We start from the raw sequence: 125,767 nt of genomic DNA on the forward strand, positions 1-125,767 counted from the left end.
TTGCCAAAGTCACTTTAAAAAGCTCTTCTCAAGGGATGCCTGGGTGGCTCAGTGGTGAGCATCTGCCTTCTGCTCAGGTTATGATCCTGGGGTCCTAGGATCGAGTTCCGCATCGAGCTCCCCAAAGGGAGCTTGCTTCTCCCTCTGCCTATGTCTCTGCCTCTCTCTGTGTCTCTCATGAATAAATTTTTACAAATCTTTAAAACATTCTTCTCAAGGATGTGGAGAAAGGGGAACCCTCTTGCACTGTTGGTGGGGAATGTGAACTGGTGCAGCCACTCTGGAAAACTGTGTGGAAGTTCCTCAAAGAGTTAAAAATAGAGCTCCCCTATGACCCAGCAATTGCACTGCTGGGGATTTACCCCAAAGATACAGATGCAGTGAAATGCCGGAGCACCTGCACCCCGATGTTTATAGCAGAAATGCCCACAATAGCCACACTGTGGAAGAAGCCTCGGTGTCCATTGAAAGATGAATGGATAAAGAAGATGTGGTCTATGTATACAATGGAATATTAGTCAGCCATTAGAAACGACAAATACCCACCATTTGTTTCAACGTGGATAGAACTGGAGGGTATTATACGGAGTGAAGTAAGTCAATCGGAGAAGGACAAACATTATATGGTCTCATTCATTCGGGGAATATAAAAAATAGTGAAAGGGAATAAAGGGGAAAGGAGAGAAAATGAGTGGGAAATATCAGAGAGGGTGACAGAACATGAGAGACTCCTAAATCTGGGAAACGAACAAGAGGTAGTGGAAGGGGAGGTGGGTGGGATGATGGAGTGACTGGGTGAAGGGCACTGAGGGGGGCACTTGACGGGATGAGCACTGAGTGTTACATTATATGTAGGCAAATCGAACTCCAATAAAAAAAAATATACAAAACCCCCCCACTCTTCTCAAGATGTTCTTGGGTTTTTTGTCCTTCTCACCAATGTTTCAGGTTCTTCCTGAAAACATGACCCAGGGGCAATTGCATAGTTGAGTTGGTTGGGCATCTGCCTTCAGCTCAGGTCATGATCTCAGGGTCTTGAGATCAAGCCCCACATTGGGCTTCCTGCTCAGCGGGGAGTCTGCTTCTCCCTCTCCCAATGCCCCTCTGCTCATGCTCTTTCTTTCTTTCAAATAAATAAATAAAATCTTAAAGAAAGAAAACATGACCCAGGGATCCCTGGGTGGCGCCTGCCTTTGGCCCAGGGCGCGATCCTGGAGACCCGGGATCAAATCCCATGTCGGGCTCCCAGTGCATGGAGCCTGCTTCTCCCTCTGCCTGTGTCTCTGCCTCTCTCTCTCTCTCTCTCTCTCTCTCTCTGTGTGTGACTATCATAAATAATAAATAAAAAATTAAAAAAGAAAAGAAAACATGACCCAATTGGTACTAGATTTAAGAACCTCATGGCCTCATAAACCCTGACTTTTGAGTTCTAGTCTCCAACTAAGACCCTCCAACAACCAAAGAGCACAAAAAACTTTTGGGACACTTGGTTCCAGGCCACCATTCTCCCAGATCCCTCCTCTTACCTCCTGTTTCCTCCATCCCTGGATGTATCATGAGAAAGCCTTCTGAAGTCAAGAATGAGACCCAGAACTTTCTAGGAAGTGGAAAGCAGACCTCTAGTTTTATCCTACCCCCTCCCCATCATCAAACATCCCTGGAGTATGCACTGAGTTAAGACCTGTGCTTGCCTCTGTGGACACAGAAAGAAAAGGCAAATTTCTTCTTTTGAAATAACTCCTTGAGGACACATAAGATAAAAAAGTTACAATTTAGTGTGAAGGACGTTGTAGTAGCAATGCACTAAGTCATTATTTTGAGCATTGGGATGGAGATGAACTAGTATGTATTGAATATCTACTAAGTGTCAATCACCACACTGGACATGTGATGCATATTTGCTAATATAATTTTCCAAAAGATGTTTTGGTTTAATACCTGTCTCATGGTATGAGCACCGGGTGTTATTCTATATGTTGGCAAATTGAACACCAATAAAAAATAAATTTATAAAAAATAAAAAATAAAAAAATACCTGTCTCGTGGCAATAATAATAATATTGCTTCCAAATGTGGGGTATTTAATTTGCACTGAGCTCAGAGACTTATATGCCTTAAATAATTTTATCCTCTCAATGACCCTGGGAAGAAGGAAGGGTTATCTTACAGGGAGATTCAGAATGGGAGTAAATCATGAAAGTCCTGCAGCTATGAGATTTGAGTCAAGAACTAAATATCATCTGTCAGGCTTCAACTCTACAGAACATTTCCACAACCTCATTTGGAGGGTGTTTAACCAACACTGACCGATCACCCACGTGGTCCCAGAAGTGATTACATCACACCATCCTGTTTTATCAGAGAAGGGAACTAATTCTATGTGGCTAGAGACGAGAGAAGGTTAATATTTTTCAAAGACTGAAGTTTCATGTGAAATTTAAAGGGTTGAATTGAATTTCATTGTGAGAAAAGGTAATCTCTTGTCAGAAAGAATAGTTTGGGCAAAGTTCCTCAGGAGTCAATGTACTTTGGATCTCTGGATATTTGTGTGAGCAAGGATAAAGGTGTGGAAAGAGTCACACAAATATCTTAAGGGTGGATATAAAGGTTATAGTGATTCTAATTGTGGAAAGATGTATATAACATAAAATTTGACCTTGTTAACCATCTTTAGGTGTACAGTTCTCTGGCATTAAGCACATTCACCTCTTGTGCAACCATCACTGCAACCCATCTCCAGAACACTTCATCTGGGAAAATGGGAGCTCTGTAGCCATTGTACACTAACTCCCCATTTCTCTCTCCTCTGGCCCCTGGAATCCACCATTCTACTCTCTTTTTCTAGGAATTTGACTCCTCTAGGCACCTCATATAAGTGACATCACACAACATCTGTCCTTTTGTGACTGGCTTATTTCACTTAGCATAGTCTTCAAGATTCATCTGTGTAGTAGCAGCATGTGTCAGAATTTCCTTCCTTTTTATGGATAGTTGAATTCCATTCTCTGTATATATTACATTTTGCTTATCATTGCCTCCATCCATGTACACTTGGATTGTTTCCATCTTTTGGCTATTGTGAGTATACTGCTATGAACACAGAGATGCAGATACCCATTCCTGCCATTACTTTCAATGGGCAGCATTGTCTTAGCCTCCAATTTCTACTGGAAAGTCTTCTCCTGTAGTCCTCAGATGCATTAGCTCTTCTCAGAACAAGTTATGAACATGTGTTTCCATAACCAAACTTATCAACCAAAGGCAGGAACAATTTACCACTTATCTTTATGCCCCAGGACCAAAACACAAGACAGGGCATTTGGGAAGAAATCAATGTATGATGGCCTGAACTGAGAGTGGCTCTGAGGCTCCTCCTCCCCTTAAGCCTCCAAAGAGTGTCAGTAGAAGTGTTTTTCTTCTTCTTCTTTTTAAAGATTTTATTCATCCATTCATGAAAGACACACACACACACACACACACACACACACAGAGAGAGAGAGAGAGAGAGAGGCAGAGACACAGGCAGAGGGAGAAGCAGGCTCCATGCAGGGAGCCTTACGTGGGACTCAACCCCGGGTCTCCAGGATCATGCCCTGGGCCAAAGGCAGGCGTCAAACCACTGAGCCACCCGGGCTGCCCATAAGTGCTTTTCCCATCAACTATTCTCCAAGTCTGCAGAGACCAGAGGAGGTCTCTGAGGTCCAGAGCTCCAGTTTAAGCTGGCATCCCTGCTTCCTTTTCACCATGAGGAGAGTCAACTCAGCAACTTAGAGCATTCAGAACTACGAAGAAGGTGAAACAAGGGTGGGGAAGTGGATGCCTCATTCAGGACCAACAACAGCTTTCCAATGTGGACTGAAAAGTGACTCTACTCTTCAACATCTCCTCCTCCAGGTAGGAGCTGAATGCACCTGAGCATCTGAGCCTCTTCCAGGGGCAGCATCAGCAAGAACGGATCTGAAGCTGCTGTCCTTTGACCATCATATGGGGAGACCAAATGTTATTCTTTGGCGGTGAGGACAAGGAACAGCAGAAAGAAACTTTCTTTTATAGAATATCCAAAGTATACCAGGCACTGACTTTGAATGCTTTAGAAAAGTATTCAGTTACTTTTAACTGATGTAACCCCCAATTAGTACTTATCCATAATTGTGTATTAATTTATGAGGCAGATTTAAACAGATTGAGTGACTTTCTTGCTTGGAAGTTCTTGAACACTTTGAGGCTAATACCAGGTTGGTTCATGCCCATATAGCCATCACTTTTGGTGTATTGCTTCTTTGCACAAAGCCCCTTACTTAATAAATAACTACCGTTAAACACTTTACCAGCCAAGGGTCTGTCTTCTCATGAGAGGAATTCTGAGTTTCATTTAGAACAACAGATTGAAACCCACTTCTGTATAACTTTGAGCTCAAGCTTCAGCCACAACATTATGTTGTCTCTCTTTTGACAGTGAGGAAATTAAATAGCTCAGGAGGGAGATGGTCATCTATATTTTTAAGTAACACACAACAGAAATTAAGTAGAACGCTCAAGGAGCCAGATAGAGAAAGCTCCATGGCCCAGATTGCTGTGGGGACCAGGAATGTTCTCTTACTGACCACCATATCTCCTTCGAACCTAGCACACACAGTCTTAGCAAAGAATTCCTGGATAACAACTATCTTTGAGATGGTATATCTAGATATTTTTGAATATCTAGTTTTGGGATTTGGGATGCTAATGTGCCTTCAGGGGTGCACTCACTGGTTTTGCTGCAGGTTATCCAGGGATCTCTTAGTTCATCTGAAGTCCTAAGTTAGGAAAGGCAACTCAGAAAAGGATCTTTGGAGGAGGTATGTATTGAGTGGATACGGATAAGAGGATAATGAAGATCAGACGCAGAGCCAAAAAGAGGGGGAGCAAGAAATCTCAGTTGGGGGGAAGGACTGGGATGGAATGGGAAATGAAAGGTGAGTGGACTCCAATCCAGGAAGTGTTTACTGGGGTGCAAGTTCTGCTTGACAGCTCTAAAGCGAGTCGGTGGAGTCACACCCCTGATCCTTGGCTGCCCACCTACATTCATGCAGTAATATACACATGTATGTCCTCAGGGCGAAATTATCCTATGATCCTCATGCCTTTGCACAGAACCTTAGGATCTACAAATCCGGCCTCTTGGAAGGCTCTGATGCTCTGAGTCTTACAGGTCTCTGCTAACATAATTTGAGAGGCTCTCAGGTCACCTTCCATCCCTAACGTTGCTGTGCAGGGTAAACATCTTTCTTATGAACATTTGGCAGATACTGACCTCTGTCATTAGTTTATCCTCAATTATTTCTGCTTATGTAGCCGTGAACTGCTATCTAAGGGCCCCCTGTAACTTGGAATTGTTTTTGGTGGTGGTGGTGGTGGTTTGTGTGTTCATCGACTCTTTCTCATAGGAAGTCAGTGGCCATAGACCTGGACTATCTTCTTTACCCAAGCATTCCCAATAGCTAGCATACAAAGGGAGGTTCATTGAATGCCATTGAATGAATTCTGTGAATGATAGATAGCCTTATAGTCAGAATTCTCCAGCTGGATCACTTGTCGGCTCTTTACTTCCCATGTCCCAGGTGCAGACTTTTCAGGCTTGACTGTAAAGATGAAATGGAATGGGACTAGACAGCATAAACGTCTGCCCAGCTGTGTTACCTTCTTTGTGTTATATCCTGGCAGTGTGGTCTTGGGCAAGTGAATGTATCTGTTTGGGCTCCATACCTGTCTTGTGGCATAAAACCAATGTATATAAGTAGGATTGATGGCAAGTAAATAATGCATACAAGGCACTCAATGAGTTGTGGAAGTATCAATTATGAGATCATATATCCTCTTGTGTCTTAACAATTTTTTTTCCTGTCAGCTTCGATTTTCTGAAATGTATCAGTGTGAAAATAACACCTATGTGTATTTGCAGTCCCTCACATTGATACAATGAGTGTTATTTGCGACCTTCTGCTGAAAGACATGTCAGTCTTTTGGGGGATTCCTCCCTCTGTGCTCTTCTTGAACACCATCATTGGTGACCTACAATACAATTATCAAAATAAGTTTACATTGAGAAGAGGAACCTTTTCAAACAAGGGAGCTGGCAGTCTTGCTCTACTCCAGATTTTTAAAAATACTCCCAAATTCCTATGCAAAGTATACAAAGAGGGGAAAAAAGAACTTTTTTTGGAACAGAAATAACAATCCTAATTTCTTATTTGCTATACCAATTCTCATCTACTGCCTTATTTATTGTAACAACCTTATCGGAGGCCAGTGATTTTCTCCCAATTTTCAGGCAGTCTGATTATATAAAGATTCGGACTTAGGAAGACCAATCAGAGTAATGACGGTGATCTCATGCTCAGAGTTTGTCTATTCTCCAAAGTCTATTCAGCGTTTGTCTGTAAAAGTCAATTTCCAACAGAAGCTGGGCTAGCCCAGTCCTAGGGTTTCACTCACTGTGAACATACTCCCTATTTTTTTTCTAACTAAGTGTCTTTGAAGAGACCAGAACGTCAATACACTTTATTTGTCTCTCTGCAGATGGAGAGTTCTCTGGAGTTGGGCAACATGACCAGAGTCCAGGAGTTTGTCTTGCTGGGTTTGTCCACCAGGCCGGGCATAAGGAATGCCCTGTTTGCTGTCTTCCTGACCCTCTACCTGCTGACCCTCCTGGAAAACACCCTCATCATCTACCTCATCTGCAGTCACAGCGAGCTCCACAAGCCCATGTACTTCTTCTTGGGTAACCTGAGCTGCCTAGAGATGTGCTATGTGTCAGTGACCATGCCCAGTCTGCTCCTGGGGCTTTGGACTGGACCCTGCCATGTACCCTTCACAGCCTGCATGACCCAGCTATTCTTCTTTATAGTCCTCATCTGCACGGAGTGCACCCTCCTGGCCTCCATGGCCTATGACCGCTACGTGGCCATCTGCCGCCCTCTCCACTACCCACTGCTCATGAGGCCCCAGGTCTGCCTGGGCTTGGCCTTGTCTTCATGGATTGGGGGGCTGCTGGTCTCAGTGGTCAAGACATCTTGCATTGCCAGCCTGTCCTACTGTGGCCCCAATGTCCTCAACCAATTTTTCTGTGATGTCTCCCCTCTGCTCAACCTGTCTTGCACCCACGTGGCCCTGACGGAGCTGGTGGACTTCATCTCTGCCATCGTCATCTTCTGTGGAACACTGTTGGCAGCATTAGCCTCCTACTCAGCCATCGTGGTGGCTGTGCTCCTCATGCCATCAGCCGCTGCCCGACGCAAGGCCTTTTCCACCTGTGCCTCCCACCTGATTGTGGTGGGCATCTTCTACTCAGCAGCCCTCTTCATCTACTGCCGTCCCAGCCGTATCAAATCCATGGACCTCAACAAGGTGCTGTCAGTCATCTACACGGTAGTCACGCCCATGTGCAACCCCATCATCTACTGCCTGAGGAACAAAGAGGTCCATGTGGTGCTTCGGAAAACTCTCCACTGGCCTTGAACATGGTCTTGAATAATTGGACCTCTCATCTCCTGATTGAAAAACTTCTATGGCCACGCAATTCCAAACATAATACTGAAAGGCCAAAGAAAAACTGCAGGAATATGTTTCCCATCTCACAAACAATGAGTTCATTTCAATCAGTAATAAAATCTGAATTACCCATGGAAGAAGTGAACAATGTCTATGAGAAAGCAAGTCATCGCTGATGAATGATGAGTGACTGGTAACTCACATGACAAGATGGTCAACTTTATTAGTAAACCTAGAAATCCAAATTTAACAACCCCATCATTTTATTCTTAGAATGACAAATACTTAACAAATGTTTCTATATGGTTCCCACAAGTAGAGATAGATGATATATAGGAGGATATTCACAGCATCTTTGTATTGAAAAAAATCAGAAACAACCTAATATCCACCAAGTGGATGGATTAGGCACATTTTATTCATTCTGAGGTAAACATTGGGGTGACTAAATAAAAGGAAATAGATTTATGTCTTTGACATGGCAATATGGCATATATATAATTAAGATAGGGCTTTTATCTCAATCTTTTCCCCATTCGTTTGTACTAGCTATTACCCATCTATACTATTTTTAAGGTTTTAATTAATTAATTAATTAATTTGAGAGAGGGAGAAGGCACATGTGTGCATGAGCAGGCGGAGGGACAGAGGGAAAGAGAGAGAATCTCGAACAGACTCTGTGCTGATCATGGAACTGAGCCTCGGGACCTTGAGATCATGACCTGAGTGGAAATCAAGAGTTGGATACTTAACCAAATGAGCCACCCAGGCACCTGCCCTACCTATATTCATTTTTTAAAAGATTTTATTTATTTGATAGAGAAATAGTGAGAGAGAGCATGAGCAGTGGGTAGGTGGAGAGGGAGAAGTAGACTCCCCACTGAGCAGGAAGCCCAATGCAGGGCTCGATCCCAGGCTCCTGGGATCATGATCTGAGCTGAAGGCTGATGCTTGACCGACTGAGCCACCCAGGCACCCCAACAGTGCCTTTTCGTAAATAGAAGCTTCCAATTTTGGTGAAATATAAATTATCAGTACTTAAATTTATACCTCTTACTTTTTTTAAGATTTTATTTATTTATTCATAAGAGACAGAGACAGAGACAGAGACAGAGAGAGAGAGAGAGAGAGAGAGAGGCAGAGACACAGGCAGAGAGAGAAAGAGGCTCCATGCAGGAAGCCTGATGCGGGACTTGATCTCGGGTATCCAGGATCACACCCTGGGCTGAAGGCGGCGCTAAACCTCTGAGACGCCTGGGCTGCCCTATAGTTATTACTTTTGACAGCTTAATAAAATTTACCTATTTCCCTGTCACATAAAACCATTTCCTACATGGTTTATAACTTTAGCTTTCTAATTTGTGTGTATAATGCCACTCAAAAAATGTGTGTGTGCATGTGCATGTGTGAGGTGTGAGTTGAACTTTACTTTTTCCGCACATAATCCAGTTTTACGAAAATGGTTGTTGGAAAGACTCTCCCATTAAATTGCATTGCATCTTTGTCAAAAATCAGATTGAGTAGGGACGCCTGGGTGGCTCAGTGGTTGAGCGTCTGCCTGTGGTTCAGGTCGTGATCCCAGGGTCCTGGGATCGAGTCCTGCATCGGGCTTCTTGCAGGGAGCCTGCTCCTCCCTCTTCCTGTGCCTCTGCCTCTGTCCGCGTCTCTCATGCATAAATAAATAAAATCTTTTTTAAAAAATCAGATTGAGTATAAGAATGTGGCTCTATTTCAAGACTCTGTTTTATTCTCTATCAATCTATTTTTCTGTTAGCTCACCAATATGAGCTTGTCTGGATTACTGGGATGTAATTGTATGAATTAACATCAGGAATTCTAAGTCCTCCCACTTTGTTCTTTTTCAAGATAGCGGTGGCTTTTCTAGGCTCTTTACATTACCATATAAATTTTAGATTCAGCTATGCATTTTTATAAAAATTACCTTTGAGATCATAATTATGATTGCACTGAATCTAGAGATAATTTTTGGGGGAATTGATATTTTCCACAATGCTGAGTCTTTCAAATCATAAATACAGTATACTTTTCCCTTTATTTGGCACTTAAAATCTTTTGGGGTGTAGTTGACCCATGTTACACTAGTTTCAGGTGCATAACACAGTGAATCCACAAATTCAAACATTTTGCTGTGCTCACCACAAGTGTAGCTGCCATCTGTCACTATGCAACATATTCCAATACCATTGGCCATATTCCCTGTGCTGTACCTTTCATCCCCATGACTTATCCATCCATAACTGGAAGCCTGCGCCTCCTGCACCCCTTCACCAATTTACCCCACCCCACCCCCACCTCCCCTCTGGTAACCATCCATTTGTTCTCTGTGTTTGCAGGTCTGATTCTGCTTTTTGTTTGTTTATTCCTTTTCATTTTTTAGATTCCTCACAGGGGTGAAATCGAGTGGTATTTTGTCTTCCTCTGTCTGACTCATTTCACTTAGCATAATCCCCTCCAGGTCCATCTATGTTGCCTCAAATAACATGATCTCATCTTCTTTTTCTTTTAATGTCTGCATAATATTCGAGTGAGTATGTATGTGTGCACACCCAGGTGTGTATACTTACACACCACACCTATCCTTACTCATTCACGTATGGATGGACTCTTAGAGTGCTCCAGTAGTTAGCACTTTAATCTTTAACCTTCCTGCCAGCAGTGTTTCAGACCATTTACTGTGGAGGGCGTGTGTATCGTTTGTTAAATTTATTTCCATGTATTTAGTGTTTTCAATACTTTTGTATGTTTAATTGTAAATTTTACTTTCCAATTGCCACATGTAGTATTCAGAAACAAAATTGGTTTCTGTGCATTTGTCCTGTATCCTACAATCTTCACAATCTCATATATTAGCTACAAATCCTTTGTACTGGATTTTCAGTATAAATACTCAGTATAGGATTTTCAGTATAAATACTCATGCTATCTGCAAATAACAATAATTTTTCTTCTTTTCTTTTTCCAACCTGTGTCCCTTTTATTTCTCTCTTCCAGCATCATGTGTATTTTATTCACTCAGCCCTATGAGCTGCAGATCCATGAGTGCTGAGTGGGTTCCTGTGGGTCTTCTGCCGGTCCTGTTGAAACAAACACTGGGCATAGACTGGACATGGTGTACTCTCCAGTTACCTTCTGTATAGCTCATCTATAAAGCCTGTAACAGTGGCTGGAGTAAGGGGTGAGTCTAAGAGGATTGTAAAGGACAGCACAATGCAATCTGCTGCTGTTACAGACACCCCAAATCTCTGCACCTCAACATGCTGAGATTTATTTCTCACCAGCGCCTTAATTTGGTGCAGCTTGCCAAGGGGTGCTCTCCTTCCTGCAGTTGCCCAGGGACCTAGGGTCTTTCCTGATAACACCTGTTATCCTCCAGAGCCTTGGGGCTCACCACTTAAAATTTTATTTGTAGACAAGCAGGGAAAGAGAGAAGGAGAGGAAGTGAGAACCATCATCCAAGGTTTGAAGGGCCAGGTCTGGCATTTATATGCATCACTGCTGTCCACATGTCACGATTTAGTCAGATGGTCATACCAAGATTTAGTCACATGGTCATACCAGGGTGCAAAGGATGCTGGGAGATGTAGTTTAGCAGCATGCTCCTGATTCAGCCGCATCACTGATAAGCACACAAATATGCATGGTAACTGTAGTGTCACTTTTCAGCTATGGGCTCTTAAAAAAAGGAGACAATTTAAGCAAATGAGTATAATTAAAGGGGTATAAAACAAGCATTCTCAGATATCTTTGATGGGAATGTAAATCCATGCAATATTTTTAGATGGTAGTTTTGTAATATGTATAAAAATTTTAAATGTATGTTGACCAATAATTCTACTTCCTTACATGTGTCGTATGGATATATTTCTATACATGGGCAAAAATAAGCATGCCAGTATATCTATGGAAGCAATGTTTGCACTAGCAAAAACTGGACAACTATAAAAATATCCATCAATAAAGGGCTTATAAATCACATTATGGTCCATTACAGGCCAACCCCATCCCAGACTTTTCTTCCTTCCTCTACCACTTCCCTCTTACCAGTTATCCTTATATAGTCCACGATCAAGTATTCCAAAGTTAAAACAATTTGCATTAAAGAAAACCTTTGTCCAGGTCAGAGTCCAGGTATTAATTAGGCTTTTCCTCACAAAATCAACGAACATTTCATTGCAAAGAATACAGACATAAATGACAGAGTACCATCTCTGAATGAAGTCCCAGTTTAGTGGTGCAAGAAAAAAGTAAAGAGGGACTCATAATAAAGTTAATAAGAACTATATTAGTGTCAGAGCTAAGCAGTTTTTACTCTCAAGGGAAAGAATTGACATTCATTGATTGCTGTGTGTCCACTACTATGCTAGATCTGTACACATCTCTGTTAATTTATATTTACATCAGCTCCGAGAAGTGTATTTGGTCTCCATTTCACAGGTTTCAATAATAGCGATCAATAGCTACCACTTACTGAGCTCCTAGTAAGTACCGGGGATTGGAGTAAGTGCTTTACATGCATTGATTAGCATGTAGTCTTCATGAGAACTCGTGTGGGTGAGTATGATCGTCACCATTTTGCCTATGGGCAATCCGTAGCCTAGAGGCGAAAAGACGTGTTTTATGCATAGGATGCTTAATGTTAAATGCTAAATCAGAGGGGGCGGGGCAATATGGCGGAGGAGTAGGGCCCCCAAGTCACCTGTCCCCACCAACTTACCTAGATAACTTTCAAGTCATCCTGAACACCTGCGAATTCGACGTGAGCTCTAAAGAGAGAACAGCTGGAACGCTGCAGAGAGAAGAGTTTGCGCTTCTAACAAGGTAGGAAGATGGAAAAACAAATAAATAAAAAAGAATCAAGTGGGGGAGGGGCCCCGCGAGGAGCCGGGCTAAGGCCCCGCACGGCAAAAGCCCCCTGGGACAGGAAAGCCCGTCCCGGAGAAGCAGGAACTTTAAAAATCCGCACCGGATTCTACCCGGACAGAAAGGCGCTTAGCAGGGAACTTGGGCAGAACCGCAGGAGGGGCAGTGGAGCCTCCAGGTTCCCGGGGTCACTACCAGAGGAAGTGCGCCCGGGGGAGAGCGCGCCACAGACCGCGGGCCGAGCTCGGTAAAGGGCTGGAGCGCGCGTCCGGCGGGGCCTCGGGAAAAGCTCAGCTGGCGGCTCCGGACAGGGGGGGGCTGCGCCCTGCTGCCTTCGGGAGCCACGGCCGCGGGAGCACGATTCCAGCAGCACAGGCCCTGATCCCAGGGCGCCAGGGGACACAGCCCAGGATCCTGCGTTTGCTCGGGACAGATGGAAGCGGGGAGGGCACCGGACAAGCAAGGAGGCTCCAGCCGCCGGGCATCCCCCGCCCCCCGGGAGCATCCAGGCCAGTGCGGACTGGGAGACTGCGGTAGTTACTGCGGGAGCTGACTCCAGAGCTGGAGAGCTGGCCGAGGCCAGTGTTGTTGTCCCTCCTGGTGTCACCCTGTGCCTGGGGCGGAGCGGGGCCGCCAGGGAACAGGGACCTCACAGGATAAACAGCCCCCACTGAGCCGTGCACCTGGCAGGGGGTGGGGCAACGCCCCCAGGTGCACACACCTGAGAATCAGCACAGCAGGTCCCTCCCCCAGAAGACCAGGTGGAAGGACAGGGGAAGAGCACGTTCTTGACCAAGCAGCACTGGAAAGCTCCAGGGGAAGTCGAGGGATTTACAGTATGTAGAACGAGAGGATTCCCCTCCTTATTTTGTCTTTGTTTTTTCTTCCTTTTTCCAGTACAACTTGTTTTTAGTCACTCTGCACTGAGCAAAATGACTAGAAAGAAGAACTCACCACAAAGAAAGATTCAGAAACGGTATTCTCTGCCACGGAGTTTCAGAATTTGGATTACAATTTGATGTCAGAAAGCCAATTCAGAAGCACAATTATAAAGCTACTGGTGGCTCTGGAGAAAAGCATATAAAGGATTCAAGAGACTTCATGACTGCAGACTTTAGATCTAATCAGGCCGAAATTAAAAATCAACTAAATGAGATGCAATCCAAACTGGAGGTCCTAACGGTGAGGGTTAAAGAGGTAGAAGAAAGAGTGAGTGACATAGAAGACAAGTTGATGGCAAGGAAGGAAGCTGAGGAAAAAAAGAGAAAAACAATTAAAAGACCACAAGGAAAGGCTAAGGGAATTAAATGACAGCCTCAGAAGGAAAAATCTAATTTTCCTTTAATTGGGGTTCCAGAGAGCACCAAAAGGGACAGGGGACCAGAAAGCATATTTGAACAAATCATAGCTGACAACTTCCCTAACTTGGGGAGGGAAATAGGCATTCGGATCCAGGAGATAGAGAGATCCCCCCACCAAAAAAAATCAATAAAAACCACTCAACCCCTTGACATTTAATAGTGAAACTTGCAAATTCCAAAGATAAAGAGAAGATCCTTAAAGCAGCAAGAAACAAGAGATCCCTAAACTTTATGGGGAGAAATATTAGGTTAACAGCAGACCTCTCCACAGGGACCTGGCAGGCCAGAAAGGGCTGGCAGGATATATTCAGGGTCCTAAATGAGAAGAACCTGCAGCCAAGAATACTCTATCCAGCAAGGCTCTCATTCAGAATAGAAGGAGAGATAAAGAGCTTCCAAGATAGGCAGAAGCTGAAAGAATATATGACCACCAAGCCGGTTCTGCAAGAAATATTAAGGGGGACTCTGTAAAAGAAAGAGGAAGTCCAAGGAAACAATCCACAAAAACAGGGACTGAATAGGTATCATGATGACACTAAATTCATATCTTTCAATAGTAACTCTGAACGTGAATGGGCTTAATGACCCCATCAAAAGGTGCAGGGTTTCAGACTGGATAAAAAAGAAAGACCCATCTATTTGCTGTCTACAAGAGACTCATTTTAGACCTAAGGACACCTACAGCCTGAAAATAAAAGGTTGGAGAACCATGTACCATTCAAATGGTCCTCAAAAGAAAGCAGGGGTAGCCATCCTCATATCAGATTAATTAAGTTTATCCCAAAGACTGTAGTAAGAGATGAAGAGGGACACTATATCATACTTAAAGGATCTATCCAACAAGAGGACCTAACAATCATGAATATTTATGCCCCTCATGCGGGAGCTGCCAAGTATATCAATCAGTTAATAACCAAAGTAAAGACATACTTAGATAATAATACACTTATACTGGGAGACTTCAACACGGTGCTTTCTGCAAATGACAGATCTTCTAAGCACACATCTCCAAAGAAACAAGGGCTTTAGATGATACACTGGACCAGATGGATTTCACAGATATTTACAGAACTTTACATCGAAACGCACTGAATACACATTCTTCTCAAGTGCGCATGGAACTTTCTCCAGAATAGACCACATACTGGGTCACAGATCAGGCCTTGACGGATACCAAAAGATTGGGATTGTCCCCTGCGTATTTTCAGACCATAATGCTTTGAAACTTGAACTCAATCACAAGAAGAAATTTGGAAGAAATTCAAACACGTGGAGGTTAAAGACCATCCTGCTAAAAGATGAAAGGGTCAACCAGGAAATTAGACAAGACTTAAAAAGATTCATGGAGACTAATGAGAATGAAGATACAACCGTTCAAAATCTTTGGGATACAGCAAAAGCAGTCCTGAGAGCGGAAATACATCGCAATACACGCATCCCTAAAAAAACTGTAAAAAAGCCTTGGTGTCCATCGAAAGATGAATGGATAAAGAAGATGTGATTTATGTATACAATGGAATATTACTCAGCCATTAGAAATGACAAATACCCACCATTTGCTTCCACGTGGATGGAACTGGAGGGTATTATGCTGAGTGAAATAAGTCAATCGGAGAAGGACAAACATTATATGGTCTCATTCATTTGAGGAATAAAAAAAAAATAGTGAAAGGGAATAAAGGGGAAAGGAAAAAAAAAAGAGTGGGAAAGGGAGACAGAACATGAGAGACTCCTAACTCTGGGAAACGAACTAGGGGTGGTGGAAGGGGAGGTGGGGGTGGTGGGGGTGACTGGGTGAAGGGCACTGAGGGGGGCACTTGATGGGATGAGCACTGGGTGTTATTCTATATGTTGGCAAATTGTACACCAATAAAATATAAATTTATAAAAAATAAATCGAAAAAAATAAAATTATGTCATATGTTACACAAGTTACCTATCAATAAAAACTACATTTTGCCTGGTTCAAAAAAAAAAAAACTGGAAAAAACTCAAATACACAAGCTAGCCTTGCACCTAAAGGAACTGGAGAAAGAACAACAATTAAAACCTACACCCAGCAGATGAAGAGAGTTAATAAAGGTTTGAGCAGAACTCAATGAAATAGAGACCGGAAGAACTGTAGAACAGATCAACAAAACCAGGAGTTGGTTCTTTGAAAGAATTAATAAGATAGATTAAACCATTAGCCAGCTTTATTAAAAACAAAAGAGAAAAGGCTCCAATTAATAAAATAACGAATGAAAAAGGAGAGATCACAACCAATACCAAGGAAATACAAATGATTTTAAAAACATTATGAGCAGCTATATGCCAATAAATTAGGCAATCTAGAAGAAACGGATGCATTTCTGGAAAACCACAAACTACCAAAACTGGAACAGGAAGAAATAGAAAACCTGAACAGGCCAATAACCAGGGAGGAAATTGAAGCAGTCATCAAAAATCTCCCAAAACACAAAAGTCCAGGGCTAGATGGCTTCCCACGGGAATTCTATCAGACGTTTAAAGAAGAAACAATACCTATTCTACTAACACTGTTCAGAAAGATAGAAAGGGATGAAATACTTCCAAACTCGTTTTATGAGGCCAGCATCACCTTAATTCCAAAACCAGACAAAGGCCCCACCCAAAAGGAGAATTATAGACCAATATCCGTGATGAACACAGATGCAAAAATTCTCAACAAGATAGTAGCTAATAGGATCCAACAGTACATGAAGAAGATTATTCACCATGACCAAGTGGGATTTATTCCCGGGATGCAAGGCTGGTTCAACACTCATAAAGCAATCAACGTGATAGATCATATCAACAAGAGAATAAAACAAGAACCATATGACTCTCTCAACAGATGCAGAGAAAGCATTTGACAAAATACAGCATCCATTCCTGATCAAAACTCTTCAGAGCGTAGGGATAGAGGAAACATTCCCCAGCATCTTAAAAGCCACCTACAGAAAGCCCACAGCAAATATCATTCTCATTGGGGAAACACCGGGAGCCTTTCCCCTAAGATCAGGAACACCACAGGGATGTCCACTCTCACCACTGCTATTCAACATAGTACTAGAAGTCCTAGCCTCAGCAATCAGGCAACAAAAAGAAATAAAAGGCATTCAAATTGGCAAAGAAGAAGCCAAACTCTCCCTCTTTGCAGGTGACATGATACTGTAGATAGAAAACTCAAAAGACTCCACCCCAAGATTGCTAGAACTCATACAGCACTTTGGCAGTGTGGCAGGATACAAAATCAATGCCCAGAAATCAGTGGCATTTCTATACACTGACAAAGAGGCTGAAGAAAGAGAAATTAAGGAGTCAATGCCATTTACAATTGCACCCAAAAGCATAAGACACCTAGGAATAAAGAACTTTTGAAACTCAACAGCAAAGAAACAAACAATCCAATCATGAAATGGGCAAAAGACTTGAACAGAAATCTCACAGAGGAAGACATAGACATGGCCAACAGGCACATGAGAAAATGCTCCAAATCACTGACCATCAGAGAAATACAAATCAAAACCACAATGAGATACCACCTCACACCAGTGAGAATGGGGAAAATTAACAAGACAGGAACCAAGAAATGTTGGAGAGGATGTGGAGAAAGGGGAGCCCTCTTGCACCGTTGGTGGGAATGTGAACTGGTGCAGCCACTCTGGAAAACTGTGAAGGTTCCTCAAAGAGTTAAAAATAGAGCTACCCTATGACCCAGCAATTGCACTGCTGGGGATTTACCCCAAAGATACAGATGCAGTGAAATGCCAGGATACCTTCACCCTGATGTTTAAAGCAGCAACATCCACAATAGCCACACTGTGGGAGGAGCCTCGGTGTCCATCGAAAGATGAATGGATAAAGAAGATGTGGTATATGTACACAATGGAGTATTCCTCAGCCATTAGAAATGACAAATACCCACCATTTGCTTCGATGTGGATAGAACTGGAGGGTATTATACGGAGTGAAGTAAGTCAATCTGAGAAGGACAAACATGTGGTCTCATTCATTCGGGGAATATAAAAAATAGTGAAAGGGAATAAAGGGGAAAGGAGAGAACATGAGTGGGAAATATCAGAGAGGGTGACAGAACATGAGAGACACCTAACTCTGAGAAACAAACAAGGGGTAGTGGAAAGGGAGGCGGGCGGGGGGTTGGGGTGACTGGGTGATGGGCACTGAGGGGGGCACTTGACGGGATGAGCACTGGGTGTTATGCTATATGTTGGCAAATTGAACTCCGATAAGAAATATACCAAAAAAAAAAAAAAAAAGAAAAGAAAAAAGAAAAAAGCTAAATCAGGCAGCTTACATATCCAGCAGGCAGCAGGGAAAGGATATTTACATTTTATCTATGCCCTGGAATGATGTTATATCTACCTGTTTCTTGTCTCATTTCAAGTAGAGGTGATCTTGTAACACTTATGAGATACCCAGCTCAGACATCCCTCGTGCAATGTATTCTCAAATCTCCCCTTCTCTGAACACCCACGGGTTGCTCATCTCTCACCATAATATGTGTAAATGTCTATTTCAGGGTCAATGTCCCTAAGACTCCTGGGAGCAACTTGAGAGCAGGAATTATGTGTCCTTCACTGTTGCAATGCCAACGTCCCACACCAATCCTCACAGCTATTATGGCTCCAAACTGCATAAGAATGGAACCATAGCATCGAGTCGCTTTCCAAGCCCCAGTACAATTCATGAAAAATTTTTTTAAGATTCATTTATTTATTCATCACACACACACACACACACACACACACACACACAGGCAGAGACACAGGCAGAGGGAAAAGCAGGCTCCCCACAGGGAGCCAGATGTGGGACTGATCCCGGATCCTGGGATCTCACCCCGAGCCAAAGGCAGATGCTCAAATGCTGAGCCACCCAGGCATCCCAATGAAAAGTTTTTACTTCAACCCTTCCTCTAAATCCACAGAGATTGGGACAGCCCCCTAAGGTCCATCTCTTGGATTTAAGCAGCACTTCTCTTGGCAGCTCCGGGAACACAGTGGTGCTGAAATGAAGAGAGGCAGGTGAACCCACTGCTCAGGACAAAGACAGCTTCTTCCAAACATCTGTGACATCCTTGAATTGACTGTCAAACTATCCCAGTCACTGGCATCTTCAGTCGTGTCCAGGAGCAGAAGCTGAATATTTTTGGCCCCCAGAGTCTCCTTTAGAAAAGCAAAGCAGGACCTGCATCACTTTCGCTGAGAGGTAAGAAAACAAGATCATTTGATTTGGGAAGGGTAGAAAGAGAAGACCAAAACGTTCTTTCTCCTACAAGTCACCTGTGGGATGCCAGACACTACCTGGGTGCCATGGAGACTACATGGGATTTAATCCCCATGGCAGGCTGAGAGCATGAGGGCTCATCTCCCTACTGTAGGTGAAGACATGAGGGTCAGAAAACCAGAGCCCTGGTCTGGGTCAGGGGCAGAGCCTGGGCTAGAACCAGTTTCTGTTTGATTACAAAGCCCTTCTTCTCTTAACCTGAATGACAGTATATTTTAAATTGAAGCTTATAAAATAAATGTACTAGATCAATACTAGCATTAAAATTCCCACGTCATAGGGGCAGGTGGCTGGCTCAGTCAGTCCAGGGTGAACTCCTGGTTTCAGAGATATGAGTTCAAGCCCCATGATGGGTGCAGAGATGCCTTGAAAAAAAGAATCTCTTTAAAAAAACCCATGGCACAGAACATGAGAGGAGATATCAAAGGGAATCCCATAGAATAAAAGTAAGTGTTTTTTGTTAGATTTCTGTTTTATTTGTGTATGTGCTCTGTGTGTGTGTGTGTGTGTGCGTGTGTGTGTTCTATTGTGTTGGGTAATAGTGTGAATGTATTTCTTACTTGGGGCAATGGTAAAAATGCTTAAGAGCTACTGCACTCTATATTCCTGCATCTAGATTGTCTGTACATAGAAAGCAGGCAAAAAATGAAAGCCACCTTACCAAATATCCCCTTCATTCTTGATGGAAATATTGATACCATCTTCCTTAATAATTAACTCAAGTTTTTAGAGATAAAGAATCTTGCTCATGTGGACACTTGGGTGGCTCAGCGGTTGAGTGTCTGCCTTCCGCTCAGTGATCCTGTGGTCTGGGATCGAGTCCTGCATTGGGCTCCTTGTGAGGAGCCTGCTTCTGTCTCTGCCTATGTGTCCGCCTCTCTCATGAATAAATAAATAAAATCGCTAAAAGAAAAAGAATCGGGCAGCCCGAGTGGCTCAGCGGTTTAGCGCCGCCTTCAGCCCAGGGCCTGATCCTGGAGACCCGGGATCGAGTCCCGCGTCGGGCTCCTTGCATGGAGCCTGCTTCTCCCTCTGCTTGTGTGTGTGTGTGTGTGTGTGTGTGTGTGTGTGTGTGTGTGATGAATAAATAAATAAAATCTTTTAAAAGTTAAAAAAAACAAGAATCTTGCTCATGGTTACAGAGTGAGCAAGTTGCTGGTCATAACCGTCTCTGCAGGGGTGAAAAACAAGTCAACTATAACGACATCTCAAGCTCTTGGTGCAATTGAGGTGTGAGAATTGTTTGTGCAATGGGCTTGAGATGTCTGAATCATCCCCAGAGAGTCCTGTACCTTTTCAGGTACACTTCTGAGTTCTTCAGCAGATTAAAGAAGGACATTCTGGAGCACCTAACGTTATCATAGAGGCAAGATCACCTCAAGAAGCCTTCATGAAGAAGTGAAGACAAGAAGAGGGGCAGCTAGAAGGGAGAGGAGGTGAAATGCAGGACCAGGGGTAGATGAGAGCAGAGACAGAAAGAAGTCCATCTGAAAAGAGGATGTGCATGGCAAGAGGTTGTGGCAGCAATTCATTTTTAGAACCAAGGACAGGACCCTGCCAGCCCTATTAGCAGCTGAGCCCTCGTTCAGGACCAAGAACAGCCCAACAGGCCAGTTGGCTTTGTTCAGAGCTAAGAACATCACTCCATCAGAAGTTGGCATGGAAAGAGTGTCAAGCACCAACTTCGAGCCTCCTTGTGCTCATCTGAAAAAAGAGGTTTATGCCAAAATACCAAGTGGAATTTTCCACCAAAAGCGTATCTGCCTTCCTGTGCAAAACTGTGTCCCCATAATTATAAAATAACATCAACAGTGACAACAGATAATTTATTGCGTTCATATTATTCAACAGTTTTTCTTCTGTTACTCTAAGGGAAATATCTTAGTGATCTCATCTATCTTTGCCTAAACCAACAGTTTTGGAAGGAATTCTCCTTTTTCCTTAATTCGGACATGTTAAGAATTAAGCATTTTCAGGGGGGAAATTTTTACTAAAATTGAGGGAGAAGCCATTTAAAGAATTGGAGTAAGAATATGATATTTAGGTTCAAAGGAAGATTAGTACTCACACTTGATGTGCGATGTTGGTCCTGTTTTAAAGTGGGGGGAGAGTGCATTTGTACATTAAGTGCAAGAATATGCCATCAATATTTCTGAAAGGACCCTCAAGAAACTGGTGACTGTTGTTTCCTCAGAGAACGAAATGGAAGCACAAAATTTTATTTTTTTATTAAAATTTTACTTAAAAAATTCACATACATAAAATTGACTTTTTGGTGTGCATTTATATTAATTTTTAACACATGTAGAAGCTATTTCTATAAATGGCTTTTATAAATACTGAGCAGATGCAAAAAAAAAAGCAACCCAGAAATATGTATAAAAATAATGATGCATTTGTCTTTCTCTGACAGACTTATTTCACCTACCATTATGCCCTCTAGCTCCATCCATGTCATTGCAAATGGCAAGATTTCATTCTTTTTATGGCTGCATAATATTATATTGTGCTGGATAATATTTTATACCACATCTCCCTTATCCCATTCATCTGTTGATGGACACTGGGCTGCTTCCATAAATCACTGCATTGGACACCTGAAAGTAATATAACACTGTATGTTAACTATACTGGAATGAACACAAAAGATAAAATAACAAAGTAAGATAAAGATGCAATGAGTCTCTTATATTCATTAGCTATTTTAAAAACTTGATTATCTTTGAAGTCCCTGTATACTCTTCTTATACCACTCTTCACTGGTAAGAAGTATCCTTGAATTTGGGGCTCATTATTATCCTATTTTGCCACATAACTTTGTATCCCTAAACAATGTATTTCTTCAAACTTTTTGCACAGTGTGACTTTTAGATAAATGGAATTATAACTGCACACATACGTAACTTTTCTCTTTTGTTCAATATAACGTTTCTGAGGTTGATTTATTCAGAACGTTAGATGTGGTCCTGATTCATTCATTTATTTGAAGAATAGTATTCCACTATATAAAGAGATCACAATTTATTTATCAGTTCTACGACTGGACACTTGGGATGTTTGCAGGGTTTTTTTTTTTTTTTCCTTTTTTTGCTAGTAAAACAGTGCCGCTTTGAACAGTACTTAATCCGGATATATACTTACACATAGAATTTCTGGGGCATAGTGACATCTTAAAACTTAGTACATAATGCCAAATTGTTTTCTGAAGTCAGCATACAATTCAGACTCCCAGCAACTGTGTATAAAAGTTCTTATTATTAGACTTAATATTTTCAGACATTTATACTTGCCAATTCCATGCGTGTGAAATGGTATCTAATTTTGGTTTTAATTTCCATCTCCTTGGTTCCCAATATCTCCCAAAATAGCAAATTTCCTATGTTTCAAGTGATGTATTATTCTTTGGTGAGGTATACTTTCAGGCCTCCTCTGCAATTTTCTATGGAAAAAATTATTTTTCATATTAATTGGACAATTTCTTTGTATAGCCTACATAGGCTGCCCTTGTCACTCATATGTTTTGCAGGAATATTTTTCATTTGTGACTTTTAAATTTTTTTGTGGTGATCAGATTTCCTTTTGATGATTATAGTTTTTACATTTTATTTTTTAAAGTTTTTAAAAGTTTATTTATTTATTGAAGTAATCTCTATACCCATAATGGGGCTCAAAAGAAAGGAATCCAACCTAGGTATGACCACTTAAAGTCAACAAAAGAAAAGAAAGTACAATCATAGCTCTTACTTCCATTCTACAGGCAAGATAACAGGCTTGTAAAGGCTGTCTTGCCAAAGATCACAGATTTGCTAACTACCGGTGGAAGCTTCTTGTTTCCAGGTTTGTGACTTTCTGGCTCACTGGTCCTCCTGACAGTAGTCAATCTATAGCACTTACGGTGGCTCTCAGGGCCCTGATGCTCTTCCTCTTTTTTTTTTTTCTCTCTTCCTCTTTTACCGTTTTACTCCTGCCTGGATCATGGTCTCCACTAACATTTCTTTCTTCACTCAGATGGAGAGGTCCCTGGAGTTGGGCAACATGACCAGAGTCCAGGAGTTTGTCTTGCTGGGTTTGTCCACCAGGCCGGGCATAAGGAATGCCCTGTTTGCTGTCTTCCTGACCCTCTACCTGCTGACCCTCCTGGAAAACACCCTCATCATCTACCTCATCTGCAGTCACAGCGAGCTCCACAAGCCCATGTACTTCTTCTTGGGTAACCTGAGCTGCCTAGAGATGTGCTATGTGTCAGTGACCATGCCCAGTCTGCTCCTGGGGCTTTGGACTGGACCCTGCCATGTACCCTTCACAGCCTGCATAATTCAGCTTTTTTTATTCATAGCTTTCATTAGTACCAAGTGCACCCTCCTGGCCACCATGGCTTATGATCGCTATGTGGCCATCTGCCACCCACTCCACTACCCACTGCTTATGAGGCCCCAGGTCTGCCTGGGCTTGGCTTTGTCCTCATGGCTTGGGGGGCTGCTGGTCTCAGTGGTAAAGACATCTTGCATTGCCAGCCTGTCCTACTGTGGCCCCAATGTCCTCAACCACTTCTTCTGTGACGTCTCCCCTCTGCTCAACCTGTCTTGCACCCATGTGGCCCTGACGGAGCTGGTGGACTTCATCTCTGCCATCATTATCTTCTGTGGGTCATTACTAGTTGCTTTGGCCTCCTATGTAGCCATTGGGAACACTGTGCTCCACATGCCATCGGCAGCCACCCGTCGCAAAGCCCTCTCCACCTGTGCCTCACACCTGTTGGTGGTGGGCATGTTCTACGCAGTGGTCCTCTTCATATATTCCCACCCCAGACACATCAATTCTACAGGGCTCAGCAAGGTGCTGTCAGTCATCTATACGATGGTCACACCCATGTGCAGCCCTATCATCTACTGCCTGCGGAACAGAGAGGTCCACGTCGCGCTGCAGAAAACTCTCCACTTGTGCTGGGTCTCTTCAGTTAGAACTGACCTTGCCCACTCTTGAATTTAAGAGAACAAACTGATGGTCACCATGGATAGATGAGTGAGGTGAATGGAATGAAGGAGTGCACTTGTCGTGATCAGCACCAGGTGATGTATGGAAGTGTTGAATCACTATATTATACACCTGAAAATAATATTACACTGCATGTTAGCTAAGTGAAAATTAAATAAAAACCTAAAAAATAATAAAGTAAAACTATCATGGCCAAACGTGCGTGCGCGCACACACACACACACACACACACACAGGATCAAAGGTAAGTGGAAACTAGGAGGAAAATATTAGCAACATAATGTATAAAGACATTCTTAAAATAAATGAGAGAAATAAGAATACTCTAAGACAAAAGCAAAGAAAAATGATCATGGACAGGCAGGTTAATGAAGGGAAAATATATGGCTGATGGCCTACCAAAAAAATGTGCAACCTCTCTAGTAACCCAAGATATATAAGTTGAATCTGAAGATAGAAATTTACTCCATGCCTCCTGAAAAATATTTTGAAGAATACTATCAAACAAGAATGTTTATTGCAAAATTGTGAAATTAGGAATAAACGTTATTTTATTGGTAATTATTGGAAATAACTCAAATGCCCATTGAAAACATATTATTTAAATATATTGTATTGTATCCATACTATGAAATAATATCCATCCATTGAAGAGATTAAACTAGACCACTGGTATCTACTAGATACTGTTGTGGGGATGTGGTCTGTTGTTGAGTTAAAGATGAAAGAAACAGTACATGAATATGTCAACGTTTTGTGAAACAGTAATGATAAAGATGATAATTGCAATAATTATTCATGTTTGTTCACACCTAGAAATGAATCAGAAAGGATATATATTGAACAGTTTTTAGGTGTGAGACCACAGGAAACTCATATTTTCCATTTTATATGTTTGAATATTTAGCAATAAGGTTATTTGACCTTCATAAATGAATAAATAAATGTATTATAGGAGAAAGCAAATTCAAAGAATGACCTTCTATGGGATGATTTACTTATCACACTAGCACATTTTAAATTTATTTTTTAAATTTTTTCCAGCTTTAATGAGATATAATTGGCATATAACATTGTGTAAATTTAAGGTGTACAATGTGTTGATTTGATTCATTTATATATTGTGCATACTTTTAATTTTTATTTTAATTAATAAAATAAAATTCATGTTGACAATAACTCAAGGGTAATGAGCATGTTCAGGTGTTTTTTGTTACATTATAGACTGGTGCATTTTAGGAGGGAAGTTTGTTAATACAAAAAGTCTTGAGAATCTGAATGCCTTTACATCCAGCAATTCTACTTTGAGAATTTAACTTGAAGCTAAAAATGAAAGAAATGAGCAAAAGCTGAGCTACAAAGATACCCACTCAGGACTATTTTCACAAGGACAAGTAATCTAAGAGTTTATTTTTTTAAGTAATAGGAATGGCCAATAAACCTATGGAATGATGCTCAGCCTTCACCACTACTAGAGACATGAAAACCAAAGTAATAGGATGCACTTCCACGTAGCAAATTTTATTTATTTTTTATTTTTTAAAAGATTTTATTTAGTTACTCATAAGAGACAGAGAGAGGCAGAGACATAGACAGAGAGAGCAGGCTCCCTGTGGGGAGCCTGATGCGGGACTCAATCGCAGGACCCTGGGATCACAACCTGAGTCAAAGGCAGATGCTCAACCACTGAGCCCCCAGGTGCCTCTCACAGAGCAAATTTTTTTAAAAAAAGAAATTATTTGAGAATACCCAGTGTTGATGTGGCAAGGAGTGGGGTGGGAAGAGGCACTCTCAGATGCTGTGGGAATGCGGGTTGAGGCAGTGTTTTTGTAAAACCATCTGCTGATATTAATCAAAGTTTACATATTACTTTGATACAGCAACTGCCATTTTATCTTTGTGTTATAGATGTTGAGATAATCATTTATATTCTTCATCAATGATTCCAGACCCCTACCTGCTAGGCACATGTAGGATTGCATTTTCTGGGCTCTTTGTGGGTGAGTAGAGTTACATGGGTGGGTGAAGTCCTATGAATGGTTCTGGCCTACAAGCAATTATGTCACTTACAGGCCAAAGCATTGAATTCCTGGTGTGGGACCCCCTCATCTCTTCTGTCTTGCATGGTGACTGGCAAGGTTCAAAGTAGTGGCTGCTTCTCCCACTTGAGGTCTGGACCATGGTTAGCAGATCCTTACCTGCCAACCTTCAGTGGACACAGAACAGGAGCAATTGACAAACATTTACTAAACGAAGTCACTAAGATTTCAGGGTTATTATTGTTATAGCAGTAACCAGCCTTCCTAGCAAAATACAAAACTATTTGGACACGTGGACAAAAAGTAGCTAACCAAAGAGTTTATTGTAATATTTCTTGCGATAATCATAAACTAAAAATTACCTATATTTATCCATAGATAAATGGATGAATCTGTTATGAGTACTATGCCTTTATGAACCTTTACGATGGCCATAGAAATTCTCTATATGCCAGTTTCACACAGGCATTGCTAAATGACAGTAGTGCATCAAATCATATGATCGGAGAAATGAGCGATTTAGTTCAAATAGTTTGGAAAAATATGTCCATCAGTTGATACATCTCCCTCCCTCCCTTTAGCTATGTGCAAACCACCCTGTAAATTTTACGTCAGATGATAAATCAGTCAGTGTAGGGTTAGGTAGATGACTATTCCAAATTAGAGATGAGGAAGTTGACATTCAGAGAAGTATGGTAAGTTGCTCAAGGTCACACAGGCAGCAGCTCTAATACCACAACTTCTTTTGCAGCCATCTGACTTAGGTATGTTGTGCTCCTGGATGCTCATTTGAGCCTCCTTAGCTAGAGATGGGCACCAGATCTCTGCTCCCTAAAAGGATACCATTTGGTGTCTTTCTGTGTCTGTCTGACATTTGTCTTGTCTTGTTTTGTCTGACATATATTTGTGAAATATATATGTCATATTTTCTTTATAGTTCATCTGTAAATGGACATTTAGTTGTTTCTATATTTGGCTACTGCGAATAATGCTGCAATGAACATGGGAATGGAGATTTCTCTTCAAGATCCTAGATTAAAGTTGTGTACATTAAATGGGTACAGCTTTTCATATATCAATTATACCTCAATAAAATGGTTTTGAAAATCTCTTGACCCTAGTTTACTTATATAAAATAAAAAGAATTATTTCAGGTATATTGTATTATTTGCTCACAATTCCTCTACTCACTGTCCTTATGACTTTAATTTGGATAAAATACACTTTGCTGTGCCCACTGACTTTTGATTGACCATATAATTCACTGCGGCTAGTGGAATATGGATCAGATTGAGAGTTCTGAGCTGATGCCAAAAGAAGCACTAACTAGGAGCACCTGGGTAGTTCAGTCAGTTAAGTGGCTGACTCTTGGTTTCTGCTCGGGTCATGATCTCAGGGTCCTGGGATCCAGCCCTGCATGGGGCTCTGAATTTGGCAAGGGGTCTGTTTGTGGATTCTCCCTCTCCCTCTTGCTCTGCCCCTCCCCCTGCTCTCATGCTCTCTCTCATGCTCACTCTCTAAGATAAATAAATAATTTTTTTGAAAAATATATTAAAAAGAAAAAGAAGCACTAACTTTTTCTACTGCCCTCTTGCTATTTGGCTTGATAAGAGCATATCCTGGTTCTGGGATAAGAAACAAGGGGAACAGACCTAAACCTGATCTGCAGCCAGAAGCAGAACACCACCACTCAGCCATAGATCCACCAGGCAGGGGGGAAATTTGTGCTATTGAAGTCACTGAAAACAATTTTTGATTACTGTTACATAGCAGTAGTGTAGCAATAGCTACATATAGCATCATAATGATTAGGTTATGGGTTCAGCCAAAAATAGTTGCTTAAACAGGATGGAAATAATTTCCCACCAATGTAGCATCATTGATTTGGGGTTAACAAGACAATCCAAAGTGTCAAAGGACCCAAGCCCCTATCTTGTTCCACCATTCTCAACATGAAGCTTCCAGATCAGAGTCCAAGATAGCTGCTCCAGTTCTAGCCATCATGTCTTTATTCCAACCATAAGAGATGGAAGGGTAGCAAAGGATGTACAGGAAAGTGTCTTTCCCCTAAAAAGCATAACCTGAAACTTTGCCATTGACGTCTGTCCAGCACATACTCATATGACCCTATGTAGGGACAAGAGAAGAGTTCCAAATATTGTTTTCTGAGTGTCATATGGCCCTATGCAGGGGAAAGAGAAGAGCTGACAAACATTTTTTTTCTGGGTGGCTATGTTTCCAGCTGAAATCTGGTGGATCTATTACTAAAGGAAGAAGGAAGGACAACACTCGTTGTTACATGCATCTCCCTCACAGGGTGGCTGTAAGGCTTAAAATGTGACAAATATTTATCCATTCATCTTCTTTATCCATTCATCTTTCGATGGACAGGCACTGAGGGGGGCACTTGATGGGGTGAGCACTGGGTGTTATGCTACATGTTGGGAAATTGAACACCAATAAAAAATAAAATAAAATAAATAACCAACAGGAAACTAAAAAATAAATAAATAAAATCCTCATTAACCTTTCTAGGAAGGTTCTTTGAATAAACAATGGAATTTTAAAGCAAAAAAGTGCAAAAAATCCATATAAAGTGCTTTGCATAGGGTCTGGAATTCAGCAAATTCTCTATAGGCAGCAGGTCTTATAAGAGTCATGAATCTTTGGAAATATGGAGATCGTTAAGACTTTACCTTTCTTCAATGGATTGTTCACTTGTTTATTCAACCAAATTCACTGAGCAGCTAACATGTACCAGGTGTTGTCCTGAGCAGTGGCATCACTGCCTAAGAGTGATGGAGTCCATGCTTCTGCAGCTCTACTGCTTCGGTCTGTATAGTCTCACTTGTGTGAAATGGAAGCCACAGAAGAAATGGAAAGAGGGGTGCTGTGTTAAGCCTTCGTATCAGGGCAATTAGGGAAAGCTCCATAACAAAGGGACCCAGAAGCCAGACCTTGAAGGTGTCTGCATGTGCAGAGATGACAGGGAACATACCAGCATTCAGACAGACCAGCTTTTGCAAAGACACCAGATGTAATGGACCTGACATATCTCCGTAATGTTGGGTGTAGTGTGGCCAAAATCAGAACAGAACGGAATTGTGAATTCCTAGTTAAGAAGGTTCAGTTCTGTCTCAAGGACACAAAAGACAGATTAAAGTGATTTTTTTAACTGAAAAATACATATTTATTACAAAGGCAATGCACACTTACAACAACAAAAAAGACAAAATACAACAAAATGAAAATGAAAGCAAAGACCTCCCAAGATCTTCCATATAATGGCAATTACCAGAAACATTTTATAAAAGTGATTTTCAATTCTTTCCTATATACATATATATACACACTGCACTATGCTGCATTTGAACATTAACATGTAGTTATGCTGTACATGTCATTTTATAACACATTTTCCACATCACAATGTACAATTGACATCTCTCATGGCAATAAATGGACTTATAGGAGTTATTTTTCACGACACCTTAGGATTCCATTGTGTGGCTGTGCTGGAGTTTATTTTGACTACTCCTGCCTTGTCAAATATAATTTTATCCCAATATTTATCAATTACAAACAGAAGGGGTGCTTTGGTGGCTCAGTCAGTTGAGCGTCTGATCTGACTCTTGATCTCAGCTCAGGTCTTGATCTCAGGGTCGTGAGTCTCACAGGCTCCACGCTAGGCATGAAGCCTACTTAAAAATAAAATAAAATGAAAAATAAAAGCACAAAATTTATTGCTGAAAACATCCTAACTTATTTTCTTGGCAAAAGATTGTAACTGGTATGCTGCCAAAGCCCACATACATTCAGGGTTTTTTAACACATATTGCCAAATTGCCCTCCAGAAGCATTGTACCAATTTCAGTTAATAACTTTTATTAATCTTGAAGTTTGCAAAAAAAATGTTTTTACTCTTACAGAATTTTTGTTTTTAAATTTTAAAAATTTAAATATTTATTGGGGCACCTGGCTGGCTCATCAGCAGAGCGTGCAACTCTTGATTGATTGGTTTTGAGTTCAAGCCCCACGTTGGGTGTAGTAGAGCCTACTAATAAAAAAAAAAAATACTTAAAAAAATGTAGGGATCCCTGGGTGGCACAGCGGTTTAGCGCCTGCCTTTGGCCCAGGGCGCGATCCTGGAGGCCCGGGATCGAATCCCACGTCGGCTTCCGGTGCATGGAGCTTGCTTCTTCCTCTGCCTGTGTCTCTGCCTCTCTCTCTCTCTCTCTCTCTCTCTCTGTGACTATCATAAATAAATAAAAAAAATTTTTTTTTAAAAATGTAAAGATTTATTTAAAAGTTTACTCCAAAATTTTACCCTTTATATACAAATATGTCAGGGCTCCATGTCAATGTAAAGAGATATAATTAATTCTGTTTAAAAAAATTGTTTCATAAGATTTCATAATATGCAGTCACTATGACATATTCAGTCTTTATCTTATTGATGAATATTCACATTCTTTCCAGTTGGGTCACATAAAACAAGAATACAATAAACATCCTTATTGGGATGCCTGGGTGGCTCAGGTGTTGAGCATCTGCCTTTGGTTCAGGGCATGATCCTGGAGTCCTGGGATGGAGTCCCACATCAGGATCCCTGCATGGAGCCTGCTTCTCCCTCTGCCTATGTCTCTGCCTCTCTCTCTCTCTCTGTGTCTCTTGTGAATAAATAAATAAATAAAAATCTTTTAAAAATCATTATTCATGTACTTTGTAAAGATTTTATTTATTTATTCATGAAAGGCTAACAGAGAGGCAGAGACATAGGCAGAGAGAGGAGCAGCCTCCCTGTGGTGAGCTTGATGTGGGGCTCCATCCCAGGATCCTGGGATCATGCCCTGAGCCAAAGACAGACACTCAATCACTGAGCCACTCAGTGCCCCCTTATTTATTTATTGTTATAAACCTTTGATTTACCTATGAGGTATTTATAAAAGTGGAAATGCTGAGTCAAAGTGCAGGCACAATTAAAATTTTAATAGATAATACCAGGTTTCTCTTCAAGAAGGTTCTAACAATTTATGTCACCACCAGCAATATGTGACAGAGAATACCTACCTCCCCAAGACTACCTCAGCTCTAGGTGTAACAAATCATGTAAATTTTTCCTGACTGGATATAGTGATGTTATAGTTTATTGCAATCAGCATTTTTGTTGAATACCAAAGATGTTTTTAGATTCATTCATCATTTGCCTTATCTCACATATAAATTGCCTTTACAATTGCTATCCCTGCCCTGGCATACACGTATGAATAAAGTTAAACAAAGAGTTACCATATGACTCAGCAGTCCCCCACCCCCAAACACTCAAGAAAAATAAAAACATATGTCCACACAAAAAGTTGTACACAAATGTTTACAGCAACATTATTCTTAATAATCAAAAGATGAAAACAACCTAGATATCCATCAATTGATTAATGGGTAAATAATAAATGATATATCTACAAATAGAATATTATTTGGCTATAAAAATGAATGAAGTACTAATATATGCTACATCATATATAAGCCTCAAAAATACTACACTAAGTGAAATAAGTCATACAAAAGGCCACATATTACATGATTTCATTTATACAAAATGCCCACAACAGGCAAATCTATAGAGACAAAGAAGATTTACAGTTTTTTAGGGCTGGCAGGACGGGTTTGGGGAGTGACTTCTAATGTGCATGGAGTTTTCTTGGTAGTGATGAAAACATTCTGGAAGAAGATGGTGGTAATGGATGCACAGCTTTGTGAATATACGAAAATCCACTGAATTGCAAATTTTAATTTTTTTAATTTTAATTTTTATTTATGATAGTCACAGAGAGAGAGAGAGAGAGAGAGGCAGAGACACAGGCAGAGGGAGAAGCAGGCTCCATGCACCAGGAGCCCGACGTGGGATTCAATCCCGAGTCTCCAGGATCGCGACCTGGGCCATAGGCAGGCGCTAAACCGCTGCGCCACCCAGGGATCCCTGAATTGCAAATTTTAAAGGGCAAAGTGTACGGCATGTGATTTATATCTCAGTAAAATTGAAAACTGTTAATATCTTGAGGTCCCCTCAATGCTGTACTAAAGTGGTCAGCTTCGGGACCAGTGTAGGGTTCTGTGGAATGCTGCCTGGACCTCCCTGTTACGCAGGCAGTAGATGATGGGGTTGCACATGGGCGTGACCACTGTATAGATGACTGACAGCACCTTGTTGAGGTCCATGGCTTCTATGCGGCTGGGACGGGCGTAGATGAAGAGAGTGGCTGCATAGAAGATGCCGACCACCACCAGGTGTGAGGCACAGGTGGAGAGAGCTTTGCGATGGGCAACAGCTGATGACATGCAGAGCACAGCCCTCCCGATGGCTACATAGGACGCTATAGCCACAAGGAGAGAACCCCAGAGAATGATGATGGCAGAGATGAAGTCCACCAGCTCTGTCAGAGCCACGTGGGTGCAAGACAGGTTAAGCAGAGGGGAGACGTCACAGAAGAAGTGGTTGAGGACATTGGGGCCACAGTAGGACAGGCTGGCAATGCAAGATGTCTTTACCACTGAGACCAGCAGCCCCCCAAGCCATGAGGACAAAGCCAAGCCCAGGCAGACCTGGGGCCTCATAAGCAGTGGGTAGTGGAGTGGGTGGCAGATGGCCACATAGCGATCATAAGCCATGGAGGCCAGGAGAGTGCACTCCATGCAGATGAGAGAGATGAAGAAGAAGAGCTGGGTCATGCAGGCTGTGAAGGGTACATGGCAGGGTCCAGTCCAAAGCCCCAGGAGCAGGCTGGGCATGGTCACTGACACATAGCACATCTCTAGGCAGCTCAGGTTACCCAAGAAGAAGTACATGGGCTTGTGGAGCTCGCTGTGACTGCAGATGAGGTAGATGATGAGGGTGTTTTCCAGGAGGGTCAGCAGGTAGAGGGTCAGGAAGACAGCAAACAGGGCATTCCTTATGCCCGGCCTGGTGGACAAACCCAGCAAGACAAACTCCTGGACTCTGGTCATGTTGCCCAACTCCAGGGACCTCTCCATCTGAGTGAAGAAAGAAATGTTAGTGGAGACCATGATCCAGGCAGGAGTAAAACGGTAAAAGAGGAAGAGAGAAAAAAAAAAAAAGAGGAAGAGCATCAGGGCCCTGAGAGCCACCGTAAGTGCTATAGATTGACTACTGTCAGGAGGACCAGTGAGCCAGAAAGTCACAAACCTGGAAACAAGAAGCTTCCACCGGTAGTTAGCAAATCTGTGATCTTTGGCAAGACAGCCTTTACAAGCCTGTTATCTTGCCTGTAGAATGGAAGTAAGAGCTATGATTGTACTTTCTTTTCTTTTGTTGACTTTAAGTGGTCATACCTAGGTTGGATTCCTTTCTTTTGAGCCCCATTATGGGTATAGAGATTACTTCAATAAATAAATAAACTTTTAAAAACTTTAAAAAATAAAATGTAAAAACTATAATCATCAAAAGGAAATCTGATCACCACAAAAAAATTTAAAAGTCACAAATGAAAAATATTCCTGCAAAACATATGAGTGACAAGGGCAGCCTATGTAGGCTATACAAAGAAATTGTCCAATTAATATGAAAAATAATTTTTTCCATAGAAAATTGCAGAGGAGGCCTGAAAGTATACCTCACCAAAGAATAATACATCACTTGAAACATAGGAAATTTGCTATTTTGGGAGATATTGGGAACCAAGGAGATGGAAATTAAAACCAAAATTAGATACCATTTCACACGCATGGAATTGGCAAGTATAAATGTCTGAAAATATTAAGTCTAATAATAAGAACTTTTATACACAGTTGCTGGGAGTCTGAATTGTATGCTGACTTCAGAAAACAATTTGGCATTATGTACTAAGTTTTAAGATGTCACTATGCCCCAGAAATTCTATGTGTAAGTATATATCCGGATTAAGTACTGTTCAAAGCGGCACTGTTTTACTAGCAAAAAAAGGAAAAAAAAAAAAAAACCCTGCAAACATCCCAAGTGTCCAGTCGTAGAACTGATAAATAAATTGTGATCTCTTTATATAGTGGAATACTATTCTTCAAATAAATGAATGAATCAGGACCACATCTAACGTTCTGAATAAATCAACCTCAGAAACGTTATATTGAACAAAAGAGAAAAGTTACGTATGTGTGCAGTTATAATTCCATTTATCTAAAAGTCACACTGTGCAAAAAGTTTGAAGAAATACATTGTTTAGGGATACAAAGTTATGTGGCAAAATAGGATAATAATGAGCCCCAAATTCAAGGATACTTCTTACCAGTGAAGAGTGGTATAAGAAGAGTATACAGGGACTTCAAAGATAATCAAGTTTTTAAAATAGCTAATGAATATAAGAGACTCATTGCATCTTTATCTTACTTTGTTATTTTATCTTTTGTGTTCATTCCAGTATAGTTAACATACAGTGTTATATTACTTTCAGGTGTCCAATGCAGTGATTTATGGAAGCAGCCCAGTGTCCATCAACAGATGAATGGGATAAGGGAGATGTGGTATAAAATATTATCCAGCACAATATAATATTATGCAGCCATAAAAAGAATGAAATCTTGCCATTTGCAATGACATGGATGGAGCTAGAGGGCATAATGGTATGTGAAATAAGTCTGTCAGAGAAAGACAAATGCATCATTATTTTTATACATATTTCTGGGTTGCTTTTTTTTTTGCATCTGCTCAGTATTTATAAAAGCCATTTATAGAAATAGCTTCTACATGTGTTAAAAATTAATATAAATGCACACCAAAAAGTCAATTTTATGTATGTGAATTTTTTAAGTAAAATTTTAATAAAAAAATAAAATTTTGTGCTTCCATTTCGTTCTCTGAGGAAACAACAGTCACCAGTTTCTTGAGGGTCCTTTCAGAAATATTGATGGCATATTCTTGCACTTAATGTACAAATGCACTCTCCCCCCACTTTAAAACAGGACCAACATCGCACATCAAGTGTGAGTACTAATCTTCCTTTGAACCTAAATATCATATTCTTACTCCAATTCTTTAAATGGCTTCTCCCTCAATTTTAGTAAAAATTTCCCCCCTGAAAATGCTTAATTCTTAACATGTCCGAATTAAGGAAAAAGGAGAATTCCTTCCAAAACTGTTGGTTTAGGCAAAGATAGATGAGATCACTAAGATATTTCCCTTAGAGTAACAGAAGAAAAACTGTTGAATAATATGAACGCAATAAATTATCTGTTGTCACTGTTGATGTTATTTTATAATTATGGGGACACAGTTTTGCACAGGAAGGCAGATACGCTTTTGGTGGAAAATTCCACTTGGTATTTTGGCATAAACCTCTTTTTTCAGATGAGCACAAGGAGGCTCGAAGTTGGTGCTTGACACTCTTTCCATGCCAACTTCTGATGGAGTGATGTTCTTAGCTCTGAACAAAGCCAACTGGCCTGTTGGGCTGTTCTTGGTCCTGAACGAGGGCTCAGCTGCTAATAGGGCTGGCAGGGTCCTGTCCTTGGTTCTAAAAATGAATTGCTGCCACAACCTCTTGCCATGCACATCCTCTTTTCAGATGGACTTCTTTCTGTCTCTGCTCTCATCTACCCCTGGTCCTGCATTTCACCTCCTCTCCCTTCTAGCTGCCCCTCTTCTTGTCTTCACTTCTTCATGAAGGCTTCTTGAGGTGATCTTGCCTCTATGATAACGTTAGGTGCTCCAGAATGTCCTTCTTTAATCTGCTGAAGAACTCAGAAGTGTACCTGAAAAGGTACAGGACTCTCTGGGGATGATTCAGACATCTCAAGCCCATTGCACAAACAATTCTCACACCTCAATTGCACCAAGAGCTTGAGATGTCGTTATAGTTGACTTGTTTTTCACCCCTGCAGAGACGGTTATGACCAGCAACTTGCTCACTCTGTAACCATGAGCAAGATTCTTGTTTTTTTTTAACTTTTAAAAGATTTTATTTATTTATTCATCACACACACACACACACACACACACACACACACACACACACAAGCAGAGGGAGAAGCAGGCTCCATGCAAGGAGCCCGACGCGGGACTCGATCCCGGGTCTCCAGGATCAGGCCCTGGGCTGAAGGCGGCGCTAAACCGCTGAGCCACTCGGGCTGCCCGATTCTTTTTCTTTTAGCGATTTTATTTATTTATTCATGAGAGAGGCGGACACATAGGCAGAGACAGAAGCAGGCTCCTCACAAGGAGCCCAATGCAGGACTCGATCCCAGACCACAGGATCACTGAGCGGAAGGCAGACACTCAACCGCTGAGCCACCCAAGTGTCCACATGAGCAAGATTCTTTATCTCTAAAAACTTGAGTTAATTATTAAGGAAGATGGTATCAATATTTCCATCAAGAATGAAGGGGATATTTGGTAAGGTGGCTTTCATTTTTTGCCTGCTTTCTATGTACAGACAATCTAGATGCAGGAATATAGAGTGCAGTAGCTCTTAAGCATTTTTACCATTGCCCCAAGTAAGAAATACATTCACACTATTACCCAACACAATAGAACACACACACGCACACACACACACACACACAGAGCACATACACAAATAAAACAGAAATCTAACAAAAAACACTTACTTTTATTCTATGGGATTCCCTTTGATATCTCCTCTCATGTTCTGTGCCATGGGTTTTTTTAAAGAGATTCTTTTTTTCAAGGCATCTCTGCACCCATCATGGGGCTTGAACTCATATCTCTGAAACCAGGAGTTCACCCTGGACTGACTGAGCCAGCCACCTGCCCCTATGACGTGGGAATTTTAATGCTAGTATTGATCTAGTACATTTATTTTATAAGCTTCAATTTAAAATATACTGTCATTCAGGTTAAGAGAAGAAGGGCTTTGTAATCAAACAGAAACTGGTTCTAGCCCAGGCTCTGCCCCTGACCCAGACCAGGGCTCTGGTTTTCTGACCCTCATGTCTTCACCTACAGTAGGGAGATGAGCCCTCATGCTCTCAGCCTGCCATGGGGATTAAATCCCATGTAGTCTCCATGGCACCCAGGTAGTGTCTGGCATCCCACAGGTGACTTGTAGGAGAAAGAACGTTTTGGTCTTCTCTTTCTACCCTTCCCAAATCAAATGATCTTGTTTTCTTACCTCTCAGCGAAAGTGATGCAGGTCCTGCTTTGCTTTTCTAAAGGAGACTCTGGGGGCCAAAAATATTCAGCTTCTGCTCCTGGACACGACTGAAGATGCCAGTGACTGGGATAGTTTGACAGTCAATTCAAGGATGTCACAGATGTTTGGAAGAAGCTGTCTTTGTCCTGAGCAGTGGGTTCACCTGCCTCTCTTCATTTCAGCACCACTGTGTTCCCGGAGCTGCCAAGAGAAGTGCTGCTTAAATCCAAGAGATGGACCTTAGGGGGCTGTCCCAATCTCTGTGGATTTAGAGGAAGGGTTGAAGTAAAAACTTTTCATTGGGATGCCTGGGTGGCTCAGCATTTGAGCATCTGCCTTTGGCTCGGGGTGAGATCCCAGGATCCGGGATCAGTCCCACATCTGGCTCCCTGTGGGGAGCCTGCTTTTCCCTCTGCCTGTGTCTCTGCCTGTGTGTGTGTGTGTGTGTGTGTGTGTGTGTGTGTGATGAATAAATAAATGAATCTTAAAAAAATTTTTCATGAATTGTACTGGGGCTTGGAAAGCGACTCGATGCTATGGTTCCATTCTTATGCAGTTTGGAGCCATAATAGCTGTGAGGATTGGTGTGGGACGTTGGCATTGCAACAGTGAAGGACACATAATTCCTGCTCTCAAGTTGCTCCCAGGAGTCTTAGGGACATTGACCCTGAAATAGACATTTACACATATTATGGTGAGAGATGAGCAACCCGTGGGTGTTCAGAGAAGGGGAGATTTGAGAATACATTGCACGAGGGATGTCTGAGCTGGGTATCTCATAAGTGTTACAAGATCACCTCTACTTGAAATGAGACAAGAAACAGGTAGATATAACATCATTCCAGGGCATAGATAAAATGTAAATATCCTTTCCCTGCTGCCTGCTGGATATGTAAGCTGCCTGATTTAGCTTTTTTCTTTTTTCTTTTCTTTTTTTTTTTTTTTTGGTATATTTCTTATCGGAGTTCAATTTGCCAACATATAGCATAACACCCAGTGCTCATCCCGTCAAGTGCCCCCCTCAGTGCCCATCACCCAGTCACCCCAACCCCCCGCCCGCCTCCCTTTCCACTACCCCTTGTTTGTTTCTCAGAGTTAGGTGTCTCTCATGTTCTGTCACCCTCTCTGATATTTCCCACTCATGTTCTCTCCTTTCCCCTTTATTCCCTTTCACTATTTTTTATATTCCCCGAATGAATGAGACCACATGTTTGTCCTTCTCAGATTGACTTACTTCACTCCGTATAATACCCTCCAGTTCTATCCACATCGAAGCAAATGGTGGGTATTTGTCATTTCTAATGGCTGAGGAATACTCCATTGTGTACATATACCACATCTTCTTTATCCATTCATCTTTCGATGGACACCGAGGCTCCTCCCACAGTGTGGCTATTGTGGATGTTGCTGCTTTAAACATCAGGGTGAAGGTATCCTGGCATTTCACTGCATCTGTATCTTTGGGGTAAATCCCCAGCAGTGCAATTGCTGGGTCATAGGGTAGCTCTATTTTTAACTCTTTGAGGAACCTTCACAGTTTTCCAGAGTGGCTGCACCAGTTCACATTCCCACCAACGGTGCAAGAGGGCTCCCCTTTCTCCACATCCTCTCCAACATTTCTTGGTTCCTGTCTTGTTAATTTTCCCCATTCTCACTGGTGTGAGGTGGTATCTCATTGTGGTTTTGATTTGTATTTCTCTGATGGTCAGTGATTTGGAGCATTTTCTCATGTGCCTGTTGGCCATGTCTATGTCTTCCTCTGTGAGATTTCTGTTCAAGTCTTTTGCCCATTTCATGATTGGATTGTTTGTTTCTTTGCTGTTGAGTTTCAAAAGTTCTTTATTCCTAGGTGTCTTATGCTTTTGGGTGCAATTGTAAATGGCATTGACTCCTTAATTTCTCTTTCTTCAGCCTCTTTGTCAGTGTATAGAAATGCCACTGATTTCTGGGCATTGATTTTGTATCCTGCCACACTGCCAAAGTGCTGTATGAGTTCTAGCAATCTTGGGGTGGAGTCTTTTGAGTTTTCTATCTACAGTATCATGTCACCTGCAAAGAGGGAGAGTTTGGCTTCTTCTTTGCCAATTTGAATGCCTTTTATTTCTTTTTGTTGCCTGATTGCTGAGGCTAGGACTTCTAGTACTATGTTGAATAGCAGTGGTGAGAGTGGACATCCCTGTGGTGTTCCTGATCTTAGGGGAAAGGCTCCCGGTGTTTCCCCAATGAGAATGATATTTGCTGTGGGCTTTCTGTAGGTGGCTTTTAAGATGCTGGGGAATGTTTCCTCTATCCCTACGCTCTGAAGAGTTTTGATCAGGAATGGATGCTGTATTTTGTCAAATGCTTTCTCTGCATCTGTTGAGAGAGTCATATGGTTCTTGTTTTATTCTCTTGTTGATATGATCTATCACGTTGATTGCTTTATGAGTGTTGAACCAGCCTTGCATCCCGGGAATAAATCCCACTTGGTCATGGTGAATAATCTTCTTCATGTACTGTTGGATCCTATTAGCTACTATCTTGTTGAGAATTTTTGCATCTGTGTTCATCACGGATATTGGTCTATAATTCTCCTTTTGGGTGGGGCCTTTGTCTGGTTTTGGAATTAAGGTGATGCTGGCCTCATAAAACGAGTTTGGAAGTATTTCATCCCTTTCTATCTTTCTGAACAGTGTTAGTAGAATAGGTATTGTTTCTTCTTTAAACGTCTGATAGAATTCCCGTGGGAAGCCATCTAGCCCTGGACTTTTGTGTTTTGGGAGATTTTTGATGACTGCTTCAATTTCCTCCCTGGTTATTGGCCTGTTCAGGTTTTCTATTTCTTCCTGTTCCAGTTTTGGTAGTTTGTGGTTTTCCAGAAATGCATCCGTTTCTTCTAGATTGCCTAATTTATTGGCATATAGCTGCTCATAATGTTTTTAAAATCATTTGTATTTCCTTGGTATTGGTTGTGATCTCTCCTTTTTCATTCGTTATTTTATTAATTGGAGCCTTTTCTCTTTTGTTTTTAATAAAGCTGGCTAATGGTTTAATCTATCTTATTAATTCTTTCAAAGAACCAACTCCTGGTTTTGTTGATCTGTTCTACAGTTCTTCCGGTCTCTATTTCATTGAGTTCTGCTCAAACCTTTATTAACTCTCTTCATCTGCTGGGTGTAGGTTTTAATTGTTGTTCTTTCTCCAGTTCCTTTAGGTGCAAGGCTAGCTTGTGTATTTGAGTTTTTTCCAGTTTTTTTTTTTTTTTGAACCAGGCAAAATGTAGTTTTTATTGATAGGTAACTTGTGTAACATATGACATAATTTTATTTTTTTCGATTTATTTTTTATAAATTTATATTTTATTGGTGTACAATTTGCCAACATATAGAATAACACCCAGTGCTCATCCCATCAAGTGCCCCCCTCAGTGCCCTTCACCCAGTCACCCCCACCACCCCCACCTCCCCTTCCACCACCCCTAGTTCGTTTCCCAGAGTTAGGAGTCTCTCATGTTCTGTCTCCCTTTCTGATATTTCCCACTCTTTTTTTTTTCCTTTCCCCTTTATTCCCTTTCACTATTTTTTTTTATTCCTCAAATGAATGAGACCATATAATGTTTGTCCTTCTCCGATTGACTTATTTCACTCAGCATAATACCCTCCAGTTCCATCCACGTGGAAGCAAATGGTGGGTATTTGTCATTTCTAATGGCTGAGTAATATTCCATTGTATACATAAATCACATCTTCTTTATCCATTCATCTTTCGATGGACACCAAGGCTTTTTTCCAGTTTTTTTAGGGATGCGTGTATTGCGATGTATTTCCCCTCTCAGGACTGCTTTTGCTGTATCCCAAAGATTTTGAACGGTTGTATCTTCATTCTCATTAGTCTCCATGAATCTTTTTAAGTCTTGTCTAATTTCCTGGTTGACCCTTTCATCTTTTAGCAGGATGGTCTTTAACCTCCACGTGTTTGAATTTCTTCCAAATTTCTTCTTGTGATTGAGTTCAAGTTTCAAAGCATTATGGTCTGAAAATACGCAGGGGACAATCCCAATCTTTTGGTATCCGTCAAGGCCTGATCTGTGACCCAGTATGTGGTCTATTCTGGAGAAAGTTCCATGCGCACTTGAGAAGAATGTGTATTCAGTGCGTTTCGATGTAAAGTTCTGTAAATATCTGTGAAATCCATCTGGTCCAGTGTATCATCTAAAGCCCTTGTTTCTTTGGAGATGTGTGCTTAGAAGATCTGTCATTTGCAGAAAGCACCGTGTTGAAGTCTCCCAGTATAAGTGTATTATTATCTAAGTATGTCTTTACTTTGGTTATTAACTGATTGATATACTTGGCAGCTCCCGCATGAGGGGCATAAATATTCATGATTGTTAGGTCCTCTTGTTGGATAGATCCTTTAAGTATGATATAGTGTCCCTCTTCATCTCTTACTACAGTCTTTGGGATAAACTTAATTAATCTGATATGAGGATGGCTACCCCTGCTTTCTTTTGAGGACCATTTGAATGGTACATGGTTCTCCAACCTTTTATTTTCAGGCTGTAGGTGTCCTTAGGTCTAAAATGAGTCTCTTGTAGACAGCAAATAGATGGGTCTTTCTTTTTTATCCAGTCTGAAACCCTGCACCTTTTGATGGGGTCATTAAGCCCATTCACGTTCAGAGTTACTATTGAAAGATATGAATTTAGTGTCATCATGATACCTATTCAGTCCCTGTTTTTGTGGATTGTTTCCTTGGACTTCCTCTTTCTTTTACAGAGTCCCCCTTAATATTTCTTGCAGAACCGGCTTGGTGGTCATATATTCTTTCAGCTTCTGCCTATCTTGGAAGCTCTTTATCTCTCCTTCTATTCTGAATGAGAGCCTTGCTGGATAGAGTATTCTTGGCTGCAGGTTCTTCTCATTTAGGACCCTGAATATATCCTGCCAGCCCTTTCTGGCCTGCCAGGTCCCTGTGGAGAGGTCTGCTGTTAACCTAATATTTCTCCCCATAAAGTTTAGGGATCTCTTGTTTCTTGCTGCTTTAAGGATCTTCTCTTTATCTTTGGAATTTGCAAGTTTCACTATTAAATGTCAAGGGGTTGAGTGGTTTTTATTGATTTTTTTTGGTGGGGGGATCTCTCTATCTCCTGGATCCGAATGCCTATTTCCCTCCCCAAGTTAGGGAAGTTGTCAGCTATGATTTGTTCAAATATGCTTTCTGGTCCCCTGTCCCTTTTGGTGCTCTCTGGAACCCCAATTAAAGGAAAATTAGATTTTTCCTTCTGAGGCTGTCATTTAATTCCCTTAGCCTTTCCTTGTGGTCTTTTAATTGTTTTTCTCTTTTTTTCCTCAGCTTCCTTCCTTGCCATCAACTTGTCTTCTATGTCACTCACTCTTTCTTCTACCTCTTTAACCCTCACCGTTAGGACCTCCAGTTTGGATTGCATCTCATTTAGTTGATTTTTAATTTCGGCCTGATTAGATCTAAAGTCTGCAGTCATGAAGTCTCTTGAATCCTTTATATGCTTTTCTCCAGAGCCACCAGTAGCTTTATAATTGTGCTTCTGAATTGGCTTTCTGACATCAAATTGTAATCCAAATTCTGAAACTCCGTGGCAGAGAATACCGTTTCTGAATCTTTCTTTGTGGTGAGTTCTTCTTTCTAGTCATTTTGCTCAGTGCAGAGTGACTAAAAACAAGTTGTACTGGAAAAAGGAAGAAAAAACAAAGACAAAATAAGGAGGGGAATCCTCTCGTTCTACATACTGTAAATCCCTCGACTTCCCCTGGAGCTTTCCAGTGCTGCTTGGTCAAGAACGTGCTCTTCCCCTGTCCTTCCACCTGGTCTTCTGGGGGAGGGACCTGCTGTGCTGATTCTCAGGTGTGTGCACCTGGGGGCGTTGCCCCACCCCCTGCCAGGTGCACGGCTCAGTGGGGGCTGTTTATCCTGTGAGGTCCCTGTTCCCTGGCGGCCCCGCTCCGCCCCAGGCACAGGGTGACACCAGGAGGGACAACAACACTGGCCTCGGCCAGCTCTCCAGCTCTGGAGTCAGCTCCCGCAGTAACTACCGCAGTCTCCCAGTCCGCACTGGCCTGGATGCTCCCGGGGGGCGGGGGATGCCCGGCGGCTGGAGCCTCCTTGCTTGTCCGGTGCCCTCCCCGCTTCCATCTGTCCCGAGCAAACGCAGGATCCTGGGCTGTGTCCCCTGGCGCCCTGGGATCAGGGCCTGTGCTGCTGGAATCGTGCTCCCGCGGCCGTGGCTCCCGAAGGCAGCAGGGCGCAGCCCCCCCTGTCCGGAGCCGCCAGCTGAGCTTTTCCCGAGGCCCCGCCGGACGCGCGCTCCAGCCCTTTACCGAGCTCGGCCCGCGGTCTGTGGCGCGCTCTCCCCCGGGCGCACTTCCTCTGGTAGTGACCCCGGGAACCTGGAGGCTCCACTGCCCCTCCTGCGGTTCTGCCCAAGTTCCCTGCTAAGCGCCTTTCTGTCCGGGTAGAATCCGGTGCGGATTTTTAAAGTTCCTGCTTCTCCGGGACGGGCTTTCCTGTCCCAGGGGGCTTTTGCCGTGCGGGGCCTTAGCCCGGCTCCTCGCGGGGCCCCTCCCCCACTTGATTCTTTTTTATTTATTTGTTTTTCCATCTTCCTACCTTGTTAGAAGCGCAAACTCTTCTCTCTGCAGCGTTCCAGCTGTTCTCTCTTTAGAGCTCACGTCGAATTCGCAGGTGTTCAGGATGACTTGAAAGTTATCTAGGTAAGTTGGTGGGGACAGGTGACTTGGGGGCCCTACTCCTCCGCCATATTGCCCCGCCCCCTCTGATTTAGCATTTAACATTAAGCATCCTATGCATAAAACACGTCTTTTCGCCTCTAGGCTACGGATTGCCCATAGGCAAAATGGTGACGATCATACTCACCCACACGAGTTCTCATGAAGACTACATGCTAATCAATGCATGTAAAGCACTTACTCCAATCCCCGGTACTTACTAGGAGCTCAGTAAGTGGTAGCTATTGATCGCTATTATTGAAACCTGTGAAATGGAGACCAAATACACTTCTCGGAGCTGATGTAAATATAAATTAACAGAGATGTGTACAGATCTAGCATAGTAGTGGACACACAGCAATCAATGAATGTCAATTCTTTCCCTTGAGAGTAAAAACTGCTTAGCTCTGACACTAATATAGTTCTTATTAACTTTATTATGAGTCCCTCTTTACTTTTTTCTTGCACCACTAAACTGGGACTTCATTCAGAGATGGTACTCTGTCATTTATGTCTGTATTCTTTGCAATGAAATGTTCGTTGATTTTGTGAGGAAAAGCCTAATTAATACCTGGACTCTGACCTGGACAAAGGTTTTCTTTAATGCAAATTGTTTTAACTTTGGAATACTTGATCGTGGACTATATAAGGATAACTGGTAAGAGGGAAGTGGTAGAGGAAGGAAGAAAAGTCTGGGATGGGGTTGGCCTGTAATGGACCATAATGTGATTTATAAGCCCTTTATTGATGGATATTTTTATAGTTGTCCAGTTTTTGCTAGTGCAAACATTGCTTCCATAGATATACTGGCATGCTTATTTTTGCCCATGTATAGAAATATATCCATACGACACATGTAAGGAAGTAGAATTATTGGTCAACATACATTTAAAATTTTTATACATATTACAAAACTACCATCTAAAAATATTGCATGGATTTACATTCCCATCAAAGATATCTGAGAATGCTTGTTTTATACCCCTTTAATTATACTCATTTGCTTAAATTGTCTCCTTTTTTTAAGAGCCCATAGCTGAAAAGTGACACTACAGTTACCATGCATATTTGTGTGCTTATCAGTGATGCGGCTGAATCAGGAGCATGCTGCTAAACTACATCTCCCAGCATCCTTTGCACCCTGGTATGACCATGTGACTAAATCTTGGTATGACCATCTGACTAAATCGTGACATGTGGACAGCAGTGATGCATATAAATGCCAGACCTGGCCCTTCAAACCTTGGATGATGGTTCTCACTTCCTCTCCTTCTCTCTTTCCCTGCTTGTCTACAAATAAAATTTTAAGTGGTGAGCCCCAAGGCTCTGGAGGATAACAGGTGTTATCAGGAAAGACCCTAGGTCCCTGGGCAACTGCAGGAAGGAGAGCACCCCTTGGCAAGCTGCACCAAATTAAGGCGCTGGTGAGAAATAAATCTCAGCATGTTGAGGTGCAGAGATTTGGGGCGTCTGTAACAGCAGCAGATTGCATTGTGCTGTCCTTTACAATCCTCTTAGACTCACCCCTTACTCCAGCCACTGTTACAGGCTTTATAGATGAGCTATACAGAAGGTAACTGGAGAGTACACCATGTCCAGTCTATGCCCAGTGTTTGTTTCAACAGGACCGGCAGAAGACCCACAGGAACCCACTCAGCACTCATGGATCTGCAGCTCATAGGGCTGAGTGAATAAAATACACATGATGCTGGAAGAGAGAAATAAAAGGGACACAGGTTGGAAAAAGAAAAGAAGAAAAATTATTGTTATTTGCAGATAGCATGAGTATTTATACTGAAAATCCTATACTGAGTATTTATACTGAAAATCCAGTACAAAGGATTTGTAGCTAATATATGAGATTGTGAAGATTGTAGGATACAGGACAAATGCACAGAAACCAATTTTGTTTCTGAATACTACATGTGGCAATTGGAAAGTAAAATTTACAATTAAACATACAAAAGTATTGAAAACACTAAATACATGGAAATAAATTTAACAAACGATACACACGCCCTCCACAGTAAATGGTCTGAAACACTGCTGGCAGGAAGGTTAAAGATTAAAGTGCTAACTACTGGAGCACTCTAAGAGTCCATCCATACGTGAATGAGTAAGGATAGGTGTGGTGTGTAAGTATACACACCTGGGTGTGCACACATACATACTCACTCGAATATTATGCAGACATTAAAAGAAAAAGAAGATGAGATCATGTTATTTGAGGCAACATAGATGGACCTGGAGGGGATTATGCTAAGTGAAATGAGTCAGACAGAGGAAGACAAAATACCACTCGATTTCACCCCTGTGAGGAATCTAAAAAATGAAAAGGAATAAACAAACAAAAAGCAGAATCAGACCTGCAAACACAGAGAACAAATGGATGGTTACCAGAGGGGAGGTGGGGGTGGGGTGGGGTAAATTGGTGAAGGGGTGCAGGAGGCGCAGGCTTCCAGTTATGGATGGATAAGTCATGGGGATGAAAGGTACAGCACAGGGAATATGGCCAATGGTATTGGAATATGTTGCATAGTGACAGATGGCAGCTACACTTGTGGTGAGCACAGCAAAATGTTTGAATTTGTGGATTCACTGTGTTATGCACCTGAAACTAGTGTAACATGGGTCAACTACACCCCAAAAGATTTTAAGTGCCAAATAAAGGGAAAAGTATACTGTATTTATGATTTGAAAGACTCAGCATTGTGGAAAATATCAATTCCCCCAAAAATTATCTCTAGATTCAGTGCAATCATAATTATGATCTCAAAGGTAATTTTTATAAAAATGCATAGCTGAATCTAAAATTTATATGGTAATGTAAAGAGCCTAGAAAAGCCACCGCTATCTTGAAAAAGAACAAAGTGGGAGGACTTAGAATTCCTGATGTTAATTCATACAATTACATCCCAGTAATCCAGACAAGCTCATATTGGTGAGCTAACAGAAAAATAGATTGATAGAGAATAAAACAGAGTCTTGAAATAGAGCCACATTCTTATACTCAATCTGATTTTTTAAAAAAGATTTTATTTATTTATGCATGAGAGACGCGGACAGAGGCAGAGGCACAGGAAGAGGGAGGAGCAGGCTCCCTGCAAGAAGCCCGATGCAGGACTCGATCCCAGGACCCTGGGATCACGACCTGAACCACAGGCAGACGCTCAACCACTGAGCCACCCAGGCGTCCCTACTCAATCTGATTTTTGACAAAGATGCAATGCAATTTAATGGGAGAGTCTTTCCAACAACCATTTTCGTAAAACTGGATTATGTGCGGAAAAAGTAAAGTTCAACTCACACCTCACACATGCACATGCACACACACATTTTTTGAGTGGCATTATACACACAAATTAGAAAGCTAAAGTTATAAACCATGTAGGAAATGGTTTTATGTGACAGGGAAATAGGTAAATTTTATTAAGCTGTCAAAAGTAATAACTATAGGGCAGCCCAGGCGTCTCAGAGGTTTAGCGCCGCCTTCAGCCCAGGGTGTGATCCTGGATACCCGAGATCAAGTCCCACATCAGGCTTCCTGCATGGAGCCTCTTTCTCTCTCTGCCTGTGTCTCTGCCTCTCTCTCTCTCTCTCTCTCTCTCTGTCTCTGTCTCTGTCTCTGTCTCTTATGAATAAATAAATAAAATCTTAAAAAAAGTAAGAGGTATAAATTTAAGTACTGATAATTTATATTTCACCAAAATTGGAAGCTTCTATTTACGAAAAGGCACTGTTGGGGTGCCTGGGTGGCTCAGTCGGTCAAGCATCAGCCTTCAGCTCAGATCATGATCCCAGGAGCCTGGGATCGAGCCCTGCATTGGGCTTCCTGCTCAGTGGGGAGTCTACTTCTCCCTCTCCACCTACCCACTGCTCATGCTCTCTCTCACTATTTCTCTATCAAATAAATAAAATCTTTTAAAAAATGAATATAGGTAGGGCAGGTGCCTGGGTGGCTCATTTGGTTAAGTATCCAACTCTTGATTTCCACTCAGGTCATGATCTCAAGGTCCCGAGGCTCAGTTCCATGATCAGCACAGAGTCTGTTCGAGATTCTCTCTCTTTCCCTCTGTCCCTCCGCCTGCTCATGCACACATGTGCCTTCTCCCTCTCTCAAATTAATTAATTAATTAATTAAAACCTTAAAAATAGTATAGATGGGTAATAGCTAGTACAAACGAATGGGGAAAAGATTGAGATAAAAGCCCTATCTTAATTATATATATGCCATATTGCCATGTCAAAGACATAAATCTATTTCCTTTTATTTAGTCACCCCAATGTTTACCTCAGAATGAATAAAATGTGCCTAATCCATCCACTTGGTGGATATTAGGTTGTTTCTGATTTTTTTCAATACAAAGATGCTGTGAATATCCTCCTATATATCATCTATCTCTACTTGTGGGAACCATATAGAAACATTTGTTAAGTATTTGTCATTCTAAGAATAAAATGATGGGGTTGTTAAATTTGGATTTCTAGGTTTACTAATAAAGTTGACCATCTTGTCATGTGAGTTACCAGTCACTCATCATTCATCAGCGATGACTTGCTTTCTCATAGACATTGTTCACTTCTTCCATGGGTAATTCAGATTTTATTACTGATTGAAATGAACTCATTGTTTGTGAGATGGGAAACATATTCCTGCAGTTTTTCTTTGGCCTTTCAGTATTATGTTTGGAATTGCGTGGCCATAGAAGTTTTTCAATCAGGAGATGAGAGGTCCAATTATTCAAGACCATGTTCAAGGCCAGTGGAGAGTTTTCCGAAGCACCACATGGACCTCTTTGTTCCTCAGGCAGTAGATGATGGGGTTGCACATGGGCGTGACTACCGTGTAGATGACTGACAGCACCTTGTTGAGGTCCATGGATTTGATACGGCTGGGACGGCAGTAGATGAAGAGGGCTGCTGAGTAGAAGATGCCCACCACAATCAGGTGGGAGGCACAGGTGGAAAAGGCCTTGCGTCGGGCAGCGGCTGATGGCATGAGGAGCACAGCCACCACGATGGCTGAGTAGGAGGCTAATGCTGCCAACAGTGTTCCACAGAAGATGACGATGGCAGAGATGAAGTCCACCAGCTCCGTCAGGGCCACGTGGGTGCAAGACAGGTTGAGCAGAGGGGAGACATCACAGAAAAATTGGTTGAGGACATTGGGGCCACAGTAGGACAGGCTGGCAATGCAAGATGTCTTGACCACTGAGACCAGCAGCCCCCCAATCCATGAAGACAAGGCCAAGCCCAGGCAGACCTGGGGCCTCATGAGCAGTGGGTAGTGGAGAGGGCGGCAGATGGCCACGTAGCGGTCATAGGCCATGGAGGCCAGGAGGGTGCACTCCGTGCAGATGAGGACTATAAAGAAGAATAGCTGGGTCATGCAGGCTGTGAAGGGTACATGGCAGGGTCCAGTCCAAAGCCCCAGGAGCAGACTGGGCATGGTCACTGACACATAGCACATCTCTAGGCAGCTCAGGTTACCCAAGAAGAAGTACATGGGCTTGTGGAGCTCGCTGTGACTGCAGATGAGGTAGATGATGAGGGTGTTTTCCAGGAGGGTCAGCAGGTAGAGGGTCAGGAAGACAGCAAACAGGGCATTCCTTATGCCCGGCCTGGTGGACAAACCCAGCAAGACAAACTCCTGGACTCTGGTCATGTTGCCCAACTCCAGAGAACTCTCCATCTGCAGAGAGACAAATAAAGTGTATTGACGTTCTGGTCTCTTCAAAGACACTTAGTTAGAAAAAAAATAGGGAGTATGTTCACAGTGAGTGAAACCCTAGGACTGGGCTAGCCCAGCTTCTGTTGGAAATTGACTTTTACAGACAAACGCTGAATAGACTTTGGAGAATAGACAAACTCTGAGCATGAGATCACCGTCATTACTCTGATTGGTCTTCCTAAGTCCGAATCTTTATATAATCAGACTGCCTGAAAATTGGGAGAAAATCACTGGCCTCCGATAAGGTTGTTACAATAAATAAGGCAGTAGATGAGAATTGGTATAGCAAATAAGAAATTAGGATTGTTATTTCTGTTCCAAAAAAAGTTCTTTTTTCCCCTCTTTGTATACTTTGCATAGGAATTTGGGAGTATTTTTAAAAATCTGGAGTAGAGCAAGACTGCCAGCTCCCTTGTTTGAAAAGGTTCCTCTTCTCAATGTAAACTTATTTTGATAATTGTATTGTAGGTCACCAATGATGGTGTTCAAGAAGAGCACAGAGGGAGGAATCCCCCAAAAGACTGACATGTCTTTCAGCAGAAGGTCGCAAATAACACTCATTGTATCAATGTGAGGGACTGCAAATACACATAGGTGTTATTTTCACACTGATACATTTCAGAAAATCGAAGCTGACAGGAAAAAAAATTGTTAAGACACAAGAGGATATATGATCTCATAATTGATACTTCCACAACTCATTGAGTGCCTTGTATGCATTATTTACTTGCCATCAATCCTACTTATATACATTGGTTTTATGCCACAAGACAGGTATGGAGCCCAAACAGATACATTCACTTGCCCAAGACCACACTGCCAGGATATAACACAAAGAAGGTAACACAGCTGGGCAGACGTTTATGCTGTCTAGTCCCATTCCATTTCATCTTTACAGTCAAGCCTGAAAAGTCTGCACCTGGGACATGGGAAGTAAAGAGCCGACAAGTGATCCAGCTGGAGAATTCTGACTATAAGGCTATCTATCATTCACAGAATTCATTCAATGGCATTCAATGAACCTCCCTTTGTATGCTAGCTATTGGGAATGCTTGGGTAAAGAAGATAGTCCAGGTCTATGGCCACTGACTTCCTATGAGAAAGAGTCGATGAACACACAAACCACCACCACCACCACCAAAAACAATTCCAAGTTACAGGGGGCCCTTAGATAGCAGTTCACGGCTACATAAGCAGAAATAATTGAGGATAAACTAATGACAGAGGTCAGTATCTGCCAAATGTTCATAAGAAAGATGTTTACCCTGCACAGCAACGTTAGGGATGGAAGGTGACCTGAGAGCCTCTCAAATTATGTTAGCAGAGACCTGTAAGACTCAGAGCATCAGAGCCTTCCAAGAGGCCGGATTTGTAGATCCTAAGGTTCTGTGCAAAGGCATGAGGATCATAGGATAATTTCGCCCTGAGGACATACATGTGTATATTACTGCATGAATGTAGGTGGGCAGCCAAGGATCAGGGGTGTGACTCCACCGACTCGCTTTAGAGCTGTCAAGCAGAACTTGCACCCCAGTAAACACTTCCTGGATTGGAGTCCACTCACCTTTCATTTCCCATTCCATCCCAGTCCTTCCCCCCAACTGAGATTTCTTGCTCCCCCTCTTTTTGGCTCTGCGTCTGATCTTCATTATCCTCTTATCCGTATCCACTCAATACATACCTCCTCCAAAGATCCTTTTCTGAGTTGCCTTTCCTAACTTAGGACTTCAGATGAACTAAGAGATCCCTGGATAACCTGCAGCAAAACCAGTGAGTGCACCCCTGAAGGCACATTAGCATCCCAAATCCCAAAACTAGATATTCAAAAATATCTAGATATACCATCTCAAAGATAGTTGTTATCCAGGAATTCTTTGCTAAGACTGTGTGTGCTAGGTTCGAAGGAGATATGGTGGTCAGTAAGAGAACATTCCTGGTCCCCACAGCAATCTGGGCCATGGAGCTTTCTCTATCTGGCTCCTTGAGCGTTCTACTTAATTTCTGTTGTGTGTTACTTAAAAATATAGATGACCATCTCCCTCCTGAGCTATTTAATTTCCTCACTGTCAAAAGAGAGACAACATAATGTTGTGGCTGAAGCTTGAGCTCAAAGTTATACAGAAGTGGGTTTCAATCTGTTGTTCTAAATGAAACTCAGAATTCCTCTCATGAGAAGACAGACCCTTGGCTGGTAAAGTGTTTAACGGTAGTTATTTATTAAGTAAGGGGCTTTGTGCAAAGAAGCAATACACCAAAAGTGATGGCTATATGGGCATGAACCAACCTGGTATTAGCCTCAAAGTGTTCAAGAACTTCCAAGCAAGAAAGTCACTCAATCTGTTTAAATCTGCCTCATAAATTAATACACAATTATGGATAAGTACTAATTGGGGGTTACATCAGTTAAAAGTAACTGAATACTTTTCTAAAGCATTCAAAGTCAGTGCCTGGTATACTTTGGATATTCTATAAAAGAAAGTTTCTTTCTGCTGTTCCTTGTCCTCACCGCCAAAGAATAACATTTGGTCTCCCCATATGATGGTCAAAGGACAGCAGCTTCAGATCCGTTCTTGCTGATGCTGCCCCTGGAAGAGGCTCAGATGCTCAGGTGCATTCAGCTCCTACCTGGAGGAGGAGATGTTGAAGAGTAGAGTCACTTTTCAGTCCACATTGGAAAGCTGTTGTTGGTCCTGAATGAGGCATCCACTTCCCCACCCTTGTTTCACCTTCTTCGTAGTTCTGAATGCTCTAAGTTGCTGAGTTGACTCTCCTCATGGTGAAAAGGAAGCAGGGATGCCAGCTTAAATTGGAGCTCTGGACCTCAGAGACCTCCTCTGGTCTCTGCAGACTTGGAGAATAGTTGATGGGAAAAGCACTTATGGGCAGCCCGGGTGGCTCAGTGGTTTGACGCCTGCCTTTGGCCCAGGGCATGATCCTGGAGACCCGGGGTTGAGTCCCACGTAAGGCTCCCTGCATGGAGCCTGCTTCTCCCTCTGCCTGTGTCTCTGCCTCTCTCTCTCTCTCTCTCTCTGTGTGTGTGTGTGTGTGTGTGTGTCTTTCATGAATGGATGAATAAAATCTTTAAAAAGAAGAAGAAGAAAAACACTTCTACTGACACTCTTTGGAGGCTTAAGGGGAGGAGGAGCCTCAGAGCCACTCTCAGTTCAGGCCATCATACATTGATTTCTTCCCAAATGCCCTGTCTTGTGTTTTGGTCCTGGGGCATAAAGATAAGTGGTAAATTGTTCCTGCCTTTGGTTGATAAGTTTGGTTATGGAAACACATGTTCATAACTTGTTCTGAGAAGAGCTAATGCATCTGAGGACTACAGGAGAAGACTTTCCAGTAGAAATTGGAGGCTAAGACAATGCTGCCCATTGAAAATAATGGCAGGAATGGGTATCTGCATCTCTGTGTTCATAGCAGTATACTCACAATAGCCAAAAGATGGAAACAATCCAAGTGTACATGGATGGAGGCAATGATAAGCAAAATGTAATATATACAGAGAATGGAATTCAACTATCCATAAAAAGGAAGGAAATTCTGACACATGCTGCTACTACACAGATGAATCTTGAAGACTATGCTAAGTGAAATAAGCCAGTCACAAAAGGACAGATGTTGTGTGATGTCACTTATATGAGGTGCCTAGAGGAGTCAAATTCCTAGAAAAAGAGAGTAGAATGGTGGATTCCAGGGGCCAGAGGAGAGAGAAATGGGGAGTTAGTGTACAATGGCTACAGAGCTCCCATTTTCCCAGATGAAGTGTTCTGGAGATGGGTTGCAGTGATGGTTGCACAAGAGGTGAATGTGCTTAATGCCAGAGAACTGTACACCTAAAGATGGTTAACAAGGTCAAATTTTATGTTATATACATCTTTCCACAATTAGAATCACTATAACCTTTATATCCACCCTTAAGATATTTGTGTGACTCTTTCCACACCTTTATCCTTGCTCACACAAATATCCAGAGATCCAAAGTACATTGACTCCTGAGGAACTTTGCCCAAACTATTCTTTCTGACAAGAGATTACCTTTTCTCACAATGAAATTCAATTCAACCCTTTAAATTTCACATGAAACTTCAGTCTTTGAAAAATATTAACCTTCTCTCGTCTCTAGCCACATAGAATTAGTTCCCTTCTCTGATAAAACAGGATGGTGTGATGTAATCACTTCTGGGACCACGTGGGTGATCGGTCAGTGTTGGTTAAACACCCTCCAAATGAGGTTGTGGAAATGTTCTGTAGAGTTGAAGCCTGACAGATGATATTTAGTTCTTGACTCAAATCTCATAGCTGCAGGACTTTCATGATTTACTCCCATTCTGAATCTCCCTGTAAGATAACCCTTCCTTCTTCCCAGGGTCATTGAGAGGATAAAATTATTTAAGGCATATAAGTCTCTGAGCTCAGTGCAAATTAAATACCCCACATTTGGAAGCAATATTATTATTATTGCCACGAGACAGGTATTTTTTTATTTTTTATTTTTTATAAATTTATTTTTTATTGGTGTTCAATTTGCCAACATATAGAATAACACCCGGTGCTCATACCATGAGACAGGTATTAAACCAAAACATCTTTTGGAAAATTATATTAGCAAATATGCATCACATGTCCAGTGTGGTGATTGACACTTAGTAGATATTCAATACATACTAGTTCATCTCCATCCCAATGCTCAAAATAATGACTTAGTGCATTGCTACTACAACGTCCTTCACACTAAATTGTAACTTTTTTATCTTATGTGTCCTCAAGGAGTTATTTCAAAAGAAGAAATTTGCCTTTTCTTTCTGTGTCCACAGAGGCAAGCACAGGTCTTAACTCAGTGCATACTCCAGGGATGTTTGATGATGGGGAGGGGGTAGGATAAAACTAGAGGTCTGCTTTCCACTTCCTAGAAAGTTCTGGGTCTCATTCTTGACTTCAGAAGGCTTTCTCATGATACATCCAGGGATGGAGGAAACAGGAGGTAAGAGGAGGGATCTGGGAGAATGGTGGCCTGGAACCAAGTGTCCCAAAAGTTTTTTGTGCTCTTTGGTTGTTGGAGGGTCTTAGTTGGAGACTAGAACTCAAAAGTCAGGGTTTATGAGGCCATGAGGTTCTTAAATCTAGTACCAATTGGGTCATGTTTTCTTTTCTTTTTTAATTTTTTATTTATTATTTATGATAGTCACACACAGAGAGAGAGAGAGAGAGAGAGAGAGAGGCAGAGACACAGGCAGAGGGAGAAGCAGGCTCCATGCACTGGGAGCCCGACATGGGATTTGATCCCGGGTCTCCAGGATCGCGCCCTGGGCCAAAGGCAGGCGCCACCCAGGGATCCCTGGGTCATGTTTTCTTTCTTTAAGATTTTATTTATTTATTTGAAAGAAAGAAAGAGCATGAGCAGAGGGGCATTGGGAGAGGGAGAAGCAGACTCCCCGCTGAGCAGGAAGCCCAATGTGGGGCTTGATCCCAAGACCCTGAGATCATGACCTGAGCTGAAGGCAGATGCCCAACCAACTCAACTATGCAATTGCCCCTGGGTCATGTTTTCAGGAAGAACCTGAAACATTGGTGAGAAGGACAAAAAACCCAAGAACATCTTGAGAAGAGTGGGGGGGTTTTGTATATTTTTTTTTATTGGAGTTCGATTTGCCTACATATAATGTAACACTCAGTGCTCATCCCGTCAAGTGCCCCCCTCAGTGCCCTTCACCCAGTCACTCCATCATCCCACCCACCTCCCCTTCCACTACCTCTTGTTCGTTTCCCAGATTTAGGAGTCTCTCATGTTCTGTCACCCTCTCTGATATTTCCCACTCATTTTCTCTCCTTTCCCCTTTATTCCCTTTCACTATTTTTTATATTCCCCGAATGAATGAGACCATATAATGTTTGTCCTTCTCCGATTGACTTACTTCACTCCGTATAATACCCTCCAGTTCTATCCACGTTGAAACAAATGGTGGGTATTTGTCGTTTCTAATGGCTGACTAATAATCCATTGTATACATAGACCACATCTTCTTTATCCATTCATCTTTCAATGGACACCGAGGCTTCTTCCACAGTGTGGCTATTGTGGGCATTTCTGCTATAAACATCGGGGTGCAGGTGCTCCGGCATTTCACTGCATCTGTATCTTTGGGGTAAATCCCCAGCAGTGCAATTGCTGGGTCATAGGGGAGCTCTATTTTTAACTCTTTGAGGAACTTCCACACAGTTTTCCAGAGTGGCTGCACCAGTTCACATTCCCCACCAACAGTGCAAGAGGGTTCCCCTTTCTCCACATCCTTGAGAAGAATGTTTTAAAGATTTGTAAAAATTTATTCATGAGAGACACAGAGAGAGGCAGAGACATAGGCAGAGGGAGAAGCAAGCTCCCTTTGGGGAGCTCGATGCGGAACTCGATCCTAGGACCCCAGGATCATAACCTGAGCAGAAGGCAGATGCTCACCACTGAGCCACCCAGGCATCCCTTGAGAAGAGCTTTTTAAAGTGACTTTGGCAACCATTGGGTCCAGGCCAAACCCAGAACTGCAGTGTCAGGCAGGGAAACAGCCCGATGCTGTATCATTTTAAGTCCTTTGGTTGCTAAAAAGAGAAGCTAACTGGATCACTTAAGCCAAGAAAGTGGTTGGATACTGCAGGGTTGATGAAGAACCATATTTTTCCAGGATCATGGACCAGGAGAGTTTTGGTAAACCAGATAAGAAGTACTAGGCCACCATAGAGAAAAGTCAGTTCCATATTCTGTGCTTGTTTCACTCAGTAATCCAATTCCAGGGAGAAAGTGCTGGAATGGTTTAGTTTAGGGATACCAAATCAACACCCTGTATACGGTGAGGGCAGAGGGAAGCACTTTGGGTCTTTGTTGTTGTTGTTGTTGTTGTTTTTGAGGGAAGTACTTTGATCAAACTGCCAAAGACAAAAGACTGTAGGGAATATGGTCCATATAGTTTCCCAAAGACAAATCCACATACAGTTATCAGGAAGGGGGAATGAGTACACAGCAGGAGAATCAACGGATCTCATGAGAGATGCCCTATGGCTGAGGAAAGTGGTGGCTTATCGGATGCCAGGAGGCTCAGCCTTTTACCTCTTCCTCTCCACAACTGCACTGGGGACGGGGTTGATGGTTCAATGACTGTGGAGGCCGAGAAAATTTTAAGGCCATTCCACTTTAAGTTCAGCGTTAGCACAAGTACAGCCATCCCAGGCCCCTGTGAATAAGAGCTGAAATTTACATTACCTCAGTTCCAGGAAGAAAACAGCTTACAGCTTAACGCCCTAGAAAGCCTCATATTAGAATAAGAACAGAGCCCAAGCCAAGGGCAAGAAGCCCCATATTATAATGAGAACAGAGCCCAATGCCCTGGAAGGCCCCATATCAGAATGTAAACAGAACTTGAGAAATTCCTCCACCCCTTCTGGAGGTCCCCTAGACCAGCCCTTAAAACTAAGCTGAAACCCACCTTGGGGTCCAAGTCCCTGCTCCGCTGTGTCAGGTATACTTGGACCCAAGCTCGAGCTTGTAAATAAACCCTCGTGTGTTTGCATCGGTGTCAGCTCCTTGGTGGTTTCCCGGATTCACAATCTTGGGCACAACATGACCACTTCTATATTTCAAAGGATAGTAGTACTGAAGTTCCTAGTCTTGGTCACAATTGTCCAAAGAAGTAGGTCAAGCAGATTTCAGTGGTGAAGACTCAGAGTTTCAAAGTAGGAAAAAGAGTTTGGTTAGATTGTAGACCACTTTCCCTTTAGTATTTGCATTGGGGTTGATGTGTTGGCCTTCTTTGCCCTCTCCCTTCTAATAGGGATCTGCTAAACTAGTAGATCCATATCCTTATATTGGAATCACCCAGGACTTATGTTTGCATGAATACATATTCCTGGACTGTGAGCACAAAGTTTCTGATTTGATAGATTGGGTGGGGCCCAGCCTGGGTTTGACATCTCCATGCTGAACGACCACCCCAGGTGTTTCTGAACCACATCTTTAAAAAATGCTGTGCATTCCTGAAAGGTCATGAGGGCACAGACTATATTACATTATTCACCACAGTGTCCTGAGAGCCTCGAGAAGTGCCTGACTTGTTTGTTGTTTGATGCCAAATTAAGGAGAAGACACCTGGGAAGATGAAAGCATTGGCAGAACTGGTCTGATGACAAAGAACAGAAACTCATTCAGTCTGGTGCAGTAGTTGTATTTTTATACTGTTTGTCATATTAGATTACCACCGTAATCCTGAGTGGTGGCAGGGCAGGGGTTATTCCTCACACCCTTTCCTGTTTATACAGGGTGAAACTGAGCCTCAGAGAGACTAGTCCAACAACCCACATTGAAGGGTTTTAGTCCATCCAACTCCAAGTCCCTTAACACCAAATCCAGCATCCTGGGAGTACTATAGTACATTACCTTCCAAGGGTGGAGCTTCTGGGTTTCTAATCTATGAGGATAGCTATGTGAATAATGAATGGAGACCATTAACTGAGCACCAACTGTGTTCCAAGCACTGTGCTAGATACTTCCATACATCTCTTTGTTTAATGGTAACAACTCAGTGTAGGAAGTATGGCTACTATTCCCGCTTCACAGATGAGAAGACTGAGGCTCAGGAAAGTCAAATCCTAGTTTGTACAACCAAGAAAATAAAGAGAGACAATTCAGATCCAGGTTTGTCTTCTAGAAAAACTAGATCCCTTCAAAAGTAGCCCATAAACTGAAGGGAAGAAACTTCTCCTCTGATGTATTTACCCATATTCAAAAAAATATTCTTACTGAGCTTTAGAGAAGAAATAACGTAATTCGTGTACCAGGCTAGTTATTAGAGATCAGTAAATCAGGGCACTGAGAAGGATAGGACATCAACCCAAATTGGCTTAAATAAAAGACAAATTTACTCGTTCACCTAAGAGGAATTCCTAAGGGCAAGACACACTTTGGGCATGGCTGGATCCAGAAACTCGACAAAATCAGAACCACATCTTTCCCCCCACCCACCACCATTGGTTCTGATTTTCTTTGCAATGACTCCATTATCAAGCAGGAACTCCTCTGTTAAAGACCAGATAGCTGATTGCCTCTACAAGCTTACATCCTTAACAGCTATGAACAAAGAGAAGTTTGAACAAAAATCTCAGTGTCTGGCTCTCCAAAGTTAAGATCTAAAGCCCCTAACTACTTAGTCCTCCCTTTATCGATAGCGTTTGTCTTATAATCTTAGAGTTCCTTCCACAAAGACACAGAGTGTATTTCCTTACCCCATGACTTTGGATATGGCCATGTGACTTGCATTGACTAATGGTATCTTATTGGGTGGCACATGACCATAGCTTTGAAAATCATTTGAACAAGGGAGCCTTCTCATTCAGCTATTGTAGTGAGAAAAACCATGCCAGAGCTCTGTTCCCAGGAGAAAAATGGGAAATGTGTGGACCAGAGGGTCTTCTAGCTAAACCAAGCCTATGATGGTGAGCACTCATGGGCATGAGCCAAGATCAGAAGAACCACCCAGATGACACCAACCCAAATTAGCTAACCCTCAGCTGATTGACGATTAACAGCAATATGTGACATGTTTTAATACAGTACATTCTAGGATGGTTTTCCATGCAGTACTCTTGTGGCACTTACTAATACACTCTAGTTGGCCCAATTAGGTTCATTTATCCACCACTACCAAATAATAGTAATCAGGGATTGAATGCTCTGCCACGAGCCTTTTCTTGGACAGGAAGGTGGAACCAGCACCACCATGACCGGAAGAGGAAAACAATAGAGTTTTCCAGAAAAAAGTCAGAGCACTGTATGATATATTTGCACATAGATCCGTGTCAAACATCCATCAACAATTCCTGAAGAAGTCATTCATGGGGTCCAGATTCCTGGCCATGGCAACACACGCGTCCCAGGGCAGCCCTCACCTCCTTGTTTCGAAGGCTGTAGATGAGGGGGTTGAGCATGGGGGTTACCAGGGTGTAGGACAAGGACACCACCTGCTTGCTCTCCGGGGAGTAGCTGCCCTTGGGTCGCAAGTGGATGACCCCCGTGGTGCCATAAAACAGAAGCACCACGACGAAGTGAGAGGCGCACGTGGACAGGGCCTTGTGGCGCCCCCTGGCAGATGGCATCCGCAGCACGGTGGCCAGAATCTTGGTGTAGGACGCGGCTATCAGACAGAAGGGAACCATGATAACCAGCACCGTGGCCGCCAACACGTTGGCCTCGAAGACTCTGGTGTCTGCACACACCAGGCTCAGCAGAGGCGCGATGTCACAGAAGAAGTGGCGGATGCCTCGGGGCCCGCAGAAGGGGAAGCGGAACAGCCAGATGGTGAAGACCAGAGACACAGGGACGCCAGCCAGCCAGCACGTGGCGGCCAGCAGGTGGCAGAGCCGCGGGCTCACGATGGCGCCATAGCGCAGAGGCCTGCAGATGGCCACGTAGCGGTCCCAGGCCATGGTCGTCAGGAGGAAGCACTCGGACGTGACGCAGGACAACACCAGCAGCAGCTGCAGGGCGCAGCCGGCGGGAGACACGCCCCGCCCGGGCCGCAGCAGGGTCAGAAGCAGCTGCGGCACGATGTCCAGCGAGAAGCACATCTCCACCAGGGCCAGGTGGCGCAGGAACAGGTACATGGGCGCGCGCAGGGCCGGGTCCAGGGCGGTCAGCAGCACGATGAGCGCGTTGCCCAGCAGCGTGAGCAGGAACATGGCCAGGAAGAGCGTGGCGAGCAGCGGCCGCAGCGCGGGCACGTGCGCGAAGCCCAGCAGGACCAGCTCCCTGGGGACGCAGCTCTGGTTGGCGCAGGGGGGGGCTTCGGGGGCGCCCGGGGGGGCCCAGGCGGTCGGCATGGCCCCGGGCGGGGGCGTGGCGGGCAGGAAGCCTGCGGGAGGGGACGGGTTGAGCTGAGGCTATGGAGAGCAGAGCTGCACCTGCCGGGGCTCTGTCTCCTCAGTGGGTGCTGCCCAGAGCAGATAAGCTCATGCCATGTGCAGGGCCCTCCCTGAGGGCCCCCATGAGCCTGGTAGGAGATCCCGGGGCTTACAAGGCTCACAAAGCCCTGACTGGCCTGGCCCACCCACCTTCTGACCTCTCCTCCATGGAGTTGCATCCACCATGCCTGATCCTGCCTCAGGGCCTTTGCACTTGCTGTTCCCTCTGCTTGAGATATTTTTCCCTTGAATGTTTGTGCTCCTGTTTCCTTCTCTTCTTAAAAATATGAACTAAGGTGCCCCTCCTTCACAGAGATCTCTTCCTCTATGACCTGGTTTCAAGTATCTTCTCCACAACATGTACGCACACTAGCCCCTCTCTATGACTTCATTTCATTTCTAAAACACATTTGAAGTAACTTGGTTTATTTGCTTACTTTTCTGTCGTCTGTCTGCCCCACTTAGAGGGTCACATCTATCAGCACTTTTCTGCCTGCTTTGGAGTGGTGTCTGGCATGGGAAAGAGTGGCTAAAACATAGTAGGTGCTCCATAATATTCAGTCCATTTAATGATTGAGTCTCTTTTCTGTAGATGACAGATAAAAGAATGTACTTTCTCCACACAAAATATTTTTTGTTCTGTTTGTCCTGAGCCTATTTTATCTCATTTTTTTAAATGTTGGTTTTGACAACCAAATCAGTGGTTCTCAACTGGAGATGATTTAGCACCTCCATCCCCCACTGGGGGACTGTGTATGGTAACATTTTGAGTTGTTATATTTGAGGTTCTATTGGCATCTACTTGGTAGAAGACAAGGGCACTGTTAAACATCATACAGTGGTGCCTGGATGGCCCAGTGGTTGAGCATCCACCATTGGCTCAGGTCGTGATCCGGGGTCCTGGGATTGAGTCCCCCATCGGGCTCCCTGCAGAGAGTGTGCTTCTCCCTCTGCCTATGTCTCTGCCTCTCTCTCTGTGTCTCTCATGAATAAATAAAATCTTTTTTAAGAACTTTATTTAAAAAAGAACATTACGAAAAGTAACAAAACTCTGGCAGGTGCACAAAATCTCTGGCAGCCCCTAATTGTATCAGTCTGTATAAGAGACTCAGGAGTTTACCAGATTCCTGTCTGAGGAGTTACTTTTTCTGGTCTATGGAAAGCTCCTAGAGGAACAGAATGGCAATGCCATTGGTTCCTCATCCTGCCCGTGTGGGCTTCTGATTTTTTTTTTTTTTGTAATTTTTTTTTATGATAGTCACAGAGAGAGAGAGAGGCAGAGACACAGGCAGAGGGAGAAGCAGGCTCCATGCACCGGGAGTCCGACGTGAGATTCGATCCCGGGTCTCCAGGATCGTGCCCTGGGCCAAAGGCAGGCGCTAAACCGCTGCGCCACCCAGGGATCCCTGATTTTATTTTTAATACAGTCTTGTCTGACAGTTTTGGTTTCACCTTCACACAGTTTTTGGGAGATTCTCTTCCTCATGCAATCACGTGGACCATGGCCACAGCCTCATCAGTCTTCCCATCTCCCCTCACTCCTCAACATTGATGGTATCCACACTCAGCAAAATCTACTCCCTCTCCTGTGGAATTCCTATCATTTCCTTTGCCCTCCTGGGAAAGACATAGATACACCTTCAGGTCAGCAGTTATGCCCAAGGAGGGAAAGAGAGAGACTAATCATGTACATGCCAAGCATTCACACAGGACTCACTGTGTACTGAGTCTCAAGCACATTACTAGTGCATGCACACAACAGTCCTATACACTAGGTACTGTCATGCCCAAATAACCATGAACTAACAGCCTATGTCCCCACAACTCATAGAGGGAACATAGCAGCCAGTGTCTGAGCTTGGCCAGAATGATTCACCCTGGCTTCCCCAGGAGAGTGTCCACACTCACCAGGGGAGGAGGTCTCACTTGCAAACAATGGCTACCAGTCATAATGTGTTAAACACAGCAAGACAGACAGAAACAGAGACAGAGAGAGACACACAGAGAGAGAAATCAGTAAAAACCTGGTGAATCTTGGAGAATGTCTGGGGGTTTTTTAGGCCACACAGAGGATTTTGACCATTGGTCTCTTACAACAATAAGAATGCTTTTAATCCTGTAAAGGGCTCTCAAATTCTCCAGCGAAGTCCACAGAATAAGCAAAGTTCACACAAAACCTCTTGATGACCCTCTTGGAGGGCAGGGACCTTCTCTGGCATGGTCCCTGATGAACCCCCAGTGACTGACCCAGTACCTGGCACACGAAGGTGAGTCCTCTATGTGAGGACACCCTCTCTGGATAATTCCTCCTGCGATACAATTCCCAGTCAATGGCTGTTAATGTCCCTCAGAAGCCCGCCAACCCCCACCACTGGCCACATCCAGGATGATCCACGCAGAGGGTGCAGAATGACAATTGCCTCCTTCCATGCAGCTTCAGGTCACCTAGTATGCTCACCTCTAGATAGGAAAGGAACCATCGGCCATGAAAAAATTCCCTTAAATGATAGGTTTCATGCAAACAGCACTACTGGTGCTAACAGCACTAGCTTGCTATAGGAGACTAAGGTTAGAGCTGAGCTACCCCACCAAATACAAAGGTGAAAGCAGCCTTGAGTGAGAGCTCGGGGCAATAGCTTAGCTGGGATGAGTGGAGGAGACTCCCTCATCTATAAAGGGAGGTGATGGTACCTCTGGCTCAGGGATGGTGGGAGGAAAAAGGCCCAGTAAGCACTTCCAACTGTTTCAGGGAACTGACTCTAAAGCCAGCTAGATGGAGACTTAAACCCAAGTTCTGCCATTTGCTAGCTGTGAGTTCCAAAATCTCTCTGAGCCTGTTTCCTTGCCTGCAGACTGATGGTATCTACCCCCATAAGACTGCTGAGAATTCGCTGAGATCATGCAGAAGGCTTAGGACACAATGAGCATTCAATAACTGACAGAAGTGATCATCTGCCTCATCACCACCATTATTATCATCATCCTCTTCATCGCCAACTTTCATTGCCATCATCAACATCACCATCATCATCACCATCACCATCATCATGATCACCATCACCATTATCATCATCATCATTGTCATCATCACCATCAATATCATCATCATCATCACCATTACCATCGTCATATCATCATCACCATGACCACCACCATCATCATCACCATCGCCATCAAAGAATGATGGTCATGGGGAACCCCAGCCCTTTCTTCCCCTTGCAGCCTGGAGCCCTTACCTTCACAGAGGACCCACTTACCTTCTGCTTCTTGGTCTGTCTGAAAGTGAGGACAAAGTTCTGACTGTCCCCCTTGATCCAGGAGTTTCCAGGGCTGACTGAGATTACAGGAGCCAGAGATTTCAATCTTTGGCTCTGGCCACACAATGAGAGCCCTAAGGACCTAACCCACAGAGAATTCTGCTCATTACCAAATTGGTGCTTGTGTGTTCCATGTGAAGGCAGAGGGAATTGGGGAGTGAGGAGCCTCTGCTTCTCTGAAGACTCTAGTCTCCACTACATTCCCTCCTCCTGGGCTTCTCCATCTTGTGTTCCTACTGACCTCTTGCTTCCAGAATGTTGCAGAAGGGCTGTATACTGTCTGCTCCTATCACCCATATAAGAAATCCATTCTTTTCATCTTGGCATTCAAGGTCCCCAGAAATCTGCCCCTGCCCACCTCCCCATCTTTATGTCTTAACATGTCCTTGCTATGATTCCCCCACTGCCCCATAACTCTTGGTTACATCAAGGGAGCTGAGATAATCACTGTGCTTATGATTTATGTTTTTTCATGTGTGTCTGCCATGCTTCAATAGCAGAAGTAAAAATAGCCATTTGAAGGACTTATTTTAGGCAGTGGCAGTAGTAGCTATTGAGGGATTGGGTGTTGGGCTTTGCAAGCAGAATTCCACCCCTGAGTGCTTGGGTGAAGGGTGTGAGCCCTGTGACCCACAGTTTCCCCTTCTGGAAAAGCACCTGCCTTCCAATATTTCATGCATATGTGATGACCAAGGATCAACATAAATCCTGCTTCTAAGTAACTAGCACAGTGCCTTGTTCTTCCTGTGCCATCAATAGCCGAGCTCTGGTGCTAGCATTACTTCACGCCTAACCACATCACTGCACCTCCAGGGCCCGCATTACATTCGAATCACATTGTGAGCACTTAATAAGTGTTTGGAGAGTGAGTGAGTGAGTGATTGAGTGATGACTGCTGTCATCTGCTGAATGCTTACTTTGCTGTGAGTCAGTTTAGTAAGTCACAGACAGCATTAAGAATGGGATAGAGTGGAGAATATTGGCATCTCTGGATGTAAGGATTAGGGAAGTTCCAGATATATTTCTGTCTATGTCCCTTTCTACTTCAATACGTCCATTTCCATAGACATATCTATGTCACATCTGTGTTGGAATCAATGTTGCTGTATCTGCATGTCTATCTCTTTGTCCATATTTGTGTCTATATTAATTTTAGATGCTACAGATAGGTGATATCATAAAGCATTTGTCTTTGTTTGGCTTATCTGATTTATCACAATGGCCTCTAGGTCCACCCATGTTGTCACAAATGGCTTAGGTCTGACCACCTGTGTGTGACTGCCATGCATTTCCTACTGGCTGTCTGTAACCTGTTTGTGCCTCCATTTTGTGATTGTAATGTGTAGAGTAAGGATCACAGTACCATCTGCCTGATAAGGATATTCTGCAGCTTGAGTTTCAACATGTAAAGCCCTTCTGAAAATGCTTGGCACATAATAAACTCTATATAAAAGTGTTAGCTATTGTATCTGGCTGACAATGAATGTTTTACACCGATTGGAATTCAAAACCAAACCCAAAAAACAAAACATGAAAGTCCATGCCTGACATACCTATCTTAACAATGATTGTATTGGATTAGCCTTTTGCCCTGTATCAGAGGTTAGTGGCCAACTATGGCTCTGTGCCCATTGTCTACAGCCAGAAAGAAAGAAAAGGAAAGAAAGAAAGAAAGAAAGAAAGAAAGAAAGAAAGAAAGAAAGAAAGAAAGAAAGAAAGAAACAGAGGAGGTTTTTACATGATTAAATAAATGGTTGGGAAGAACTGTTATTCAAAATAGTACTAGAAGTCCTAGCCTCATCAATCAGACAAAAAAAAAAAAAAAGAAAGAAATAAAAGGTATTCAAATTGGCAAAGAAGTCAAACTCTCTCTCTTCGCAGATGACATAATACTATATATATAAGACCCAAAAGATTCCACCCCAAGATTGCTAGAACTCACACAGCAATTTAGCAATGTGGCAGGATACAAAATCAATGCACAGAAATCAGTGGCATTACTGTACACTAACAATGAGATGGAAGAAAGATAAATTAAGGAGCCAATCCCATTTACAATTGCACCCAAAACCATAAGATACCTAGGAAAAAACCTAACTGAAGAAGTAAAGGATCTATACTCTAAAAACTACAGAACCCTTAGGAAAGAGATCAAGGAAGACACAAAAGAGATGGAAAAACATTCCATGCTCATGGACTGAAAGAATAAATATTGTGAAAATGTCTGTGCTGCCCAGAGCAATTTACACATTCAGGCAATCTCTATCAAAATACCATGGACTTTCTTCACAGAGTTGGAACAAATAATCTTAAGCTTGTATGGAACCAGAAAAGGGCCTGAATAGCCAGAGAAATGTTGAAAAAATAAAACCAAAGCTGGGGGGATCACAATGCCAGATTTCAAGCTGTATTTCAAAGCTGTTATCATCAAGACAGATACATAGATCAATGGAACAGAATAGATAACCCAGAAATTTACCCTCAATTCTATGGCCAACTCATCTTCGACAAAGCAGGAAAGAATATCCAATGGAAAGAAAGATCGTCTCTTCAATAAATAGTGTTGGGAAAACTGGAAAGCCATGTGCAGAATAATGAAACTGGACCATTCTCTTACACCATACACAAAGATAAACTCAAAATGGTTGAAAGATTTAAAGTGAGACAAGAATCTATCAAAATCCAAGAAGAGTATACAAGCAACAACCTTTTTGAACTTGGCCACAGCAACTTCTTGCTAGACACATCTATGAAGGCAAGGGAAACAAAAGCAAAAATGAACTATTGGGACCCCTTCAAGATAAAAAGCTTCTGCACAGCAAAGGAAACAGTCAACAAAACTAAAAGACAACCTACAGAATGGGAGAAGATATTTGCAAATGATATATCAGATAAAGGGCTACTATCCAAGATTTATAAAGAATTTATCGGGATCCCTGGGTGGCGCAGCGGTTTAGCACCTGCCTTTGGCCCAGGGCGCAATCCTGGAGACCCGGGATCGAATCCCACGTCAGGCTCCCGGTGCATGGAGCCTGCTTCTCCTTCTGCCTGTGTCTCTGCCTCTCTCTCTCTCTCTCTCTCTCTCTGTGTGTGACTATCATAAATTAAAAAAAAAAAAGAATTTATCACACTCAACACCCAAGCAACAAACAATCCAGTCATGAAGTGGGCATAAGACATGAACAGACATCTCTCCAAAGAAGACATACACATGGCCAACAGGCAAAAGAAAAAATGCTCCACATCACTTGCCATCAAGTAAATACAAATCAAAACCACAATGAGATACCACTTTACACCAATGAGAATGGCTAAAGTTAACAAGACAGGAAACAACAAATATTGGAGAGGATGTGAAGAAAGGGGAACCCTCTTGCGCTATTGGTGGGAATGCAAACTGGTACAGCCACTCTGGAAAACAGTGTGGACGTTCCTCAAGAAGCTAAAAATAGAGTGACCCTATGACCCATCAATTGCACTACTGGGTATTTACCCCAAAGATACTGATGTAGTGAAACGACAGGACACCTGCACCCCAATGTTTATAGCAGCGATGTCCACAATAGCCAAACTGTGGAAGGAGCCACATGTCCTTTGACAGATGAATGGATAAGGAAGATGTGGTCTATGTATACAAAGGAATGTTATTCAGGCATCAGAAGAGACAAATACCCACCATTTGTTTCAACGTGGATGGAACTGGAGGGTATTATACTGAGTGAAATAAGTCAATTGGAGAAGGATAATCATCATAGGGTTCCAATCATATGTGGAATATAAGAAATAGTGAAAGGGATTATAAGGGAAAGGAGGGAAACTGAGTGGGGAAAAATTAGAGAGGAAGACAAACCATGAGAGACTCCTAACTCTGGGAAACAAAAAAAGGGTTGAAGAAGGGAAGGTAGGCGGAGGGATGGGGTAACTGGGTGGTGGGCACTAAGGAGGGCACTTGATGGGATGAGCACTGGGTGTTACACTATATGTTGCAAATTGAACTCCAATAAAAAATATACCAATAAATAAATAAATAAATAAATAAAATCTATTTAAAACTCTATTATTCTCTGTTCTTTTAAATAAAAAGAAAAACAAAAATGGTTGGAAAGAAAATCAAAAGAATAATACTTTGGGATACATGAGCATTATATATAATTCAAATCTCAGTGTCTCTAAAAAAGGATGTTTGGGGACACAGCCTGGCTCCCTCATTTGTGCACTGTCTCTGGCTGCCATCAGGCTACAATGGCAAACCTGAGAGGTTACAACAGAAAGTACAGAGCTGGCAAAGCTGAGAATATTTACTATCTGGCCCTTTGCAGAAAATGTGGTAGGACCTCTGACCTATGCACAGAAATTCATAGAGACAGAATGCACCTAAGGTGCATGGAAGGTCAGAGAGAGGGAGCCACATGTGCAAGATCGCAGAGCTAGGTGTCCAGCCCTGTGTTTCCAGCCCCTCTGGGTCAGCCCAGTGCAGAGCCCGACCCCTAGAGCCAAGCGAGGGCCCAGCAGGCTGCGGGGCACACCTGGGGATTTTGCAGGCTATACATGAGTGGGTTCAGGACCAAAGTGATGATGAATAGCTTGTGGTGTTCGGTGGGGAGGCGCTAGAGTCCCAGGGGCGCAGGTACCTGGTGGCCACGCCACCATCTAAAAGAGCCGATCCAGCCAGCCAGGTGGGAGCTGCAGGTGGGCTGGACTGAGAGGGGGCTCTTAGCTGGCCCTGGCCACCAGAATCCAGGTGTGGGATGTGAGAATGAAGGCCAAAGGCACAGAGAGAATGGTGTGCCCAGAGACCACAGTTGGCTGCGGTGTGGACACATGCTGTCCTCAGCACCTCAGCTGCTGGCACAAGTGGTCACTGCCCTCCAACCTCACCCCCACCAGAAGGTGCATCGTGCACCTGGGGCAGCAGGCCCCATGCCAGGGGCCACCAGGAGCCAAGTGATGCCAGGTAGATCCAGGCCCCGTGGAGGTCAGGGCTATGCCAGGTGCAACCAGGACCCCATGGACGTCGGGGCGATGCTGGGTGGAGCCAGGTCCCAGTGGAGGTTGGGGCAATGTCAGGTGCAGCCAGGACCCCACGGAGGCCGGGATGATGCCAGGTGGAGCCAGGTCCCCGCGGAGGTCAGGGTGATGCCGGGTGGAGCCGGGTCCTGGCAGATGTGGGAACGATGCCAAGTAGTCAGTCAGAGTCATGTGAGGTGGAGCCAGGCTCGCACAGAGGTCAGGGGGGCCAGTGCAGCCAGGTCCCCTCAGAAGTCAGCGCGATGCCAGGTGAGCAGGCAGGGCATCCCAGGGAGGGTGGTGGGCAGCTGGCCTGTGAGCCAGTGCTGCAGGAGCCTAGTTGTCTCTACATGTTTTCTTCCTTCTTTTCCCTCTGCCTAAAGCTTATTTTCATGCACTTGATTTCCTTTCTTCTCCCTTGTCTCTCCCTCCATCCCTACAACTCCTGGCTCCTCACAGTTCTGACCTCCTCTCTCCCTGCAGACTTCTCTGCCCAGACCCTCTCCACCTTCCGTCTGCTGGATTCTTTCCCTCATGGGCCTTTTCTTCTGTTGCCTCATCTTTCATCAACCCTCCCCTCCTTCTCCCTCCTCAGTTCCAGCCCTTGTGTGGGGGCAGGGGACAGTGGGGCAGTGGGGCAGTGTGGTAGCCATCCCACCTCCGCCCCGGAATGGGCAAACACAGGGCAGGCCCAGACAGATGAGAAATCTGACTTGTTCCTCCCAAGGGAAGATCCTCCCCAGGAAGTCTCTGCAGGACACCCACCCTCCAACAGTCCCAGAACTTTCCTGGCCTTGCTCCCAGCCAGCCACACCCCTAGAGTTGACCCCAGAGCCCAGCACTGAAGAGGTGCCTGTATGTATTTGTTGGAAGAATGGAGGCTAGTCGCTGAGGGTGAAGGTGTCCCCAATGCATTGGTTCTGTAAAAAGTCTGCCTGTGTCATAGAATAAGGATATGGAATGTGCCTCAGTTTCGTCATTTGTAAGATGCAGACAATTACTATATCTAACCTACAAATTATTTGAAGAGTAAAAGAGTTAAGTAAACAGTGTTTTATTTATTTTTTTAAAGATTTTATTTATGTACTCATGAGAGACACAGAGAGAGAGGCAGAGACATAGGCAGAGGGAGAAGCAGGAAGTTAGCTCATCATTGTATCTGCAGCAGCTAACCCCAAATCTAGCCCATGCAGTGTACACAAAATGTATTTTTGAATAAAGAGAAAAACACACGTGAGTACAGACATGCACATCGACTTCATATGATTCTAATTCCTCTCTTTTTTTTTAAGATTTTATTTTTAAGTAATTTCTACGCCCACCATGGGGCTTGAAGTCATGACCCTGAGATCAAGAGCCTCATGCTCCACCTATCAAGGCAGCCAGACACCCCATAATTCTCTTTCTACAAAGTTGTAGCAAGCACCTCCCACTGGCCTCTACATTATTTTCAGCAGATCTGACCATGCTTCCATTTAGATTCTAAATGTCTCATTGGTCCTCACCCAGCAATTTCGACTTTCACAGTAGAGACAGCTCAACAGACCCGTCCCCAATAGGAATGGGAACTCATTATCCATAGATCAATAATCATGTCTGGGAGTATAATGCTGTTATAATAGTGTTTACTGGGATGCCTGGGTGGCTCAGTGGTTAAGTTTGGGGGTGACTGGATGGCTCAGTTGAGCGAATCACTCTGGATCTCAGGGTGGTGAGTGAGTTCAAGCCCCACATTGGGTGTAGAAACTACTTTTAAAAAATCCTAGGGCACCTGGGTGGCTCAGTGGTTGAGCATCTGCTTTTGGCTCAGGCTGTGATTCCAAGGTCCTCGGATCGAGTCCCACATCAGGCTCCCCTGCTTCTCCCTTTGCCTATATCTTGCCTCTCTCTCTGTGTCTCTGATGAATAAAAAAATAAAATCTTTTTTAAAAATAAAATTAAATAATTTTAATTCCAGTACAGCTAACCCAGTGTTATTTAGTTTCAAGTGTACTATATAGTGATTAGAAAACAAATTTGTTTAAAAACTTAATTACTGTAAAGATTTATTTTTTTTAATTTTTTTATTTATTTATGATAGTCACACAGAGAGAGAGAGAGGCAGAGACATAGGCAGAGGGAGAAGCAGGCTCCATGCACCGGGAGCCCGACGTGGGATTCGATCCCGGGTCTCCAGGATCGCGCCCTGGGCCAAAGGCAGGCACTAAACCACTGCGCCACCCAGGGATCCCTGTAAAGATTTATTAATACAGTATTTGGCAAAGTTAAAGAAGAAATTTCAAAAAATTAAAAAGGAGATTTTTTTGAAACCAGTATTACACTACATGCTAACTGACTAGAATTTAAATTAAAACTTTTTAAAATGCACATAAATAAAGGCATACCTTGAAAATAGAAAAATAAATAAACAAAAAGGATATTTTTTTAAAAGATTTTATTTATTTATTCATGAGAGACGCACAGAGAGAAGCAGACACATAAGCAGAGGGAGAAGCAGGCTCCCTGCAGGGGAGCCCAATGTGGGACTCGATCCCAGGACCTCGAGATCACAACCTGAGCCAAAGGCAGATGCTCAACCACTGAGACACCCAGGTGTCCCTTACTTAGGATCTCTTATTGGGCTCTATCTTGGCATGTGATTGAGAGCCAACCCTCAGGCAGCAGCTTTTCAATTATGCAAGTATGTACAGTCCAGGGGGTTCATAAGCATTTGTGCCAGGTGATCTAGAGGTACCTGGGTGGCAGAACTCGGGTCCCCAGACGGGTGTGTGAGCTCCTGTCTGGGAGATGCTGGCCAGCTGTCCTGAGGCAGAGGGACAGCGTCAACACTGCCAGGCACCTGCCCCCAACCCCAGAGAGTGCAGGGTAGGATGCTAGGGGCAAGGCAAGCCAGAAGCCTGCCCCTCCGGCCAAAGCTCTGGGAAAAGCAAACAGGCCTTTTTCACTGAAAAACCAGGGCTGTGTTTCCATCTGCTGTGTGTGCCGTGCCCTGGGGGTGACAGCCTGCTAAGAACTGTCTCTCTGATTGTTACAGTCTCATGGGATCCAGGAAGGATCCCCCAGGACAGCAAGCAAGGGGTGACTCCCCTGGGCAGCTGCCACGAAGTAACATCAGTATCTTCAAGTCTGTGAGATGGTGGGTTTTAGTGTGGAAGAGTTCTCTTAGGGGAGACCTGGGTGGCTCAGTTGGTGAAGCACCTGCCTTTGGCTCAGGTCATAATCTCAGGGTCCTGGGATCGAGTCCCAGGTTGGGCTCCCTGCTCAGTGGGGAGGCTGCTTCTCCCTCTGCCTGCAGCTCCTCCTACTTGTGTTCATGCTCTCTCTCTGTCAAATAAATAAAGTCGAAAAAAATATTGGAGTTCTCTTAGTACAATGTTCTTGAAAGTCAATAAAATCCCTGAAAATCAGTAAGTCTGTTGGATTAAAAAAGAAAGAAAGAAATCCTTTTTACAATATTTTTATTTATAAGTTAAAAAAATGTCCCTGAAATATGTTAATGCACATAATTCTCTGAGAAAATGGCCTGTGGCAGAGAAAGTGCCCTGTAAGCATACAGCTGTGATAACCCTTGCTGTGATTATTACTAGCATCATCTGTGGCTATAATCCATATTGTTATCTCCCTCTATCCCAAGCTCCAGCCACCATAGTTCATTGTTCTTAAGCCCTTTTGTATCAGGGCTCCTTTTTTTTTTTTTTAAACTTTATTTACTTACATCATCTTTATAACCCTGTGGGGCTTGAACTCATGACCCTGAGATCAAGAGTCGCCTTCAGAGAAAAGTTGTAGATAGTGGTCTCAGAGTGAACACAAGTCTTGCGCAGGCAGCATGTGCACAGCTGTGCCGACAATGTGGTGAATGTAATGAACCTGATGTTAAGAATCCTTGCTTTCCAAATACTCCCACATTTTGGAAAGGAATTTGATTTCTTGGACTTAAGGTTTTTTAGGGATTTGAGAGGTCAAAAAACTCCAATGAGCAGGTGTGTACATGACTCGGGCTCAGGAGAGGAAGGATGGCTGGCGGCAGATGTTTGAGACAATTGAACACCCTCAGCCACGAAGCGTCTGAGAGCCTACTGAAGTCCTGGGGGCAGGTGAGGACATGCAGGAGAGGTGACAGCAGAAGCAGCGTGAAACTTGTGGGCCATGACTGTTCTTGACAAGGGGGAATGGTTTCCCAGGAAATTGCTCTCAGAAACATGCTCATGCACAAATAGTTTGCACAGTGGGGTCTCTGAGGTACAAACACCTTGCTGGTGTGGGTCCCCTGGGAATCCACAGAAATCTGCTCCCTCCTTTATGATGAGGCTGCTTGGCAATTCCACATCCTCAGAGCAGGGTGGTCAGATGGTTCCCCAATACCATCTGGGGGGCAGTGTGTCCAAGATCCCTGGGCCTGGGGCTCAGAGGCTGGGATGGGGGTAGGATCCACCCTGGCCTCATCATAGGCAGAGTTCAAGCCTTCTAAACTGGTCCTCGGGGAACCTCATCACAAGCTACCACCAGACACCCCGCCCAACCATGTGCCCCAGGTCGGGCACTGGGTACCAGAATGGGCCCCACTGGGAACCCAGAGGGGCAGTCACTAGGAAGGCTTTGGTGGGGAGCCCTTGACACAGAAGCACAGACTCCCCTGCCTTCCTCTCTGCATGTGGGGATTGAGGGCAGACTGCCAAGAAAGCTTCACTTGCCCCTTTGTCTTTGTCATTCCATTGTCTGTCTGTCCCCTGTCCGTCTGTTGCTATGTTTTTTCTCCAGGTCTCTCCAAGTAATGCTCTCTCTCTCAAGTCTCCCTGACCCCCTTCCCAGGAGCCTATCCCTCCCTATCACCATATTTCTGCCTTTTACACTTGCTTTCCTGCTCCCAGAGTCCTTCTGGACACCTCTGTCTGTCCCCTGGCACCGCATTTCTGATTCGTTTCTCACTGCCTCTCTGGCTCCCTTGGTCAGCATCTGCACATCCGCAGCCTCCTGCTTCCCAAATCCTTTGGGCTTCCTCTGTGTGACCTTCCATTCCTTCCCGAGAATCTGCCTCCACTGGAAGGTCTTGATCTCCGTCTCCTACCCCATGTCCTTTTTTTTCTTTCCTCCTACCCAGCCTGGCTCCTGTCACACGGCAGGTACCACGTGACCTGAGTGACGAAAGAAACACACAAGCCGACTTGATATGCGGCTGTAGGCACATCCCACCCCACAGTTGGGGCTTCTCTTCTTCTTTATAAAACAATGGGGCTCCTCGACCTCACCTCATTCTGTACATATGCCTGAGGTCACCCCTGTGTGTATGAGCATCACCTGCCTCCCTTAGCTGTCGCTGAACCCATAATCTGTGACTCTAGGTGCTTCTGTGCTCCCTTTTGCCCAACAGGACCACACTGGAGCATTCCACATGCCTGCTGGATATGCCAGCAGTGCAAACCTGACTACTCCACCCCACCCAGCCACTTGTCAGGGCTGTGTTTGCTGTGCGAAACCTTGCGGTGTGAGAGGTATCTCCTACACAAAGAGCAGACACTTCCACCAACCATACAAGAGTAAACCCTGCAAACCCAGGGTCCCTGTCCTGCAGCACAACCCATGCACAGGCAGCTCTCCACCACAAGCCCTTTGCTCTTGCCCCTGGGGGACACAGAGGATGTGGAGAACCAAAGCAAATGAACATAAAACGTTGGCACCTACAATTTCAGCCATGAGTCCTATCATTCTCTGTCTCTGATCCCAAAGCCCCACGTCTTTTCCAGCATCTATTTAATCCATGAGGTTGTAAGTAGGTATAATCCCAGCCCTTTCACAATGCTGGCCAGAAAGACACAGCCCAGGCTAGAAAGTATAGTGGCAGGGCCCCAAGGCAGTAGCACTGCACCCCTGGAACAAGCCCATGGTGTGCAGCTTCCTGGAGGAGCTCCTAAGGCCACAGAAGCTGCTAGACGCAGCTCTTGTTGGAGGCTGGCCATCGTGTCCTGAACCAGCCCCAAGAGTCAGACAACAGCCACCCATCCCTCTTCCCCTTCAGCTATTGAGAATTTATGGGACAATCTCTTTTGTGTCCACATCTATCTCTCTCTCTCTCTTTCTCTCTCTCTCTCTCTCTCTCACACACACACACACACACACTCATTCACACTCACACACACACACTGATCCTAATTGGCTCTTCCTTCACTTCCTCAGATGAAATATTTTTTTAAAATATGAGTTCATGTGTGTGTTTGTGTGTGTGTGTGTAATACACACAGAATGATTGCAAAGAAGTAACTCAAAGTTTACAGCCCCAACAAGGCAATCCAGAATACCAATTTATTTCTTCCCTCCTCAGCCCCACATCTTAGAAATCAGCCTTTTCCCCCAAGAGCCTCCTGAAGGCACCTTCCATGTCCTTGTTACACAGGCTGTAGAGGAGGTGGTTCATCATGGGGGGTGAGGACGCCATAGGACATGGAGATTATCTTATCTCAGTCATGGATGATCTTGTCCTGAGGCATCATATACATGAAGATGGCCGTGCCATAGAAGAGGGCCACCACTGTGAGGTGAGACCCACATGTGGAAAAGGCCTTGGCATGGCCCCCTGCAGACCGCAGCCGCAGCACAGACACTAAGATCCTTCTGTAGGAGGCCACGATGAAGGCAAAAGGAGCCAGCAGGGTCAGGGCACTGGTGCCCACCATGAGTGACTCATAGAACTGCAGGTGAGAGCAGGCAAGCTTGAGCAGGGCCAGGAGCTCGCACGATAAGTGATTGATGACCTGGTGAACACAGAACTCCAAGGGCATGGTCAGCACAGGGACCGTGGTCAGCAGGAACACCACAGACCATGAGGTCCCAGCCAACAGACTGCAAAGCCAGGGCCCCATATGCCTGGAATAGCACAGGGGGTCAACAATGGCCACACAGTGATCATAGGCCACGGTGGCCATCAGGAGACACTCCACTACACCCAGATAAAGTCCCACAGCCATCCGGGCCAAGCATCAACCTAGCGAGATGATGTGAATGGTCACCAGGCATTTGATGAGGATCTGGGGCATGCTGGATATGGTGTAGCACACGTCCAGGAAGGAAGTACATGGAAGAGGAAGAAGTTGAAGAGGAAGAAGTACATGGGCGTGTGGAGCCGGGGATCAATCATAGCAGATCAGGAGCAGGATGAGGCTGTTCCCGAAAAGATTGATGATATAGGACAGGAAGATCAGGCAGAGGAAGATGGTTTGAGCCCATGGGTACTGGGAGAGCCCAAGCAGAATGAAGTAGACCTCCTCTGTGCTGTTTTGGCTGCCCATGCCCTTCCGAAACTCCAGCTGGGTGGGAAAATATGGATAATCTTGAGAGGTCGTTGAGAAACTGGCAGCTTTTTATAAATAATGTTGGACTCTTTCAAGGCACCAACACTCCTGTGTTCCTGGGCACTGCTGCACAAACTCTTACCCCTTCATCCCTGTATCTCTATGGCCCTTGCTGAAGAATGGTTGCTTGATGCATGGTACCATTCAGAAGCACTCATGGACCCATCCAGATAGAATAGCCATCCATTTGTTATATTTGCGGATTGATGGATCAGGGAAAGGATTGGGTCTTTCATTCACTGATTCTCTACCTTTGTTTATTAGGTTCTTTCATTCGTTCATTTATAACTGAGTCATTGACTCATGAATCCACTTATGAATGGGTTCACTCGTTGTTTCTTTAATGCATCTGTTCATCAGTTCAACAAACACATCAGAGCAGCTTCTAACTGGTCCAGACTCTATCCCAGGCAATGAAATTACAGTGGGGAATGAAAATACAACAACAACAAAAAACAATGCCCATGCTCAAGGAGTTGGTAGACTAAAGAAAAATTTGAAAAGTAACACTAGTACACTAAATGCTAACACCCTGTTCCCACTGTGCTCCTGTCCCTGAAATTATATCTGCCTGTACCCTTTTCCAAGATCTGCAACTTCTGGGAGTTTATTGTGCCAGTGGGTCACATGTGCAAACTGAGATCAAAAGGATTATTTTCCAACACATTAATTTTTTTAATTTATTCATTTATTTACTTAAGCCATCTGTACACCCAACATGGGGCTCAAACTCACAACCCTGAAATCAAGAATCACAGGCTCAAAAAAAAAATAATCACAGGCTCCTCTGACTGAGCCAGGCAGGTGCCCCTCAAACATTTTTTAAAGATTTTATTTATTTATTCATGAAAGACAGAGAGGCAGAAACATAAGCAGCGAGAGAAGCAGGCTCCCCACAAGGAGCCCAGTGTGAGACTCGATCTCAGACCCAGGGATCACACCCTGAGCTGAAGGCAGATGCTCAATGCTGAGCCACCCAGGTGTCCCCCTCAAATGCATTTTTAAAAACATAAATGCTGGGTTGTATTCCAGAAGATGGAAAACTATCTCCAGATCTAAAAATACGGGACCAGGGATCCCTGGGTGGCGCAGCGGTTTGGCGCCTGCCTTTGGCCCAGGGCGCGATCCTGGAGACCCGGGATCGAATCCCACGTCGGGCTCCCGGTGCATGGAGCCTGCTTCTCCCTCTGCCTGTGTCTCTGCCTCTCTCTCTCTCTCTGTGACTATCATAAATAAATAAACATTTAAAAAAAAATAAAAATAAAAATAAAAATACGGGACCAGGTAAAGAAATTGTGGCCCATCCATGACAAGAACACTCTGCAGAAGCAAAAAGAATAAGGAAACTATACTGATATACATATATATACACATATTTCTAATATATTGTTAGACTAGAAGTGTGGAAGTGAGTTTGATTGAGGTAGTAATTATATGGGAATATTTAGGTATGTGTCCGTGAAGGAGAGAACAGTGGCTACCATTTTTTTTTAATGGGGAAGAAAATATGTTGTATACCTTCATCTCCTCCTTCAACCTGACACCCAAATTGAACACTGCCATTTGAAGGCATGAGAGAGGACATGTCTGAAACTAGGATAAAGCACAGTAGGAATGATATAGTATCTGCCTAGCACTTGTAGGAATTTGAGTTTCTGACATGAGGAGATTAAAATGCTTCCTAAGGAAATGAGGGAAGAGCGTTGGGAGGAAAAGTGACCTGATTAGCATGGCCAAGAGGAAGAGGGAAGAGCATGCCAGGCAGAGGTAATAGGATGGATGGATGGATGGATGGATGGATGGATGGATGGACAGATGGATGGGTGGATAGATGGAAGGAAGGAAGGAAGGAAGGAAGGAAGGAAGGAAGGAAGGAAGGGTAGATGGAAGGGTGGATAGGTAGATGAAGCTGTATCAGGTTACACATCCTCTTCTCCCATATCCAGCCACACACCAGGTTCCAGCAGAGTCTGATCCAGGAACTCCACCCCTTCTTTCCATGAAGAGACCACACACAGGCAGGAATCCAGCTGCCCTCACACTTTGGGGAGAACAAAAAAAATCATTCCAAGGAGCCCATGTACCACATCTTGGTCCCTAGCACCTACCCAAGCAGTTTCCCTGAGAATACACACATCTTGTCTCCCTCTGTCTGTATCTTTTTCTTCAGTCTCCCACAGAGTTTCTGGAAAGCTCGGTGGGGATCAGTGGAGCCAAGGCAGGGGGAGAACTGAAGAAGCAGAGAAAGATGAGTAATTGGGAGCTCCTTCCCCCGTGGTCTCTGGAGGCTACTGGGCACCACCTGGGGATGCTCATTAGCAAAGGTTGGACTGCAATTCTGGAAAAACAAACTTTACAGATCTCTCAGAGCCATTAGAGGAAAAGTTTGGTGTAAAGGGATGGCTCCCTCCCCCTAGAATCTGGGCTGCTCAGGGCAGGCAGATTATTGCAGGTGGAGATTCAGGGTCTGGGTGTGTGAAGATGGTCCAACTACATGATGGACCAGCTCTGGAGCCTTCCTGAGAATCATGTTTCCCGTTTGTGGAGTGGACAGAGGAGTCCCAGCTGTGGTGGTCCAGAAAGAGCTCAAGGATGTGAAGGAGGAAGCCCACAGTGACTGGACAGGCTTGATACTCTCCCGTGGGACACCTGCAATTTCCTGGAGTGGGGACCTCAGATAAGGCCATTCTGCGACCATGAAATGGTGAGGCAGAAATAAAACCACCCTGTAATCATGCGTGAACACAGACAAAAATAAGCATTGGCCACACAAAGACAGGGCCCCTCCAAGTTGTCAGTGACCAGCCCATCCCAGCTTTCCCAAGACTGTCCCGATTTTAGGACTGGAAATCCTGCATCCCAGAAACTTATCAGTGCCAGGCAGACCAGGAGAGTTAGTCAGGCCTGCTTTTGACCTTGAGACATATGACCTTGAGACAGCACATGGTTACCCTTTGGCCTTCGGTCTGTCCAAAGACAATGAGGGGAGTGGAGTCTATCAGTGATGTTCAAAAGCCCTTTCTATAGAAAGTACCTTTTTTGATTGGTGAGTTGGCCCCAAAGAAATGAAGGCAAAGCTTTCTCAAAAAAGATCGTGTAATCTCAGTCCAGTACTTAGAAGCAGAGAGTGGAACGGTGATTGCCAGGGGTGGGGATGGGGAGAGGCTGGTCAGCGGGGACAAAGCTGCACTTATATGAGGTAGAAAAGTCTGGAGATCTCCTGAAGAGTGGGCTACACTTTTAATACTGTATCCAGTGCTGGAAGTTTGCTTAAATATATACATTTTTATTAAAAATTAAATGAAAAAGAAGCATGAAAGAAGAATGACACAGACAGGAGCATGGTATAAATTTGAGTGGTCAATAATTTTAAGTTTCCCTTTTTTAAAAAAAGATTGTATTTATTTATTTGAGAGAGAGAGAGAGCATGAGCAAGGTGAGGAGCAGAGGGAGAAGCAGACTCCACTTAGAGCAGGGAGCCTGATGTGGGACTCAATCCCAGGACCCCGGGATCATGATCTGAGCCCAAGGCAGATGCTTCACCAACAGAGCACCAAGGCATATACACGTTTGTTTAACTTATAGGGAAAAAAGGACATTGGCAGAAAAATGAAGAAAGAATAGTGTTTTCAGTAAATGGCTCTAGTCCAATTCACAACGATGAAGAGGGAAAAAAAAGAATTTTTCTCAGTCCCACACTATTCCTTTTTTTAATATATGAAATTCATTTACTTTTTTAAGTAAACTGACTAACATACTTTTCTTCCTGAAAACAAAAAACATTTTCCTTGAAGAAAACTGGAAAAATACAATCACAAAGCAAAAAAACAAAAATGACATTTACTTCAAATGTGCTGCAATCTCCCCTATTTGCAGTCTGGCATGTTTTCCTCGAGTCTTTTTCTTTTTTAGTTGAAGTGTAGTTAACACACAATATTATATTACTTTCAGGTGTACAATGTAGTGTTTCAACAGTTCTGTACATTATGCAGTGCTCACCAAGGTAAGTGTAGTCACCATCCATCAGCACACGTTATTACATTATTAACCTTTATTCTCTTCTCTATGCCGTATTTCTAATCCTTGAGACTTATATCTTTTATAACTGTACCTCTTAATCCCCTTCACCTATTTCACCCTCACCACCCGCCTTTCCTCTGGTAACCACCACTTTATTCTGTTTAAGTGTGTTTGCTTTTTATTTTTGTTTTTTTTTTTCAGATTCCACATATAAGTGAAATCATATGGTATTTGTTTTTCTCTATATGACTTATTTCACCAACATAATGCCCCCTAGTTCCATCCATGTTTTCACAAATGGCAAGAAATTCCTTTTTATGGCCAAAGAATATTTCATTGTGTACACACACCACATCTTCTTTATTATCTACCAATGGACCTCAGTTCCATATATTGGCTACTGTAAATAATGCTGCAATAAACAAAGGGGTGTGTGTGTCTTTTTGAATTAGTGTTTTCATTTTCTTCCAGTCAATACCCAACAAAGGAATTGCCAGGTCATATGGTAGCTCTGTTTTTAACTTTTTGAGGAATCTCCATACTGTTTTCCACAGTGGCTGCACCAGCTTGCATTTCCACCAACACTGCGCAAATGTTCCTATTTCTCCATCTGTTGTTTCTTGTCTTTTTTTTAAGGATTTTATTTATTTATTCATGAGAGACACAGAGAGAGGCAGAGACATAGGCAGAGGGAGAAGCAGGTTCCCTGTGGGGATCTCGATATGGGACTCAATCCCAGGACCCCTGGATCATGACCTGAGCCAAAGGCGGATGCTCAACCATTGAGCTATCCAGGTGCCCCTGTCTCTTGCCTTTGGATTAAACCATTCTGACAGGAGTGAGGTGACATCTCATTGTGGTCTCAAACTTAAGTTTCCTCTAAAGGAAAGAGTAAAGGTGAGGTAATAACAAAAAAACAACTCTTGGAGGACCATACAAGATCCATGCTCTGGGCTATATGTAAACCTCTAACCCAGTGCAATTGGTAAATTTTGCTACATTAACACTAAGTACTCTAACCAAAAAGGAGAAATGAAAATTTAAGGTATGGCATGGGAAATTATTTGCAATGCATACATTTGAAAAATAGCTCCTATCCTGAGTACAGAAGTAATTTGTATAAAGCAAGGAGAGGAAAAAAATTTTTCAGTGGAAAACACTAGGAAAGAAATTGAAACTAGCACATCAGAAAAGGGATATTGAGCAGACATTCCATATATGAAAAACCCAAATTTGTTAACACTCAGGAAAATGCAAAAGAAAAATCATGAGAAATTACCACAAACCCTCACCTGCAGTGAACATCAAAATGACACTTCCAGCCACATTTTGGAATGAAGGATATATGGCAATGTTCATTCACTGATGCAGGGAATGTAAATTAGTCACCCATAGCAATAAACTTGGCAGGATCTATGTTTAACTTATACAGATGCTATGACAAAGCACTTCTACTCCTATGTGTGTTTAGTGGTAACACATGGATGTGAACTCCGTGACACACATCAGGCTCACAGCAGCGACAAAACATAAACCACACAGATGTCCTTTAACATAGGAATACAAGAAAAATTCACCCAAAAAAAGCAGTAAAAATGACCATGTGACACTTGCATACAACACAATTAAATCTCACAAATTTGGTGAATAAGACATCCAAGAACATCTAATGTATGAATCCATGTATAGAAAGTCCAAAAACGGGGGTGCCTGGGTGGCTCAGTCAGTGAAACATCTGTCTTCTGCTCAGGTCATGATCTCAGGGTCCTGGGATCAAGCCCCAAATCGGGCTCCTGCACAGCGAAGAGTGGCCTTCTCCCTCTGCCTCTGCTCCTCCACCCCTTCCATGCTCTCTCTTTCTCTCAAATAAATAAATTAAATATTTAAAAAGAAAGAAAGTCCAGAAACAGTAAAACAAAATTCTATGGGAAGGCTGGGTGGCTTGGGGTTGACTTTCTGCCTTCCGCTCAGGGTGTGATCCCCTGTCCCAGATCGAGTCCCACATCAGGCTTCCTGCAAGGGGCCTGCTTCTCCTTCTGCCTGTGTCTCTCTGCCTCTCTCTCCTGTGTGTCTCTCATGAGTAAATAAATAAAATCTTTTAAAAAAAATTCTACTGTTGGACGCCTGGATTATGTCTATCTTCTGGGGGAAGAGAGAGGGTGGTGGTTGAAAGCATGAACGTGTCTTTGGAGATACCAAAATATGTTAATGTACTAGACTTGGGTATGGTTATACGTGACAACTGTTGAATAATTCATTGCATTGTTAAATTTTGCCCTGTGTACTTTCTCTATATTCTGTTTCACAATGAAAAAGTTTGGGGGTGCCTGGTTGGCTCAGTTGGAGGAATGAGCCACTCTGGATCTCAGCATTGTTGTGTTCAAGCCCCACCATGAGTGTAGATTGCTTAAAAAATAAAATCCTGGGACGCCTGGTTGGCTCAATCAGTTGAGCATCTGCCTTTGCCTCAGGTCATGATCCTAGGGTCCTGGGATCAAGTCCCGCATCGGGCTCCCCACAGGGAGCCTGCTTGTGTCTCTGCCTCTCTCTCTGTGTCTTTCATGAATAAATAAATAAAATCTTTTTAAAAATTAATTTTAAGGGATCCCTGGGTGGCGCAGCGGTTTGGCGCCTGCCTTTGGCCCAGGGCGCGATCCTGGAGACCTGGGATCGAATCCCACATCAGGCTCCTGGTACATGGAGCCTGCTTCTCCCTCTGCCTATGTCTCTGCCTCTCTCTCTCTCTCTGTGACTATCATAAATAAATAAAAAATTTTTTAAAAATTAATTTTAAAAAGATCCTAAAGGGGTGCCTAAGTGGCTCAGTTGGTTCAGCCAGGGACTTAGATTTCAGCTCCGTTCCTGATCTCAGGGTCAGAGGATAGAGACCCAGCCTCATCTACCTGCCCCCACCACCCCTCCCTCACCCTGCCTCCCCTGGGCCTCAGGCTCCCTCCTCCACCTCCCTCCCCCACTTTCCACCCTGCCTCCCTCTGCCCTGCTGCCTGCTTCTGTGCTGAGCCTGGAGTCTGATCTTCCATCTCTCCCTTTGTCCCTCTGCCACTCCTACACCCCATCACTCTCTCTCAAATAAATAAAACCCTAAGAAAATCTTTTCTGTGACTCAAGAGTGCCATCTACTGACTGCGTGGGTACTCGATGAACTCTGAAGCATTCCACCACAATAAAGCAGAGAAAATAAATGAGATCCTTTTATAACAAACAGGTTTATATCTATTTGGGGTTTTGCTGTAGTTTAATAAGGCTGTTTCCTGAGTGACAATGATGGAGCACATTCAGGGTTCGGGCCCGTCACAGGGCTCAGGTAGGATTCCTGCAGCCCCAGGTGGACTGAGCTGGGTGAGTCCATGCACACTGGACCTCACACTCACTCATCTCCTGGGCCGTTCGCCTACAGGCAGAGCCAGGCCAGGAACCCTGGCTGGAGCGAGGGCCTAGGAGGATCTGCATCTGACAGATGGAAATGCCAGGCTCAGAGAGCAGTTCTCTGGCCTGCATGGCCCTGATCATAGGTCTCCCACATCCACATCCCATCCTGTCTGAGCATCCAGGACTGGGCATTCCAGACTTGGCGAGGCGGGTAAGGAAGGGGTGAGGCAGAGTGAGCAGGCCTAGGATTGGCCGCTCTGAATCATTTCTGGGGGTTCACGAGCCTCGGGACTGCCCTGAGGTGCCCCGTTCCCGCCCTGGAGGGTGAGGGCCATGGATATCAGCCCACCCAGGACAGCCTGACAGAGCACGTGGTGGGTGTGGGCTCTGCACTGGCTCATACGCATGCAGACATGCTCCCTGCCAGCTGTTCACTATCCGTAGGCCTGGGTTGGCCCTGGGAGGGATCCTCCCCAGGTGAAAACACATCAGAAATACAGAAACATACACCATCAGGAAATCCCTCTCTTCCTCGTAGGTGTGGGGGGTGGGGGATCACCCTCACCAACACCACTTCCCCCCTGAATTCCAGCTGATTTAAATATTCACGAAGATGAATAAAAAAGCCACGCACTCCTATTCTCCTATTCTCAAACCTCTGACAGTCTCCCTCTCATCAGTCCCCATGATTCCCATTTCCCTGACAAAAAGAGAAAAACAAACAGAATATGCTATTGTGGTTTTTTTTGACAAGAAATCACTTATGGCTATTTTTGTTCTCTGGGCCTTCACACTCCCTGGTGACAAGCCTGGTACCAGCAGAAAACCAGAACTTTAGCTCCGTTCTTTCTACCACAGGCCAAGGAGTTTCCATTCCAGTGGTGGGAGAAGCAATAAACAAGTGTGGGAATGAAGGAAGCATCAGCATCATAATGGGAATAAGGCGGGTGTGTGGTGTGAGGTGTGTGGAGGTTCTCTGGGGATGGTAATGGGGAGTGGGATTTTCCTTGAGGAGGACCTCTTATCTGAGCCCTGAATGGAGACATGATGGAGCCCCATGAAGACCCAGGTGAGGAGAGGTAGAAGGAACAGCAGGTGGAAAGGTCCTGGGGTTGGAGGCTCAGGCAGAGGCCAGTGTGGCTGCAACTGAGGAGGAGATAAAATCAGTAGGACCATGAGGATCCCAGCAGGGCCAAGTAGGCCATGGAAAAATTTGGCTTTCATTCTGAGGGAACAGTGAACCCCTGGGGGGACTATTTGGGGAGTGCTGTCACTAATTCACTCTTCTGGTTGCCCAGCAGAAATTCAAAGGGGAATAAAGGGTAGTGGAGGGGCAGGAGACTAGGGGAGAGGGTCTGTGGCCATGCAGGTGGGGGTGGAAGCACCTGGATGAGGTGACATTGGAAAGGGAAGTCCCCATCTGAGGACACCTGTAGCCTCTAAGCCCTGCTTCAGGTGTCTGTGCAGAGAGATTATGGATGTAGAGAGAGCTTAGTCTGTGGAGTCTCAGGCAGCAGCAGCCACCCTGGGAGTCAGTGAGGAGGGGGCCTAGGAGCTGTCTGCGGGGGAGCTCACCTCACACTCTCCGGTGCCAGTCTCTGATGAAGAGTCAGGAATCCATGCCAGGAGCCCCGGGGATGGGGGTCTACCTCTACTCAAGAAATCACCCTGAAGCTTCCTTTTCTCAAATACTGAATTCCATTTTCAGCCAGAGTCAGGCTTTCTGTTGCAGGTCTCCATGACAACGGGCCCTCCCCTTCCTGACACTCCATCCTGATTTTCTGCAAAAGGAGAAGCTGCAGGCATGGCAACCAGACTGGTGGCAGATTGCGAAAGTAGTGGGGTGAAGCCTGTGACCCTGTTAACATTTGGAGGGCTATGCAAGACAAAGCCAGTGTTTTCATAAAGCTCCATTTCTTTCAGCATCAGCCAGTCACTGAATACTGTGGTAGGAAACTTAATGACAAAAACAAATGGTCCTTTGGATATTTTACACGTGAGGGATGCACAGCAATTATCAATATCTTTCTGAAACCCCATGAACTGCCACTCCGGTGGTTCACATTTTCAACATTTGGTCTCTCTACATTCCTTCCTCTGATGGCAGATCTTCTCGAGCTGGCTTGTCAGTGGTGGCTGATTAAAATGTAAAGTAATCATGAGTGAAAGTTAAGGTAGAACAGGAGATGATAGTGGAATTGTCCTAATTCCCATGTTAGTTGCGTGGTGCCTAAACACACACATGCTGTTATTAGGTAGTTGTCATTGTTTAAGATTGAAAGAAAATCATCATAAGTGATGCCTCAAATACCCTGATTTTCCTGAGTCTTGACTTCCTCCTTCCAGTAACCTTTTCCTGTAAACTACCTCAGTGGCTCCTTCCCAGGTCGCTGCCTACACTGAGGTGAGCTCCCCTCTCTACAACTTGATCTCAGTAATGCCTTAACCCCACTGGTGCCTAAAATGCCTTGGTACTTCTGCTCTTTCATCATTCCTCATTGCCCTCATCTCTCACTTCCTCTCGCCATTGGTGTAAATCCACCACCAAGCAACACAACACATTCCCAGGGCCTATCCCTTCATACCTTCTCTCTCTTCTCCTGGAAAGTCCACCCATGCCTGAGCAGCTGCCTGCCTTCCCTGTGCTCACATTCCCGCAGCTGAACGTGGCTGGGTGAAGCCCTTCCTCACTGCTCTGGGTTGACTCGTGTCCACCTCTCCCACATGTTGAAATGCTAATTCACAGTCCCTATATAGGTGACCCTATGTAAGTGTAGAGTCTTTTCAGGTTGTCAAATTAAGGTGAGAACGTGGGGCGCCTGGTGGTACAGTAGGTTGAGCCACCAGCTTAGGCTCGAGTCATAATTCCAGGGTCCTGGGATGGAGTCCTTGTCAGGCTCCCTGCTCAGCGGGGAGCCAGCTTCTCTGTCTCCCTCTCCCACTCCCCCTACTTGTGCTTTCTCTCTCTCTCCTGTCAAATGAATAAATAAAACCGTTTATAAGTATTTTTTAAAGATTTTATTTATCCATTCATGAGAGACACAGAAAGAGAGAGAGAGAGAGGCAGAGACATAGGCAGAAGGAGAAGCAGACTCCACGCAGGAAACCTGATGCAGGACTCCATCCCAGGACCCCTGGATCATGCCCTGAGTCAAAGAAGGACACTCAACCACTGAGCCACCCAGGTGACCCTAAAATTTTTTTAAAAAATAAGATGAGAACATTAGGGTATGCTTTGAGCACTAATGGTATCCTCACAAAAAGAGAAAATTTGTACACACATGCACATGAAGATGAGCCACAAGTCCAGGGAGCACCAGAAGCTAGAACAGAGGCCTCCCCATGCACCTGCAGAGGGAGCACGGCCCTCCCACACCAGCCTCCCCAACTGTGGGACAACACATTTCTGTTTTGTAAGCCACTCAGTTTATGAGACCTGGAATGACAGTCCTAGGAAATGAATAGTTTCAAAAATACATATGTTCCTGAGCCCCTTTCTCTGCTCTTCCCTATTTCTATCTTTAAAGTGAAATGTTCTTTTAAAAATGGCTTTGACCTCTTTTAAAAAGAGAAATTAAACATTTTTAAAGATTTTATTTATTAATTGAGAGAGAGAAAGAGCGAGTACCGAAGGAGAGGGAAAAGCAGACTCCCCACTGAGCAGGGAGCCCCCAACTCGGGACTTGATCCCAGGACCCTGAGATCATCACCTGAGCAAAAGGCAGATGCTTAACTGACTGAGCCACCCAGGCTCCCCAAAAAAGCAAGATCAAAATTAATGAACATTTAGTCAAAGGTCTACAGAATATAGCATTATACCAGCTAGATAATTTCAACTCAATTCGATAAATTTTGAAGTGGAATCCGATGCATTTTAACGGGAGACAGGGGCATCTTCCAGGAGGTGTGTCTGGGGCCTGAGGATTTCCTATTGTTTCAGATTCTCTACTGTGAGCATGTACTGTAAGAAGAAGAAAAAAATTCAGGGAATATTTGAAGAAGCATATTAGTAAAAAATATTAGTAAAGATCTGGAATGAAAAATGAAGGCTTGTGGCCTGTCTATAAAAATTTAATTTTTAAAAAGTGAAAGTTTTCTATACAACTAGAATTGGTAGATGAACACTGTTCTTACCATGGTCTTAAGCAAACTGTAGACCCCTGGGGAAATCATGCAGATGCCTCACCTTCCATCTAAATACTTCTTGTTTTTCAGAACACTGCATTCCTCAAGTCACAGCTATTGCAATCCTCCCCCATGAAGCTGACTCCCTCATTTAACCACCTTCTGGGATGTGGTTTATGTATACAATGGAATATTACTCAGCCATTAGAAACGACAAATACCCACCATTTGCTTCCACATGGATGGAACTGGAGGGTATTATGCTGAGTGAAATAAGTCAATCAGAGAAGGACAAACATTATATGGTCTCATTCATTTGGGGAATATAAAAAATAGTGAAAGGGAATAAAGGGGAAAGGAGAGAAAATGAGTGGGAAACATCAGAAAGGGAGACAGAACATGAGAGACTCCTAACTCTGGGAAACGAACTAGGGGTGGTGGAAGAGGAGGTGGGTGGGGGGTGGGGATGACTGGGTGAAGGGCACTGAGGGGGGCACTTGATGGGATGAGCACTGGGTGTTATTCTATATGTTGGCAAATTGAACACCAATAAAAAATAAATTTATTAAGAAAAAAAAAAAACACCTTCTGGAAGCTTCCAGCTAATGCCTGAAAGAGAACTGAAGAGAGCCATTGTAGAGATCCTAAGGAGAGCCACCCTACCTGCTTCTACCACAATTTCCAGCATTTCAATTAATAGTAACTTGGTGGTTTGTTACTTGATATTGAAAACTTTGGTGTCATGCTTACCATAGTTTTGTATGTATAAATTATAAGCCAATCCTGTTGGTTTTCTCTTCCAATATGGTGGACATCAGAACACCTCTTACGATCCCCATCACTGTCTTCCTTGTCTAAATCGCCATCATCCGTACAAGGTTTACTCTCCCCTCCCCCATGCTTGTCACCTGCTACTCTTATACCATTACTGTCATCTCAACAAAGTCATTCTATTAAAAGGTCAATCGTATAATGGCTACTCTTCTGCTTAAAATCCTCTACTGGCTCCACATCACACTCAGGATGAAAGCCAAGATTTTAGAGTGATCTGGGAAGCCCTACATGGCCCAGATCCCGTTATATCTCCTATAAGACACCCTGTCCACTCCACCTGGAGCACATTGTAGACTCTGTGCCAGTGCTCCAAGGATTGGATGTTCCCAGCTCACCTATTTTGCCCCTGCCATACCTTCTCTCAAAAACATGTTTCTCCTTCACCTCCCTGTATCTTTGCCTAATTAACACCTCCTCAGTGTGGCAGTCCCTGAAGAAAGTGTTAACCAAAATATATAACCAAAATATCCTTCCAATGTCATTCCCTCCTACTGCTGGGCTCTATTTTCATTCACAACATTTTTTTAAAGATTTTTTTATTCATTCATGAAAGACACACAGAGAGAGAGGCAGAGACATAGGCAGAGGGAGAACCAGGCTCCTCTCAGGGAGCCCGATGTAGGACTCGGTCTCAGATCCCGGGATCGCACCCTGAGCCGAAGGCAGGTGCTCAACCACTGAGCCACCCAGGTGCCTCTCGTTCACGGCATTTATCAATTTCTAGAATACTAGATAATTAACTTATTCACTGGATAAGAGTCTTTCTTCTTCCAGCAGAATGGAAGACCCAGGAGGGACAGGCATTTAAAAAAAAGAAAAGATTTTTTTTTAATTTATTCATGAGACACATAGAGAGAAAGAGGCAGAGACAAGGCAGAGGGAGAAGCAGGCTCCATGCAGGGAGCCCAATGGGGGACTCAACCCCAGGTCTCCAGAATCACACCCTGAGCCAAAGGCAGACATTCAACCGCTGAGCAACCCAAGCATCCCAAACAGGCATTTTAATTTTGTTAGTAGGTGTATCACCGAGATAGAGCAGTTCTGGCACACAGTAGATACTAAAAAAAAAAAAAAAAAAGGTGATAGAAAGATAGATATGTGGATGGATGGCTGAGTGGATGGGTGTGTGTGGGTGAGTGGATGGATGGATGGAGGGTTGAGTGGATGGGTGTGTGGATGTGTGTGTAGATAGATGGATAGGTAGATGAAAAATAGATTTGTTGAATGATTGGATCATCTCCATAATTCTCACCATACCCTTATGAAGGAAGTACATTTTTTTTGTCTTCACTTCGCCAATGAAGAAATTGAGTCCTAAGGCATCAGTAGTTTTTAAACATTAAATATTGTATTCCTGGGTACTCGCTTTGGCAGCACATATACTAAAATTGGAATGATACAGAGAAGATTAGCATGGCCCTTGTGCAAGGATGTGCACTTCACTTCAAATTCGTGAAGTGTTCCATATTTTTTCTCCCTCTGCCTATATCTCTGCCTCCCTCTGTGTCTCTCATGAATAAGTAAATAAAATCTTTAAGAAATAAATAAAAGTAAATAAATATTGTATTCCTTGGTATCAAAACTGATCTGGCCAATCTGGTTAGGTACCATCATCCTCATCATCATACTTCTGAGTCTTTTAAGGGAATTATCGTGGGTCAGACACTATTCTGTATACTTTCAACTGCACCACGCAGAAGAGGTGGGTGCCATTCCCAGTATCATCCCCATTTTACATGTAGGAAGAACTAAGAGCTGACATGCCTTCACCAAAGTCACACCACTGTTATGGCTTAGCCAGGGACCAAGGTATAAAAGTCTAGCTCCTGTATGGGTGTTTTTAACAGCAGAGTTTTTCAGCTGTCTCCAGAGGAGGTGGTCTATATGAGGGATGGTGTAATCAATCCCATTTATCATGCATGACCAGCATATTTTTAATGAAATAAAATAGGATAGACTGGAATTTTTTAAAACAGTTGTGTGAATTGCTATGGAGGACTTCATCCCTGGGGCACCACCCTGGGGTTAGGAGCAGGGGAAGCAAATCACTGGCTGGGCTGGGGGCACCCAGCAGAAGCTGGGACCTGGAGTCTGCACAGAGCAAGCCAGGGAGCCCTGGGGCTTTCTGATTGCCTCTCACATCAGTGCTGCTAGGGTCAAAGACAAAGTCACACCAGTGACACTCATAAACCTCACCTGCACTGCCATGGTGATATCTTTGTGTCACCGACCCTCCTGCCCACCAACCCAGGCCCTAGAGAGGTGAGGGGGCAGGAACATACCACACCTCTTCTTGCTCTAACAAAATTACATTCAAGAAAACGTGTCCATTTCAAGTGCATTCCTTGCACTTCTAGGAGCATGTGTGCAAGGAGTTTTTCTGGGGAAAGGTACCTAAAAGTGTCTTTCCTGGGCAGAATGGACAGAGGACCCCCCACCCGGCGTGAGGGACCTTTTGGCCTCCCCCTGGCACTCAGCAACCCCCATGGAATCCTATTTTCCCCTATTTTTTGAGGGAAAGTCTTTGTTTGAGCAGATTTTATCCTTCCTTCTGTGGGGCAACAGTGCCCCCAAGTGATCAGCACACTAGTTTAAGGAAAGAGTAGGGGTCTTTGGAGGTAACTGAAGAGCATAATTATAAGCACTGTGGTGTACATTCTTATGGCCTCTTTTATCTTTTTGGAAATAAGACTTATTGGTGATTTCTCTAATTACACTTAGAGCTAACATTTATCTCTGTCCCCTCTCTGCACACCGCTGTCCGACCTATGTCCCCTTGAGACTCCTATGATGCTGTGTCACGAGTGGGCTTGGCCAGTCTCCCCTGATTGAATCAGATGTGATGAGGGAACAGAAGGCTAGCTGAGATTTGCTCATTTCACTTAACATAATACAAAATTAGAGAGGAAGACAGACCATGAGAGAGACTCCTAACTCTGAGAAACAGAGGGTTGCAGAAGGGGAGGAGAGTGAGGGGATGGGGTGACTGGATGACTGGCACTAAAGAGGGCACATGATGAGATAAGCACTGGGAGCTATACTGTATATCAGAAAATTGAATTTAAATGAGATGTTTTTTAAAAGAAGGCTAGCTGAGGACAAACCACAAGCTGACACCCCGCAGAGGAGCCGCCCCCACCAGGTGGGATACCTGTGACCTTCCTCAGCACTCCTGGCTGCCCTAAAGCTAAGGGAAAGGAAAAACAGTTAACCGATAAAGATCACAATCCTGCAAGACATGAATTTCCCTTGGTTTACAAATGTCTTACTAATTGACAAGAACAAAACATTTTTGACAATAACCTAACTTCCAGAAGGAAACTCCCTACTAAAAAAAAAGAAAAAAGAAAAAAAAAAAAGAAACTCCCTACTATCTTTTTTTTTTAAGATTTTATTTATAAAATATGTGAGACATGAGACACAGACACAGGCAAAGACACAGGCAGAGAGAGAAGCAGGCTCCCTGCAGGGAGCCCGATGCGGGGACTTGATCCCAGGAACCCAGGATCCCAACCTGAGCCGAAGGCAGGTGCTCAACCACCGAGCCACCCAGGTACCCCAAAAACTCCCAACCATCTTAGTGTTAATGCTTTACTAGATGGAAAAACAATCTTAACTTGATAATGGCAAAGCCTCCAGTATCTCGTAGGTCCTCTTTAGCATACAAAAATTCTTTTGAACACCTTCCTTTTTTCCTTACCTCCCCCAACTCCCAAGTATATAATCAGTTACCCCTCACAACCCCAGGGGCAGCAGCTCTTTCTGTCCATGGGTCCTGTCCCCGTGCATTAAGAAAACCACTATTTTGCACTAAAGACATCTCACAAATTCTTTCTTGGTAGTCGGCTCTGGACCTCACCCCAGCAAACTTCACCTACATTCCAAAACTACATAGAGATGCTGATTCAGGTCTTTCTGTGCAGGCATCAGGTGTATGTGGCTCACCCCTGCAATGTGTACCTCTTCTGTGTGTCTGCCTCTGTATTAGGGGACACCAGTCATGTTGCATTAGGACCCGCCCTAAGGACTTCATTTTAACTTGATTACCTCTGTAAAGACCCCGTGTCCAAATAAGATCACATCCTGAGATACTGGGGGTTCAGATTCATGTGCATCTTCCTTTTCTTGGAGGATGGGGCACAATTCAGCCCATAGCAGTTAAATATAGCTTTCTAAAGAAAACGGCTTTAAAAATCGTATTTTAAGGAAAAGAATGTTTGAGCTGTCTCCATGGTCCATTCTTTGAAGATGTTCCCTTTCGGAGCACCTGGTGGCTCAGTGGTTGAGCACCTGCCTTGGGCTCAGGTCATGATCCCAGGGTCCTGGGATCGAGTCCTGCATCAGGCTCTACGCAGGGAGAATGCTTCTCCCTCTGCCTATGTCTGCCTCTCTCTTTCTCATGAATGAATAAATAAAATCTTTTAAAAATTAAATTAAAAAATAAATAAAAGACTGGCTGGCCAGGAGTCCCGTAGATGTACATGTTTGCTATTACAACCATTGGCCCACATCTATGGATTTGCCACCAGCTCTGCTGTGGAAGGGAATTAGAGCAAACGCTGAGACAAATGCTTTCCACGACTTCACCTCGAGCTGTGGGTTGGAACCGCCAGCTCCTGCCGGCTGTGCGGCGCCGCCTGCGGTAAGTGCCTTAGCAGCTCTGATCCAGTTCTAAGCCTGTCGACTCCGCCCCTCCCCTCCTCTGAGGAAGAAGAGTCCCGCCCCCTATTACTGGCCCCGCCCACCACTCGGAGCCCTCCTGCGGCCCCCCTGCGCGCACGGGGCCGAGAACTTCCGGGCCCCCAGGGCGGCGGCGCAATGCCTTCCGGGAGTCGTAGTTCTCGGGAGCTGTCCGCGGGCTCTCGCTGTCCCGGCACGCACGCGCAGTCCGCACCGGCCTGGCGCTCAGGCCCACCCGGGTGGTCGTAGCGGTGACCGGTGCTGCCGGCTCGTCCGCGCCCCCGCGGGACCAGGGGCTTCTGGGGTCCGCACCGGCCGGGCAGGGCCAGAGACCCAGGAGAACCTGACCGACCTCGGGGGATGCTGCCCGAGGCCTTCAGAGCTGGTGTCGGGAAGCGAAGGCAGCGGTGTGTGGTGTGCGCGTGCGCGAGTGAGTGTGCGCGGGGGTGCGTGTCGGTGTACGTCCGTGACTCGGGCGCCGTGTGCGTGTGAACCCCGCCCCGCGTGTCTTCGTGTGTCTGCACGTGCGCGATTGCACAACTTTGCTCCCATGCAGGTGTGTGACCATGTGCGTGTCCCCGTGCGTATGTGTCCCACCCGTCTGTCTCCATGTGTCTGCACGTGTGTGACTGCACAACTTTGTGCCGGTGTAGCTATGCCTGTAACACCATCCGTCCCCGCATGTCATCGTGTGTTTGCACCTGTGTGCCCATGCAGGTGTGAGCCATGCATGTGATTCTGTCCCTGTGTCTTTGCGTGAAGGTGGCTACCTCAGTTTGTGCCCTGTGTGTGCAACTCTGCATGTGAGGCCATCCCTCCTAAGTCACTGTGTGTTTACACATGACTGACATACAGGCATGTACCTGTAAAGGGGAAGCAGCATGCAGAATTGAGCAGATGTCTGCACTTGGAGACCTGTGCCACGTGTGCTGGTGTGTGGAACATGTTCTCTTGGGTGTGGAGTGTGGGACTCTGTATGTCTGGGTGTGCCACTGAACACAGTGTTTTGATGGGTGTGTCTGCTATCCTGGAGCTGGTCAGCCTGAGTATGCCTGTGTCATTCTGCGTGTCTGAACACAACCGCTTGTGGAGATCTCGTCAGATGTCACAGGATGTGTATGAGACCCTGTGCAAACCTGGGGTTGCTGTATTTCCACACTTAGGGGAGACCCTGTGTGTGTGTGACTTTGTGCACATGTGAAGCTCTGCCTGCTGCATAGGACTGTGCACGTGTCTGGGTGTGTCCCTGTGGGTGCTGTCTGTGTGGGGCGGGACAGCATGTGTGATTTTGTGTGACTCCATGCATATCTGTGTAACAGGATATGTGTCTCTGCCTCTGAGTGTGTCCGTGTCTCCCCTTTGGTTGCCTGTTTCTTTGCATGACCCTGCCCGGCTCACCCCGCCCTGAATCTGCATACCCTCCCACACACACACAGAAAACGCCGTGTTTGGTTCTGACCGCCTGCCTTTGCCCCAGCATCTTCCCTTCATGGCTGCCATTTCTTTCTCTCACAGATGCTGACTGAACCCCCTGGTACATGGTGGTCAGAGCAGGGGCTACTACCTGAGTGACATGGACAGGACCCAGTGCTCTCAAGACTACAAGGTGGGTACCACTGTCCAGCTCTCTGGGGACACAGCTGGGCTAACTCTAGCCTGAGGACTGCCTGAAGATGGTACCAGAACTGGGCATAGCCCAGCCTGCCTCCCACCAGCAGAGTTCTTACCGCTGCACACAAGACCCTGCTTGGTCTGACCCTTGCCGCCACCATACCTAGTCTCCCCCTGCTACCTGCCTTGGTTGTTCTGTTCCACCCCCTCCTCCACTGCTCAGCACCTTTGCATTTCCTCTGTCACCCAAGCTGTGGTCCTGGCTCAGAACCTTTGCCCCTGCTGCACTCATGGCCCAGAACACTCACTCCTTCACCTCTGGGTCTATGCTCAGAAGTCTTTTCCCTCAGGCCTGGGCTCAAGGGAAGAACATTCCAGGCAAATGGAACAGCCAGTGCAAAGGTCCTGAGGCAGGAGCACGCCTGGAATATTTGTGGAACAGGGTGTGGCCCACGGTTGGAGCAGTATGAGCTAGGGGTAGACAAGGGCATTGTGGAGGGTAAGCTCTGGAGCCAGGTACCCAGGTGTGGGACCTAGCTTGTCACTTCTGGGAACATTATTCCTCAATAATGTGAGGAATAGTGAGCTAACACATGCCAAAGCTTCAAGGATGCCAGGCATATAGCTCTGTGTTCAACAGGTGCTAGTTATTGCCACTGTAACAGTACACCCAAGGTGGCTGTGGAGTGGCCAAGACCAGCACCTCTCAGACACTCCTGTGCCTACAAATCGCCTAAGCCTCTTGTTAAAAAAGCATATTCCAAGTTGCCAGGCCTGCAGAAGGGCCAAGCCCTGCATTTGCCACAGGCTACCGGTCCACAGTGGAGCAGTGAACCTTTGCCACATGATCATAATCCCTAAAATATAGATTGAGTTTGACTATTTTTACCTAAAATGCATCATACCTGATAAATTCTTTGCATCTTGCTTTGTTTGCCAACACTGTGTGTCTGAGGTTCTGAGCCGGTATGGCAGCTGATCAGCATTCGTGTTTATGCTGTGAGATACTCCATTGTATGACCCTGTTTATCTGACTGCTCCCTTGTTAATGGGCAGTTGGATTCTTTTCTGGTGTTGGACTGTTACAATCTTGGCCAGGCCTCCGGGTACACACGTATGCATGCTTCTCTTGCTCACGTTCCAGAAAATGTAATTACTGGGCTATAGGGGTTGTGTGTCTACAGCTTTCCTAGAAGATGCCAGTGGGTCTTCTAGTGCCTGCTCCCACCAGCAGTATATTATGTGTGGAGTTGGGAGCCCCCTGTTCCTCTGTGTATGATTTTCAGAAAACAAAACTCTCTTCTCAGACTGGCATAACAAAGTACTAGAGACTTGGTGTGTTCAACAACAGTTTATTTCCTCACACTTCTGGAGACTGAAATCCAGGATTAGGGCATCAGCATGGTTGGGGTTCTGGTGAGCACCCTCTTCACGGCTTGCAGTCTCCTCCTCACTGTGTCCTCACATGCTGGAGAGGGAGCTCTGGCCTGTTTTCCTCTTATGAGGACACTAGTCCCATCATGGGGGGCCTCATTATCTCCCAAAGCCCTCACCTCCAGACACCATCACTTCAGGCTTTGATCTATGAACTTCAAGGGAGGGGGACACATTTTGGCCTGTAGTACCAGGTTGCAAGGGTATATCTAAGAGCTGTCAGATTCATGGTTTTGCAAGGATCTTTTAAAATTGTTTTCAGTAGGGGTCCCTAGGTGACTTAGTGGTTGAACATCTGCCTTCAGCTCAGGTCCGTGATCCCAGGGTCTTGGGATCAAGCCCCACATGGGGCTCCCTGCTCCACGGGGAGTCTGCTTCTCCCTCTCCCTCTGCCCCTCCCCCTGCTCATGCTCTCACTCTCTCAAATAAATAAATAAAATCTTTAAATAAACTTGTTTTCAGTTCTGTTAAATCAGTGATTCTCAATGAGGGATCATTTTGCCCCCCAGGGGACCCTTGGAAATGTCTAGAGACACTTCTGGTGGTTACACCTTGTCAGGGATGCTACCTACAATCAATGGGTAGAAGTAGGGGCACTGCTAAACATCCTGAAGGGCACAGACCACCCTACAACAAAGAACATCTGAGCCGAACTGCCAGTGGTATGGCGGTTGGGACTCTGCAGGACATCTTCTCCAGCCCGGGACAGATGACCAACCTATTTGGTTTTTCCCTTTCCTTTCAGATCCAGTAACGAAGATGTGAAAACAGACAGTGGCCCAGGAAGCACAGATGAAAGAAGGTCTCTTGGCCATGGCTGCCCCCCAGGGCTCTGAGGTGGGAGCATCCCAGGAACAAGAAGGTCAGTTCAAGGACCTGCAGGGAAAGCTGGAAAGCTGTCCCAAGGCAGAGGCCACCACCCGCGGAGAGGACACTGCCGGGGCCACTGTGCAGGCACAGGATGAACCCAGCGAGGTCCCAGGCACTAGCCCGAGCCTGCCCCTTCCCCCAGCCGACAGCAGGCCCCACGGGCGCAGTGCACCTAGAAGGCCCCCGAAGCAGAAGAAGGCCGCCTGCGAGGAGGGAGAGGATGGCCCCAGAAAGCCGTGGAAGTGTGGCGACTGCGGCAAGGCCTTCAGCTACTGCTCGGCATTCACGCTGCACCAAAGAACCCACACGGGCGAGAAGCCGTTCACGTGCACCGAGTGCGGCAAGGCCTTCAGCCAGAGCGTGCACCTGACCCTGCACCAGCGCACGCACACGGGCGAGCGGCCCTACGCGTGCCCCGAATGTGGCAAGGCCTTCAGCCAGGGCTCCTACCTGGCGTCACACTGGCGCACGCACACGGGTGAGCGGCCGCACCACTGCACCGACTGCGGCAAGGCCTTCGCGCGTCCCACGCACCTGGCCCAGCACCGGCGCGTGCACACGGGCGAGCGGCCTTACGCATGCAGTCAGTGCGCCAAGGCCTTCCGCAACCGCTCATCCCTGCTGGAGCACCAGCGCATCCACACTGGCGAGAAGCCATATGCCTGTGGCCAGTGCGCTAAGGCCTTCCGCTTCTCGTCAGCACTCATCCGCCACCAGCGCACACACACGGCCGAGCGGCCCTACGCCTGCAGCCAGTGCGCCAAGGCCTTCACACAAATCGCGCATCTGACGCAACACCGGCGTGTGCACACTGGTGAGAAGCCCTACACGTGCCCCGAGTGTGGCGCGCCCTTTAGCCAGAGCGCCTCACTCACGGAGCATCGGCGTATCCACACAGGCGAGAAGCCATATGCATGCACACAGTGTGGGAAGGCCTTCACGCAGGTGTCACACCTGAGCCAACACCAGCGCGTGCACACAGGTGAGCGGCCCTATGCGTGCCAGGACTGCGGCCGCGCCTTCAGCAACCGCTCCCACCTGGTGCAGCACCACCTGGTGCATACAGGCGCCAAGCCCTATAAGTGCCTAGAGTGCGGGGTGGCCTTCAGCCACGTGTCCTCCCTCATTGAGCACCAGAAGATCCACACGGGTGAGAAGCCCTACAGGTGCACAGAGTGTGGCAAGGCCTTCAGCCAGGGCTCCTCACTTACTCTGCACCAGCGGACGCACACGGGTGAGCGGCCCTACACGTGCCACGAGTGCGGCAAGGCCTTCAGCAACCGTTCCTACCTGATCCAGCACCACATCGTGCACACCGGGGAGAAGCCCTACGAGTGCAGCAGCTGTGGCAAGGCCTTCAGCTTCTCATCTGCCCTCATCCGACACCAGAGAACGCACACTGACAAGAAAGCCTACCCACGCACCCAGTGTGGCGACACCTTCACGCAGCTGCCACACCTAACTCGACCTCTGAGCTCCCGGAGGGAGGAGAAGCCTGTGAGCAGCAGCGACTCTTCAGACACTGCCGCAGACCAGCGGGAAGATGAGATCCTCCCCTAGCCAGGCATTGCACCGAGCACTTTCACACCTCACTTCTGACCTCACAGCCGAGGGGAGAGACCCTAGCCTCCCCATGAGAAAACCGAGGCTCAGAGAAGCTCAGTGACTTGCCCAGGGTCACACAGGGAGGAAGCCGCAGGGCCGGGCCTCCCCTCCGCATCTGCCAGACAGCCCCCATCTCCACCACACAAAGACCCACTGCCTCCTGGTTCAGAATGATAAACGTCCACAACAGTGGACCCAAAGTACTGTCTGTGCATCTTTAGCTAGCCTGTTAGTGGTTGAAGTTTTTATGATCGAGTAGGCATTTGTTCAATAAAATTAATTGGATAAAAGTTTCAGCCCCTTTGGTGAAGTTGGCGTATTAACGAAGGGAGAGGGTCTGGAGGAGAGCTGTGGGTTCTTGGCACTGACCCGGTGCTTCCCAGATTAGAACAACCAGAGAAATCCAAAGAAGGAAGAGTTCTAGAAGAGACTTACCTCTCCCCTGACAGACCTGCAAAGGGAGATTTTTAGAGTGGAGCCCAGCCTTTTCCAGTGTGAGGACACACTTTCCCCTGCCCCAGCTCAATATCCTGCCTTCAGTGATTGTGTCAGCTAGCTGTTGCTGTGTAACAAATCAGTACAGTTGTCCATTTATTATTTCCTATCCTGGGGGTTTCTCTGATTCTGGACCAGGCTCAGTTGATGTTGGCTAGACTCATTTACACATCTGCAGTCAGCTGAGGGCTGGACAGGAGCTGGCTGTCCCAGGACGGCCCAGCCAGGCCAACTTTGCAGTTTAGAGCTTTGGATTATGTCAAGTTTGCTTCTAGACCTGTCAGCCAAAGCAAACATCATAGCCAAGACCAGGGGCAGAATAGGAAGGGCCTTCCCAATGATGTGGGGAGACAGTAGTCCCCTATTATGCCAGTGAGGTAAGTTCTACTCCTACAGCATGATCTCTGCAGAATTATTTTAGGGGTAACACATTTGTTTGGTCCATAATTAACACAACAAAAAAACCTTATCCTTATCCATCCCCATTCCCTCTACCCACCGAATCTCTCTCCCTCGAAGCAACCATTCTTGAGTTTCCTGGTATCTATCCAGCTTGTTCTATGCATATATAAGCAAATATTTATGTGGATATTCATTTATATGTGTAAAAATGCTAAAAAGATGTATGGTATACCTTTCTACACAATAGTAGTGTATGGCACACAGTTTCCCACCTTTTATTGATTATTTACCTTATATCAATAGATGAAAATGGACATGACCAGTCATTTCACAGAATTAGGGCATCAGATTTCATAGGTATAGAATCATTTATGATTGTTTTGATCTCATTGTGATTTGTTCAGCTCCAGAAAAGGAAAAGTCACAGAAAAATATTTTTCTGTTAGAAATGCCTTTTTTCAAGGTTGCCCAACACTTTCCTGTGTAATGGGACGATGTAAAAAAACCCACATTAAAAAAATGTTGTGAGATTTTTCAGTTCTACAAAAAAATATAAAGTATAATAGATGTTTGTCCGCCCATCTAGTTTGAATGCCTTAAAGAAAACGATTTTAATAGGAACACAATACCTAAAAATGGTTTCATAACAAAATTTACCATAGTTTATGATACATATTTGCTTTTAAAATAGGTCATGAAAATATGTCTATTTTTTCCCCTGGTCAATTTTAAAGTAAATTACAGACATGACCTCACTTTATTGTTAAATACCTTAGTTTGCATCCCTAAAAAAAGTATCTTCTACACAACCACAATATTATACACCCACTGAAACATTAATTTCTTGATATCATCCAGTCAATATTTAGATTTCCTTAGTCCCTGAAAAAGTTTGAAAAGGTGATGTAATTTGAAAATAAACATCAATGATCTTTAATGTGTGTAAGGGGGAGGGAAGCTAAGCCAGGACACAGATACATAAACACAAAGACACCTGTCTCCCTGCCCACCAGCTTCCCTGTCTCTTGGTCCTACCAAGGGAGCTGTGAGGGGCCAAGGAGGACAGGATGTGTGCCTTCACTTTTGCCCTGGCATTACCAGCACAGGCTTTGGCACACAGTAGGTCCTCAGGAAATCTCACACAAATAGACGGATGAGTGACAAATCCCTCTTTCTGTCTTACAGAGTCATGACTCATGGTGCCTGAGTCAAGACTCAGGCCTCAGCACAGAGTAGGTCCTCAGGATCCCAGCATCCCATCATCAGCCCTGACGCCATTCAGGGTCAGAGACCACAGGGTTGGTTCCTACCTGTACCCCGCACATCACCCAACCCAAGCATTAGCACACAGTAGGTCCTTAGGAGATATAAATTAATAGATCAGGTAAATTAATAAGTGAACATCCTTAACACCAGCCCTGGATCAGAGAGCATGGCATTTTGGTTCCTTCCTACGACCCAAGCTGGCCCAAGGCTCTGCACATAGTAGGTCCTTAAGAAGCTCAAGGTGACTGAATACATAGTTGTCCCTCCCAGCATAGACCCTGGAGTTATTCAGGGTCAGGGATGACACAGTTCATCCCAATGCCCCAGACTTCTCTCAGCTTGTGCCTCAGCACACAGTAGGTCCTCAAGAAATACTGAGTGAATGAATAGTTGAACAAGCCCATCTCCAATCCTAGAGCCATTCAGGGTCATGGACCACAGAGTCTGACTCCTCCTTCTGACTTTCGCCCAGCCCAGGTGCTCTCACACAGTAGGTGCTCAGGGAGTGCTGGGTGAATGAATGAATGTGTAGTATGGGGCGGGGCCTTGGGCGGGGCTGGCGTCAGGCGTTGGAGCCCAACCCGAAACCTCAAGGAGACCCGTCCAGGTCCAGTGCACCTGCACAGCAGGGCCTCACTTGGATTTTGGCCTCGCTGGGGCAGGCGCTGCTGCGTCTCCATCTCCGGGGGCGGCCAAGCGGCCGACAGTGCAGCCCACAAACCCCGGAGGGTGGGCGTGTGCGTGATGAGCGTCGCAGCAGCCCCAGAGGACAGGGCTGCCTGGGGTCCCTCCTGCTGCGGAAAGTGACGCACAGCCGCACAACCGTGAAGAAGCGGGTGGGGGTGAATGGGTGACGGGTACTGAGGGGGGCACTTGACGGGATGAGCACTGGGTGTTATTCTGTATGTTGGTAAATTGAACACCAATAAAAAATAAATTTATTAAAAAAAAAAAAAACGTGAAGAAGCTGAGCACCAGGAGGTCAGCTGCCAAAGAGACCTGTTTCAGAGCTTTCGAAATGACGGATGAGGTGAGGGGGCAAAGGAATTGGAACACCGCCACGCAGCCTTCCATCAACCTCACACCAGGCAAGCCAGTTTCTCCTTTAGGATTTTAGCCCACTTATTTGACATCCCTTCCCCCATCCGCTGCACTATGTTCCCCAGATACTATATATAGATACCACCCTGGTCCAGCATGTCCTGTTCCCAGAGGGGACAGAGAAACCTCAGGCACATGGTGGAGTCAGAAAGGATTGGGGTCCCACAAACTGGCATGGGGAGAGTCCCTGGGAAGTGCAGGCTCAACTCTGCAGCCCCCACCCCCACCCCCAACTCAACCTTCCCAGGACTCAGCTCCTCGGGGAGACCAAGCAGAGGAGGACAGACCAGAACCTCATGAATCCATAATTGTCAGGTGGTGGTACAGACTATGAAGACAGAGTGACCAGGATGGAGGTGCTTTGGGGACGGTGAAGGAGGCCTCTCAGAGGAGACACTGAAGCAGAGCATTGCAGGAGATGAGGGAGCCATGGCAGCTTTCGGGGCAAGAGCATTCCAGGCAGAGTCCATTCCGGAGTCAGTGTGAAGGCCCCGAGGCACATGCATGATGGGCTTGTTCAAACAACAGAAGGCCAGTGCAGATGGAATGGAGGGAGAGGTACAAACACAGGCCAATTCCGGCAGAGATGGACGACCACTGTGAGGACTTTGGCTTTTACCTGCGGAAGCAATTCGGTTAGGAATGGTCTTTTTTTTTTTTTTTTAATGGTCTTAATTATGGTTTCAAGGGATCTGTCTGGCTGTTGAATGGAGAATAGAACACTAGGGCTGGGCAGTCCCAGTGGTGCAGCGGTTTAGCACCACCTGTAGCCCAGGGCGTGATCCTGGAGACCCTGGATCGAGTCCCACGTCAGGCTCTCTGCATGGAGCCTGCTTCTCCCTCTGCCTGTGTCTCTGCCTCTCTCTCTGTCTGTTGTCTCTATGAATAAATAAAATATTAAAAAAAAAAAACATTAGGGGTGTGGGTGGATACTTCCATCATCAATGAAATGAGGCTTCTGGCATGTGAGAGATCCCAAATAAATGACCACGACTTACATGACTTACACTATTATCATGATTATTTTCTTTTTTTTCTTTTTAAAAATTTATTTATTTATTCATGAGAAACACACACACACAGAGAGGCAGAGACATAGGCAGAGGGAGAAGCAGACTCCGTGCAAGGAGCCTGATGTGAGACTTAATCCCAGGGCCCTGGGATCACGCCCTGAGCAATAAGGCAGATGCTCAACTGCTGAGCCACCCAGGCGTCCCTCATGATTATTTTCTTTAAGATTTTGTTTATTTGAGAAAGAGAGAGAGAGAGCACAAGCAGGGGGAGGGGCAGAGGGAGAGGGAGAAGCAGACCCCCACGGAGTAGGGAGCCTAATGTGGGGCTCCACCTGGGACCCCGAGATCATGACCTGAGCCATAGGCAGACACTTAACCGACTGAGCCACCCAGGCACCCATCATGATTATTTTCAATATCCTACAAATTTGACTAAGATGTGTGGCATGGGCCAGACTAATTGTAGCCCACAGCCCCCACAGCAGCTGCTCTGGCTGGGACATCTGGGACAGTCCCCACAGGCATCTTTCCATTTCCACTCTTGCAGGATGGAAATACCAACCACTATCAGACAAGGTAAAATTTAAGCCAAGGATTAAATTGGTTTAAAGATAATCATTTTATTTTTCACAAAGGATTCAGAATCAGGTTTTAACTAACATTTATTGCATGGCTATGATATGCCTGGCATTGTGCTTGGTGTTTTACATGTATTCTTTAATTGGCAAAGATGTTAACAGTGCTGTAACTTATATGCATCAGGGAACACAGTGGCTGAATTCATAAAGCAAAGAATGCAAAAAGATATTGACAAACATGATTGTACTAACAGATTTTCATGTAACCTTATTGGTTTTTGACACAATAAAAGACTTTTAAAAAGGTATTGAAAGCAGATATGTTTGAGGCCACATTCTTTTTTCACAGTGCAGTAAATCATTAAAATAAAACTATTTTTAAATAACTGATCACTGAGTTTCAAAGCACTCTTTAGAAAAAAACACTACAATAGAACATTTAGACAAGGACACATATTACCAAACTTTAAGATGTGGCCAAGGCTATATAATCAGAAATACATTTATTCTTAAGTATGCTATTTTAGCAAGTAATTTCATAAAAAGACATAAATGAGTTAATTATTCAACGTAAAAACAGACAAGGAATAAAAATAGTAATAAAATAAACCCCATACGTCTCCATGGAAAACAAATCACAAACTAGCAAAACATGGATATAAATAAATCCCAATTCTAGTTCTTTGGAAAAGAAATCATAGACAAGGTAAAACTTTGACAAATCTAATAATGGGTAAACCACAAACAGAAGTCGAAAGGAAGAAAGTGGTTAGAACAAAATAAAGAGAAGCTTTTTGGTTAATTATAGAATAGTATTCATAATTAAATTAAAATCTGAAAATTCCAATGGAATAAAGAATTTCCTAGGGCATAAAAACCACTACAGATCATCAAAATGAATGAAGTATAAAAGTATTCATAAACTGATAACATGGGAAGAAACTGAAAAAGTCACCCAAGAATTTAGCTGAAACTTTCGCCCTGTAGCTCTAGGTCCTGATTCCTTTATTAGCGAATTCTTTCAAAAATGTCAAGGAAGTGTTAATTCTTAAGCTACAGAAACTATTCTAAAGTTTAGACAACAGTAAATGTCATGTCCTTCTATGATGCAAGCCTCACTTACCATGTTACCAAAACTTGACAAAGATAGCACCAATCTTACGTATGAAGATAGAGGCAAGAATCATACATAAAATATCAAGACATATAATCCAGGGTCAGAATTGCACCACAATCCCAAGGGCCAGGATTGCACCACAATCCCAAGGGCCAGGACTGCACCACAATCCCAAGTCTACAAAGATGATTTGATATTAAGAAATCCACAGATTTCATCAATCCCAAATTGCTCATTTTTCCATAATCTCTAAAGTCAGGAGGCATCTTCCAGTTGGTGGCATCTGACAATGACGTGGCATGTTTTCCTTTTTCAGTAGTATATAAAATAATATGTATTTTACAATCAACAATGTTTTAAGTTCAATGAAATACAGTAATGCAAAACCTCACACCAGAAGATTAAATATCAAAAAAAAATTATCTTGATGAATGTTTGAAAGGCATTTGCTAATATCCAATACCTATTCCTGATTTTGAACCAAGACATTTCCTTAACAAGAAACAGGACATCTATTTCAGGACAATTGCCACCACTATAGCTAAATGTGGAACATCATAGGCATCCCCGTTAAAACCAGGAACAAAAACAGGACACACACTACCAAGACTATTGTCGTTTGTTGCGGAGCTTTCGACCACTCCAAAAAGCCCTGAAACAGAGAAAAAAAAAATTTTTAAAAAGGAAAAGTTAGAAATGGAAGGGCCACCATTGTTTCTTACCTGATGCAGAGTATGTATGAGCTCTGTAAATACCTGTCAAATGAACACATAAATGGAAAAACATACCATGATGAAGGATGGAAAGACAAAATGGTTAATGATGACAATTCTTCTCCTAATTAGTGATTAGTATAGTGTGACTGGTATTAAAATATCAGGGAGGTTCAGGGAATGGATATGACATAGTGAGTTATCTAGAAAGCCAGGCAGTGGCAATATGAAAAAAAAATCCTTAAAAAGAAGAGAAATGGATGTAGCATATCCTATGAAATGTTAAAGCATATGATAAATTGTTGATGGGGTTCACATCTCTAATCTTTGAAAAAGGACTAAGTCCTCCTTCTGGCCTGCTGTCCACTGCTGGACACCATCTCATTTCAAAGCTCCCCTTTACAATCTGGAGAAAATAACCCACGTAAGCAGCTCCACCACAGAAAAATTTGGAAGGGGGCAGCCCCGGTGGCACAGCGGTTTAGCACCGCCACCTGCAGCCCAGGGTGTGATCCTGGAGACTTGGGATCGAGTCCCACGTTGGGCTCCCTGCATGGAGCCTGCTTCTCCCTCTGCCTGTGTCTCTGCCTCTCTCTCTCTCTGTCTCTCATGAATAAATAAATAAAGTCTTAAAAGAAAAAAAAGAAAAACTTGGAAGATTTTTCAAATATCAGGGCTCTGCCCTTGGATTTTTGGATGCAGTACACCTTGGATAGGACCAGAAAATAATGTATTTTTACAAAGTTCCTCATAATTTGTGCTATTGAAAAAGAGGACAGATGTTTATTTTTCTGTGGCAACAACACTGAAAATCTGACAATTCATCAGCTGAGGAAATGGGTATGACCGAGAATACTACAGAATATTTTGGCAGCTGTAAAAAAGTGATTTTAAAAAAGAACAAAGGTGATCAATATATATCAACATGGAAAACTATCCAGAATATTGTGGTTACACGGGCATATACACATGTACACACTCACTGACCTGTGCATTTTATTGGAAATCCTTATCATTTTTTAAGGCAGAGTATAAAGTTAAGAAGAAAAATGTAATAAATACAGGTCATCTGACATGCAGACATTTGATGTATATGCACACACACAACTTCTACCAATAATGGCCTCATCAGCCCCTTACCTTGTTCCCCTTTGTTGCTCTTCCAACTGCTGTGCATATTGGCCATGAACTATGGTTTATCTCTTCTGTTTATGATTGCCCCCTTCTGAGAAATGCCCTTTGCTAATGAAAGCCATTCCACCCCCACCTCAGGGAATCATGTGGGAGGTCAGCCGTCCATACCAGGGATGGGGCATAATACACTCCCCCTGGCTCACAGGAGGGCGAGGGCTATGGATGCTCCAGAGCTCCTCATGGGATCAGGCCCAGGCTGGACCCCAGTTAAACCCATATATTTGCCTCCTTCCCACTGGCTCTTTCAAGCTCCCCTCACTATCTGCAGGTTCCTCCCAAGAGCATGCTCCCTCACTAAATCTTTCACACAATACATCCCAGCTAGTCTCAGTTTCCAAGGAGAAAAACATCTATAAGGATTCATGGCAACTTTTCGAAAACATTCTCTTGGGGACACCTGGGCGGCTCAGTGGTTGAGCATCTGCCTTTGGCTCAGGTCGTAATCCCAAGACCCGCATCGGGCTCCCACAGGGAGCCTATTTCTCCCTCTGCCTGTGTCTCTCATGAATGAATGAATGAATGAATAAATAAATAAATAAATAAATAAATAAATAAATCCTTCAAAAAATAAATTTAAAAACATTGTGTTGGAGTGTAATATGCAAAAAGAAACTTGCACACATTCTAATTACCACCTGATGGATCTTCAGCAAGTGAGCGCCCATGTCCCCAGAGCCCAGAATAAGAAGCACCTCATCATCTGTACTCCAAATCCTCCTTCATTTAGGTCTCCTCAAAGGGAAAGCTATTTCAATCTCGGATGTTGTAGACAGGTTTTGTCAGCAACTTTTGCCCACCAGGGGTTATCTCTGGGCGTTAGTGTTTCTCTTTTAACCTCATGCACTTAGATGAGGCTTGCATTTATGACATGAGAGGTGAGTGACGTCTGATTCGTGGGATGAGCACAGGCCCTTATGCCTTATCCCAAGTCCTCTCTTGGGAGAGGATAAAATCCCAGACCAGCAGAATACCAGAATGCTCAAGAGATGTACTGGATTCAAATCCCAGCTCTATCACTCACAAGCTGAGTCATCTAGGGAAAATTACCTAATGCCTCTGTGCCTTAGTTTCACTATATTTAAAATCGGACCATAACAAATCCTATCTCAAGAAACTGTTAAAAGAATCAAATAAATTGAAGAAACTGCATGGTGAGGTCTGTGGAGGCTGGCAATTATTATTATTCATGGTCTCTGGTCCCACACGGGCTCATCCTCTTTGGTTTTGGGAAGGAGACCACCAGGAGGAAGGAGGCTCTGTGGATGCCAGAAGCTCAGCTGGGTCAGGACCCATAGCCGGCCAGTGAGAGGTGCACCCTGCCCCAGCATGCACTCTGTCAGTGCTGGCTGAACAAGTCAGAGCTCAGTGAATAGATGAATGAATGAATGAATGTTGTTGCAGAGCCTCTAGGCACCTCCCCTTGGTTAATAAATGAATTGGTTAATAAATGAATTAATAAAGAGAAGCACTGAGAATCGCATCAGCCTCATGAGGTGAGTGGCAGCTCCTACCTATGTCATTCCCATCTATTTTTGTTTCCTACCTGGAGGTCCTAACTGGCTCCTACACCCATTCCTCCACCTCATCCAACCCCCTTCCTTCCACATGGGCTACCAGCGTGACTTCTCTGCATCTGCAAATCCCTTGAATGGCTCCCCACTGCCCATAAGACACACCCAACCCTCTGGCATGGAACCTGGCAGCAAGAGGGGTCCTGTTAAAACAGAAGTTGGAACTGTTCCCACCTCTGTCCAGAGCTCTCCTACAGCTCCCATCTTTACTCAGGGTAAAAGCCAAATTCTTACCATGGTCAACAGATATTACATCATCCATCACCTCCATGACCTTGTCTCCTCCTACTCCCCCACCACCACTCTTCTCCAGGCAACTGACTCCTATGGCTGTTCCTCACATGTGCAGAGCACACTCCTACCTCAGGGCCTTTCCACTTGCTGTGCCTTCTGCCTAGAACCTCTTCCCACTTAGACATCTGCCAGGCTCACTCCCCCACATCCTTCTTGCCTCTACTCCAACCTCTCCCTCTCAGTAGAGACTTCCCTGGATACTACCCCTACCCTGTACTTCTGAACCCCCTTCCTGGCTTAGTTTTCTCCATAGCACTTATTACCATCCAGCATGATTTGTAATTCAGCTACTTATTTTGCTTGTCTGTCCACGTTAGTGACTGTAAATCCAACAGAGGGAGGCACCATTTCTATCCCATTCACTGTCGTACTTCAGTGCCTTGAACACTGCCTGGCACATAGTAAGTGCTCCATAAATGGCTGTGGAATGAGCAAATGAGGAGGAAATCCCCAACTCACCTGCGAGTCCTCAGATTCTTCATCTCCCTCCACCGGGTTCCACTCCTGGGCCAGTCCAGGCTCTTGAGAAGAAAGACCTGAGTACAGGGAAAAGGAGCCATGAGCCAGTGATCAGGCCAGCTGGCGGTGGGTGGGGATGGGGGGTTGGGGAGCTTTCCCTGCTCCTCCACCTGGCATCCTACCCCTGTCTTCCTCATTCCTGCATAACCCGCCAGCTTGCACACATTCTGGCCCACGTGGCCCAGGTGGTCACAGTGAATAGGAGACTTGAATGTGATTTGCCACCTGAGCCTCAGTTCCTTCAAATGCAGGAAGAGAAGTGTTTCTTCTCTGTTTACCACAGCCTCCTGCAACACGGTAAGCTTGTCACCACTGCGGGGTCACTGCATGTGCGGCTCCAGCTGCCCACACGCAACCACCAGCTCTTTGAGTAAACGACCCCTTCTCCTGCCTCTCTCGCCCTCCCTGAGCACCCTTGGGTCCCTCTCCATCAATCATCCCATTTTACTGTCTTCAGAGCTCTCATCAGACATTACTTTCCTTTTTATTTCATTAGTTGTTTATTGTCTGTTTCTCCACTAAAATCTAAACTCTCCTGGGGCCATCTCATTAACTGCTTGATCTAGAGCGTCCAGCACATAGTAGGTGCTTGTGGTAATTTTTTGTCTCAAATGGCCTTCCACCCCTTCACTGATCCCTGTGTCCAGCCCTTTCCCTTGATGATGCTGCACTTGACCACATAGCTTATTTTGACCAATGGCGTGTGAGCAATTGGGTGCCAGTACAGCTTACAAAGTGCTTGTGAATTGAGGCTTTCCCTCTCTTGCCATGCAACCACCCCCATGAGAAAAAGCCTGGGCTGGCCTATGGGAGACAAGTAGCCCAAAGTCAGTGCCATCAAACCACTCAGACATGTAAGTGAGGTGATTGCACGTCAACCAGCTGGCTTGCCAGCTCAAATGCAGGCATGGGCATTGGGAGAACTGTCCCCCGAGGCCACATCATACACTGACCTGCAGCATTGTGAGCAGAGAAATGGCTATTGCTTTAAGCCACTAAGTTTTGGGGCGACCTGCCACACAGCAAAGGCTGGGGGACACATATCTGTCCAATGAATGAGTGAAGGAATGAGTGTGTCTCTCTCCCCAAGGCTCTGCCACAACCTTCCCCCCACCTCCCATGGGACACCTGCCCCTCACCTTTCTCGTCACTGTCACAGCTGGCAGCCTCAACCTCCACAGCCACCCAGTCTTTGGTGGAGGTGATGCGCTTCTCCCAGGTCCTGCTCTCCCGGGGCAGCAGCATCTTGGTCCTCTCCGGCTCCAGCAGCCCCCGAATCTGCTCAGGCCTGAGGCTCTGCATCTTCCAAGGACGTAGGGTCTCTGAGACAAGTCTCTCTTCGGACAATCTGTCAGGTTCCTCAGGCACAGAGTTCAGAACCTGAAGGCTGACAAACATTTAGTCAATCCACAAGTATTTACGTCTGTGTGCCACACACTATTTCTAGGGGCCAGAGACACAGCAGTGCCAGAGGCCCAGCTTACTGCCCTTGTGCAGCTTGTATTCTAGCAGGGCCCAGTGGGGAGAGACAGTGCACCGAACGGTGCCCTAGAGGCAAATAAGGAAACAAAGGGAATAGGAGTTTCAAGGTAGGAGCCAGAGAGCAGCACATTCACGTGCATGTTCATTCCGCAGCCCAAAGCACACAGCCAGAAGGTTTTAGGGAGACTCACCCCCAGAATCCCTCTGGCTGCAAAGATAAGGGCCATGGTCTTCCTGCCAGCCCCCAACAGCCCCAACCTTCTCCTTTGCTGGCATAAAGGAAAACCTAGAAGCATTCCCCAGGTGGAGGTTAAAGGTCTAATTTAAAAAGAAAAGCTCTTGGGACGCCTGAGTGGCTCAGTGGTTGAGCATCTGCCTTCAGCTCAGGTTGTGATCCCGGGGTCCTGGGATCGAGTCCCTCATTGGGCTCCACCAAGGGAGCCTGCTTCTCTCTCTGCCTGTGTCTCTGCCTTTCTCTCTGTGTCTCTCACAGATAGCAAATCTTTTTAAAAAATAAATAAATAAAATCTTTAAAAAAATAAAAGGAAAATCTCTTTAGTATTCTCATTCTCTATCCTGTCAACCCAAAATTCAAGAAATTGTTTGCAAGGAGCTGAGTGACACTGTGTAATCCTTTACCTTAGGACTCTACAGCTGGTTTAGCTCCTTATTCTAGGGAGCTGTCTGTATTATCAGCCTTGCATCACTTTAACCTACAGACTGCTCTGGCAAAGAGTAATTTTTTTAAAGTAGTAAATCCTCTTGGTGTAGGGGGGAAAAGCTTTAAAGCATTTTCTTCTTTACTTAGGTGTACACAAATAAAAATCGTTATAGCAAATTTAGAAACCACAGGGCACATAGTCTAGATCCAAAGAGATATTAGTGACTAAACAATCAAATGCAGAACACACACACAATCAATTGCATGTGGGGACCATGTTTGGAGTCAGAGTCAAAGAAACCTGGTGTGAAAAAAAAAAACATTTTTAAAACAATCAAGGAAATTGACGATGCATTGGGATTTTCGATGATGTCAGGGCAGTCTCATCGTTTCTGCTGGGTGTGGAAATGGTCCTATGGACAGGTCAGAAAATATCCATTTTATTATTTTTTTTAGAGATCTTTTTGTAGTGTGTAAAAGCCAATTAACACGATGGCTGAGATTTGCTCTAAAATACTTCTGGGGGAGCACCTGGCTGGCTCAGTCAGTAGAGCAGCCAACTCTGTCTCAGGGTTGTAAGTTCAAGCCCTACATTGGGTGTAGAAACTACTTAATACGTACATACATACATACATACTTCTACAGCAAAGGAAAAAGACAGATCAAAGGAAGTCAGAGTAAGCAAACAAATGATGATTTCTGAACCTGCAAAGTGGGGAGATGTGGCTTTTAGGGCTATCCCTGTACCTGTGAGTAGATCTGAAATGTTTTCATGTCAGAAACTAAGACGCTAAGAGCAGATATGCAGAATATGTTCTTTGCTTCAACTTTATTAATCATCATGTTGGCTTTCCTTTCAGACAGGGACAACTCCCAAACCCTGGAAACCCAGCCCCTGGCACAGCCTGCCTCCCGGGCTCCACCCTTTTCCCTCCACCATCCACCTGTCTCCTCACTGCACATCCAACTGGTGCTAAGCGCACCTGCTTCTGTCATAGAAAATATGGTCCCGGTCCCAGCCTTAGCTCTGCTCTGGTCCTACCCCTCTGGTCCACTCCACCATGGACCCCACCCCGTCCTCCAGCCGCTGGAACCACCATCCCACTCCGTCTCTATGAATTTGACTACCCAACTTCCCATGTAAGTGGAATCATACAGTATTTGTCCTTTTGTGCCTTGTTATGTCACACAGCATAATGTTCTTCCTCAAGGTTCATCCAGGTTGCAGCACAGAAATTCCCTCCTTTTTAAGGCTGAACAACACATTTTGCTTGTCCGATCAATGCTGCAGCTATTGTGAATAATGCTTCTATGAATATGACTGTGCAAATATCTCTTTGAGACCCTCCTTTCATTTCTTTGGGGAATAAGCCCTGATGTGGAATTGCTGGGTCATGGGGCAATTCTCTCTCTAGTTTTTCCAGGAGCTCCATACTGTTTTCTACAGCAGCCACACCAATACACATTCCTAATGGTGCACAAGGGTCCCTTTTCTCCATATCCCCAACAACACTGGTTGTTCTCTGGGGTTTTTAATGGTAGCCGAATAGGGGTGAGGTAGTTCCACTGCCTGGATGAGAAAGTCTGGATTTGATGCTAACATGCCTTCCTACCTTCCCACCCCTGTCCCCTCTCTGAGAGAGAGATGCTTCCTGCTCAGGCAAAGTATCCAGCCAGAAGGTGGTGCTTTCCTGTGCATACTTTTATGATTACTCTACATACTGTAAACAAAGGGAGAGGGGAAGGGGGAGATACTGATTTTCCATTTATAACAAAGCTTCCCTTTGTTATAGACTTTAAAAGTGCAATGACTTTAAAAGTGTTATAGACTTTAAAAGTGCAATGAGTCCTGGTGAGAGTGTATGTTGGCTCAACCACTTGGAAAACTATTTGACAAACATCTACTAACTGAACATTCAATTTCACTCCTAGACACTCACTCAAGAGAAAGGAAAATCGGGATCCCTGGGTGGCACAGTGGTTTGGCGCCTGCCTTTGGCCCAGGGCGCGATCCTGGAGACCCGGGATCGAGTCCCACATCGGGCTCCCGGTGCATGGAGCCTGCTTCTCCCTCTGTCTGTGTCTCTGCCTCTCTCTTTCTCTCTGTGACTATCATAAATAAATTTTAAAAAATTAAAAAAAAAAGAGAAAGGAAAATCATGTCCACACAGACACTTGTCCTCAAATGTTGCTATCAGCCGTATTTGTAGAATACAGATGTTCATATTTGCAGACAACCCGCGTGTCTCTCAGAGAATAGACAAGTAAGCCACAGTTTATTCATATAATGGAGGGTTATTCAGAAATAAAGGGTACAAACAGAAAGGATACACACAATAACACACATGAATCTAAAAGTATACATAGTAAACTGAACGAGAAAAGCCAGACATAAAGGAGAACATTCATGTGATTTTATTAATTGTTTAAAAGTGTGGAATAGGCAAAGAAATGGATGTTGCTTGGTAACATTCATTTGGGTTGGGTTGGGTTAGGTTGGATTGGGAACAGAGGAGGAGCAAGGGAACTTTCTTGGGGTGCTGGAGATCTTCTATATCTTGATCTGAGTAGTGGTCCTACAGGTAAAGACACTTGTGCAAATTCACTCAGCTTTCCCTTCATTGCACTGCACACTTCATGCCCTTTGCTCTGTGTGTTTTAGACCTCACAGAAAACGAAACTTAAATACAAATTGTTTAAATTTTGTGGAACTTTATTTTTGGTTTCCTTGCACATTTCTGTTTCAATATGTAGGTAAACAAATGTTGGTTTTGAGACTTGCACATTGCATGTATTTTGTTGTGTTTTTTGAACCTCATTCTGCAGTATTTCCAACATCAATGTTTGTAACATTCAGACATTAAAAGGACGCTTTAGATAGTGTTGGTTTCCTATGGCTGCTGCAGGAAATTACCATGAATTGGGGGGCTTAAGACAATGCAAACTTATCACCTTATAGTTCTGCAACTCAGAAGTCTGAAATGGGTCTCACTGGGTTAAGATCAAGGTGTCTCAGGGCTGTGTTCCTTCTGGAGGTTCTGGGAGATAATCAATTTCCTTGTCTTTTCCAATATCTTAAACCACCTGCATTGCCTGGCTCCATGGCCCCTTCCTCCATCACTAAAGCCAGCATTGGCCACTTGAGTCTTTCTAATGGTGTGTCACTGTGATTCTGACTCCTCCACCTCCCTCTTCCACCTTGTAGGATCCTTGTGGTTGCTTTGCTCCTGCATGAAGAATCCAGTTTCACCACTTCCCCCATCTCCACATCAGCTGATTAGCAACCATAATTGGCCCTCACCCTATAACCAATGTATTCATAGGTTCTGGGCATAAGGATGTAGACATCTTTGGGGAACCATCTTCCTGCCTACCACAAGGATTAAATACAAATGCTAGAAGAGAAACAGAGGAAGGGGTGTAAAGGAAAAAGAATAGGGGAATGGTAGTGTTGGCGCCCATGCAACAGAAAATAGTTGAAGGTAGGAAAGAATGGATAGTGCTAATGGGATGCTCACAGCTGCCAGCATGGCGAGATGAGAACTTTCAGCTCCACCACGGATTCACTATGTGGCACTAGGCAAGTGACTTAAATCCTCCACATTTCAATGTGCTCATCTGTAAAGTGGGGGTGTCGACAGTAACGGCGGCTACCTCACAGAGTCGTTGTGAGTTTTATGCGAGACTGAAGGAGACTTTTATACAAAGTGAGTGCCTGACGAGTGGAGGAACAAACAGGCTTTTCCTCTGCTTGGCTCACCCTTGCCCTTCTGTGTTGGCCTTTGTGCTCACACCTCAAGGCTGAGCAGAGACATCACATCCCATGGGACCCCGTTAACCTTTGCCACCCACGTGTGCTTGAATGTAAATGACTTTCTCAAAGCATTTCTCAGCCAGAATTTCGTGAAAGACCTGTGCTGAGTACTGGGGACTTGGGGATGAATGCAACATGCTCAGAGGCTCACATTCTCCTGCACCAAGAGGATAGCAAGCAAAGACCAATGAGCAGAGCAGGAGACCTGGTGTCACAGCAGACAGAACACCAGCTGCAAGGCTCAACCTTCATGAGTTGGGCAGATAACACAAATGCAATAGACCTAAAAAAATAAAGATGTCTGTCCCTCCCTTTTACTTCACTATTTGAAAGTGAAAATGAAATTCGGGTCCAGAGAAATACTTCTCTATTGTAAGGAGAATGTGAGTAAATACCAACAGATGCCTGGTATGGGCAGCGGTGATAGGGAGTAGTGGCGAGTGCGGCAAAGGAAAAATCTGGTTCCTGTCAGAAGCCCAACCAATATTTGCCCAATTAAAACGTGCACCCAATGTCTCCTATCTTCTGATTCCTCAAGAGAACACCGGAGATTTATAGTTTCAGATGACATCTTCCCCATTCTAAAGTACTTTCAGATGTTTAAAAGGAAGATATTATGCCAGCGAGCCAAATAGGGCAGGTTGTCGGGCTGCCAATTTGCAACCTCGGTGTGCGCTGGGAAGTATGAGAGGGTGAGGAAAGGAGGCTGTAAGCATAAACAATACTTTCCGAGTACTGTTGGAAAAGTTTGTGAGAGAGCATGAGTGTGGGTCCTGTTTAGATTTTAATGTCAGCTATAATCATGTGTTTAAGCTGAGGGGAAGAGGGATGACGGAGGGAGAAGACAAGAGCCTGGAGTCCGGGTTACAGGAGCCTGGATCTAGCTGGATGGAGGGTGGGGAGGAACAGAGAGAAATATGGGGGGGGGGGGTGGCGGGGGTGTGCACGTGAAGGAATTCACACTTCACAGTCTCCGTGTTCTCAGCGAATCACCAAACTGGTCATTCCCGAGAAAAAAGGAGGGAGATGAGGTAGCCACAACTGACCCCCACAACCGTATCGGTAACGCTGCAGCCACGGTTCCCAGGAGCGCGCCACACCTTCCTAACGTAATCATCGCCATCATTCCCTGCGGCAGATACTGTTCCACGCATCTTACAGACGGAGACGGTCCTCGGTCAAAGCCACACAGCTCATCCGAGCTGGGCGGGGAGGCAAGCGCGTCCGACCACCGCGCCTGTACTCCCGGCCACTACAGAGCGGTACGCGCGCACTCAGACACACAACGGATGCACACACACGCAGGTGTGTACGGGGTGGGCACACGGACCCGACGTGCTACACGCACCGGGACGGCGGATGCAGACGCCGAGACCCCTGCGAGCCCGGGGCGCACGTGCGCCCAGCGACCCACGAGGTTGCGGGATGCAGGGTTGATCCCTTCCTGGTGGGAAATCGGAATTCAGCTGCGGTGCACCGGCCGCCGGCCGGGCGGTCAATGCTCGGGGGAGGAACAAATCCGACCCAGCCCCAGTCCAGCCCTCTCCCCGCGGACTGTGCGGAGGGAGCGAGAGACCCCCTCCCCGGACCCTCATCCTAGGACTGCCTCCGATCCCGCCCCCAAGCACAAACGGGCTCGCACAAATTCACAGGCGCGCTTCCCGGGTGGCTGCCCCCGCCCCCAGCCCCGTCTCGCAGCCCCACCTCCCGCCCGCGGGGGTCCCTCCAAGGACTCACCCTCCCCAACCAGACCCAGTCCCGGCACTGCAGAGCTGGAGTGGCGGCGACTGCGGCTGCGCAGACTCGGAGGCTGAGGGGGCGGGGGTGGAGGGGGGCATGTGGGGAGTTGGGAAGGGTGGGAGGCCTTGCAGGGGAGCCGGCACCTGCTGTGGGGTAAGGAAGGGAGTGGAGGGGCCATGGAGACAATGTGACTGCAGTGAGGTTGCTCGAGGTATGGTGCTGTGCCCGCCGTGGGTCGGCCACAGTGGAACGAGCTCTGCATCCCCCGCTGATGGGCACAGAGGTTATGCTTAACTTCCCAGCTGCAGATCCGCACCAAGGCCAACAACTTTCTCAGGCCCCTGAATGGCTCTCTCTTCTGCAAACCCTGACCGGGTGAGAGGGAGGAGGGAGGAGGGGCAGGGGTGTGGCAGGCCCGGGGACCCTGAGGCCAGATCGCCTGGGGTCAGAGGCTGGCTCCGCCATTTGCTAACAGTGTGTCCATGGGTGTGTCGCTTAGCATTTCTGTGCCTCGGTTTCCCATTCTGCTTACCACCTCTCAGGATTGCTGTTAAGGTAAAAAATAAGCCAGGCTTGTATGGTTTTTAGAACAGTGCCTAATTGTTGCTACTATTATCACTGTTCAAGTTTTACAATGTAATCACTACCTGCCAAAATGCTCTGATGGAAGCTACATCAAAGTTTTAGATTTTTGATAAAGCCATAGATGGGGGAAAAAAGTCTTTCTTTGTGGTCTTATTTTCATTTCATTTCATTACGTGTTTGTTAACCAGGTTTATTTTCTGCTTGTGAATTGCTTGTTTATACTCTCCCTGCTTTATTCTATTTTTATAGCTTTTGCTTCTTGATTTATAGACATTCTTTATATATTCTGATACTGTTCCTTAGCTTGTCCCTCTATCTGTGGCAGATATTTTCTCCTGGCCTTTCATTTATCTTTTCACTTTGCTTACACAGAGCCTAAAGTTTTGGATTTTGATAAAGTTCAATCTATCCATTTTTTCTACTCTCATAAATACACTTCCCTCCACAACCTCATACTTTAGTCTTGTTTTATGTTTAGTTTGTCTGGAATTTTTTGAATAGTGCAAAGATCCAACTTTCTTTTCCAAATGTTTAGATAATTGAAGAATCCTGATTTCCCAGAAAAAACACTCAAAATAACTGTCATTTATCCAAGTGATTCGATGAGCAAAGGTATCACATGTACATTATTTTATTCAATGACCCAGAGTGGTAGGATGTTATTGTCCTCATTTAATAGAGAACTAAGGCCTGAAGGATTTACATGATTTGTCTAGAGGACAGATGGCAAGAACATGGGAGGATTAAGATTGGAGACTAGTTTTCTTAGGCATTTCCATGTATGTCACATAATGGAGGGAGCTTTTTAAAAATTTTTTTCATTTATTTATTTGAAACAGAGAGAGTACACATGAGCAGAAGTTGGGGAAGAAGAATAAGAAGCAGACTCCCCTCTGAGCAGGGAGCCCAACAAGGGGCTTGATCTTAGGACTTTGAGATCATGACCTGAGCTGAAAGATGCTTAACTGACTGAGCCACCCAGGCATCCTGGAAGCTTTTTTTCTTTAGAAGTTTAGAAGATGAGCTTCCAGCCATTCTGAGCACAGTTCAGTATGAATAAATGAGAGACAGATTTATCTAGAGTATGGTTCCTCATTCACCCCTCACCATTTCCTCTGATAACAAGATATTTAGTCAGGACACTAGGGAGCTACCTCATTCATGGAGCCTTTGAGGGAGTTTTAAAGGCTGGCCTCCAGACCCAGATCTACCATGCACCAGCTATGTAACTTTGGGAAGTGAATTAACTGGGTCTCAGTTTCCTTATCTGTAAAATAAGGACAGTAACAGATCCTACCTCATAGTGTTATCAGCCACCCAGGCTGCCCAAGAGTTGTTCTTAAACCAGACTCAAGGGGGCAGCCCGCGTGGCTCAGTGGTTTAGGGCCGTCTTCAGTCCAGGGCGTGATCCTGGAGACCCAAGATTGAGTCCCACGTCGTGCTCCCTGCAAGGAGCCTGCTTCTCCCTCTGCCTGTATCAGCCTCTCTCTGTGTGTGTCTCTCATGAATAAACAAATAAAATCACAAACAAAGAAACTCAAGTTTGAGGGGTTTCCCTAGGGTCAGAGGTAGAGGTGGGAATGGGATCGTGGGGAGTGGGGTGGAGGGGAGTGGAGGGGAGTGAGGAGGCTACAGAATGACTTCTTAGGAAATGACTCCTTCCCAGAGCAGAAAGAGTTTCTGGAATCTTATTCTATGTCTTCCTTTGACCTCTCTTCAGTCTTTCACATTTCCTTTTCTGTCTTTGCCACGTCTCTGCATAAATGGAAACCACCTCATGACTGATTCCATTTCCATGTAATATTCATATATTAGTAAGTAGTCATTTCATTTTAAATAAATGCACTTTCCATATTTTTAAATGCCTCTTAAAAGGAAACTTTGCAGTACTTTATAAGTGGAAAGCCAGTTTCATGCTTTATAACAAAAAAATAGAAGTAAAATAAATTCTAATAATTCATAGCTAGAAGCTGCCACTTGATGTGGTAGATTGAATTACCCCAATTCACCATCACTCTAACTGTGATACATCTTCACTCTTCATGGCAAGTCAAGGGGTGAAGAAGTAAATTCTGATTACCATGAGGCCATGGGAAAGGTGAAGATGTGTTATGCTCATGAGCTTTTTTCCCTCTGCTGACTGCACTTTATACCCTCCGCCATAATAAATCATCATTATGAGTATGACTGTATGAAGAGTTCTGTGAGTTCTGCTAGTGAATCATCAAGCCTGGGAATGGTCTTGGGGACTTGCAACACAGCCGTCAAACCTTGGACAGTACCTATGGCTACTCTTCTACCAGGAGTTGAGTACTGTTGACATCTTTTTAGAGGCTCCAAGAGTAACTGGAAAAAACACAAACTAATGCTAGTTGTTCATTCCTACACTCACTCACTAATTTAGTAATTCAACAAATATTTATTAAACAGCTGTTATGTTGCAGATGCTGTTTTGGGTGGCAAGACAGTTGAAGTCTGTGGCTTAATGGAGTTTACATTGTATTGAAACAAACAAGTAAACCAATCAATATAGAAAAATAGAGTTTGTGTTAATTCTATGAATTACATGAAACTGATCAACGAAAAAAAAAGAAATTGATCAATGTGATAATAACTGCGAGGCCACTTTAGATGGGAATGGTCAGGAGAGGTCTTTCTGAAAGGGTGGCATTTTGAAATAAGACCCAGAAGGTGAAAAGGAACTGGTGATGCAAGAATTCATGGCAGAATGAATAGCAGGTACAAAGGCCCTGAGGAAAAAGAAGGAAGCCAGTGTGAGCAGAGTGGTCGGGCAAGGGAAAAACTAATGGGAGATAGGATTAGAGAAGCCTTCTAGGGTCTTAAAAGCCACAGCAACATCTTTGAATGTTATTGTAGGTGCATTGGGAAACTATGGAAGGGCATTGAGGAAGGGTGTGATATAATCAATTTACATTTTCAAAGCATAACTGACACTGTTGTATGGGGAAAACTCTAGAAGGGGGTACAGGTAAAATGGAGAGATCAGTTAGGAGGCTCTTACAATAAACCAGGCAAAACATGATGGTGGCAGCAGTTGGGGTGAAGAGCAGGGGGACAGATTCAGAATACACTCTAGAGATGGAGCTGAGAGGACTCACTGATGGGCAGTATGTGAGAGGCAGGGGAAAGGAAGGAATTAAGGAAGACTTTTGGACTTTGAGCCCCAGCAACTAAGTGCCCTACAGTGAATGCAGTGAGGAGGACTCACTTTTTTTTTTGTCTGTGAGAAAATCCAGAATTCCCTCTTTGGGGCATGTAAAGTATTATATGCCTGTGTTTTTTTTTTTAGGTTAACGCCAAGAGAGCCTGGTTACCCAGATATCAGCATTCAGACACTCTGGGGATGACGGTTGTGGAGTGAGCCCAGGAATGCTCAGATCAGCACATCTAGCGGAGACAGCGGCGGAAGTGGGCTCCTGGCGCCGTTCGCGGTGCTGAACCGGTCAGGCCTGAGCTGTCCGTGGTGCTGAATTGCTAGGCGGGCCGGCTGGAGAGGGCTCTAGCTCTCTCTACCCCCCTGCCTCTCTATGCCTCTCTCTGTGTCTCTCCCCACGCCTGCCCATTTCCTCCTCTTGCCACCCTCACCCTTTCTCCCCCTCTTTTTCAAAGAACCCATCTGCCTGTGGAAAGTCCTGCTGTTGCCTGGAAACAAAGCTCTCTGGGCTTTGGGGAGCACGGGATGAAAGCAGATGAGGGTGAAAACAGCAGAATCATTTTTAGGAGGAAGCTTTGGCTCTTAGAACAGCAGGGCCTGATTACAACCTGACTGGAATTACTAACGCAGAGTTTCCAAAGCATCTCTGAGAGGAAAATGTACAAAAAGGAAAACAGGGAATCCCTGGGTGGCTCAGCGGTTTAGCGCCTGCCTTTGGCCCAGGGCGCGATCCTGGAGTCCTGGGATCGAGTCCCGTGTCGGGCTCCCGGCATGGAGCCTGCTTCTCCCTCCTCCTGTGTCTCTGCCTCTCTCTCTCTCTGTCTATCATAAATAAATAAATAAAAATTTTTTTTTTTTTAAAAAAAAAGGAAAACAAAGAAAAGGTGCCCAGGATTCAGGATGATGGTTATCTTGGGCTGGGTGGAAACAAGGGAGTGTTATATATAAGTATATGTGAGTTATTGGCAAGAATCTAGTTTTTATGTTGTGAGGTGGGGTCACAAGAAGGATATTATTGTAGATTAATATAAATACAGCATGGTTATATTTTATGCTAACTTGAATTATAAACATTTGAAATCATGAGCATTGGGGGCATTTTTGAAATGAGAAGACTTATAATTTAAAATCTTTAAAAATTCATACTTTTGAATGTGACCAATTATGTCCATTGTAAACTCTGCTTGTTATTATGTTATCACTTTAGCTAGTACAGATACATGGCAACCACTTTCATGAGAATTAGTCTTAAATTATGTGAGTTTTGAATTGTCCAAGGTCTTCAAGAATGAGTCCCTGGCATAAAATCTAACCACTGTGGGATTAATGACTGAATGAATGAATGTTTGTTTTTCCCAAAGATCTGGTCAACAGGGAAGCCATATATGCTTCTATCACTCAAGAGACAGACATTCATAAAGCACCCACTATGTGCTGGCCATTGCAGGGGACATCCAGGATACCTGAGGCATATCCTCTTCCCCTAAGAGAATGATTTCCACACCTTTTCAAGAGGCAGGAAGGTTTGAGCCTCTGATATGAGCTCTTTGATCAGCTAGAGTCACTGATGTCTGACTCTTACCTACTCTTCTCTCTCTCGTGAAGGTGTTGGCCTGATGGGTTTTGATATTCCAAATTCTCTAAAGAAGCTGGCGCTCATTACATTATATACATATTTTTCTTACTTAAAGTCTGCCTCACCTTCTAAAATATAGACTCCTGGATAGTAGGGACTGTGTGTTTCTAATTCATCCTTGAGCCTCTAGCCTTTAGAACATTGTTTGACACATACTGGATGTTCTATGAATGGCTTTTTTTAAGGGTTGAATGAATGAAAAGTGATGTTTGTAAACACAAAATATCCCAATATCTCAATTATGGTAACTCATTAAGTGAAAAAGAAGATGAGTGAACTGAACCAACACACCAGTAGGCTCAATGCAGCCTATGGTCTGCCCAGGTGAGTCATCTAAGATCATGGAGCCCTTATTGACCAAAACGTGGCTGTGGCCCAGAAGACAGGGCTGTGGCATTAAGCAACGAATCCTGTTTGCAAGGATCATCCCACAAGGGAAAGAATCTACTTATTCTTTTAAACAACCAGAAGGAATTAATCCCACTATGTGGCTGCATTTAATTATGGTGGTCCTTCCCCCAACTAGCAGATATGAAGGTTTTTTCCAGAGAGTGATCATTTGGGAGCCTCAGATCTCTTGGAAAAGACACAAATTCCACTTGTAAACAGCCAGGATTTAACCCAGAGCAATCTGTCGCCAAAGATCTTATTTTGCTACTACTGAAAATTTCTCAGTTTATGCTACAGGGGAGCAGGGGAAAAGATGGATGATTGAAGTGAGAGAATTCACCTAGTCACCTAAAACCCTGAAGTAGTCACTTGGGGGGTATGGAGAGAAACAGAAAAATGGCAGAATTGCCAAGTCTGCTTAGAGAAATATGTGCCCTCCTCCATGCTATCAGTTGGGTAATGTTGTTATCCTCGTTTTAAAGAACAAAATAGATCTTTGTGGACTGATATGGAAAGATCTTAAAGACACATTACTGCATAGAAAAAAGTCAGTTGCAAAACCAGATGCAGTCTGACATCACTCATAAGAAAACCCACCAACATATAAAACAATGTCAGATATTTTCTATGGATGCATAGATGTGTATATAAAGGTATGCCAAATTTAAAACATGACTGGTGTTAAGAAAAGGCACACAAGATTACCAGTTATCAAGGTTTCATTTGTTCATTCATGATGAAAAACCAGTAATTTTGTTAAATGACTATCACAGCCAGAAGACATATCTTCGGGATCCCTGGGTGGCGCAGCGGTTTGGCGCCAGCCTTGGGCCCAGGGCGCGATCCTGGAGACCCGGGATCGAATTCCACGTCGGGCTCCCGGTGCATGGAGCCTGCTTCTCCCTCTGCCTATGTCTCTGCCTCTCTTTCTCTTTCTCTCTCTCTCTCTCTCTCTCTCTCTCTGTGACTATCATAAATAAATAAAAATTTTTTAAAAATTAAAAAAAAAAGAAGACATATCTTCAAGTCTCAGCATGGCAGAACTTGGGAATTAAGGTTTTTTTTTACCCTGGATTATAGGGTTTCAGGAAGTGTTTTATTATGTGGGGATCAGGACTAGACAGGGAGGCCGGGTTCTATTTGGTTAATCTTAGAGTGCAAACTAATTTCTCTTACTGACTAGGATATGCAATGAATGTGACAGTTTTGTTTCTACATGTATAGCTTATAAAATAAAAAGTTAAAATCCTAAAATCCAAAGATATTGACAATATAAAGGCATACTTCATGTCAGAGATGTTAGAATGTTAAAAAAATTAAAAGTGCATCTTAGCATCAAAGAAATATGATACATAGATATAATTACAACTTGTTCAGTAATAATAGTGTATATATCATAGTAAAAGGTTTATATACATTTGGCATTGTAATTATGACATGAGTAATATTAGCCCAGCTTGTTCTATGGATAAGGAAAGTGAGGCTCAGAATCAATGCATTCCTAGATATGCACATAAAAGCTGCATCTATTTCTATGGGCACAGACACATATGTACTTGAGAAGGAAAAGCACCCTCCAGTGCACCCCAAATCTGCAAGTTACTCACCTCTAGAGCAGAGGGCTGGAATTGATGAAGTGAGATCAGCAGGAAGTCTTGCTCTATCAGTTTGTTTTGACCTTTAACAAAGAAAATGTTTTTATTTATTAACTGTCCAGAAATGAAATAAAATAATACTATTTAAAAAGGGATTCAGAGAAGGTGAGTCTCCCTCCAACAGATGGAATTTGAATGGCCTTGCTCACCCCTGATTCTCAACACCTTCTGATAGCTATTCAACTGAGTCACCTGGCTCACACAGCCAGTAAATCGCAGACTTGTGATTCAGACCTGAGAGCCTGGCTCTAAAACCCACCCCTGTCCTGCTCCATGGGGCAGACTATTTTTGGAGTTCTTCAACACCAGGGGAGATCTCTCTCCTCCTCAGTTTCACCCTCAGGATTGCACATTCCCGAGAGGAGGGGGGAACAGGGCATGGCTGACTGTATCTACTGTGTTCAGTCTTTGTCCGGGTCTTCACAGCAGTCCTCTTCCCCCAGAGAGGATCCCGGATCCATTCTTGGGCAGCCAATCTGTCTTTTCTTTCCATCTAGGAGAGATGATTGATTGCCACAGGGGACCCTCTCTCAGATGCAGACCACCAGCTAAGGGAAAGAAAGTCCTAGCATTTGATTCCCTTCTTTGCTGGCCCCGTTAGAATCTGAAGAGATGAGAGGTGTGTGTGTATATGCACATGAAAAACAGCTCATGAAGGCTCCCAAGTAATGGTTGCCAGAAGAGAACCCAGGGTTGGAAGGCAGGGAGAAACTTGCTTTCTTGTCATATATTCTTTTTTTTTTCTTGTCATATATTCTTTTGCCCCTTTGAGTTTTGTATCAAATAAGCTCTTCAGTGAATAATGAGAAATAAAGTACAGAAGTAGGTAAATTGTTAAAGGATTAGGATAAAATGAAAAAAAGAATTGAAGGCAATGTCAACATGAGATGTATGGTGGCTTAAAATTATTTTTTAAAGATTTTATTTGTTTATTCATGAGAGACAGAGAAAGAGGCAGAGACACAGGCAGAGGGAAAAGCAGGCTCTCTACAGGGAGCCCAATGTGGGACTTGATCCCAGGACCCTGGGATCATGACCTGAACCGAAGGCAGACGCTCAACCACTGAGCCACGCAAGCATCCCTTAAAATTACTTTTTAAGTCAGGCTTGGTGCTCGGCATGGAGTCTGCTTAGGACACTCTCTCCCCTGCCTCCCCCTGCCCCCCAACTGCTTGCTTGGTCTCTCTCTAAAAATAAATAAATAAATCTTTTAAAAACCTACTTTTTAAAATCAAAACCATGTACCTACATGATGAAAAAAAACATCTGAGTGGTAAATACCTAGGAGGCACACTCTTAGTTCCTATGCTACCCTGTAGGCTTATATAATTTCATCATCACTCTTTTGAAAGGAACCATGAGGGTCCCAGTTTCAGATAAGATAGGGTAGGGACCTCTGTTCTGTCTCTCTCACTGAAGAATTTCAATAAATCAGCAATCTTCACAGCAGTAGGAGCTAGT

The 125,767-nt window shown here is 44.5% G+C and overlaps 7 protein-coding genes and 1 pseudogene across 11 annotated transcripts; 4 read left to right on the forward strand and 4 right to left on the reverse strand.

Annotated features, from left to right (window-relative positions):
- The first annotated feature begins 6,558 nt into the window (after nucleotides 1-6,558).
- Nucleotides 6,559-8,077, forward strand: LOC140642595 (olfactory receptor 6Z7-like). The gene has a single exon (XM_072843389.1). The coding sequence runs from the start codon at nucleotides 6,559-6,561 to the stop codon at nucleotides 7,495-7,497; it is 939 nt and encodes a 312-aa protein (XP_072699490.1). The 3' UTR covers nucleotides 7,498-8,077.
- Nucleotides 8,078-23,087: 15,010 nt separating this feature from the next.
- On the forward strand, nucleotides 23,088-24,283 carry LOC140642579 (olfactory receptor 6Z7-like). Its single transcript, XM_072843352.1, has one exon. It carries the CDS (start codon nucleotides 23,088-23,090, stop codon nucleotides 24,060-24,062), a length of 975 nt encoding a protein of 324 aa, XP_072699453.1. The 3' UTR covers nucleotides 24,063-24,283.
- Nucleotides 24,284-32,168: 7,885 nt separating this feature from the next.
- LOC140642585 (olfactory receptor 6Z7-like) lies at nucleotides 32,169-33,145 on the reverse strand. The gene has a single exon (XM_072843360.1). The coding sequence runs from the start codon at nucleotides 33,143-33,145 to the stop codon at nucleotides 32,201-32,203; it is 945 nt and encodes a 314-aa protein (XP_072699461.1). The 3' UTR covers nucleotides 32,169-32,200.
- A 15,022-nt stretch (nucleotides 33,146-48,167) lies between these two features.
- LOC140642588 (olfactory receptor 6Z7-like) lies at nucleotides 48,168-85,505 on the reverse strand. 2 transcript variants are annotated; one of them, XM_072843376.1, is made up of 2 exons: nucleotides 85,322-85,505; nucleotides 48,168-49,686 (listed from the first exon to the last, which is right to left on the reverse strand). In XM_072843376.1, exon 2 carries the CDS (start codon nucleotides 49,684-49,686, stop codon nucleotides 48,748-48,750), a length of 939 nt encoding a protein of 312 aa, XP_072699477.1. In that variant the 5' UTR covers nucleotides 85,322-85,505; the 3' UTR covers nucleotides 48,168-48,747. The 2 variants fall into 2 exon arrangements, 1 of the variants encoding a protein (XP_072699477.1); XR_012039032.1 differs by lacking the exon at nucleotides 48,168-49,686 and adding an exon at nucleotides 84,492-84,892.
- LOC140606830 (olfactory receptor 10A7-like) lies at nucleotides 58,884-63,703 on the reverse strand. The gene is made up of 2 exons (XM_072780824.1): nucleotides 63,607-63,703; nucleotides 58,884-60,617 (listed from the first exon to the last, which is right to left on the reverse strand). Exons 1-2 carry the CDS (start codon nucleotides 63,701-63,703, stop codon nucleotides 59,596-59,598), a joined length of 1,119 nt encoding a protein of 372 aa, XP_072636925.1. The 3' UTR covers nucleotides 58,884-59,595.
- A 4,558-nt stretch (nucleotides 85,506-90,063) lies between the features above and the next one.
- On the forward strand, nucleotides 90,064-90,177 carry LOC140608775 (U6 spliceosomal RNA; annotated as a pseudogene).
- Nucleotides 90,178-93,552: 3,375 nt separating this feature from the next.
- Nucleotides 93,553-99,201, forward strand: ZNF835 (zinc finger protein 835). 3 transcript variants are annotated; one of them, XM_072843150.1, is made up of 3 exons: nucleotides 93,553-93,792; nucleotides 94,901-94,991; nucleotides 97,176-99,201. In XM_072843150.1, the coding sequence occupies exon 3, from the start codon at nucleotides 97,223-97,225 to the stop codon at nucleotides 98,858-98,860; it is 1,638 nt and encodes a 545-aa protein (XP_072699251.1). In that variant the 5' UTR covers nucleotides 93,553-93,792; nucleotides 94,901-94,991; nucleotides 97,176-97,222; the 3' UTR covers nucleotides 98,861-99,201. The 3 variants fall into 3 exon arrangements, with proteins under 3 accessions (XP_072699251.1, XP_072699244.1, XP_072699235.1); XM_072843143.1 differs by having other exon boundaries at nucleotides 93,554-93,815; XM_072843134.1 differs by lacking the exon at nucleotides 93,553-93,792 and adding an exon at nucleotides 93,808-93,941.
- Nucleotides 99,202-103,777: 4,576 nt separating this feature from the next.
- Nucleotides 103,778-116,930, reverse strand: SMIM17 (small integral membrane protein 17). Of its 2 annotated transcripts, none has more exons than XM_072843479.1 (4): nucleotides 116,863-116,930; nucleotides 110,308-110,548; nucleotides 109,109-109,185; nucleotides 103,778-105,529 (listed from the first exon to the last, which is right to left on the reverse strand). In XM_072843479.1, exons 2-4 carry the CDS (start codon nucleotides 110,468-110,470, stop codon nucleotides 105,419-105,421), a joined length of 351 nt encoding a protein of 116 aa, XP_072699580.1. In that variant the 5' UTR covers nucleotides 110,471-110,548; nucleotides 116,863-116,930; the 3' UTR covers nucleotides 103,778-105,418. The 2 variants fall into 2 exon arrangements, with proteins under 2 accessions (XP_072699580.1, XP_072699577.1); XM_072843476.1 differs by having other exon boundaries at nucleotides 110,308-110,555; nucleotides 116,863-116,917.
- Nucleotides 116,931-125,767: the final 8,837 nt, after the last annotated feature.

This window comes from Canis lupus, chromosome 1 (assembly GCF_048164855.1).
Source record: "Canis lupus baileyi chromosome 1, mCanLup2.hap1, whole genome shotgun sequence".
NCBI classification, from domain to species: domain Eukaryota; kingdom Metazoa; phylum Chordata; class Mammalia; order Carnivora; family Canidae; genus Canis; species Canis lupus.

Bases quoted from the DNA above. Each gene is read 5' to 3' on its own strand.
- LOC140642588 (XM_072843376.1), bottom strand. From the start codon at position 49,686: ATGGAGAGTTCTCTGGAGTTGGGCAACATGACCAGAGTCCAGGAGTTT.
- ZNF835 (XM_072843150.1), top strand. From the start codon at position 97,223: ATGAAAGAAGGTCTCTTGGCCATGGCTGCCCCCCAGGGCTCTGAGGTG.
- LOC140642579 (XM_072843352.1), top strand. From the start codon at position 23,088: ATGGAGAGGTCCCTGGAGTTGGGCAACATGACCAGAGTCCAGGAGTTT.
- SMIM17 (XM_072843479.1), bottom strand. From the start codon at position 110,470: ATGCAGAGCCTCAGGCCTGAGCAGATTCGGGGGCTGCTGGAGCCGGAG. The intron at 109,186-110,307 runs GTGAGGGGCAGG...CCCTGTACTCAG, and splicing joins CTGTGACAGTGACGAGAAAG to GTCTTTCTTCTCAAGAGCCT. The intron at 105,530-109,108 runs GTGAGTTGGGGA...TCTCTGTTTCAG, and splicing joins AAGAATCTGAGGACTCGCAG to GGCTTTTTGGAGTGGTCGAA.
- LOC140642585 (XM_072843360.1), bottom strand. From the start codon at position 33,145: ATGGAGAGGTCCCTGGAGTTGGGCAACATGACCAGAGTCCAGGAGTTT.
- LOC140606830 (XM_072780824.1), bottom strand. From the start codon at position 63,703: ATGGTGATGATGATGGTGATGTTGATGATGGCAATGAAAGTTGGCGAT. The intron at 60,618-63,606 runs GTCAGTTATTGA...CCCCTCCCGCAG, and splicing joins TGAGGCAGATGATCACTTCT to GCTTCCTGCCCGCCACGCCC.
- LOC140642595 (XM_072843389.1), top strand. From the start codon at position 6,559: ATGGAGAGTTCTCTGGAGTTGGGCAACATGACCAGAGTCCAGGAGTTT.